Raw genomic sequence first — 144,179 nt, forward strand, 5'->3', positions numbered from 1 at the left:
CTTGAAGTGGGTAGTAATTGCTTTGTAGGTTGTCATCTGCTCCTTGGCCGACCTGAGCTCAAGGCAGCGCACCTCCCGGTTCACTACGAATCCTGGCTCAAATTTGTGCGCTGCCTCGTTCCCAGGATGGTCCGAATGGGCAGGGACCCAGATCAATGTGATAAGGCGGGTATGGGAGATTTTTTGTAAGATTCTGATGGCTGCGGAGTGGGCCCTTCCTTTTGCAAAATTTCGAATTGCGGTTTTAGAGTCGCTAAGGATGTATTTGGCAGTGGTGGAGGTAATGGCTAAAGCTATAGCAGCCTCTTCGGCCTCCTCCGGAAATTTTGTTTTATTGATTGTCGCCGATGCAAGGGGAGAACCTCGATGATCGACAACTCCCAGGGAAAAGGCATCTCTGTCCGCATGTTCTGCCACGTCTACGTGCGCCGTGTCTTTCTGTACTGATGATCTTTCATGTAATTTTTGTGCCCTAGCCCTTCTTCTGTCCTTATCGTATTCTGGATGCATGTTCTTAGGCAGAGGACGGACTATTAATTTCTCGCGCACGTGTCTTGGAATCGGCAAAGTGTGGGCCCGGGTCCCTTCATATTGTATTCCTGCTTTTTTTTTAGGATGAAACGTCCCGTTTCAGTGCTTGATAGTCGTTCGTATTGTGCGGTGAGGTGTGCTTCCATCATTTCCGCTAAGGTGTTATGAATTCCTAACTTTAGTAGTGTTTCATTTGGGGTATGACGAGGGAGGTTAAGCGCAATTTTATAGGACTGCCTAATTAGTGAATCCAGGTCGTCTCTTTCTCTAACTGTGAGGGTGACGTATGGTGTAGAGTAGATAACTCTGCTAAGAACGAAGGCTTCTACTAGTTTCCTGGTCTCAGCTTCTTTAACTCCTCCACGCCTATTCGCGATTCGTCTGAAAAGGTGGGAAATTTGGTTGACGGTGTTTTTCAGTTTCTTAATTAGTGTGTCGTTTTTTTGGTTTGACTGTATGAACATTCCCAAGATTCCTAGTGTTTCCACTTCTTGGATGGCTGCACCTTCCGCGTAGATTTTGATCGCAGGCGCTTTATTCTTTCTTTGACGCTTTGGGTGTAGAATGAGTAATTCAGATTTCTGGGGGGATCACGCGAGCCCCGCGGCTTGCGCCTCCTCTCGTCTACCGCTTGTTGTAGCGTATCTTGTATCATGCCAATACTCCCCTTGGTGGTCCAAAGGGTGATATCGTCCCCGTACAAAGTGTTCTAGGTATGGGATTCTTGCGAGTTCGTGTGCCATTTTGATTAGGGTTATATTGAATAAAAAGCGGGAGAGGTCCGATCCTTGCGGAGTTCCTCTATCTCCTAAAGTGAAGGTGTCGGATTTGATAGTGCCAATTTGAATTTTAGCGGTCCTATCGGAGAGAAAGACTTTGATGTAGTTAAACGTTCTTGCGCCTACATTCAGCAGTGAAAGAGATTCTAGGATTGCTTTGTGTTTAACGTTATCAAAAGGCTTTGGTTAAATCTAGGGCTAGGATTGCCCTGGTACTCCTTTCTTGCTCATGAGATAGGACTTCGTTTGCTAGTCTTAGCATCGTACCCTGTGTTGATAAATGTGGTCTAAAGCCGACCATAGTGTTTGGATATAAATTCTCTTTATGCATGTGGGACTGGAGTCTGTCTAGTATGACGTGCTCTATCAGTTTTCCTATGCAAGAAGTAAGCGAAATAGGTCTGAGGTTTTCGAGCGCTAGCTTTTTGCCAGGTTTTGGGATGATTTAACGATGGCATGTTTCCAAGACGTTGGGAGTTTTCCCTCCCTCCAACACTCGTTCGCAAAGTCCGCGAGGGCTGTGATAGAAGCGTCGTCTAGATTTCTGAGTGTCTTACGTACCTTAAAGAGGGCTGCTCTTATTTCCGCCATTGTTACGTCAGCATCCAGGATGGAGTTAGGTTCTCCTTTATAATCGGGCAGGGACTTCGTCTCACGGGCTGTGCAGAAGTATTTCTGCTGTAGCGCGTCTATAATATCTTGATCCGTGCCTGGGTCTATGTTTAAAATTTTGGTGATTTCCTTTTGAGTGGTAGCTTTGTTGGATTCCGGATCAAGGAGATGCCGCAGAAGATTCCACGTCTCCTTCGTGCCTAGATTGCCATTCACATTTTCACAGATATGGTTCCACTGCTGTCTCGCTAGTTCTGCGGTGTGGTGTTGAATTTCTTTCGTGAGTGTGACGATCCTGTTTCTAAGCCATCTTTTTTCTAGGCTCTGCCTTGCCTCCCACATGTGCGTAAGTTGGCTGTGAACCGTATTTACGCCTAAGTCATGCACTAGTTCCTTAGTGGCCTTTCCCACATCCGATAGGAGGGTCTGTGTCCAGTGCTCTAAGTCTATGATTGGTTCGTTATTTTGGTCGCGGATAGTCCCAAGTTTGTCCCAGTCGGTGATTTTGTTTTTTCTGGGTTGGGGTTTGAGATTGGCAATGGTGATTTTAGACATTATGATATAATGGTCACTTCCCAGATTTTGTCTAGTGTTGCTCCAGCTTAAGTCTGGGAGATTTTTGCCTATCGTTAGGTCCGGGCACTTGTCCCTGGTCACGCTGTTGCCTATCCTAGTAGGTTGCATGGGGTCGGTGTATTGGGTGAGCCCTCTTTGCTGGATAAAATCCATTAGGGCCGTTCCTTTCCTGGATATGGTTACGTGTCCCCATTGCACGTGTTGAGCGTTGAAGTCGCCCACAATTAGGGTTGGGTTTTGGCCTGCGATTTGGAGGGTTTTGAATATAGCGGCTTTCGCTGGTCCAGTCGGTGCCCTGGGGTGGCTATATGCGTTTAGTACGAACAGAGAAGAGGAGTTTCTTCTGCTAGGCAGAATTTCAATTAATATACAATCGAGCTCTACGTTTTCAATCTCGTGGGTAACCACGGTAAGATTTCTATGTACCAACGTAGTGGTTAAAGGCTGTTCTTTGATGTGACATGGCAGAACCGCCCGGTACCCTAGCAGTTTTAGTCGAGACATTCTGGGTTCTTGAATCGCTCTAACGTCAGGTTTTTCGGATTGCGATTGAACGTGTAACTGCAGATTTGTTTTTTTTTTGTTGCGCATAGACCTGCAGTTCCACTGCCAAATTGTTACTGTTTTAGGATTGGCTATTTTGCTGGGATAGATCGATTGGCACCCCTTGAGCTGAAGGGGGAAGCCGGTGTAAACTTTCCTGTAAAACGGTGTCAATTACTCCGAACTTGTGATTTACATCCTGTATGTGTTGTTCGAGTCTTTGTGTTAAATTATCAACTGTTTGGGTTAGACTATCGAGTTTCTGGCTGTGCTCCTCCACTTTTTGTTCGAGTTTTGGCACTCTATCCTCCGCTGAGGTATTTCTTACGTCAGCTGCTACTGCTCGTTTTTTGCGAGGTGTTTCTTCCTTGCTAACTACGCTTACCGGGGTTTCGACTGAGGCGGTCACAGTAGTTTCCATTTCTGTGACTTCCGGCAATGGGAGTGGTTTCGGAGGTGGGTCCTTAGATATGGCGGGTGCTTTTAGTTTACTATTTTCCTTCTCCAAGTGTTTGATTCGATCCGTGAGAATTTGAATGTGGTGGAGTGCCTGATCTAGTTTAGACTGTAATGTCTGCAGCTCCGTCCCCTTCCCATGAGAGGGATGGCAGGGATTTCCTGCCCAGCTCACCTGTTTCGGCCCGGGGCTCTGAGTCCGGCTGCTAGTGCTGGCGCCTCCTCCATTGCTGCTGCTTCCGTTTCGTCCGCCGCTGCTACGGCTGCTACCGTCCGCTGTCCAAGGACGGGAAGGAGCTCGAGCGGTCCTTCCTTTCGGTAGATGTTGGGTCGTCACGTGTCCGTGATTTGGGTCTTGATTGGTGCTCCGACATTTTCGTTTGGTGTCGTTGAAATCGCTTCTTGCAGCTGTTATCGCCTGTGCGGTGCCCTCCTCCGCAGATAATGCAGACCGGGTCGCAGACTTCTTCTTTCAGCTGTTGGTTGCCGCAGTACGGGCACCGTTGTTGCGGTGGCTCCGGACATACGTCTCTTCTGTGGCCGACTCTTCTGCAGTTTGTGCACGCCTCTACTTTTGGAATAAAGGGGTAAACTGGGTACAGGACTCCGAAGTAGACGATGCTACCTGGGAGTTCGTCCGCGTCGAAGTGAAGCAGGAGGGACTTTGATGTTCTTCCCATGGTGCGTGCTTGAACGATGCCAGGGTTTCTTTTTCGGAATTCGGTCATCATTTCTTGGTGCGTTTCGCCATCGTAAGCCCTATAGATAATGACCTGCAGTGCCCTGTCCGGAGGAGTGATGTACGCGACGTCATAACAATGTCTTTGCCTTCTATTTTGATTTGCTTGACTGCGACTTAGCGTAGTGCATTTGCCTGCACCGGAGTCGATATGGTGATCACATTTTTTGCAGAGTTGGCTCTAGATTGGTCGTTTCCGGCCGCGGACGCGGTGACGCCGCTCGCTGTTGCGATCGCTTGTCTGATAGATTTCTCGGTGTAGCGCGTGATGTCTACGCCACCCGTTGGTCTGTAGATGATTTTGTAGTCCTTCTCCGGGAGCCGGGGTAGCGGTTTCTTGGGATGTAGCGGAGGGAGAGGTTTCGCCTTCGGTTTCTCGGACTGCTCATTTTTCTTCTGAGGTGTTAATGACTCAGCTTTGGGGTTCTTGGTACGGTAAGAAACAATTGTCTTCCAATCTGGTGTTTCGAATACGGCTGGGGAAGCGTTCGTCCCAACTACGGCGTATTCCATGACTGCCGCCGTGGCGTTCGCGCCGCACTAGGCCTGGCGTTCGGGTAAGCAAGGGCGCCGGAGCGACGCTGGATTTAGACAGTCGGAGCTCGGTCTCCCGAGCTTCGATTTGCGTAAATAAGGTCTTGAAATGTGCCTTGTACACTCACGGTTCTTGTCCGTGTGTCGCAGTCGACGTATCCGGGTGTTGTCCCTTGCAGCAGGTGCTCGAAGCCCGAATTATTTTGTGATCCCATACATGAACAGATTTGAAAAACGCGCGGGATTCTGCCTCGGCCACTCGTACGCTAATAACCAAAGCAAACAACGTCAAAAAAGAAAAAAGAAGAAAAGAAAAGACTACTGCGCACGCGCACTGTCAGTGTTTGTGCAGTATGGATAGTATGGATAGCGGGTCGGCGAATGTGCGCGAATGCGCGAAGCATGCGCGAAGTCTGTGTTTGGCAGTGAATGGTAGATGTTTAGAACTGCATGTGAACCGCCGTGCTGTGAACCGACCGAATTCAGAACGGATCGTCTGGCCTCTATCACCGGGTAATCAACGCTCGAACTGCCAAAACGTGTGAGCGGCGCTTCTGCCATAGAGAAAGAGATTGGTAAAGAGCGGACACTTCCATAGGGCCCAGCGGCCCATTTGACTGTAGTGCACCAAGCGGCCGGCGGCAACTACATCCGGTCTTGCTGAAGGGCGCGCGATTTGAATGCTAGCCATGCGCTGCGCCCTTCCCTGCCCTTTTGGCGCATTATTTTGGTTTTAAATGGTCTGCTAGTGTTTCTATTTATTTTCAGCAGGCATAACAGGAAAAATAGATTCCCAGTTCTTTAAACTGCCCATCAACGCAGCTGCGTCACAGCCTTTGCAAAACAGTAGTGCAGAAAAGACGCCAAGTGCTTCGTGAAATGAATTTATTTTGCTGCATATAAAACACGAGATGCAACAGATGTAGACGGATGCATTGACAATACTTGACACACATTAGGCGATGTGCACAATACAGAAAAATAAAAATACACAAGGTGAGAAACAGCACTTAGGTAGAGACAAAAAATAGCATAACTGATTTCCGAATTATTGCAAATGATATATAACAAAACAGGCATTATACATAAACTACACAGTCCCAGTAGTGGCTACCTTAGCAAGGGTAACTTGTATTGTCCAGGGCAGAGAGTACTGACGATTGAGGAAAGGCCACATCATTCACTCGTCGCATCTGCCGTGCTTCGGCTGCAGTCCGTGGGTCCATGCAGTGCTGTTGGAAAAGGAATGAACATGATGCAGAAGGTTGCAATGAAATGTAAGGCCACTGCACCGCGCACACATCTGTGCGCGTGGGTGGGTACTGAAAACTTGGTGAGCAGCAGTTATGATCCAGAACAGAAAAGCTGTCATTCGTAAAATTGATACAAAAGCTACGCTTGCAACGTAGAGGTCAGAAAATGCAGGCTAACCGAACCTATCTGAAAATGCATGTCTACAGAGCGTGAAATAACAGCCACTAAACTAACAATATTCTTCAAGAGCACTGAACAGCTGAAGCAATGAAGCTTGCCGCATAATAAAACATTTTTCACTTTAACGTTGTCCTGTTAAATGTAACGCGACACCACGCAAAACTAGCCGTTCGCAAAACCGCGGCCGGCAAGCACACCATGTTGGCTTGCCTTTCATACGCGACTTTGTGAAGCGCAGACCACCGCGCTGAGCTAAACTGCCCGAAATGCCTCGCAGTTTTACAAGAATGCAACATTTCTCACCTTGTGGTTGCCCTGTTAAACGCGACACCACGCAAAACTAGCCGTTCGCAAAACCTCGCGCCATGTCACATGTCATCGCGGCCGGCGAGCCATATTGGCGACCCAAGCATCCTTGGCCGACCATTTACGTGTGGCCGACGTTCGGAAAATGGTCGGGAGCCTACTTAGTCGGCTAGTAAACCACGGCAAGCGGTCGGCCCGGAGGTAGCCGCTAGCCATTTCGGCAAGTAGTTCGCAGCGGGCTTTGGCCCGACTTTTTGGCCGGACTAAATGCCGGGCACGGCGCCAGGTTAATGGCAAGAGTGCGGCAATGCGTCGGCCCGACTGTTGAGGCGGTACATTGAAAAAAGGTTATGAAGAGCATGACTGCTACTTTTTTTTTTAAATTTGCCTGTTACTCGGCTTTGGTTTTTCGCGATGTTATGTAATTTGCGCTTAGTATGGAACAAAATGATACATGCTATTTATTGTAAATGTTTTGTTACATTAATTAATGCTATTGTTTGTTTAACTTGTCGCTCACATTTTTAGTGAACCTTATAGCTGTTAGTAAAATTATTTACCGAGTTCTGATAAACAGCACGCCACAAGGTGACCGCGATTTCATGTGTAGATCATGTCATTATACATTATACTGTTTGCTTATTACGAAGCGCAGCTGTAGGTGATGTAACATCAGTTATATTTTTGGCGCACAAGCTCCCGTACACCCCATTTAGCCCGTATCACTCACTGAAATTCGCTATATGGCAGCTGGGCACTTGAGTAGACGCAACTTCGCATTGTAAGGGAGGAGAAGGCTATTGTGTAAAATAAAAGAAGCGGACAGAAGAGAAAAAGCACACGGGGGGCAGAAATTATGCGTAGGGCACTGGCAAGCCTTGGCCGCGGCGAACGCTCCAGCAGGCAAGCAGAGACAAATTCTAAAAACACTACTTCGCAGCAGGAGAAGAGAAATGCGTACACGGAGGGAGACTCGGACGAAACAAAACCGACCTCACGCTCGGACGTTTCGAAGGAAGGGCGGAAAAGAGGGGGAAAATGGGAAGGGCGGGGCAACTGTGTCACCCCCGCAGCTCGAAAGTTGGTGGCGAGCGTTCCTGACTGGGCGAGAGAAGAAATGTATACACGCCGACTTTGAAGAGAGCATGCAGTTTTGTGGTATTTGTATACTATTTTTGAAAGAGCTCTTTTCGAACAAAGTTGTCTTACGATCAAATACATGAAGAAAAAAAAAACGAAGGAAAATGATTATTGTCCAGGTTATTAAATCGCATACTGTTTTTCTCAAAACAGTCTGGTAAAGCTAAGAGCCGCGAGAAAACAGGCCAGCGTCCTTGTCATTTGGTTTTGTTTCTTTGCGTGTGGCCCATTCATCCTCTTTTACGACCTGCCGGGGTGGGACGGGCGGCTCTTTTCATTTTTTTTTTTTCGGAAGTCGGAGGGGCGCATTTTCGCAGCGAGCGGTCCGATTCTACACCGGAAACTAACCCCCTCTCCTCCCCCGCTTCTTGTCAACAGTTCTTGGAAGACTCGGCAGCTTGTGCTCGTGGGTGCGTGCGTGCTTTCAAGTTCGTTGCAGAAGTGTAGAGCGCGACCAAGAGACGATCTCGAGCGCGCGAGGACGCTGTACGTGCGAACGAAATGTTGGAAATGCAAGCGCGTTTTCCAAAGTTGCGCGTTATTAGTTAAAATTACAAGACAGTCAACTTTGTTACCTTCAATAACTAGGCGCTGGACAACCAGACCTCTTTTTCATTCGCATTTATATATTGTCAGGACAAGTGACTGTAATAGTTTTCAACCGCTGTATCCTTTCAGTAACTCCGCCAAGCCATCCTGAAGTAACGCGCTCCACCGGCGCGTTTGGACAAAAAAAAATCGAAGATGCTCCGCTTTTTCTGTTTTTCTGTTTGTTTGTTTTTTCCTTTTTTCTTTTTGCTCAATAATGGGAGTGTGGTTTCATAGGAACGATACAGTTGATTTTTATTTATTTTATTAGTATTTCGCTTTTGTTTTACAGATAGTTTTGAATTATGGCTTCTATATTTTCTTGCTTGTTACTGTCCACTCCTGGTCCGCGAGAGACATATTTTCTCAACGCATCCTGCATATCAATATGAGTTTGAGACCCCTATGTTATACAGAGTGATTGAAAATTAATAATATTTATTGAGAGCTACACGAGGTACGCGCAATAAAAGAAGCTAATTGAAAAGAATTCTTTCCTGAAGCAGCTGCCGCAATTTCGGGTTTTTATTGTGGCTTCAGACTAATAATATGGAGAACTTTTAGTTTTAAGGCGTGAACATGTATCGGAAGGGATTAAAGCGAATTATCTGTCGTACGTACTAAGCCGAGAGATCGCTTGTAGAATAGCCCTGCATGTGGAAGGAATGCTGCATAGGTCCAGAAACTTAAGACTTCTGCTTGAAAAGTACCGGGATAAGAGAGTAGAAACGATCATGACGTCATAGGCGTGAACTTCAACCATTTACTTAGCAGGGAACCAAAGAAATCTTATTGATAAACATGGAAATAGCAAAGCACACTGGGACAATAAATAATGTTTCAGTAAAACAGCAAACAGTACCGAACATATAAGGTAGCGGCAAGAAATATATAATGCAGTGAGTTTCTGGTCACACGTTGTATATCAATAATGCGCAGCTGCAACAGGACTCCCTCGGGAGCTCTGACCACCTAACAAATTTCCAGACAGTCGATTGCTCGATCCTTTGTGCTCACACATATACGCGTGAGCCGCAGGCTTGCGTCTTTCAAGACAAGAACCGAGTTCAAATCACTTCGATGTACAAGTGACCTTCCTGAGTTTGATGTGCCGCGTCAACAACCTCCGGATAAAGCTTTGCTCTCCAAGAGCTAACAGATGGCTATATCTAGGTGAGACGCACTAGCATGGGGAACAGTAGACAACGGGGTCACCGAAAGAATACGATCGACCGCGTTCCTATTCTGCCAAATGATCAATCCCACGGACTTCACTACACGTTGTTCGAACGCTTCGCGCGGCCTTCCACTGTGCGACGAAAAAGCTCACGGCGCTAGGCAGCGGAATGTCCAAGCTGCGACACAGTCCTTAAGGACACGTGTGTGAGACTCGACCGGACCAAAGTTGATACAGTGCAGATCAATATGCCAGCTGTAAAGCCTGTTTAATTTGGTGGGGATCGAATACGCCACACTCAGTGCGCCACCGAAAGTCTCTTAGAGCATGCGGGAGATTGGGTGCAACAGGCGTCTCCCACTTCGCATACCTTTGGCACATATGTGTAGGGGCGCAGAATAGCAGAGCGCTTCGCAGAGATTAGATACTGCTATGGCTATCCATGCTCCGTCTACGAACATCTCCTCTAACTATGCGAACACGTGCGCCTGCTTCCCCTGACCATGCACTACAAACATCTGCCTTCTACTTCCAAGCCAGTATAAAAGTTAAGGCCGCCCAACGTAACCTATGTGATCCACTAACTCGGATACCCAATAGCGCACAACAAAGGGCATAATGAAGACAAGGCGGAACCCAAATAGGCGCCACCACCTAGCTATAGTGAAAATATAATCAAAGTAGATTGACTTTGCAAGAGGAATACACAAGAAAACACGTGCTAAGCCATGCAGGGTCGTATCATTGGGAGGCTGGATCAATAAACAATCAAGGAACACAGATGTGGGAAAGTTGGCACCTGTGTGCACTAGGCTTTATCAGAAGTATCGCGCATACGTTAATTAGCTATAACTTTAGGATGAACAAGATGTCCGAGATTATTGAGTTAATATCTATCCCTAGTGTGACTATTGTGACTCATGCACGTACGCACGCACGCACTTACGCACGTCTGCAGTCGCACAGAGTAAATTGTTCCACGACCTTACACAGTGGTACGATGGAATAGTTAATAATAATTGAAAGAAGGAAATAAAAATTAGGGGGACGCTCAAGCTTCCCCTTAACGTTTGACGGGATACAACGCCTTCTCATTCTTCTCTCTATCTCTCTATTTCGGTGGACAACCGCAGTTAATTGCAAATTGGTTATAGGAAAGTAAAGGCGCAGCATCTGTCACAGATCCCGGTGGGAACCTGGACCGCATCTGCATATTTACTACCACATTCCGAATATTTCAGACAAAACTCGACGATACTCAAGCGAAAACCGGGTTAGCGAGGTGGCTTTTGGACCAAATGAGCTGTAACGCTTCGCATATATATGCTGCACTCTCGATAGACGAAACTCGGGTATATTGCCGACATGAGGATAAATGGAACAGCTTGGGACACATATTTGCCCGCCTCAGTTAAAACACGGGGATTAGGAAAGCTTTATTCCTTATATATCAATATGCCGAGGCCGACTGTGTTTATCCATAACACAAATGTGGTCCTGATAGTTTTCAAATAAAAATGAAAGGCACGCAAAGAGCCGATCGCCCGGACGATTCGCCTGTCGAACGTAACTTCCTGCGAACACAAGCATTGTGCAAAAAGTAACATTTGGTTCTTTTGAGAAAATTCAAAGGGATTGCGTTTTGAGAATCCCGCGCAACATGACGAGGATCGATCGGTTCCTGCACCAGTGGCGGTCTACATTGTTAAATTCTTCAACGTCAGCCTCACACGCAGAAATATGGTATGAAATGCCAGAATATATATAAAGTTCCTCGAATCCCCTTTTCCCCAGCCGCGTATTCACTGCTGCTATAATATATCATTAAATAACATTGTCCATATCAAAGTAAAGTCTCCTGCAATACCGCAGGTTTCCCCTCTACATTCCATGAGGCAGTCGGCTTAGCAGGAGAAAAGTGGAAAATTCGTATCATTGAAACAGCTATTTTTATGCAACATTGAGTTATACCGCGTGCATGATATATATTGACACTATATCATTTGAGCCTGCTGATAGAAATATACATTGCGCAACAGGAGGTGAAATTAACTGTTATTTATACATATTTTGAAATAACGCTTTAACCGCGCGCTAATTGAGCCGCGGCGGGTATGGTACACTCTGTGGTTGATCGCGAGTTGTCATGAACTTATGCTTGAATTTGTGAACTGGTAGGCGCTGATTGTCTGTTTGAAGCATACTTAGTATTAAGTGCCTAAGATTTGCGCGGTAACTGCTATGAACCTACGAATGTAATTGTCCATTTTTTTTTTATGGTTAAATGGTAACCTCTGAATTTAAACAACCTCATCATAAAGTTAACCTATAACATAACTCTAAGCAAACCCACGGTAAACCGAAGAGATCACGTGCCTTTAAGGTTTATATGTTAACCGTAAATTACTTTTGCCAGTGCCCTCGAAACCTATCAATCCTAAACGCCCTTAAATTCGTTTCGCAGCCTCCGTGAGTTTACATTTCGTACGGGGTCAAGAAAAGAGGCGGTGAGCTTTTATGAGCTTTCATCCGGATCCGGTGCACTTCGCCCTGCGACCTTCTACTGATTTTCATGCATCCCTAGAACAAATGGACAAAATATATTTTTGTCAGAAACTTGCAGCAGTTACTATGTGATTCAATCGTTATTTACCAGCTTGAGCTCGAAGTCACGGGCTTTAGTCGAGCTGCAGAAGCCGCATTATGATGGAAACCAAACGCGAAAACGGAAATGTGGTTTGCGATTAATATGACAGCCCGAGGGACTCTAAATAACCCACGTACTGCTTTGGGAAGTATAAATCCGCATGGACTATGTAATCTCTGCAAAAGCACTCATAATATACAGTGTTCTGCAACTTAACCGTCTTGGAAAAGTTTCCAAGACGGTTCCGATAAAGTTACTGAACACTATATACGTAGCCAGGTCTTGCTATTTTGGCTAAATGAAGCTGCAGGTGTTCTACTGCCCCACACTTGGTTTATGTGGAAGATATGCGGTTAAAAGAACATTACATACATTCACTCCAAGCCATATTTTTTTCATGCAAAGAACTACAGCCGCTGGTATCAAGACGGGGGTTCTACAGAAGCCATAGAAAAAAAGAAAAGAAAAGAAAAGAAACTACCTCGACGCTTCTTGAACGACGAGGGAGGGGGGGGGGGGGAGGGGGAGTACGTGAAAAAGAAAGAAAACTGCTTCTCGCTGCGCGGGACCCGCTGCCCCCCATCGGCCCATCTCTTTTCCTTGCGGCAAAGCGGAAAGAACCACGGGGAGGCGAAAGGCATCGAGGCACCCTACCGCGGGGGGCGACAGGAATGCCGAAGCAGAGAGAGATAGCGCGAAAAAAAAAAAAAAAAGAATTGCATGCACCGCACACAGGGAGATTCTCGCTGCTTTTTGCAGCTTCTCTCCCCCCCTCCTCCCTTCTTGAGGTCACATGTCCAAATGGCGGGAAAACACATCCCGCGCGAGCTAAGATGCGCGGCCGCGGCGTCACTCAGTCGACGGCCAGCCTCCATGTGGGCGCGATGCGTACTGCCTAATCTTATCGTCCGCTTTTATTTCGCGCAAATTCAATCTGTCTCAACCTCCTGGTGCAGTCAGCGTTTGAAAAGAACAGCCCATATATGCAGCTGATGATTGCAGCCGCTTGTACAGATTCTTCGTGCCGAAGTTCACCAAAACATGCGTAAGTACATGATCTTTCGGTCTTGATCAGAGGAGCTTTTTGCTAGATTCGATATTATACTGAACATAATAATGTATTGTTTTGGAGCATATGTTCGTCTTGTTATATACCCCTTGCATCTTTCTTCATATATATATATAATTGGTGTGGGCGCTGATCGCGCAGGAAGACTTGCTGAGCCGTTTGGAAACAAGGCTGCGGCTGGCTGCGGTGGCAGAATTGGCTCATTTTGCAGTCTGGGTCCTTCGGTATCTCCTGCCCCAAAATGCTCGCCTTTTAACATGGAGGGACACTCACTATACCGATCAGGTAAGTCCAATTAGCACATATTTTGTTCGATACGACAATATACTGCAACTGTTTCTGGAGCGCGTATATATATGCGCATCTTGTTACTACGTGCATTTTTTTTTTTTTTGATATAATCGATGTGTGCGCATTTCGCTCTGATTGCGCAGGAAGACGTGCTGAGCCGACTTGGAAACGATGCTGTGGCGGTGGAATTAGCTCTTTTCGCTGCAGTCCGAGGTCCGATCTCCTCTGCCCCAAAACGCCCGTCTTTCACTTCATATCGAAGTGCATGCACTGACATGTATACCCATCAGGTAAGTCAAATTAGCGCTGATTTTCTTCTATACGATAATGAACTGCAACTAATTATGTATTGTTTTGAGACTTATGCGCATCTTGTTACTGTAAATGCATATTTTGTAATTGGTATGCGCGCCTTGCGCTGATCGTGCAGGGAGGCGATATCAGCTGATCTGGAAACTGGCTGCGACAGTGGAAGCTCGTTTCGCCGAAGCCCGAAGTCCTTGCTCTCCTCTACACTAAAACGCTGGCCTTTCACTTCTTTATGGCGGTGCACTTGCCGGACAGGTATTAGCGCTGATTTTGTTTGAAAAATTCGATTATCCGACTCACATCGATGGGACGCATGCAACCCAGTTAAATGTCAAATGCTATCACTGATATAAATATTGCAGCACCCCTCGCCATAGGAGCGATCAGAAGCTGTACAAGCATCATCGCTGCTGCCAAGCAAGCTCGTGCCAGGACTGAGTACAATGTTTATGCCGTGTTTATTATTATTATTATTTTTTTTTTTTTGCTGCTGTAATGATGTCTATACGTGAAAATTGATGATTGAGTGATGCGGTATGCTGGCAGGGTAAGTGAGCCAGTGCGTTCATTTTGTGGATTTTGGAATTATATATGTGATGCACACAGATCTGAGCCGTTTCACATTGATTTTGCTCTGTGCGCTTGCTTTCTGGGCAAGCAGTTGTATTTTCATCGTGCGGATTATTTCCTGGTACTTACACTTACATGCTCATGAGGTGTTCAGCTAACCTGTTTCAAGCTTTAAAAATTTACAACGGGTTCTATAAGCTTCTAAGAGTTGGGCTGTCTAAATAGCCGAATTTTTAAAATAATGCTCGGTTGTTAAATAACGAAAATAAATCAGATGACTTATCGTTAAATATCCGGTCGCTTTTGCTGTAAAAGTTCCATCTAGTTTGAGAAAATTAAGCTGTATTCTACGGAATAAACTTATTGTAGGTTTCATGTAAATATCGCGGAAACTGTTTGTTCAGCCGCGTTGGAATCCCTCATACGCGCTCTATGACAAGCGCGGACACTTGGTTTTGCTAGAATTATTAAATTGCAGCATTAGCATTCAAGAACGCGCTTCGGGAGGATAAGGTTTGACTGCGCTACGGTTTCAAATTGCAACATCATGACTCCAGCAAAACGAAGTGATCGCGCCTTTCTCGCGGATTCACGGATCCTGATTACCTATTGCGGCTTTGCGCTAATGCGTTTTCAGTAGGGTCGCATGAAGTCAAGCGCATAAAATATATTGATGTGATAGTGCAGTTGGTGGCAGTGAGCAGACATTATTTTTTCTACCTTTCACCCTATATTTGCCTGCAATGTAAAAGTCTAGGCGAAAAGGAAATATTTCATTAAAACACTTGTCTTCGTACAGCTGACCAAGATGGAACCTGCCGCAGATCCGACCAGTCGCAGACATCAAGTGATCGACAGGCTGCCAAAAGAAGGAGACCAAGCCTCAAGCCCATCTTCCATATGTGGCACACGCGCAGTCATATATCCACGCTTATTAAAAAGCAAATCGCGAGCTTTTTCTGAACGCTGTTGACAAATAAATTTTTCACCAAATACTGCAGCTTTTGTTTCTTCATGACATCAGAAAAGCTACTGCTTTTCTTGATGCATTTGTATGTGCTACCCCGTTATATATGCATGGCCCACGATATATTAAATGCATGGCATGATACCTGCACGAGGGGCGATGCCGGCCACTAACCGGCGTCGGGAAGCAACCGGCCGACGTATGGTCTTTCGTCAGCAAAATGCTAGGGCAGACGAGCGGCCGACCATTCAGTAACGCTGGCAGACGGCAGGCCCACGTGCGGCAGGTGGTCGGTCACGTCGGGCCAAAAGGTTGGGCCGTAGTCGATTGCCTAAAATCGGCCAACGTTAGGTCAGTGTCAATCCCCGACGCCGGCCCTCATTCGGGTGCCGAAGGTCGGCCGGCCACTTTTTGGTCGGCGAGAAAGGTCGGCCCTATCTTTTGCCACACACTTTTTTTTGCTTGGGCGAGCGCCTTGTCATGCCTGCTGGCTGCCCATAATGTGCGACTTTGCGAAGCGCAGACCGCCGTACTGAGCTAAACTGCCTGAAATACTGCGTAGTTTGACAAGAAAGTCAAGAATGAAACGTTTCTCACTTTACCGTTGCTCTGCTAAACGCGACACTTAGCACAACTAGCCGTTCGGCAAACTGCGTCACCACGGCCACACCGGCCGGCGAATACGCCATTTTGGCGCAACGGCGTGCCTTGATGCCTTCACATGCCACTTTGTCAAGCGTTACGAGCTAAACTGTTCGAAATGAAGCTGTTTCCCGAGAACACAACATATTACACCTCGCTATGGTTGGGAACCGCCAGAGTTACGGCGTAACGAACTGCGCCTGAACAGCTGGCGCGGCTGTTCACGAGCTGCGAAACTATTGGCACCGGCCGGCATGGTCAGCGTAAACTGCTTGAAATGCAGCGTAGTTAAGCGAAAAACGTTGCTCACCTTGCCGTCTTTTCAAACCGCTGTCGTTCCGCGAAGCAGCCCACGAGAGGTCTGTGCCGCACAAGCGCGGCGAGGCACGAGCACACAACCGCTCCCTTCGACAACTTCTTGTCGTCTGCTCCGGCGGGTTACCGCTGCAGCGAGTGCCGTCGCGCGCGCGTACGCGCATGCGCACGTTGGTGCCGCCATCCATCAATCGGCGGCAGCGCAAAAAGTCGCGCGTCATTTCCTGGGGCCAGTTTTCGCCGAGTGACCGCTCTTTACCAATCTCTTTCTCTATACTTCTGCGGCGATGGGAGACAGCCAGTGCGCTTTTGTCGTTCCGAAGAAAGGTCGGCGCTGTCGACTGCGGCCGGTGTCTGGGTCGCACTACTGCGGCCAGCACATCGTGCTGTCGACGTCTGATGACGTGAGTCTCCTTGTTCACCAAGTCCTCCAGGCATCCCCTCCGAAAGTGGTTGAGTGTGCTTTTCTCGTTTCAACTCCACTTGCAGGGCCACGACCGGATCGTCTGTCCCCTAGACTCAACCCAGTGAGTGCACCCCCGAATTTCGCGTGTGGTTTGCTTTCTAGGTGCATGATCTAAGGGCACAACACGTTGGCGCTACTTGATTATGTATATTTATTCGAATGAATCGCGCACGCATATGCAGCGATGATGAAGCCTGGCTCTCATGGAGCGGTTTTTTCTCCGCGAATTCGCTGAGCGCGTGAGCGGCCATTCCGCCGCCAAACTCACTGGTACAAGAAGCTACCGCTATAAACTCGCCATGGTCGTGCAGACTACTGTATCTACTTTCTTTGATAAATGTTCTACATCTCAAGGCAGTGTCAAACCCCGCCTTAATTCTTAGTCTGCTGCTTGTTTTGGTTTCGGGGATTGTATGGTGCTCATTCATTCTGCGCAAATTGCGGGTGGAACCACAGTTTTGAACTGGTGCAACTAGCCTTCTGTTGATGCCGGCCAGAGGGCAACAGTCTGATACCTTCTGAAATCTTTTTCATCATACCCAACGGCTCTACGGTGTTGTGGACCAGAAATATTCTTGTATAGCTAGCAGATGCAGTAACAGTACTATATACAAACTGGTTGTTGCAATGCCTGTGAGGCTGTGGCACCAGTGTGGGAAGACATAGGAGGACAAAAGGAGTGTATGAACATAGAGAGTTCGTGGAACAATATGGGTGCTGCCGCAGTCACCCTCCATGTGCCCCTCAATATTGCTGACTTCGTAGCACGAACATTTTTGAGCCAACAGCTTGTATTCTGTACTATGTGCATTGCAGGTGTGGTGTCTTCCTTTTTCAGCCAGGGGTTGTGGATGTCTTCTGCTTCTACAGACATGAAAATGTGCGTTCACCAACTCAGTCGGGCTTAGCAGTGAGAGTATGTGAGAGCAGTGACATGTTTGGCGCAACTTTCAGCAGCTTTTATTTACCTTTTTATTTATAACGATCGCTGTGAAGGGGATTGGAAGGTCATGCGCAAATTGCAATAAAGCAAGAACAAGTTCTTGAAAGAGCACGTATTGAGGGCACCAGTGCAATTGTTGTCTGAAGCAAAAAACATTTCCTACTTGTGAATGTCTATATAGGGCCTTGTTTTTTTTTGTTCAGGCAGGGCAAATACACATCACTTTCTTTTATTGTAACAAGTTTCATTGTGATCCCATGCATGAACGGTTTTGAAAAACACGCGATTCCACCTCTGCAAAGGCTATCTAACGGCCGAATCAAATAATGCAAAAAAATAAAAACCCTGCTGTGCACGCACAGAACAAGTGCTTGTGCCATATGGATAGTATGGATAGTGGGTATGTGGCACGCTTGCCCAAGGTGGTTCAGAAAGCCACCTCAGTTGAACCCTGGACCCTGGTTGTAAGATGATTTGTGTCTTGTCTGCTGCATCCTCACTCGTGATGCAGTTCAGTCACCAGTGTTTCACTCACTGCCTCTGAACCTTTCAGCACCTGCTCAGCTGCCCTGCTCAGCCAGCATCTCAAGAAATGCAATGCCAAAAAGAAGGAGAATCATGTGAGCATTTCCAGGGTGATTTGCTGCATGTCTGCGGTTGAGTCACAAATAGTAGGGTTCACTGTGCTTTGCTCACATGCATTTAGCTAGTCACAAATAGTAGGGTTCACTGTGCTTTGCTCACATGCATTTAGCTTGTGAAAAGTTTCAACTCAAGCAGCTGCCAGAAGGATGACATATGCTAAATGTCAACTGGCTTCTTTTGGAAAAGGTCACACTTTATATAAACCAAAGTAGCACATACAAATGATTCAAAACAAGGGTTAATTATTGAGCCAACAATGTTTAACGCATGGGCAAGGCAAAGGGAGGCATAGCACGGCAAATCAGCTTTCCTTGGCTTTTGCTCCACTGGGCCAACAGCTTCTAGTAAGTTCATCTCAGTCTCAAGACACGATAAAGATTAGATGCTAAAACATTCGCTACACAGTTTCTCACTTAATGTGACAAGCCTCTAAACTAATTTTATGTGATTTGTACTCTTGATAGAAATCTGTTTCTTGGCACACCCACTCGCCCGAAACGTTTTAATGAAATAATATTTCTGCTTATTCCCTTTTTCTGTGGTCTTAACTGTGGTCTTTTGTTTAATGTACTTAACTGCTTCATTAAACAAAATCAAATGAGGCAGATTTTTGACAGTCTTCGCAAAAATTTCTTCACAAACAAGCTGAGCCATTTGTGCCAAGGTTGTGCTCTGCAAGTGCCAGTAGCATAGTGGCCACACTCGAGAGCAACATTCTGTGGCTATGCAGCCAGAGCTACAGATCCGGCATATACCAGCTGACTGCTTAACAGAATATAGTCCCTCCATAATTTTCTCAGGTAGTGCTCTGCAGTACTATAATATTATTGAATTATCCACATTAATATTACACAATGATTATACTACAGCACTAACTAGTGCAGCATAAGAGCATATAAACATTAGTTCAGTAGCTTCTCCAAATCTCCACACCACTTTCTGCACGCTTTTTCAGTGCACTTGTTTCAAAATGTAAATTGTGCGCTATTGATTATTCGCTAATTTATGTCTGCATAGGTCATCAGGGATATAGAGCAACACATTTCTGTGCTGTTGGCGGTTAGAAAACTAATAATTAAGGCGAAGGGGTGTGCGTAGTACAAAGGTGCATTTTATTCATGGTAAACGAGCGCTAATAGACGAACACAGCAGAGAAAACAACACGACACAGGCCGCTTGTGTACCATAAATGCTTACCAACTTGCCCAACTTTTCATATTGGTGCATCTAACACGCGGGAAATTTGGTAGGTTCTATGACATCCTTTTTGCTTTCTGGGAAGAAATTCCACTTGGGAAAGTGCAGACAACATAGGAGATCCTGTTGTCCCCATGCTTGACCTCCTTTGTGCGAGGCACGACTTGTGGCAACTTTGAGGAGAAAAAGTCATTTTTGTGTGTTGGTGTCCATTAATTTGGTATTTCATAGAAGTCTATACAACATTTTTCAGGACTTTTTCGTCAGGAACATCAATTCTGGTACCCTGTCACTTCCTGGTGAGCACCCATGTGTGACAAAAAAGGTACGAGTCTTTTGTGTTCTGGTACCTCGAGCTTCACAAAATAGGTTTGGACAACGAAGTCAAAATGGAGACAGATGTTCCACTTAATTGATCACAAGAGAAGTGGGTGAAATTGAGATGAAAATTCTTCTGACATGACGACTGTGTGAATTAGTCACATGCTTTCCTTTTGTGCGGTTCAAGGTGTCTTACTTGTCTTTTAGATGACTCATGCAAAGTGAAAATTGCTGTCCCAGTCTGTCCCCTAATCCACATTATTATTGCCAAAGAGGCCACACATGTTCCAAAACATCCTCCTTCATTTTGTCTTGAGACTAGTACGTACATCTAATCTCTGATATTTGTTTCAATTTCATCTGCCCTTCAACTCTGTCTTGAGGCTGTATGTCTGTTCTTTTCTCTTGTTCTATACATTCTGCGTCTGTGCTTGTGTGAAGTCTTGCTCTAGATCCCCAGGTGGTCGAAATTATTCTGGAGCCCGCCACTACCATCCCACCCCTTTCTCTCTTTCCGTTTTCACTCCTTCCCTTAAGGTGGGGTTCAGGTGTCGACAGAGCAAGTGTGACAGATAATGCGCCTTTCCTTTCCTGTGGACCAATTGTTATTAATATATCATTAGTTCCCTGCATTCGCTTCCTTTTTTTTTTTTATGTCTATTTTTAGTAGATAGAGTGGGCCTAACAGTCTTGCTTGGCCTCGTTTCTTTTTTTTTTTTTTGTAGAATGTGTTTCACTGCAGTTGTGTATAGGTGGCCTGGCAAATAATGGCCACGCTACCAGTGGTAGAATTGATAAGTACCTCGTGGAGTGGAGGTAGTCATGCCGTCTGCTTGCCGTGTGTTATTCCTATGCAGTCATCACATCATAAATTTGTCTTCCACGGTGATTGCATCATTGCACAAACAGCATCCGCGAACAGTGCACTATGACGCAAACTTCAGAGCATCTCAAGAATCAGTTTTCTTTGGAGTTCAAGTGCTTAAAGGAGTATAGACACCAATTTTCGATGCGCTGGAAAGAATGCGGTTGCTTTCCTGGTTATACACAGATGCTCCCCAAGTAATCCCAACGTCTCATTTTGCCGCGAACATATTTTAATTTGATTTTAAATACACGCCAGGCAAAGACTCCGTGCTTCGAAACCTATCGACAGTGACATCTCTGTGACGAAAACGTGTACATAAGTAAACAACATGATGCCATCAAACAACTGTGACGTGGAGTCGGCAGAGCAAAGAGCAGTGACGACACGGGATAGCTCACCGCGTCTGTCCTGTCTGTATTGACTGGGCACCCCAGGGAAAGCTCTGGGCTTCTGCTCGCGTGACTCAATGGCTTTCCACACTGTCTTTATTGCTGCATGTTACAACTACTTCACCAGGCATCGATTTCGCGATTGGCGTGTTTTTCAAGCTCAGTACTTGGGTATGCTTTGTGCACGCGCACGGACACATAGATCGGACTCCGAAAAGGAGGAAGCACAATTGATTTACTTGTTTCAATAGCGCTGCACTTGTGCAATTTGAACCTGGTGTACATTAAGGCTGCCTGCTGTACTCGGTTCCCAAGAGCATTCCAGCACAAGTGCACAGCTTTCGGCAACGGCGCCGCCCGCTGGCGCACTGGGAGACGTGAACTGTGGCGCTGCTCCCCGCCTGCCCTAGACGTCGCTGGGCCTAGCTGGTTTCACATCGAAGTGGCAGCGGAAGGCGCTTCGGAATGGGCTAACGCTGTAATAAATGTTGTACTTTTGCACCGCTTTACTGAGAAGCCTATGGCATAAAAAATGCATTCTTGATTCGCAAGACTCCATCAGAAGTGGAGCAAGCAGACGCATGGCGCGTTGCACTGGCGGATATGAAAAACAAAAAAACTTGCTTGTATCGCTGTAATCACTCTACCAGCGCCTCAGTATTGGTCAAACAATCCTCCCAATTCATTATTCATGGTCCTTTGTACGAAGTTGCTATGCACGTGAATAAACAGTGATCCACGACGACAGATTACCGATAACGGAGGCTGTTGGATCTGATCTCGGCGGGCCGTTTTGCATATCCAGATCGCCTTGACTCCGCCAGATGGCGCCACATGCTTGGACGGCGCCACTCAGACCTGCCGCGTCGGGACCAATCAGCACGTGAGAACGCGTGAGCATGGGCAGCTTTAGCGCGGTAGCAAGTCACTGTGGCTGACGTCATCTGATCATTCCATGGATTTTTTTTTCATCTGAAGCAGTATCAGCATATCGTCACGAATTTTCTGACATTCGCTACCACTTGCATTCGGTATCTCAACGAAATATGTATGCTACTTCATAACCCCTTAATAGTTCAGTTGTCTACTGCAGTGCTGCATATTTTTGTAGTGCTTAATTTTTCAAGTCATTCCATTGGTTTTGAGTGCAAATTTAAGATGGAGATGATAGTATTGGGGTTTAATGAATGAAACAAGCTGCTCCAAGCCTGTAGTGCATGTATTTAGCGGCATGCATGGTGCTTGTTTTTGGGTTGTACCCTAGCACTGCTTTGCCCATTCTTCTGTTTACTATGAGAGCGACCCCATTCCTTCTCTTGGATTCGTGCCCACAATTACAGTCATAATGGTCGCCGGAGTTAAATGCTCCCATTTCGGTCCACTTGAGCTCGCTGATACCCAAGATATCAATGTTCAATCTGTCCATTTCTCACTTGACGACATCCAGTTTACCTTGCATCATAGATCTTGCGTTCCATGTTGCTATGTGATATATCTCCTTGCAACATCGGATTTTCTGGTCGCTTCCCGACACATCCACAACTGACCGTCCTTTTGGCTTTAGCCCAGCCGCTTCATTCGTCCTGGAGCTACTAGGAATCTCCCTTTGTTCATCCCCAGTAACATGTGGGACGCCTTCCAACCTGGGGGGCTCATCTTCTGGTGCCATATCATTAATGCTATTGTGACTGACCATAGGGTTTTCTTGGCAGGAAATACTGGAGTGGGTTGTCATTACCTTCTCCAGTGAATCACATTTTGTCAGAACTTTCTGCCGTGACCTGTCTATCTTGGGTGGCCCTACACAGCAGAGCTCACGACTTCGAGTTTCACAAGCCCCTCCACCACGACCAGGCAGTGATCCCTGCCTATTTAACCTATATGCAGAGTGCATCATGAGGAAGGCCGGTCTGGACGAGTCTTCAGCTGGAGTGAAGATTGCTGGAAAACGTATCAACAACCTTAGATATGCGGATGATACCACTTTAATGGCAGAAAGTGAAGTGGAACTCAAGAGACTTCTGATGCGCGTACAAGAAGAGAGTGAGAAGTTTGGGCTTAAACTGAACATTAAAAAGACAAAGATCATGGCGTCTTGCCCTATCAAGTCCTGGAGCATCAAGAGACAAGAAGTGGATGCTGTGACAGATTTTCTCTTCTTGGGCTCCAAGATTACCTCGGAAGGAGACTACAGCCGTGAAACTAGGAGACGCCTGCTTATGGGAAAGAGAGCCATGGTTAGCCTTGACCGTCTAGTAAAGAGCAGAGACATTAGTCTGACAACCAAGATCCGTATAACTCGTGCTATGGTCTCGTGCTATGGCAGGCCGTGGGGACCTTTGGCGACGCCGGCCCATTCGACGGCCTTGAACTGAATGCCAGGGTCATCGCTGGACCTTAGCTTCTCCTAAGCTTGTTTAGAGGGATTAGGCAAAACTTGTGAGGGAGGCTTTTGTGCTTTGCACGCCCAGATCATATGCTCGAAGTTGTCTTTCTCCCCGCAAAAGCGGCAGAAAGGATTCATATCCTTATTTATGAATTTTGATATGTAGTTTGGGTTAGGGAGGGTCCCCGTCTGTTGCTGTCTCCATATGACTTGCTGTTGTCTGGTCAGTGTTTTATGGGGTGGTGGGAGTGTTCTTCTTATTGCTTTGTAATGTGCGGTGAGTTCATGGTATGATAAGACTGACTCACCGAAGGGTTCCGGTTCCTGATTTTGCGCCACCGCTCGGTCGGCTAATTCTCGAGCGTATTGGTGGGCAGCCTCACTACCCAGATTCCCCGCATGAGCTGGGGTCCATATTAGTTCGATCTCTCTCAAGAGATGAGATTGTCTCATTTTACTGAGTATTTGTGAGGCGGGATTGGAGACTCTACGTCTAGCAAAGTTACTGATCGCCAGTTTGAAGTCGCTTACTATGGTTGTTGTATATTAGTAAAGGTGATGGCCGCGGCCATGGTGGCCTCCTCCGCCGCTAGGGGTCTGGATGTGGAAACCGTCTCCGCCATAACGAGTCTCGCTGGGTTAATGTGGGGGTGTGTGACTCCACATATAGAATATTTATGTATTAGGGTCTTCCGTGTCTTCTGCAGCGTTGACATTGATGACATCTTGTAGCCGGCTTAGGGTCTTGTGCAGGCCTTAGCTCATGCTTCTCTTTGACCTTGATGTGCGTGGGGGTTCATGTTCCGAGGAAGAGGTTTGATGGTGATCCTTTTTTAGATATTGCATGGAATAGTTTGAGGGAAGTCTTGTAGGGTTTCGCCCTCAATACTTAGTTTCTCCTGTATTGTCCTGCTGACGGGCATGCTAGACAGGCGCCTTATTTGGGCAGTTCGTTGTGCTTCTTTGAGTTCCTCGTAGGTATTATGGACCCCGAGTTTCAGAAGCTCTTCATTGGGAGTCGAGCGAAGCAGGCCCATTGCTGTTTTGTAAGCCATTTTAATGATTGCGTCGACTCTCTCAACTTCGTTTTTTCGGAGTTTTAAAAGTACAGGAGGGAGTAAATAATCTTGCTTATGATGAAGGCGTCTATGAGTTTGAAGAGGTCGTGTTCTTTCACGCCTCGTTTTCTATTAGTAATTCTTTGTATTAGTCTGGCTGTTTGGTGAACCGCCCATTTGAGTTTGATTGTTGGGGCGTTTCCAGAGTTTGTTTGCAGCCTGAGCCCCAGGATCTTCATCTCTTGGACCTCTGTTACTTCCATGCCCTGTATAATGATTGTCGTCAAGGGTGCATTTAATTTGCCTTTATGAAACACTCTAAGCTCACATTTTTCAGATTAGCATTCGAGGCCCGCTCTCCTGGCCTCTTCATCGATGACGTCTGCAGCTGCTTGAAGAGCGGCCTCGATTTCACCATGAGAGCCCTTTGTTTCCCATACCGTAATATCGTCCGTGTAGAGGCTGTGCTGTACTCCTGGTATTTTGACGAGTCTATCCGGGATCTTGAATAATGTCAGATTAAAGAGGAATGGTGAGAGAACAGCCCCCTGAGGGGTGCCTCTGTTTCCCAGCTTTATCAAGTCGGATTTCAAATTGCCCACATGCAGTTCCACTGAGCGTTCACTGAGAAAGGTCTTGATGTAGTTTTAAACCTTTCACCCAGATTTAATTTCGTTTAGGTGTTCTAGTATAGTATAATGGGAGACATTGTCAAATGCTTTCTTTAGGTTGATAGCCAGGATGGCCTGCATATTTACCTTGTTAGATCTGTTAATGATGTCATGTGGCAGTTGAAGCATGACATCCTGTATAGAAAGTCCCCTTCTGAAGCCCACCATGGTGTGGGGTAGAAGCGAGTATTCTTCGGCATAGTCTTGCAGTCTATTAAGTACAACATGCTCCATTAGCATGAGGTAAGTGAGATTGGTCTTAGGTTATCGAGGTTTATCATCTTGTTAGGTTTTGGAATCAAAATCATTTTGGCGTGCTTCCAGGATTAGGGTATGCTACCACTCTCCCAGCATTTATTCAAGTAATCCGGGAGCGCTGTGACCGACTTTAGTTCTTGGTTTCGCAGCATCTTATTATCGATTTTATCTCGTCTAGGCGCAGATTTTGTCTTGAGTTGAGACAGTGTGGCCCAGATCTCTGCATCCGTGAAAGGCTCGTCAAGAGTTGGGTTGTCGTGTCCCGTGTAGGTTGAGTACAAATCTCCATCTTTGCGGGAGTTTACATATTCATCTTGTAGCGATGATATCAATTGTTCCCTGCTTCCGGGATATGCATGGATGATGTGGTCTACAGCGTTTCTGTGGATTGTCTTGGAGGGGGCTAGGTCAAGGAGGTGGTGCAGAAGGTTCCCGTATTCTTGTTTCCAAGCTTCCGGTTAAGTTCGTCACATACCTGATAACAGTTCTGGCGTGTAAGGTTAATGGCATGATCTTCAATTTCTTTCTCAGGCCATACAATGCCTAGCTTGAGCTTCCGATTCTCTGCTGCTTTTTCCATTTTTTCATGAGGGCATGTCTGGCTTCCCACTTGTGCGCTAGCCTGGAGTCTAGGATGGTCTGCTTCCCGTCCGTTTTATGCTACTGGTGTGCTTAAGGGCATCTACGCATATATCCTGGACCCACTTCTCCAAGTTTGAGATGCTGTATGGCGCGTTACTCTCCCTGTCTTTCCTGAATTTATCCCAGTCGGTGTGCTTACAGGAGTTCCATGCCCTCCTATTACGGTAGTTGGTTCTATTGTAATGGCGAGAATATAGTGGTTGCTGTTAAGGCCTTCCCCGGTGTTGAGCCATGTGGGATTGATAATGTTTCGAGCTAGTGACAGATCAGGATTAGTTTTCCTCAATATACTGTTGCCAGTTCTCGTTGGTTTGGTAGTATAATTCAGTAGCGTGAGGCCCAGCTCCTGAATCTTCCCTAGTACTGCTGTGCCTTTACCATTGGTTTTCAGGTAACCCCATTCAGGGTGATGGGCGTTGAAGCCCCCAACTACGACAAGCTGATTCCTTCTGGCCTTCCTCACAATTTTTCTAGGAGTTTACGTGCTTCCTAGGTGTGATCCTTGGGAGAGTTGTAGGCATTGAGAACGTAGGTGCTCCTCTGTCCCTTTTTGGCGGGAATGATTTCAACAAGAGTATAATCAAGCTTTACGTCCTCAATTTCGTGCTCCACATAGGTGATGTCCTTTTTGACCAGGACAGTCTTTGCTGGGTATCTAAGGCTAGTTCGCAGTTGCATAATGGTAACATATCCTGAAAGAGTAGCCGCTCTGGAGGGTTCTTATACTGCGATAATGTCTGGTTTGACAGTGGTGTAGATCTGTAGGGTGGCCTTCTTGCGTGCCTTACAGTTCCACTGCCAGACTGTAATTATTTTTCGTTTGGCGGAATCTATGTTTTACTTTGGCTTGTCCCCTCCGCGCCAGATGGAGATACGGTAATTTGCTCCTGCCCCATCACACCATGCAGTACTGGTCCTATCTGCTTAATCTGCTGATCTGCGCTCTCATGCGCAATGTTAAGTTCTTGCAGAATCTGGGTGGCCTCCTGCTGCCAATGTTCGAAGCCAGCAATGGAGTTCCCAAGTTCTGACACTCTGCCATTTAAGCGCTCTTCTATCTGATTCATTCTTTTAGAGAGCAGGACTTTTGGAGCACTTCCCTAGGAGTATTCTTCATTCTTTTTCTTAGCGGTAGAGGTCTCCATCTCCTCAGTGGGTGCCGGTCTCTCAGCTGGGGAGACGTGATCTGTCCCCATGGGTGGGTTTTTTGAAGTTTGCGTTACTAGCTCTTTTTGAGATTTTTCACTTCTGAGGGATTGGATGAGTTTTGTTTGTGATTCTACCAATTTTTCTAGTTTATCTATGCGGAAAGAAGCCTCTCAATAACTCTTGCCTGATCCCTCACCTTATCATCGTTGTCTTCTTTCTTCCAGGAGATGGTCTTGTCATCCGCGATGTTGCAGACGCAGACATTCTTGGAGTCCTTTTTTGGCTGGGGTCCCTTGACCTTCGTCCGGAATCGGTGCTTCTTTGGTTGGACTTGCTCCTGAGCCTTTGCAGAGGTGGGCAGGAAGATGAGGAGTCTCTCTGGTAGCTAGCTGCGTTCTGGGTCTTCGCTCTTCCTCTTGGCTGTTGGGAATTGTCAGTGTCGGTCTTCCTGGCGCTTGTCTCTGGTGTTCTGCCTTTGACAAAGTGGAACTTGCAGTTGCTGCTGTCTGTATTGGGGGGCCCTTTGCATACAATGCATTGAGCCTTGCAGGTCGGTTTTTTGTCTTCCGGGGGTGGCAGGTGGTTATCTGGCATGTCACTTTTTTGGTTCGGGGACATACGTCCTATGTATGTCTTATTCTTCTACAGTTGAAGCATGCTTCCACCCTGCTGAGAAGCAGAGCCACATTATGTAGGGCTCCCGGATACTGGAGCACTCTGGGGAGCGTTGTACCAGCCATGATGACAACAGTGTGGTTGGATTTCCCATACCTTCTTGTGGATATAACATCAACATCCGGGTTCATGTTCTTTAAGTTGAGTCTCAGCCGCTCATCCAATTCCACGCTATATTCATTGTGTACTATGCCCTTGATAGAGAGATCCGGAGCTGGTACGTAGGTTTTGACACGGTACGCTGGCCGTTGAGGGTGAAGGCCACTACTTTTCTACAGGCTTCTCCGCGACCACTGCATTGGGGTGGTGACAGTAATGATTTGGTTGATTGGGTGTCGCTGGGCAATATCTTCTTCAAACTCTTGGGCATCCTTGATGCCAGCTGCACTGTCTATCGCCTGAAGTAGAGTGGTCCCTCCCCTTTCAAGAAAGGGGCCACTCTACTTCAGGTGTGCTGCCAAGAAACATACTGGACGGCGACGGCGCGAAAAGCAAGGATGCGCTAACAGCTGGCTTTTTTTTTATTGAAGTTCTCAGCAGTGGGAGGCGGGTTCATTTGCGAGCGGGCTCATTACGCGAGTGGGCTCATTATGTGAGTAAATACGATATTTATTTGCACTGCATTTCACGGTTGTCACATGAATCGTACGCGCCTTTGCGTCGAACGCTATCCTACATCATGCGACAATAGAGAGCTTTAGTTTACCGTGATCTGCCACTCCGCGTTCCACTGTGCATGCCCAGATCCCTTTGACGCCAATAGGTGGCACCACATACTTGCTATCGGCACATAGAGCTGCCGCTTTGGGACCAATCAGCTTGTGCGCCCCGCCCATGCGCAGTAAAAGGCCACAGTGCCGGATTGCGAATCACGGTAAACTAAACCTCTCTAATAGTGCCACGAACAGACCTTCATGTGCCGCTGCTGTATCGCTCGCTTTCTCGCGCTTACATACATGATCGGGGAATTTCACCCCGTGATAAGAAGAGCACCTCACATTGGCGCCGCTAATCGGTCGTCCGGCTGTTTTAAAACCAGTAGGTCGCTTTCAGCTCGGACGCAGGATGGCAGCGCACGAGCAGCCGGTCACCATGTGCCGCACTCGTGCCTCTCCGCGCTCGTGCCTGTCGCGTCTAGCACTGCACGCAGTCACGCGGCATGTGTGTCCCCGAAGTATTTTCAGATTATGAGTTTTTGCGATCGTCGTCGTCCAGTACTTGTATCGTCTGCCGAAAGTCCCTTGCTCGAGACAGCTTTCTGTAAAATCTTTTTCACAATATCCCGCATTTCCCAAAAGCGCAACCGATGCACTCCTTGGGAGTTCTGGTCAGGCGTCCGCGATTTGGTTATAGGGCACAGCAGCATGGCTGGAGAGACCCGTGAGACATCCGTGAAGTGTGCTCAGCCTGTTTCGGGCTGCGTGCGCGTCGCGGGCACCGTGGTCGCGATGATCGCGGCGTCAACGTGGTGAAACCGAAACCATCGAAACAGACGGCCTACCCCATCACTAGATAACGCCTCCACTTGCTGGAAGCCTGATGCTGATAGCGCTGAATAATAACGAGGCCTGAACAGCGAATTTAGGCAGAAATTTTTTTGGATCTGCATATAATACAAGGGGGAAATCTGACATGATAAAATTATGCAGGTTTTACTGTATTATATGTGTGTTTTTACTGTATGTCTTGACTACAAACTGCTGCCTGCAGGCACTTCCACTCACATATAGACGTCATCTGTTTCATCTTAGTTTAGGAGTACTCTGCAGGCAATTTTCAGTTCGTACTGTCGGTTCCAGGCGAGGTTGCAGCACTGATCTCGGCGTACACATTCATTTTGGGCTAATTGTTCGACCTGCATTTACGAGCAGTTTGTAGTTTGAGCAGCATGTACTCTCCCTTCAGAGTCCGGCCTGAATAATTAAGATGGGATTTGTCATCTCTATTCTCATTAGCTCCCTGTTTGCAATTTATGTTTTGGTGACTGAACACGCGTCCTGCACTCTACCAGGGCAGCATCAGCTAGGAGAAGGGAAACTCGGTCACCATGAAGAAGGGATTTTCGTCGGAAGCATCTATCCCTGTACCAGTTCACCTCATCTCTGAGAGTGGCTGTGCTCCCGAGGCTGTTTAAGCTGACGAGAGTGGGCTTCTTTCATTGCAGTTGAATTGCAGGGATTTCTCCTTTAAACTTAGGGTCTGCAGCCCCTCTTTCGTAAACATCTGCACATATTTTAAAGTTCCCAGTTCGTCGGACAGGTCGGACAGGGAAGCACATCAAGACTGCATCAGCAGTCTTGATGTGCTTTGGGGGTTTTTGAATATATCGCCACTTTGAGATCCCAGTGATGTCGTATGCTCAGAGTGATGTGCTCGTGCAGAAATGAATATATTTTCAAAGAACTTGTCCTATTCTAAACAATAATTTTAGGACTACCAAACCAAAACTGCCAATAAACGAAGCTAAACAGTCTTTAAACCCACTGCAAATCCTGCCTTCCACCGTGCAACATTTGTGCCCGTTAAACAGCGTAAAAACCCACTGAATTTAGCAGCAAAACTGTTAATTTGGCAACAGTGGAACCGACAAGTAATTGTGTCAGATCAGTAGTTTCGGATCAGCTGTGTGTCAGATCAGCAGGCGGTTTCACAGCCTGAAAGTACTGGGTCGATTATAATCCCCACCCAAATTAACTTAGTTTTCTTTATCACTCAAGTATTTTCCTTTGGTTACATGCATTTTCCTACAAATTTGGCACCAGTTGAAATATTTTGACCTCATCCTGAATTGTTCCGTCAGGATTGTTTGTTGTTGACAAATGGCGATGACGAATTTTCTGCAATGCTGTTTCTCACTCCTACACGCAGGGTCATCTTTTATGCTGCGGGTTACTGTAGAGGAAATCGGCATGAGTGAGGAAACAAAATGAAACATTGAAGTCACGGACATCAGCTGTCTTTGCAGTGATGGTAGAGCAGTGGCAGCTCATCTCCTGGACTTGCTTATGAATACAGCCACTAGGTGGCTTTCAGTGGCACCCCTATACGCAGGCCTATACGCCCCATGCAAAGCGCTGGCCACGGCACGGTTGGCGGAGTTGAAAATAAATCCGAGGGCGGAGCCGGCCGCGTCATCTGCTAGCCGTGTGTTTCTATGCAATCCTTGTGTCATGGATTAGTTTTCCCGCTGCGCTTGCATCGTTGCATAAACTGAATATGCTGCCAACTCACTGTGACACAAACTATGGGGCATCTCCAGCGATAGTTTTGCCTTGGGTAAATCTTCGAAAGTGATAAAAAATGCTCCGGAGGTTGTATTTACTTGTCCCAGCTCGGCGAGCAATACGACCTAGAGTGTACTTTACGAGTTCACTTCGCGTTAACAAATCGCTTGTCATTCCCGTCTCATATTCGGTATTGAAGCATTTCAAATATCGGCGAATCATCGTGAATTTTCTGAAGAGTGTTATTATTCGCGTTTAGGTACAGAAAAAATATTATAGTTGGTTACTGAATAAACCTTTAATAGTTCACTTACTTAGTGCTGTGCTGCGTATTTTTATGGCACTTAATTTTAGAAGCCATTAATAGGTCATGAGTGCAAAGTAAAGACGGACATGACGAGCATCAGGTACGAAGCTTAATTAAGTAAACATGGTGCTCCGAGCGCATCATACATGCATCTATGGCCTATAAGCGGTACTTGTTAAGAGCAGCATCTCTATATATTTTGTTCTCTTACTTACCTAAGCACATAAGCTTTATGATGAGAAGATTGTAAGCGCTCGTTTTGTGGCGTTTCATCCATTTCCGTCTGTATACGCTATAAAATGTGTCATCACCGCGGTCCGATCCATTATTACGGCTAAGCCCATTTTGCACATTTTATTTCTCCTCTTGAGCAACTAAAAAGAAAAAAAAAAGAAAAAAAGAAAAGAGATAGAGCCCGTGCCAGCAAAAGCTATACCGGGCTTGAAGCCAATTAAAAATAAATAAAAGGGAGCAAAAGCTCACAATTAAAAAAAAAAAATTTTTTTTTTAAACAGTGAAATAATAATAATAAAATGAAAACGAGGTCCGAGTTGCAAGAGGGTCTATGCTGGCATAAAAAAAAAATACAAACTTCCAGAAGGTAGCATCCAGACCTGCAAACAAGACAAAAACAGGAAGCAGAACTGGAAAAGCTAAGAACAGCAGCAAAACAACGGATATACAAACTGCTGGCTGAACTCGCAAGGCTAATCCTACCTGTAGTCTGCGATAACCTCAACCTCTCAGCCTCAGTGGATATACAAAAAATGACAAGAAAGTGCTGTGAGAGACAGACTGGAGTAAAATAGTAAGCAGGACAGTCCACAACAAATAGAAATGAAATAGAAATAAAATGAGGTGGAAAATAGAGCTTGGCAGTCTCCTACGGCATTGTAATTAGTAGGTTCATAAAAATCCAGAAAGAGAAAAAAAGCTTTAATAAGGAGCAGAAGAATGTAACAGAAAAAAACAAGAGAAAGTGCTCATAAACCAAACACAGGTGAGAGAGAAAGGGAAAAAAGGTATAGCCTAGGCAAAACAAAAGAAAAAGAAAAATGCTTGAGAACCTAGACTGATGCAAAAGCAGTCTGTCACTATACAGTGATATCAATCCCAAAAAGGCGCACTAAGAGAAATGCTAGAAGAAGATGCCTATAACAAAACTACTGCACCACTATACCGGACAGGCCTGACAACAGCAGTGTACAGCATAAGAGGCAAAAAGTATCACATCAGAGAGGATAAAAAAAACAAAAAAACTAAGAAACATTACTCTTTTCATAGAGTTATACATGGTGCCCATGCGGACCTGGCTCCCGTGAGGGATGCTTTAATCATCGGGACGCTTATTTAAGCATTGTCTATTAATATCATTACGTGATTGTGTTGTCGGACCCCGTTCACATTGTGAATTCAGTAAGTCTGCCTTTATTCAGCTTGAACCATGCGAGCCTTCGCGACCTATGAGCGTGTGTCTGTCTCGCAACACAAAAGTCTTGGGATTGACTTACGCCCCCCACTTAAAGTTGACTCAGCTTTCATTTCTGCTCAATTACCTTCCTTCAGTTAGGGAACTTCCTTGAGAAATTTTGCGTTAATCTGAACATTTCAAGCTGCTCCTGAATTTTTCATCCAGATTTTTTGTTCACGGCGAATGACGACGACGACAAATTTTTGGCGATATGGGAACATTAGCGACATAGCATTAAAGTCTTGGGAATTCGGCCAATGAAGCGATATGTCTATAAGAAAGCGGTGCTGGCACGGTGTAATGGCGGGTGGTACAAAATGTCTCATATATTGGATCGAGGCATGTCACTATGAGCACATATTAAAAGAGCTTGCAAGGCAAAGGCAGGGTAAATGAAAAAGAAATAAACAACAATTATTCAGTTAAAGTAATTGGTCAGTCGATGTGGCATACCCACAGAAAAGCAGGGCTCGAAAATGCAGCTGGCCATTTAATCCTTGTTTCTAGAATGGGCGCGTGTACGCATTAGCTTCTCCCAGATGGCTGCAGCATCATCAATGTTTTTGTCTTTACACAAAGGCCAACCTTAACTTTATGCTTCAGGCTGCCATAAAAAAATCGGCAGCTGCTGAAAAAAGAAATAGCCCCTGCGAACATCGCCAATCCTCGCAGTGGCACATGAGCAGTGACTCGTATCCCGGAAATACTTTTGAAAATGACCGCTAGGCGGCTTTTGGTGGCACCCCTATAGGCGATGCACGGGGCGTATAGCTGTTCTTATATTCTTATACAAATGAAATGTATAAGAAAGGCATTTTTTTCTTCCCTCTTTTGCTTAGGTCACATTGAAGGATGTTGGAGATGAAAAACTGCTGACGATCATCCAAAAAATCGACAAAATTTTTGATGGTATGTAATCATGCTTGACTGCTATTCTTGGTTGATTTGTTTAGGATAGGCTTCAGACAGAGGTATACCAGAGTGGTATGTGTGCTAGATGATTTAGAAAAGCTGTGTTTTTTTTGGGATGCATTCACCAAAGAAAGACAGTTGTGTACAATTTTTTTGGTGCATAGTGCTGTCAATTCGAACGCCTATATAGGGCAGTGAAGGGGTGTGAATGGAAGTGTACTGGTATGTGTGTTATATGACCACCTTTGCAAGAGAACCTTATAAGTACATCTCCCAAAACACAATTTTAACCTCAGATTGATTTTAATTGCACATTGCCCAGTTTCAGTTATTCTTTCTGTATTGACCTGAAGTCACTTCTGACTTCCAAAACACAATTTTAACCTCAGATTGATTTTAATTGCACACTGCCCAGTTTCAGTTATTCTTTCTGTATTGACCTGAAGTCACTTCTGACTTATTTACCAAGTGTTTGAGTGAAAACTTTCAGAAATTCCTGAAATAGTGGATTCAGAATAGAAAACGATATTTTCAGGAACAAACTGTCCATTGTGGTGGCGGACACACTATGCTATAAAAGTCTTCTAAATATCCAGGTAAATAACTAAGACCTGCTAATTAACATTTTAGTTATTGCAGTTGGGTGGTTAGTCCTATTGGGGAGTTCGAAGCTGTGAACAAGAGAATATTGTATCAGTTTTTGAAAGGAAAAAAAGTTTTGTTTAATGCTGTGCAGAGTCAGGAAATTTGATGTTTCGAAGAGACTGGCAGAAAGCTGGGTACAGAGGTAATGTCCAGTACTGACGTCAGCAGTGCCAACGGCACTTAGTTCAAACTGCAAGTAGTATTACGCCCTGTCATGTACATTCTTTCTCCTCACAACGTGGTGCATGTGAAAGGCCAGTCACTTCCATCTACGTGGTCATCATTTCTAAGGGCAGCAGAGTGAAATAAAGTGCATGACATGTGATAGTAGAGCAGGCAGTCCGAATTTGGCATTGTTTTATCACCGGACGTTGCTTGTGTACTGAGCTTCCTGCGTGTTTCTCGCGCTTGGTTTCGGTTATTTAAAGAAAAAAAGTGTCTGATTGCCTCATGCTGCGGGGCTTTAGAAAATTATCTTGTTCATGGCTTGAACTTCCCATTGAGACTAACCACTCAACTGCAAGAAACACAAAGTTAATTAGTAGGTTTTATTTAACTGGATAGTCAGAGAAGTTTTCGAGCCTGTTGTGTCCGCTGGGGCAGAAAACTCGTTCTAAAGGCCTTTTTATTTCTGTTGTCTACCCCCTATCTTCAGGAATTTTTTAAAGTGTTCACTGAAACACCCAATATATGAGGATTACTGATGGGCGGTAAATAATGTTTTTGTGAACAGATAAGAACCAGACGTAGGATTTGTCGTCAATAATACTAATTTAACTGGTGACAGAAAAATTTTGGTGTATTATTAATGAGAGGGTGCTGAGTATCATCCAGCTTAGCAGGCTTACGTGCTTACATCGATCTGCCAGATGATTGAAAGCTTCTTTGAAGGGTGAAATAGGGAATGACTAAAGTAAAAGTACTGTATTATGCAGCGCAATGAGTAAAGTAGCCATGCTAAGGCTGAAGGCCAAGCTGTGGCTTCAATTCTGGCCACATTCAGACGATTGAAATTGTTAATTCCACAAGTGATAATAGAGGGCACACATGCCTATCTTTTTTTTTTTTTAAGTTGGTGTAATAAGGACTAACTCACCTCACACTGTGGGACCTGTTCAGCCATTTGTGAGATATCCTGGGTTGGACGGTTCACACCTCAAGGGGGAGTTTTTCTTCAGTTGCGAATGTTTAAAGGAAAATTTCCTTTCTACTGCTGTGGCTCAGTTGGATGGATGTAGTGCTGGCGCTTTCCCTTTGACAACAGTGAGAATGTTGTAGTTGGATTTCCAAGAATGTTTATCATGTGTGCTTTGGGGAGAGTGCTGTCATGGAATGGGGGCAGTGTTTCTGTCATTGAAAGCCCATTACAGTGTCTGGCGCTGCTCAGAGTCCATCCAGGTGGCCAAGCGAAGTGATAAAGTGCTGGGCTGGCCATCAAGGAGTCGGAAATGAATGCTTGCTAATTTCAACTAAGCCAGCAATTATTTAAATACTCTGTGAACGATCCTAATTTTGTTACATTTGCAAACGTCATCACTAGCCTGAAACAATATCTCACTCTTGGCACATGCTTCATGCTGTTTTTCTTGGAACTTGCTTTTCTAAACGTAGGCACGCTAATGTATTGCCATGTGCGTACATCCTTCACCCAACTCCTACGTAAGGTTATTTTTTCCATGTGCTGTCTCTCAGCTTCTCTGTGATGCCATTCAGCTCACCCAGTCAACAGCTTTGCATCATCACTCTACATAGCTGTGTTTAGACTGAAGCAAAAGGACTGCTCCTGCAAATTGTTCTTGGGGCTCCTTCATTTTCAAAAAAATGATTGTAATTATTGGCTGTGTGTTCTCTTTACATTATTGCTATTTATTTTTGTCACTTCATTAGCTTTTTATCTTGTGTGCGTAACCTTTGTCTGAAAATGTTGGCCCTTTGTGATAACATTTTTTTGGGGCCGACAGTATAGTAGATGGATAGATGGAGGAACATCATCATACATAGTAGCTCATTTGAGTGTCTGTATTGGGGCTGCAGTATGATTTTGTAATACATAGGGTGATCGAAGCTATGCAGTTGTGTCACCTAATGTGCCAGTCCTTAAGTTTGCGCGTTGTAGCCAATCCAAGTATGGGGAATCAGCTAGCCCAGCAGTTCTACCCGAGTAGATGTTTCAGAGCAGAGAATGCTTGGTGTCTGGAAAACATAGAGTCTGTCATTTGCAGCTGCAGTTCATTGCAGTGTTTCCTTTAAAAGTGCTCAGTTTCCAGGCAGCACTCTCTTTAGTGGCCCTCAATTAAAGGGGAGGGTGGCACTACAGATCACACCACTGGAGAGATTGAACATTGGCTATGAAAAAAAATCAAATGCAGGTGCAATTGAGTACTTTAGTAGATTGCATTTAAAGCTATTCTTATATAAATCAATATATGTATTTTTTTTTTGCTTAACTGATCTCCGAATTCACACCACTTTTTCCTTCCAGCCAGTAGTCATGGAACATTTTTGATGGCATCATGAATTTGAGGAGAGGGGGGTTTTTATATCCAACTTTCCGGGAAGGTCTCTTGTACCTGGACTTTTGCACGGGAGCTGACCGGCCGATCTGTTGCAGAGCAGGTGCCTGTGCCGGAGGAGCAGGTGCAGCAGCTGCATGGGGCATTTGCTGCTGAGCTGCAGGCACTGTCTGGCTGTGCGGTGGCCGAGAAGCACCTGCGGCAGAAGGCGGCTCTGCTGGGCTTGGCACAGCACCACGGCTTGCTGGCGAGGGACTCTTGCTTCGTCGAGTTTGGCGCAGGCCGAGGTGGGTGGTTCACTGCAGCTTTTCTCAGCCAAGCTGGAGCCATCTTTAGAAACTCAAAAGGGAATTTTGTTGTGGTTTCTAGAGGTGTGCGAATAGTACTTTTCCAATGCGAATCGAATACGAATAATGTTGGTAAAAACCGAATCGAATACGAATTGAATAGTGAAAGCAGCGAATCGAATATGAATCGAATACTCTGCAAGTTATGTTCATATAATTTGTACGTTGATTACGAAACATGAAAAAGTGTCTGAAATTCAATTTTATATATTGTCACGCTACTGACGACGATGAAGGATTGGGATGGTGTCAGAAAAAGAGGAAGAAGCGTTGGTTTCTGGGGACTAGTAGGCTTCACCTTGTCCCGCTGCCACAGCACTGTAAATAAACACCTCCTTTCTTATTTCACCGTAACAACTTGGTGGAAGGTGCTCCGTTTGATCCCTACCTACGGCGCAGCAAGACCAACTGGAGTTTCAACGTAGTCGCCGCCTTGCTAGACTGCCACCACTCCTGACCATCATGGACCACACCGACTCTAGCCATGCAAGCCAGGCTGGCGACAGGCCTGTCCCCTTCAGCCCTATTCCGTCCCAGCCTTGCCGGGAACCACGACCGTTTGCAGGAGAAGAAGGTGAGGACGTTGAGAAGTGGCTACTTCATTATCAATGACTTAGTCGGTACAACCGGTGGGACCCTGCCACCATGCTAACAAATGTAGTTTTCTTTTTAACTCACACAGTGATGACCTGGTTTGAGAATAACGAGGACAACTTGACGACTTGGGAACAGTTTGCCACTGAGATAAAACAGCGTTTTGGCGACTCTGTTCCGAGCAAAAAGCGGGCTGAGCAGACCCTTGCTCAAATAGCTCAATTGCCTGATGAAACTTTTGCCACTTATATAGAAAAAATCCTCAGATTATGCAGATGTATCAATTCCAACATGCCCGAGGAAGACAGAGTCGGCCACATTTTGAAGGCCATCGTGGCTAACGTGTACAACTTTTTAATCGCCAAGGACACCCTTAACACTGTCTCTGATGTAATTAGACACATCCACACCTTTCAAGCTCTCAAAACACGCCGAATTGCGGCGAAATTTGGCCAGCTGGCCAAAGTGCCTACCGTGGCCAGTCTTGATGACCATGCCCAACTAGATCTTCCATCGACTATCCGGCAAATTATGCGGGAAGAACGTCTACGGCTCAACACACTTCCCCTGCATGAATCTGCTGAAGTCTGTCCAGAAGGTCTCTAGACAGCCGGCTTCACCACCACAAGTGATTGCAGTGCAGCCTTTCTCCCAAGCTCCTGAAATTGCAGCTTCTATAGACTACCCACCTATGCATTTTGCCAGCCCGAATGCGTCAATGCTTGACGCCCCAAGGTATGATGTCGCACCTAGATCTGCAATTCAATCGACCAGGATTCCTGAGCAGTATGAGCACTTAGCCAGACCTACGATGCGCCCTGCTGTACCTGGTTCTTATCCACAACAGCATTTTCTACCTTCCCTACCGATATGCTGCCACTGTGGCGTTGAAGGTGGTCACATCGCCAGGTACTGCCGCAGTAGGATCCCGCCTAGCTATAACCGCCCGGCGCCTCCAACAGTACCCAACAATCAGCAATACAGCCTAGTTTTTCAGCAATCAAATACTGCGCGTGGGTATTACCACAACATCCATAACGAAAATCTCCGCGACCATTCCCCTGCATCTGATAGAAGTGCTACTCCCCCACCCGCCTTCCGTGCACGTCGTTCTCCATCATCGTGGCGGCGCTCCATGTCGCCTCGGCAGGAAAATTAACCAGCGCGACCAATGTGGGTGAGGCCGCTGGAAATATACTGTGTGCGAACATCCCTCCAACTATGATGCTCAAAAACTAAATTCTTGTGTTCATTGATGGTGTGTGCACATTAGCTTTGGTGGATATGGGTGCGACTGTGTCTGTGATGAGTAATCAGTTTAGGCGCTTGTTGGGACGCAAAGTAATGTTGAATATGACCGTGCTTCAATGTTTTGTGGTATGAGTGGAGAGGCTTTGCGGCCTCTGGGTGTGTGTAGTGCGCAAGTGTCTGCGGGTGGTGCAATTTTTCAAGCTGAATTCGTCATCTTATATCCCACTCTACGCATGACATCCTTTTAGGAATGAACTTTTTAAAGTTTTGTGGCGCTACCGTAGACTGCCGAAGTCAAGAGGTTCATTTTGACGGCTCGCATCTGCCGACCCTTTTTGAAAGTGGCCGTAATGAAGAAGAAGAAGAATGTCTTCGGTAATGAAGTACATTACCGAAGACACAGTAGTTCTACCTTTGTCTGCCGTGTTTGTACCCATGTCCGCCCCACTTCTTGACCAGGCCTCATTTCAGGCCGTGGTGCACCCAGTTCACTCAGCATGCCTGAAGAAAAGCGTTATTATTCCTCATTTTATGATCTTCGTGTAGACAATCAGTCCATCGTCTGAGCCCGTGGCTTTACCAACTGAATTGAAGCTTGCCTCCTGTGGACCCGATGTGCCCCGCATCGTTTGCTTTGGTCACAGATGCTACAAGTGCCACCGTACCTCCGGCTGCTGATGAAACTTCGATCTTCCCCATGATCAGCGCTGATCTCAGCTCACCTCAATGCCATTCTCTTGTGGATATTCTTCTACCCTTTTTGCCTATGTTTGACTTTTCTTAAACAGATGGACCAACCTCTCGCCCTGCACCTCGGACCCATCATACGATCGACACTGGTTCGGCTCGCCCCATCCGTCAAAAGCGATATCGCGTGTCCCCATCTGAGCGCGAAGTCATGCATGAGCAAGTGGAGGACACGCTACGGAAGAAGGTGATACAAGAGTCATCTAGCCCTTGGGCTGCCCCTGTTATTCTCGTACGCAAGAAAGACAGTTCGTGGCGATTCTGCGTCGATTACCGGCGTCTAAATTCTGTTACGAAAAAGGACGTCTATCTTCTTCCTTGCATAGACAACGCCCTCGACTGCCTCTCTGGTGTGTCCTATTTTTCTTGTCTTGATCTCAGATCTGGCTACTGGCAAATTCCAATGGACCCTGCAGATAAGAAAAAAAAACAGCCTTTGTAGCGCCAGATGGCCTTTATGAGTTTAATGCTATGTCATTCGGGCTGTGAAATGCGCCTGCCACATTTGAACGATTTATGGACACAGTTTTGCGCGGCTTAAAATGGGACATTTGTCTTTGCTATCTGGACGATGTCGTCAAACTTGGGAAGTCCTTCCAAGAACACAATGACCGTCTAATACGGGTCTTGAATTGTCTGCACAATGCCGCCTTAATTCTAAACTCGGAAAAGTGCCACTTTGGAGAGTGCCAAGCGCTGGTGCTAGGACACCTTGTCAATGGTGATGGTGTAATGCCGAATCCCCAGAAAACTGCTGCTGTTGAGTCTTTTAAACCCCCGCAGGCAGTGGAGGAGTTGCGCAGTTTTCTAGGGTTGTGTTCGTATTTCAGACGCTTTATACATCGCTTTGCTTACGTTGCTTACCCATTGACGTGCCTTCTTAACAAAAACTTCACTTTTGACTGGACACCAGACTGCGACACGTCATTCTGTCAACTGAAGTTTCTTTTAATATCGAAACCCATCCTACATCACTTCAGTCCTGCTGCAGTGACAGAATTTTACACGGACGCTAGTGGAATCGGTCTCAGGGCAGTCCTTGTCCAACGACAAGATGAACGAGAGCATGTTATCGCGTACGCAAGTCGTAACCTGAGCAAGCCAGAGCGAAACTATACAGTCACCGAACAGGAATGCCTGGCTGTAGTTTTTGCTGTGCAGCGTTTCCGCTAATATTTGTACGGACGGTCGTTTACTATCGTAACTGACCATCATTCACACCGTTGGCTGCGGAACCTTCAAGACCCATGTGGTCGCCTCGCACGCTGGGCCCTCCGGTTGCAGGATGACTTTGCCGTGGTGTACAAAAGCGGGAGGCGTCATGCAGATGCAGATTGTCTTTCTAGGATGCCAATGGCCACGACCAGATCTGACAGCGACAATTTCGACAATTATATATCGACCCTCGAGCCAGCGTTCCCCGACACAAATGTTTTCAAAACGGACCAGCAAAGGGATAGTAGTCTGCAGCCTCTCTTTGCTGCTGCCCAAACTAGCGCAGCTACAAGCTGTTTTTGTGTGCGTGATGGCCTCTTATCGAAAAAGAGTTATTCGCCTGTCCGCCAGCGATACATACTCGTAGTTCCCAAGACACTTTGCACTGACATATTGCGTGTCATGCATGATGATCCAACTTCTGGGCATTTGGGATCGGTTCGAACACTCCTTCGTGCTCAAGAAAGCTTTTACTGGCCCAGAATGCACTCAACGATTGAACAATACGTTGCCAGTTGCCAGCACTGTCAACGCCACAAACGTCCCACTTCAACTCCATCTGGCTTGCCGCATCCTGTGAAGACCCCGACAGCTCCATTTGATCAAGTAGGCATTGACCTCGTAGGCCCGTTTCCGAAGTCCTTGGATGGAAATCGCTGGATTGCAATCTGCGTGGACTACCTCACACGTTACTGTGAAACCGCCGCTATTCCGTCTGCTACGGCGTATCAAGTGTCGCTTTTCCTGCTGCACTCAGTCATCTTACGACACGGGCCGCCACGAATTGTCATCACTGATCGGGGCCGACAATTCATCGCTGATGTTGAAGAGCTCATGCATTTATGCGCCGTAACTTCGAGACATTCGACGCCATACCATCCCCAGACAAATGGCTTGACTGAGCGCGTAAACAGAACGCTTATAAACATGGTGATAGAAAAATGCTCGGAATATAACCAGCCCTTATACATAGCATTCATTGATTACGAAAAAGCATTTGACTCAGTTGAAACCTCGCCGGTGATGCAGGCATTGCGAAATCGGGGTAGACGAGCCGTACGTGAAAGTGCTGGAAGATATATATAGTGGCTGCACAGCAACCATAGTTCTGCATAAAAAAAGTAACAAAATTCCCATAAAGAAAGGTGTTAGGCAAGGAGACACAATCTCCCCAGTACTATTCACAGCTTGTTTAGAGGAAGTATTCAGAGACTTGGAATGGGAGCAGTTAGGGATAAGGGTAGATGGAGAATACTTCAGCAATCTGCGATTTGCTGATGACATTGCCTTGCTAAGTAACCCGGGGGATGAACTGCAAAGAATGATTGATGACCTAGACAGGAAAAGAGGCTTGAAAATCAATATGCAGAAGACTGAGGTAATGTTTAACAGCCTCGGGAGGGAACAGCAGTTTACATTAGGTAGCGAAATACTGGAAGTAGAAGACTAGATTAATCTGCAGTTATTACTTAAGCAGTTAATGACTAGGAATGAAACTGGTTGCAATAGTTATGAGAAACGACCATTCACAAAGATAAAATTTTGATATCGCAAAAGGTGGAACATTAGAAGTAGTGCAGATGCAGTGAATTGCAAAGTGCATCTCAAAATGATTAAATGAATACAGTAAAACCTCATTACAAGGGCCACTCAAGGGAACCCAAAAAGGTGTGTCTTGTAACCAAAGTCTCTTATAAGCAAAAATTCCTATCAACTCGTATGTGTGGCAGTTTAGGTACTCTTACCTAAATTCTGTTCCGTATCAGTGTCCTGTTTTGTTGCAATATGTCAGGAATCAACAAGGAGTGCCTCCTTTTGACTGGGAAGTCAAAATATCCCCATTGTTTCAGCCACTGTCATCACATTCCTGTGTGACTGAAGCAACAGGGACATTTTGACTTCTCAGTAAAGAGGAAGCACTCCTTCTTGGTTCCTGACATATTGCAACAAAACACACTGATATGGAACAAAATTTAATTAAGGAAATCTAAACTGCCGCACATATGAGTTGGTACGAGTCAGCTGCGTTATATGAGTGTACCTGGGTTAATTGTGTCTCTTATAACTAGTGGTGAAATTACTTTAGGGGCCTGCAAAAGTTGTTTTTAGTAAAAGAGTGTCTCTTTTAACCGTGTCTCTTGCATGCAATGTTGTTAACATGGCAAACATAGGAAAACCAACCAAACCATTTTCAAGTGTATTTAATAACCGACTGTCTCTTGTAACGCGATTTTACTGTATATGAAAGACTGGGCATGTTCCAACGGCAGCACTGTATGTATTAAGGGTGTTTTTAACTATTGGAACAAAGCAAAGGCAGTCTTGGGCTTCATAATGTAACTAGGGATATTCACCAACACATGGTTCAGGACTGTAAAATTGCGCAACAGGTCTGTTTGAAAATGTACGGAAAAGTGATTCCCGCCGGCAAGTTACTGTGTTAGAGCAAAATGAGAAGAGTCTCTTGCTTGCCACCTGAGTAGCCGGAATGGCAAGGTACTGTCTGGCCATGGTTGCAAAAGCTCCATACTTGATTTTTCCTTCTGTTTGCTACCACTGAAATGGACTGCTATCATGAGGCAATGCTGGGGACTGGAGATAGTCGGATATTTCTTGCATCAAAAAACAAGGGTTTTATTTGTGTTTTGATACCAAGGTATTAAAGGGCAACTCTGGAGGTTTTTTTACATTCGAATATTCTAATAAAAATTTTACTGTAGATTCTCCTCTCCGTCCTGACTCATTTTACAAAATTTGGGCGCCGTACGATAATCCGTTCGCGCGCAACACGACTTTAAGATATGCTGTTTTCATGGCTGAAGTTGAGACTATTTCTGCTGGCAACACTGAGTTTCTGACGTCACAAACAGTATACCGGCGTTACTGTCCACTTCCCGCATGATTATGAAATTGTGAGGCTTATATTGAACCACGAAAAGGACATAACAAGAAGAATACGATTGGGATGGAGCGCATTTGGCAAGCACTCGCTGATTATGACTAGCAGCTTACCGGTATTGCTCAAGAGGAAAGTATACAACAGTTGCATCTTGCCTGTACTCACCTATGGGGCTGAAACGTGGAGGCTAGCCAAGAGATTTCTACTTAAGTTGAGGACAACCCAGAGGGCTACGGAACGAAAAATGGTAGGGGTAACAATAAGAGATAGAAAGCGTGCAGAGTGGGTCAGAGAAATAACTCAAGTTACCGACATTCTATTAGAAATTAAGAAGAAGAAATGGACATGGACAGGACATGTAGTGCGAAGAGAGGATAACCGATGGTCGCTGAGGGTAACAAACTAGATTCCAAGGGAAGGAAAGCGTAGCAGGGGGCGGCAGAAAGTTAGGTGGGCGGATGAGATTAAGAAGTTCGCAGGGGTCAAGTGGATGCAGCTAGCACAGAACCGGGTTAAGTGGAGAAATATGGGAGAGGCCTTCGCCCTGCAGTGGGTATAATCAGGCTGATGATGATGATGATATTGAACTACCTCAGACATTTTATGCAATGCTTCATGATTTCCATACGTTATTTTCACCATCCAGCACACGTACGAATGTTTTTCTAATACTGAGGGTGACGTCACCATTTCGTCAAGTGGGACGTCGTTTCTGGCCGTGAAAGCAGTTTCGGTTTCAATTTGCTGTTTTTCCTTTTTAAAAATACTTCTAATTGAAATTTCGAAAAACGTTTTTTTGTGTTGGAGTCAGGACGTGCCGAGGAATGTAATTCAACCAAAAACAGAAAATGTCGGAAAAACCACCGGAGTTGACCTTTAAACACTCCCCAAACGGATGACTGTTCTATCCAATCCGTCCGCTCTTGTGCAGAAGTTTCTTGTGAGCCAAACTAACAGCCTTGACTCTTCCTGTTCCTGAAGTATTGAAAACAAGAGGGACTGCATGTGCCCCTTTTCTTGCTGGTCGTTGCAGACATCCTTGAAATGAGAGTATAACGAACTTCAGTATAACGAAATCCTCGATATAATGATGTAAATGCTTCTGTAATTTCATTACAACGAAATCTTCAGACAAATAAATTTTACCCGTAAGGACGAAGATTTCGCAGAGGAGACGACGGCCAAAGGGAAAGCGTTGGCAGCGCACGAGACTTGGGTAACTCACGCAGACGGGCTCCCGGGGCGCTCGGCATTCGCTCCCTACAAGCATGAGATAAGCGATAAGCCGCTAGAGTAACCCGCCTCCTGCTTTTTCTTTTTTCCCTATGTCTGTTTGCTTCGTCACAAATGGAAAAGAGCGGCGGCTCCGTATCCCCCCCCCTCCCCTCCAATTCCTGCTCTACTCACCCCTTTGCTACTATCCAAAGAAACTCTTCCTCATGTCTGCGGAGGCTAATGCGTCAGCGTGCATGCCCGTCTCTGTCATCCCTTTCTCTCATGGCTCTCGCACGGCCGCCACTTCCACAGGCATTGTTTGTGCGCTGCTTGCTGCCCGTTTTGCCCCACGTGCGTTGCTGCAGCAGCTGTTTGCACGTTGCTTCCTGCTCTATTCATCGATTCTCCTCTCTACGACTCTTCGTCACTTTGTCACTGCCTGGGTCCTTCGCAGGAGGACCCGGGCAGGGACACTGACGCCGAAGACGGCAAAGCCCCAAGTAATCATGAAGTGCTTGACGCAATAGACGTGCTGCGGCGCTACGCAAGTTTAGCAGGACAGTAAGAAGCGATGCAATCCCTGTGGGCCTATGAACGCAGCGTGAGGCCATTTCTGATAGCTAAGCAGATGCAAAAGGTCACGGATTACTTTCAGAGGAAATAAAAACAAAGTCCTTACAACTGGCAAGTGCTTAGGTATCGTTTCCGCATGCTAGACAAAGAATTTCCATACAGCGAAATTTCATTATAACGAAGTAAACTGCCAATTTTTACGACTTCGTTATATCGAGGTTTAACTGTACCTTGAAATCTTGCTTTCGCAGACCTCAGGAGGTTTCTTGAAAACTCTAGCTCCTCAGCTCCACTGGCCTCTTTAGAAAGCAGCACCTGAATGCAGTGAACAAGGGGAATAACAAGAGACATTGTTGGATGGGACATGGAACAAGCAGCGGTAGTGACTTCTTCAATCAGTTGCAGCACTGACACGAAAGCTGCTACTTGACACCATTCAAGAGTGCTCAGGTTGTCAACAGAATCTATTTCTGCCAAGCCTACTGTCGCAGCTGATTTCAGCTTTTGCAAGCGCGCTAGCATAGCGTATTAACCATTCCATCTTATTGGCACATATTGTATCACCTCCAGTGGCTCCTAAATGCGCATTCTCCTTCATATTTCTTGCAGTCTTGTTCTCGCACTGCTGCTTCGTTTGTAGAGCTCAACGATAGCCCGTGCTTTTCCACATACGCTTGCGAATCCGTTGCTTTCTTTCTTTGCGTCCTGAAAACAAAGTTGCAGAGTGCGCAAAACAAGCAGCATGCACCCATGGCGTTGGCCCAATCGTGGACACAAAGTTTCGAGCATTGTAAGTCACTACATAGCAAGGAAAGTCATCAGGTATGTCTCACTCTTTCAAAATGTCCATGAGTAAACAATGTAGGTTCTCTGCAGTATGTTTTGCACACAGGTGACGGCATGCAAGAACAAAACTGTGAGGCACGAAGTCATCGCTCAGCACGTGGCACGTCACAGCCACGTAACTGTCCCCAGCTCACGACGTTCAGCCGTCAGTTGTGATGGCGACAGAGCCTACATCCATGCTGATGACGCTGTTCAGCTTCTCGGGGGCGAAGCTTTCGACAGCATTGTACATTTCAGGCACGACGGTCCTCGAGAACATCGGGCAACAGGGGACCTTGTATTTGGGTACCGTGTACCGCATCAGGTCTTGAAACCTTGGCTCTTCGAGAATAGAGTAGCTATGCAAGCCGTTTACATTGAAAGAAATGATTTAATTGCCTTGGCGGGGGGGCTCTGAGGACTCAGCTGTGGCCTGAAAAATGAACTAGCACTTTCCTTTTTTGTCTTTGATGTAGAATGCTGCTGAGCAGCAGACGCTCCGCTCTCGTATTCTTTGCGGGCTCCTGAATGCTGTCTCAGGTGGTTGATCAAAGGCGTCATTGTGTTGGCTAGCGTTTTGAAAGCCATTCCGCATAAGACGCACTGAGACGAGCCTACGTTTACATGTTCGTAAAAGGCCCAAACACCACTGCGTTTCTTTGGGCATGTTGTAGTCGCTGTTTCACCTCCATTCATGATGAGGCAGCAAGAGGCGTCGGAGCAGTGGCGTCGGAGCAGCGGTGTTGATCGGCGCACAGAAAGCATCAAGCGGAAACAGAACCATATAGTTCCGTTTTATTTGTGGCATGCGGGCAGGAGCAGTAGAGCAATAGCGGCGGCGCTGCGGTATGGTGCTATAACTCGTGGAGTAATAGATGTGACAGGAAAAGGTGAAACACTGATCTTCTCTAGGGAGCGCAACTACTGATCTCTACACACATTGTCAGTTGCTGTTTGTTTTTATCTACTACAATAACATTTCAACTTGTTTATTTAGTGAACTAGATTGCATGATGCAACATATCAGAGATTACGAATGGCTGAGCGACGCTTCCGTCTGACTTACGTCTGCATATCCGAGGCGCTTCTTCTACTGTTGGCTCTTCGAACCAACTATCGCCGAGCGCGCGACCTCTTCATTGTCCTCTTCATTGTCCTCTTCGTTTCATGAACTTTCACTACTTTCATTCTTTCTCACTTAGCTCGCGTGTTCCCCTCTAGCTGGCTCTAGGAGACTGGAGATATATAGTGGAGAGATGTGTGAGTATGAGCTGACAACATTCATGCAACTCTCATGTCATGCACAGCTCGCATAATAAACTTATTCTCAACTATTGATGATGAAAGTGAATCAAATTTTCAGGGAATAAACATGTAGCGCCACTTCTTGGCAGATTAGAGACATGCGAGCTATGACATGATTATAAGAAGTGGCCTTCGCGACTGGAGATATATCCAATCTTTAAGGTCGGCATTATGAATGTCTCCATACGAATGGACCGTGTCGCGGCCACGCTGAAGCCTGTAGGTTCCCTAAAATAGTGATTTGTGCTTCTCGTTTAGGTTGATTGCGGCAGCAAGCTGTGCGTGTTCGAAGCTGATGCTGCCTTCAAGAGAATGGCCAGAGGTAACCGAGGCGTTCTTTTGTGCCAGTTATTCGAAAACTATTCGAAATTATTCGAACATTTGTGAAGGTATTCAAACAGTTCGAATATCAGAATATTTGATTCAGTGTTCGAAAATTTCAAATATTTGCACACGCCTAGCTTCTACCTTAATTCTCTGGCGTTGGAAGCCTAGCTGCATGTTGGAGCAAAGGCGATAGAATGCAGGCCTCCTGGGCTTTGTGAGCACACAGGCCATAGCCACAACAGCAGAACACTGATTGCAAGCAGGTGCACGACGTAAGATTTGAACGGTACACTGATGTTTTGCTCCAAAACGCCTTCGAAGCAAATAACGCATCTGTGGAATACAGTTGAACCTGCATGTAACGAACCTCTATGTAACAAATTCCTGAATTTAACGAAGTTTTTAAATTCTCCAATGCCACACCCATTGAAGCCTATGTATTTTTTACCTCTATGTAACGAAGGCGTTGCGGCGGTCAACCTTGATGTAACGAATTCGCGAAGCTGATCAGTCATTATTTTTTGAGCTTTTACTGAAAATTTGGCCGAAGAAATGCATTAGTTTTGTGAATATTAGAATTCTAAGAAGCCAGTAGCTACGTGAACGCCTGTAATCGCAGAAATCAAGCAAAATTGGGGATGACGATGATAGTATTACTTTCTAGCGCTGCTTCGTGGCTAACGCAGCAGCCTCCTCAGGCGTTGGTAGTGTAGTGCAACACCAGGTGGCATTAGTGGCTGCAGTTGATTTCTTTGTAGGTACTGTACGTGCGTGTAGCACATGCAAGTTTTGTGCACGTTGTGCATTTGCCATCTTGTCTGTTGTTCTGCGTCTCGTGCACGTCTCGTGTGTCTGCGGATTTGCAGTGTTGGTTCGCCCGACGTGTTTCGGAAGTGCTAGGCCAGCCTTTCTGCCTGTATTCGTGGGGCTCCGCTTGTATCTGTGGCGTCAGTTCGTCGTAATGAGTTCAACGACCAGAAAACAAGAAGTGTTGTCATTTCAAGACAAACTTACATTTTAAATGCGGTCTCCGCGGGTGAGAAAAAGAAGGACGTTGCCGCTCGTTTCAACATCCCAGCGAGCACCCTGTCAACAATTTTGAGTGCGGAAGAGAAGATTAGAAGTGCTGTGGAGTTGGGAACAAAGGCTAAGAAAAGATTGAAACTGTCAACATATGATGATGTGGACCAGGCAGTGTTCACGTGGTTTTTGGACACGCGAGCTAGGAATGTGCCCATAAGCGGAGCGATGGTACAAGAGAAGGGGAAGGATTTTGCGTGCATCTTGGGCCATGATGACTTTAAAGCAAGCAATGGGTGGCTACAAGATTTCAAGAGCCGATAAAGCAAGCAATGGGTGGCTACAAGATTTCAAGAGCCGACACAATGTCATCGGGAAAGTCATCTACGGCGAATCTGCCTCTGCAGACAGCGATGCTGCTGCTTCATGAGTGGCTGACACGCTTCCTGGAATACTGAGTCGCTTCGAAGCGGCTGAAATCTATAATGCCGACGAGACGACTCTCTTTTATCAGATGCTTCCGGGCCGCACGCTAGCACTTAAAGGAGATGACTGCCGCGGCGGAAAGCAGAGCACACTCCGCGTAACAGTTGTACTGTGCACCAACCTCGACGGTACTGACAAGCGAGTCCCGCTAGTTGTGGCAAAAAATGCCCGTCCCAGATGCTTTATGGGGACGAAGCGTATGCCTGTGAAATACATGGCGAACACTAAAGCGTGGATAACTCGGGCAAAATTTTCTGAATGGCTGAAAGACTTCAACCGGAATGTCAAGCGGCAAGGCCGTCAAGTTTACCTTCTTCTGGACAATTGCGCTGCACACCATGTTGAAGGCCTGCAGCTGTCTCACATCGAACTGCACTACTTCCAGGCTAATTGCACATCACTAATACAGCCGCTGAACAAAGGAATAATCAGCAGTTTTAAATGCTGTTACCGGCGCTGACTGATACAGAAGCTTCTTCTGAACATCCGTCTGAAACGAGAGCTGAAGATTGATATTTATCAGTCAATTGAAATGCTTGCTGCCTCCTGGCAAGAAGTCAGGGCAGAAGTTATTAAGAAGTGCTTCACGAAGGCAGGGATTACAAAAACCGCATAGGCTGGGGCCGACGACGAGGAAGAAGAGACTTCAGCTTCATCCGATGTGGCCGAAGCGTGGGATGAACTACGCAGCAAAGGTGGTGTCCCCGACGACGTCGACCTGAGCGACTTTTTGTTTGCCGACAACGCCGCCGTAGCTACGGAAGAAATGAATGATGAGGCACTTACCAAAAGCGTGCAAAATCTTGATGTCTGTGATGATGGTTCCTGTGAGCCAGATCCGTGTCACGTGCCCACCGCGAAGGAGGTGATGAACGCAATCGACGTATTGCGCCGATTTGTCGGCTCGCGCGACGACGAAGGAGCATTACATGATTTAGCTTCTATGGAGCGCCGTGTTGTGCCTTCGCTCGCGCAGAAACAAGCAGAGATTACGCAGTTTTTTACTGTAAAATAAAGGCCTGAAGGGAGAGTTCACCTTCACTGATATCTGAAGCTTTTCGGTTTCGTTTCTGCATCATTCGTTCGAGCCTTCATACAAAACCGGCATGTAACGAAAAATTGAGAACTTTTGTCAACTTCGTTATATTCAAGTTCAACTGTACTTCTCAGACAAGTGGGGCATTCAGAATGCCTCGCAGAGAAGTAGATTTCATTTGCTAGCACTGTTGTGAAATTATACACACAGATGCAGTGAAATTATTATACAGATGTGACAAATATATATTATTTAGTGGGCACAATTAGAAGCTATCAAACGCCACACCTGTAAACAAACCTCTAAAAAAAGTAAATGAGGTCTACTCAAGGGTTCTGTGAGAGTCCTCTGACCCTCACCTATGTACTGAATTCTGTGTACCTCCAACATGTGCCCAATGAATACTTGTCTGTATTTAAAAAAAGTTGAATTGAGTATTTTCTTCGGTTGTCATCTTCATGAGCAACTCCTTAAGAATTGGCTTGCCTAGGCCTAGTAGCTTTTTCAGTGCGGGTTAATATAGAGACTATGTTTGAAACTACGCTTGTTCGCTTGCGTAACTCCTGACCGTGAGTGATTTTTTTCCAATGTGTATGCAAGCAATAGTCTCCTGAGGAGTATTAATCAGTGAGTGATAGGGCAATAGAAAAGCATGCAAGAGAGTGAGGTTTGGAGCCAGTATGAAATCAACGCATAACTAATCTGACATTTTCGACTTGTGAGCACTCCATGACACACTGTCCTGAAATGACATACTGTAAAACCTCGTTACAAGAGACACTCAAGGGACTCAAAAAAGATGTCTCTTGTAACCAAAAATTCTAAAAGCACTGTGTTGATCAGTTTACTGCACATCAGCATATAAATGCATTTACACGCAATAACAGGATATTGTTCAGGAAAGATTAAAGAAGTTATTCATACAAGTATGTACTTTTGTGAGTGCAGAGTGTATTCCTTCCTAATTCTGAAGCTAAAGCTCTTCGCATTACATGCCTTCCTGTTGCTCTAATACCTTTGAAGCACTCTTACATGCTTGTCAACCTCAGATGCTGACACTCTTCCCCTGAAATGTCTTCATAGTCATCCTCTATGGCACATATGCCATTTAATTGCACGAGAATTGCAGTCTGTAAGTTCTTCGGGAGCACATAAGATCCACATCTGCAGATACGAATTCCTCAAAAGATTCTTCAAGGAAGCTTTCTACAGTATCCATATATGGGCCCTTTTACATCATGCCACCACATTTAAAGCCTGCTTCTCTGAAACATTTTTTCACAGCTTCACTTCTCAGGCCATTCCAGACACCTTAAATCATCTGAATAGCAAACTTCGCAACAATTACTATTGTACTATTGTCTTGCTGCCTGTCGAGCTACAGACGTTCTACCAACCTTGTTTTGTACAGCAACTTGACTGAGTGCATAATGCCTTTGTCTATTGATTGAAGGTAGGGTGTGGAGTTTGGTAGCAAAAACTAACTTTGGTGGCTTTGAGCACGAGAACTTTGGTGCTGCAAGAAGCATTGTCCGCAAAGAGAAAGATATCGGGATTCTGAGCTTTCATCTTGTGATCAAATTTTAACAGCGAGGAGTTAAAAATGCTGGATGTCATTCATGCATTTTGATTTGTTTCGTAGGTGACCGTAATGCAATGCCTGCGGTGTCGTTTTGACTTCCCAATAAACAGGAGGCACTCCTTCTCGGTATCTGACATATTTTAACAAAAAAGGACTTTGATATGGAACAGAATTTAGCTAGGGGAGCCTGAAGTGCATCATGTATGAGTTTGCATGTTTCAGCTTCATTGCATGAGCGCACCTGGGTTGTGTCTCTTCTAAATAAAGAATAATTTACTCCAGGGCCCTGCAAAAGTTGTCCTCAGTAACCAAGTGTCTCTTGTAACCATGTCTCTTGTACGAACCAGCCAAACCATTTTCAAATGTCTCTTATAACTGAGTCTCTCTTGTAACAGTGTCTTTTGTAACGAGTACCTAAAAATTTCTTCACATTTACCCATTCTGTACTAATGCTGGGAATAATATAGTAATTGCAGTGTCAGAGGTCATAGGGGGACAAATATTGTCCGCTGGTTCTTTAGTATTCAGCTGCAAATTATTCTTTTTTGAGCCCTCTGGTGAGGGGTTTCAAGCAATGGTTAATATTTTCGAGTTGAATCATTGAACCATTCACAAAAAAAAGAACATTCGGACGTAAAGATGTGGTTTTTGTGTAGTTTTCTGTATTATTGTATGTATAGATATGTTACTTTCTGTGTAACGCATGCATATTAATGGTGCTTTGGTTCATCTTTCATTTTTACATGCGAACAAAAAGAGGCTTAATTTCATTGCTAGCAACTGCAGTGGTTGCTGTTGGTGCTGCCTGTGGATGACTCCCCCACCCCATCAACTGTCGTTACGGCTTCTTGTCAGGGAATCCATCAACATTGTGAAATGTTGGAAATACAGATGAATTGAAATGACATGCCATCTGCACACAAATATTTCTGGAGATCTCTGTATGCGGCAAAGAATATTTACATAAATTGAAAGTACCCACCACTGACCAAAATGTGTCATGAGGTTATGGTGGAAATGAGAAGATCTTGCCTCAGGTACTTTAGATTGAGCACTCTGATATCCAAGCAAAAAGGATTTATAATTTGACTTTAGAATCGCGTCACTGATCTTCACTGAAAGGTTAGATGCCACATCAGGCACCCAAAGGTGAATCTACCGGAAGTAAGCAGTGTTATTCTGAACTTTAGCCTTTGACATTAGCCACTAGCACAGTTTTGCAGTTGCAATTGCTATTCCCCACTTCGCGGTTTGCAATTTGTCTTCCTCATCTTTTTCCACGAGAACACGTACCTACTGCATGATCAGTTGCATGAGAATGCAAGCAACGCCTTGGGGAAAGTGGTTTCAGAAGGCCCTATGAATTGATGGGGCGGCATGTTTCAGTTCAGCCGAGAAGAGGACGCAGGTATACTTGACGGCTGAGCCACCGGTGTAGCTAAACATAAGAACCGGCACACGGTATTCTGCTGTTTGTCCAACGGAGGCTATCAGACATGGTTTCATGTTGTTCCAAACAGAGTGCTTTGTCTGAATGGGCCCTTTTCCTTTATGTGGGGTGCAGGGGACTTAAAACAGCGCTTTTCCTCCATTCCACTTTTAATTTCTCTCGCTCTGCTTGCAATGGCCAGCACGAGAATTTTATGCACTTCTGTAGGTGCAGCTGTACAATATGAACCTTATGTTAAAAGCATGCCCGACGTGGAGCAGGTAAATAATATCATTAAGCAGTGAACATTGTCACCATCCATCAACACAACGAGGCATATCGGCTGCCTGCGACTAACACTACTTGTGCTAGTTGCTGTGCATAAGTTGCTTTGTGGCTTACTTGGCATGCATGTCTTTTGTCAGAGGGGGTATTGGCTGCTGATTCAGAGGTATTTCCACCAAGATGGAATGCAAACACATGTGCTGTGAGGTGGTGGAAATTGCCCTTCCTTATTTGTAGCTTGTGCGATGTTATAGCTCGCATGATTCCTGTGATTGTCCAGGCCGCCTCTCCTACTGGCTCGCCAAGATCCTGGTTCAGGAAGACTGTCGCTTTCTGCTCATCGACAGGGCAGCATCGCGCCACAAGGTAAGGCATCTTAACTATCCGCTCACTCTGTTATCGCAGCCAGCATTGCCTTGAGCGACACCTACTGAACTACAGACCTGTGCAGATACAATTGCCGATTGATTTTTTGAAGATTCATAACTACAGCAGACCTGTGCAGATACAATTGCCGATTGATTTTTTGAAGATTCATAACTACAGCGCAAAAGACAGGACACAGATGAAGAAGGGACACCACACAGCGCTGACTCGCAACTCTCGAGTCAGTGCTGTGTGGTGTCCCTTCTTCATCTCTGTCCTGTCTTTTGTACTGTAGTTATGAATCATTGAAAACACCAACTCACCCAAGAACTGCTTTGTTGATTTTTCTGAACTTGGCGGGACCCAGTAAATGATCTAAATAATTTAACAGTTCAAATATTTCATGAACCTGAAAAAAAAATATTTTTCTGCAAAAAATTTATTTTAAAATAACAAACTTCACCGCTCTTTATGAATCACTTATACCGTATTTACTCGCATAATGCTTGCACCCCCATCATTGGGCGTCAAAAATTGGATATTCTTTTCCTCACATAATCATCGCACCGCCAATATTACCACCGCAACAGTCGTCTGCTAGTAGTAACAAGCGTCATCTTTGGAGCGCTACTGAACCTAGCTGACCTCGTTGCGTGCATGCGCTACCAGGCGGTGATAGCGTGCTCGGGTAGATCGTCAGCATCATCATCGGTTATGCTCGTCTTTTTTTTTTTTTTACCTCCATGATGCTCGTAGTCGTCACCATTTCTCCGTGTCTCGGCATTGTCATTGTTCCTTCATTCCGTCCGTGTTACTTGCTTTGTTCCACCGTCCACCGTGTTCTTGGTGCCGCATTGCGGTGGGGCGGTACGCAAGTTATACAGCTGCTTTTAAGCTGAAAGCTTTCGAGTATGGGCTATAGTGTGGCAACCGCGCTGCCAGCAGGCACTTCGGCGTCAATGAGTTCTGCGTAGTACGCTACTGGAGACAGCGATTGCAGTGTCAACACGGACTCGGATCAAGTCTTTGATCAAGAGTAGAACTGTATGGTCTGCTGTGAGCATTATACCACGAAACGCGGAGAGTGATGATGAGGCTGCGTGTGGTAAATAAAGTGCTTTAGCAATTAGTGCTTTTGCCGACCCTGTACTTTTATAACAAGGGTAACTTCTGCTTGAAAGTAATGTTTTGGTTATATTTACAATAGATAACCTAAGAATCCCGATTCGCACCTATTTAAATTTTCTTTTAGTGCTCCAAAACATTTGCTCCAAAATTTTCCCCGCATAATTATCACACCCCCCAACTTAGCATCAATTTCCCGTGAAAAAAAGTGCGAGCATTATGCAAGTAAATACGTATGTTGATAATAGGGAGATAGGGAGCTACTGCATAGCACGATCTGCTTCTATGACCTGCTTCTGTGTGCACATGCTAGTGTGATGCAGTACGGCGGGCGCGACCGCCAGCAGGGGTGCAACAGCTGAAACTGGATCTGTAGCAATTTTTTCAAGCAGCAGAACCTTAGTTTTGGAACAGTAAATTCTTATTTATGGCCGCTCATAGGAAAAACAAACTGCACTTTGTAGCATGAATTCAAACTTTGGAGCCATTAACACTTTCCTGTCCACGCCTATTCCCACCGATAGCCCACTATCGATGGTTTCACGATTTGAATTTTCTCGCTTTCGGTGCACTCCTTGACAAGTGGTGTCATCCAATGGGAAATAGAGGAACCCTTCTTTCAGTATTGCTTTTGATTAAATTTTTCCACCGTGCCATGCCTGTCCAGATGGTCTCCGGAGTCAGGTGATCGACACTCCTTGTTTACATCATGGCATCAACATCCTGCTGTGTGGAAACGGGCGTTTCCGCGAAAGTTGACGCATCGGAAAGCTCGTTTTTGGATGCGAACAGCAGCAGTGGTGACTCGGAAGACGAAGTCAGCTCTTCAGACTTTAGCACTGACAGCGAAACTATGTCAAACCTACCTGGAACGTGCCTCAATAAGTTTCTCGTTAGCTCCCCCAAAATTTTCGTTTTTGCTGCGCGCTGGTTGGAAGAGATCACTGTTCTGAAGATCACTACTGTTATCTGCAGGGTGACAACGTTGTTTGGGTAGTACGTATTACTTGCCGCCGGCACCGCAGGTAGTCGTGTTTTCCGCTAAAGGACAGGCAGGGGTCGACCTCGGCGTAGTCGACCTCAATTACTGGTTTCTCTCCTAACTCAGCGAATACTGTACACAGAAAGATAGAATTTGTTGCAATGTTGCATTGGTCCCTGTTGTAAAAAACGTATATGTATTTTGAAATTTTTTGTTTTATTTGTATCAAAAAACTTTGATACTTTTGTGCGTCCTTTTTTTTTTTTTTTTTAACTACAATTTTTTGCTGAACCAACATTTTGGTTCATGGCCCCTTTTTCCCAAGCATTTCACCCCAGAAGAGCCGAGCACCAGGCCGGGGGAAAATCTTGTACCCACTGGAAACCGGTGGGTACCCGGCGGCACTGGGGATCGAACCCCGTACCTCCCGAATGCGAGGCGGATGCTCTTCAATATACAGAAATCGGCTTGACACACCGCTTGAAATCGTGAAAATTGATACTGTATTTGTCGCGTAATTAACCCACTTGCATAATGAACCCAACCCCACTTTGGCCCCCGAGAATTTAAAACTAAAAAAAAAAAGCTCGGTGGCACGTCCCTCCGTTTCGACCGTCGCATCCACAGCTCATTTATTGGCAGCGCGCCAAGATGCTATGCAGCGATGTCACAGCGTGTTTATCTATTGACTACTTTTGATAGACCCTGCCGGGGCAGGGAGCGAACTCAGCAGAGTGCCCCTGATGGCTTGATTGCACAAGCCTATTTTGATTTATCACACCGTGCTTGGGGCGGGCAAAGTCCACTGCCACAAAATCATTTGAAAGCGTGATAGCTGGAAATGCCTTTTGAAGCGAACAATGCTAAAAGTTAGTGTTATGATTGCAGCTGACCATTAATTCATAGATGTAAGAATAGACAACTCTCGCAAAAAGAAAAAAAATCTGCTGCTTCTTTACGTCCGCAATCTGCACCGCACATGCAACACGAGTAAGGACGACTCTTTTAAAAGAAAAAACAAATTGCTGTTTCTTAACGTCTGCAGCTGCCATAGCATACGCTATGCCACACGTTCAGCACGACGGCAAGGTGAACGACTCCCACAAAAAAAAAAAAAGGCCCACTGTTTCTTAGCGTATGCAGCTGCAGTAGCTTACGCATGTTCAGCATGATGACACGAGACGCTCATCGCCATCAGCCACCGCGTGTGGAGCGTTCACAACACACGCCGAAGAAAGCGTCTGCCACAGGCTAAGCTGGCTTGTTCGCACATGCGTAGTGCGTGCTGCTGCGAACGAAGACCGAGAAAGAGAGGAAGGGGAGAGATAAAGCTCGTCAGAAGAATGGGCACATCCTTGCACTTCGCTCTATCGGGTTTACCTTCTCCCGAACACCGCGGCTGCATTGGTTCCCTCTCGTTCCTTCACGCACATGGCTTGCAAACGTCACGTGCTGGCGCACAGCAGCGATCACCGCAGATGCATGCGCCTTTGGGTAAAGGGGGTGGCGCTGCGCTAGACCAGCCGTCGCCGAACTGTGCACCCTCATTACTTTCGCGTGTGGTTTGAAACCGTCACGCGGCAAACGGCCGAGGATGATGCGATCGTCTTTGGGGAAGGCGCACTGTCCAATGCGTGGTGCAGAGTTCGATATATCGAACTTCTGGTGAAATTGAGTTTGATATGGGACGCAGCTTTTCTATACTTTTACATGGTATTTTTAAGGGGATATTTCATGAGTTCAATGTAGCCAAAATTGGAATTATCTGGGTCGATATATCTGGGTTCGACTGTATTTCGATGTTCCAGCATCCGTAGATGTTAATTTTGGCAGTCTTGGGTTCCACTGCGGCATTTTGGAATTCGAAATCTAAGGCTGCTGCGCGTTTCCTGACCTGCTGATGCCTGAAATACATTTTGTATGTACCATCTCAAGTTATGTTTGCACAAACACAGAAGCCTTAACTGATGCACCTCTTACACTATCTGACGACGCTAAAGGGAGTATACCGACGAGACAGCATAAAAACTACCTTGCCTGCAAAATACCTCCAAGAGCCACATAAAAAACTACACCCATTAAAAGCATGCAGCACTTAAAAGTTGAAGTATTGCTCCAAAATCACAAGAGCCCTCTTCGTAGTGCAGTAGCAGTGGCGCCTCGTTAAAAAAGGCCCCATCGCATTATGCGGAGGCTTCACTGCACGAACCCGTCTGGTGAAGCATCCTCAGACCACAACGCTTACTCGAAGAGCGGAGGCAGCGCGTGGACTCGAGAGAGAAAAACGTGACTAGGTGTTAGAACGGCATCTCAAAATTAAGCTGAATGGCCAGTGAAGCTCGCTGCAGTGTCTACAATGTCGTTTTTGGCTAGTCGGGGCATTTTGGCGCAGCGTGGCTCAAATTTAACAACTTTCAAGCTTGTGTCCTAACTTAGAGCACAAATATGCAGCTGTATCAAAATGGCGCAGTTGTGTGTGTGTGTGATATTGGTTTTGACGTTGCACGTGCGTGGGCTGGCTGCCGAGAGGTATGCAGCTCACTCAGGGCTATCTCCGCATGCACAGTGGTGCCTCGCAGAAGCGGGTCATGCTAAGTTATAACCACTATAACTCTTCAGTTAGACTTTCTAAGCCAGTCATGGTTTCATCATGTCATCACTTCACAACTGTGACGCAGCTGCAACCGGCAGGTTATGCTCATGCTGCGAACGAAGGGATGCCCAGTGCAAAGCAATAATATTCAGTTTCCACGAGTAAGAATGGATGCAAATACAGTCGAACCCGGATATATCGAACTCGAAGGGGATCGTGAAATAGTTTGATATACAGAAATTGGCTTGTGACGGCACTTACGATGCGAAAAAACGATACCGTATTTGTCGCGTAATCAACCCACTCGCATAATAAACCCACCCTTCACTCTTGCACCCGAGAATTTGGAAAAAGAAAAAAAAAAGCGTTAAGGCCACCTCGCTCACGTGCAAGCGATTGAGCGATCTCAGCCAGGAGCGGCAGCGACAGAGCGAAAAATTTCCAACTTGTTGGAACTTCGTCCCCCTCGCCGCTCGAGCCACCGCGGCAGCTCGGAACAAGGTTTCTGTGTGGCCGCTGCAGAAATCGTGAGCGTTTTCGCTGCATGTCGATGGCGCGCCACTCCGTTTCGGTTGTCTCATCCACAGCTCATTTCTTGGCAGCGTGCCAAGATGCTGCGCAGCGATAACGTCACGGCGCGGGGTGGCGCGTTTATCTTTTGATAGCTCTGGCGGTGGCGGGGAGCGAACTTGGCATAGTGCCCATGATGGCTTGATTGCACAAGCCTGGTTCCATTTATCGCGCCGCGCTTGGGGCGGGCGTCACGATCGCAGCTGACCACGTGCTTTCGTTGATTCATACGTGCAAGGATAAACGACACCCCCCCCCCCAAAAAAAAAAAAAACCTGCTGCTCTTTAACGTTCGCAGCCGGCCATATCTTACGCTACGCCCCGTGTACAGCACAGCGATAAGAATAAATGACTCTCGCAAAAAAAAAAGAGAGAGAGAGAGGGGGAGATCTGCCGCTTCTTAACGTCCGCAGGCGCCGTAGCCATGTCAGCCGCCGCGCGCAGAGTGTTCGCAACACACGCAGAAAAAAGCGTTGGATGTCTGTCTGAAAACAGGCTGAGTTGGCTTGACGCATGCTTAAGCTCGTGCCGAAGGAAAGAGATAGCTCAGCAAAAGAACGGGCACATCCACGCACATGTCTTGCAAACGTCGTGTACTGGCGCGCGGGAAAGGATAACTGCAGATGCGCGCGTGCCTTTGGGGAATGGGCGCGGCGCTGCCCAGACCAGCCGTCGCCGAACTGTCCCCTCATTCCTTCCGCGCATGGCTTGAAAACGTCACGCGGCAAACGGCCAAGGGTGATGATCGTTTTTGGGGAAGGCACACTTTCCAGTGCATGGTGTGGAGTTCGATATATCGAACGACTGGTGAAATTGAGTTCGATATATGAAGCGGCTTTCCTATACTTTTATATGGGATTTTCAAGGGGATATTCTGTGAGTTCGATATAACCAAAATTCGATATATCCCGGTTCGATATAATCGGGTTCGACTTTACTGTAAGATAGAACTCACAGCAGCAAAGCCATTGGAACGAACAAAAGCCTCAACTGACCCCTGCCTGCCCTTTCCCACGGGCGCACCATGGTGGATGGTGGTCATGTTTCATGCTCTCTATGATTGCACGCTCTATGTAGGTCACTGCGATGACAACGAAAAGTGTACCGTTATTGCAACTGTTCAAATGGCAACAATGCGCAAAGAGCCACGCTAGTGTGTCCTACTTAATCCAAGATGGCGCCTTTCATGGCCATGCAAAACCGGTCGATTGCGACAACTATGCCTGCTCGTGTTTATATTGTGCTGAAAAATAGGCCTTTGCTCAAAACACTGTAACAAACCTCAATGTAACGAAATTCTCAATGTAAAAAATTTTTTTAATTTCCCAATCTCTTCCTCATTGAAAACCATGTAATTTTTTTTCGCGATTTAATAAAGTAATTTTATGCCACACTCTCGATGCTTGTACCAGTAGCCACCTTGACACTCAGATGAGAACTAAAACTTAAGCCCTGACACACTGCGTTTTACATCTGCCATTTTACGCCCCAATTTTGCCAGCAGTCTGGAATTTGCAAGCAAAACGAAATCCATCCTGTGCATACAAAACTCGCGGTGCAAAAGTTTTAGGACGCGTCATGCCATGGCGTAACTGGCCAGTCAGGACGAAAAAGCGCTAGCCGGAAATACTGTGTTTACTAGTGTAATAGACCCTCCTTTTTTTTTTTTTTTCAAGAAAAATCCGCGTGAGTTTGAAGAGAGAGTTCAGTACGCAGGAAAGGTTGAGGTTTCTTTTTCTTTTTTTTTTACGAGCCGTCCATCCCAGCCATCAATCATCAAAGAAAACACGTGGTCACCCGCAATCATGACGCCGGCACTTGGCATCGTTCCCTTCAAAAGGTGCTGGCTGCTATCGCACGTTCCAACGATTTTGTGGTAGCAGACGGTGCCCACCCCATTGCTGCGTGATAAAGCAGAGAAATAAAACATACTGAAAACCAGGTCTGCACTACAGGATGAGCTGAGCAGGCCACCGCAGGCACTCCTCTCAGGGCCGCTGGCTATCTGCCAAGTTTGCCCCATCCCCTGCATCCTATCACTAAAGCTAACGCCAAGAGACACACCGTGCTGTTCTCGCTGCGCAGCACCTTGGCGTGTGCTGTCAAGTAATACACTGGACAGTGGCGGCGCGAAACGGAGGGACATGTTAACGACTATATTTTTTTTCTTTTCAAGTTCTAAGTGGCAAAAGTGGGAGGGAGAGAGATATATATATATTTTAATGGCAACAGGAAGAGGGAGGGGGGTTCTTATGCAAGTAAATATGATATGTGCACATGAAGCCTGAACAAAGATTGCCATGTAGCCACGCTTGCATGGCTGATGCAAACATACGACTAAGTCTAGTTCACTATAATACGACAGCGTCCCCGTTAAAGGCCCCTGATAAGCTGATCTAGAGACTCTTATACACTCTCGTCATCGTTTGCAAACATTGGATGATCATGATGATACCAGTGGCAACATCTGGCAGTGGCTTTCACTACTATGCGCTGTGCTCGCTCTGCGCACGTGAAGAAAAACTGTGCATTTGCATTCGTTTGTTGTCACCCATTATGGACTCCTGATATACAAATTAACTTCTGATGTCCTTGTTAGCGCTATTATTGCTAGAATTTCTTGCTTATTTCCTGAATTCGTAATTTACATGTCCCCAGCAGTGTTCCACAAACCTGTTACTTCATTTGGGCAGCTAAAACATAGCAACCTCGACGTAACGAAATTCGGGATTTAATAAAATTTTCGGCTGCACGTAGGACTTCGTTATATCGAGGTTCGACTGCATTTAAATCTAAAAAATTGAACTGTTGAACTCCACAAAGTTCGAAAATAATATTGATTGTGAAAAGGTACACGCTCCTGTGGAGGGCGTGAGAATTCCTGAATGAAGTAAGATATACCGCAAGTCTGAATTCTCGGAGTCCAGAAAAACTGCGCGACTACTGTAGCAGGTCGTTATAAAGCTGCGTGCATAAACTTGAGTTTGTTTTAACGCAAAAGCATTAAGGGCCTCGTTGCCCAGAAATGCAGAATTCACATCAGTGTTATGAGCGAAAAAGCACGGGTGCTGGCAGGTGGTAGCTGGCAGCTGGCACTGGCTGTTTGATGGTTTGTGCGACTTAGTGAGTCTGTATGATATTAGAAAGTTGTGAGGAGCTGCTCTCAGGTAGCATGTTTTAGATGTGGGAAGGTGGAACGAGAATCAACCTTCCGATGCTCTTGGGTGTCGAGTTGGGCATGCTACCCCTAGGCCACGCTTGCACGTTCATCCGGCTTGCTTAGAGCTGGGCTCTATATGCCGGGTAGGTGCGCGCACTATCACGTTCATACCCTTTTAGAGGTGGAGGTTCAGTTCAGTTCAGCCGTTCAGTCATGTCCGACTTTTCGTGATCCTATGGACCATATCACGCCACGCTTTCCGGTCTCTCACTATCTTTCTAGCATCACATAACTTCATCTGCAGCGCCTCGAGGATGCCATCTAACCATCGCGTTCGCTGCCTACCCCTTCTCCGGTGACCCTCAACCTTTTCCAAAATCAAATCTTTCTCCAACGACTCCTCTCTTCTCATCAGATGGCCAAAGTAGCTGAGCTTTAACTTTAGAATTTTACCCTCCTATCAGCAGTCAGGGTTTATGGTCGACAATATCGACTAATTTGATCTTCTGGCCGTCCAAGGAACTCTCAAGAGTCTCCACCAGCACTGCAATTCAAACGCGTCAATTCTTCGGCGGTCAGCCTTCTTCACAGTCCAACTCTCGCATCCATATATCACAACTGGAAAGACCATAGCACGAGTTATACGGATCTTGGTTGGCAGTGTAATGTCTCTGCTCTTTACTAGGCGGTCAAGGCTAGCCATGGCTCTCTTTCCCAGAAGCAGGCGTCTCCTAATTTCATGGCTGCAGTCTCCTTCCTGGGTAATCTTGGAGCTCAAGAAGAGAAAATCTGTCACAGCTCCCACTTCTTTTCCCTTGATACTCCAGGACTTGATAGGGTAAGACGCCATGATCTTTGTCTTTTTAATGTTCAGTTTAAGCCCAAACTTCTCACTCTCTTTTTGTGCACGCATCAGAAGTCTCTTGAGTTCCACTTCACTTTCTGCCATTAAAGTGGTATCATCCGCATATCTAAGGTTGATACGTTTCCCAGCAATCTTCACTCCAGCTGAAGACTCGTCCAGACCGGCCTTCCTCATGATGCACTCAGCATATAGGTTAAATAGGCAGGGCGACAGTATGCAGCCTTGTCTCACTCCATTCTCAATCGGAAACCAATCAGTAAGACCATGCCCAGTTCTGACTGTGGCTTCTTGCCCTTCATACAGGTTCCTGAGGAGACAGATGAGGTGAATTGGAACTCCCATCTCTAGGAGAGCTTGCCACAATCTGCTGTGATCTACGCAGTCAAACGCTTTCACATAATCAATAAAGCAGAAGTAGATGGGTTTCTGGAACTCTCTTGCTTTTTCCATGATCCAGCGAAGGTTGGCAGTCTGGTCTCTAGTACCTCTGCCCTTGCGAAACCCAGCTTGCACGTCCGGAAGCTCCCGATTAACATACTGCTGCAGCCTACCTTGGAAGATTTTCAACATCACCTTGCTAGCATGCGAAATAAGCGCGATCTTGCGGTAGTTGGAACAATCTTTGGCACTGCCTTTCTTTGGAATGGGGATGTAAACACCTCCTCCAACCCTGTGGCCACTGCAGGGTTGTCCAAATTCGCTGACATAATGTATACAGAACGTTAACAGCGTCATGGTTGAGGTTTTGAAACAACTCAGCTGGAATGCCAACAATTCTGCTAGCTTTGTTCTTAGCAAGGCTGGCTAAGGCCCATTCAACTTCACTCTTCAGGATGCCCGGCTCGAGATCAGTAATCACAACTGTCTTATGTTGGGAGGTGGAGGAGCTTCAGGTAAATATTAACCATTTGCAATTTAGGTGCGTTTGTTCAGACTTTTCCTCGCTAAAATCAGTAACTAAAGCAGCCATAAGGACAATTTGTTTCTCCTAGCACAGAAGGAGAAAGCATCACTGACTCTGACTCCTTGCTTTTTATCTGAACCTGTGTAGATAAATGACAATGCCCTCTGAATGCAAAAAGACGTAATAAATTTAATGGCATAGGTTGAATCATCTTGGAGAAATACGTTTCTGAATAATTCTCCTGGCATAAATAAAAAATTTTTTACTGAGTGGGTAGATATGTGGATAATTCTTAAATTTTTTGTAGAGTTTATTAATTAAGGCTTATACTGTGTCAATGACCATGCTTATCTTGCATTGACGCCTTTTGAGCCTTTAAGAATATAAGTCAGTAAACATCACTTCTCACATAATGGTGTTCTAGCCCCATGCCAGTTGTGTGACCACGTGGTTGCAAAGACTGTTGACGCTTTTGCAGTTTGAGAACAAGCTGAAGAAAGAGCAGGAGAATGTCCCCGAAATCCAGCGGCTCCAGGTGGACATTCAACACCTGTGCCTAGGTGAGTGCATGGAGTGGTCTCAACATTTTGCACAGGGCTGGCTGGGCCTCTTTGCTGGCGGTCATGTATGTCTTGGTAGCAAACGTAGATCCGGACCATGAGAGGGAAATAACAGGAAGAATATGACTGGGATGGAGCGCATTTGGCATGTGCTCGCAGATTATGACTAGCCGTCTACCGGTATTGCTCAATAGGAAAGTATACAACAGCTGCATCTTACCTGTACCTCCCTACAGGGCTGAAATGTGGAGGCTAACCAAGAGAGTTCACCTTAAATTGAGAACAATGCAGAGAGCTATGGAAGAGAATATGGTAGGTGTGATGTTGACTGTTTCGTTACCACATCTATTCAAATCTATCACCAGAGATTGGTGCTTTAAATTGCCGATTTCAACATGTTATGCACATAGCACCACCCAGTGGTTAGTCTAGGCATTGCACTTGTAGAACCAGTTTAAATTTTCTCGCTTTGGTAACATTCTGATTTTTGATGAACCTTTTATAGAACTAACATGCATGTGCTGTTTCAAAATAGGGCGTAGCAGCCGCGCCTGAAAAAAAATGTCCCGCTCGTGTTAATGAAGCATTAACATCAAATTTTTGGGATCAAAAGACTTCCAGCAAGTCAAATATCGAGTCATATTGTCGGCTTTGTTATCTGACGGCGTAGAGTGGTGATAATTACCCGAAAAGGGTGCCAGCTATTCACTAAGCTTTGATTCTAAGTCCGGGTGGTTTTATTCTATGAAAACGTTTTCCTGAAGGTCTGCTGCATATACAACATGTATGCCTGGCCTTTACAGCCAGGGTGCAAGAACGGGCTAATTAGTAGTTCATTTTGGAAAGAAAACAGTCTACTCTTGAGACATGAACAAAGAAAGAAGCAACAACACAAACGACAAAAAAAAAAATCAGAGCTGTGTTGTCGTCTTTTTTTCTCTGTCGATATCTCAAGAGTGCGCTGTTTTTTTTTCCCAAGAGTTTACAGCCAGTTAGCAGCGGTTTGGGTTTGGCGCCTCACGAAAACCAGGAATTGCTTCACTGCATGGCACAACTAATGAGGCTGTTTCCACCTGTAGCTTTCTTTATGTAGTTGAGGAATGGTGCTGCACAGATAGTTCATTTTTTTACAAGGTTTCCTGGGTCATTGATCTTCAATATGTATATTCTAAATTTTCTTTGTTAATAATGCATCTGTAGGTATCGTGCCTTTTCTATCTTATTTTTATCAACTCGCCACAAAAATGGCAAATTTCCTATTTTTTTGTGAGTTCCCTAATAAAGTTTTTGCTTTGTGACTTCTGTTTTTGGAAGGAGCATTCCATTACGTGCAATTTTGTGTGCTGCAATGTGTGCACAGTATTATTTGTACTGGCAAAAAATTATATTCCGAGACTTATGAAAAACGGCCATTTTCTCGCGTTAAATGAAATATTTAAGTGATTGGAAGCATACAGAGTGGGTCAGAGAAATAATTCAAGTTACTGAGATTCTGGTGGAAATCAAGAAGAAGAAATGGGCGTAGGCAAGACGTACGTAGAAAGGACAACTGATGGTCGTTTAGGGTAACAAACTGGATTTCAAGTGAAGTAAAGTGTAGCAGGGGGGGCGGCAGAAAATAGGTGTACGGATGAGCTTAAGAAGTTCGCAGCGGTCAGCTAGCTAACGACCAGGTTAATTGGAGGAAGATGGGGGAGGCCTTCGCCATGCAGTGGGTACAGTCCGACTGGTGATGATATGTCCTGGCAGCCAAGTGTATGGGTGGCACACAGCCTTTGGATAATGATGTGCGCCTTTCCAATATATGGTCCCCTTATTGTTCGCGGTACTGCTTTGGGCACTTGGTGCTGGCACAGTGGAAACCGCAGCGGAATCGCTTTGTAGCAGTCCAGAGGGGAGGAGTTTTAACATCTCCCTCCCCTGATGGGAAGTTCTACAAGTACTGTTAATTCCATTCTCTCAGTGGCACAGCACAACAGCACTTGCTTACGCCTCCTGGCCTGCCTTGCATTCATTTTATGGTTATTTCGATTTAGAATTCTATAATGCACTATAAAAGGCAACACGCTTCCAAGGAGTGTTGGTAAATTATTTGTGTGCATCTTTTAAAAACACAGAGATCGAAAAATGCTATCGAGTGGATTTGACCTTTAAATTCTTTCTTATTCATAAAATGATGCAGTAACCAGTTTTACCACTGAAATGACTGGAGGGAGTGCTCTTAATTTGCACTGTCGTTAATTTCCACAAAATTTCCTCTCTTTACCACTAGGTGACACTGCTGTTGAGTCGGTACTGCTGAGAGAGCAGAGTCTTGCCCAAATGGCCTTCATTCAGCCTCTTGCAAAGAGCTCGTTGATAGCCATAGTCATCATTTGTGTCCCAGTAGTCTTTGTTGGGTATAGAGGGCGCTATTTTATCTATCATGAGCACAACCTACTGTCATCTGTATATAAACATCGTCATCAGAATTAACGGGGGTCATTTGGCGGCACGCGCTGCCCCGGCATCTTATCGTCATTTCTCTCCTGGGCACCGACGCTGCGGCGCCACCACATACTGTATACTAGTTAGTGCTCTGGTTTGGTTTTCATTTTTGCCTGCCTGCAGCAATCTTGAGTTTTAGCATGCATATTTTTTTTTTTATCTAAGGGAGGATCCTGTCGACTGCACCAGTAAGTGGTGACGCCGCAGCTTCGGTGCCCAGGAGAGAAATGACAATAAGATTCCAGGGCGGCACGTGCCACCAAATGACCCCCGTTTATTTTGATGATGATGTTTATATACAGATGACAGCAGGTTGTGCTTGTGATAGATAAAATAGCGCCCTCTATACACAACAGTCTTCATCCAACCTCTTCCCACAGCTTCTCCTAAGCGTAGTCCACTTCCTCACTTGCTGTTTGACCACCTGCATTGCTGCACTTGCACCCGTGGTCTGGATGGAGCACCCATCACTTCATTTGTGCTACGTCTTGACAGCAAGTGTCCCTCCCGTGTTCTTTGTAGGCGTTTATTTGGGCAAGGCTTGGGGTGTACCTGCATCTCCAGGTGGTGCCTGTCTGTGTGCTCATCCCTATGTCATAGTGGGCTGTACGAAATTCAGATATAGGCACCCTTATTCACTCGGTGAGAGTGAGGGATGGTGAGGTGAGGGAAAGAAAGATCTGTGCTTTGAGAGCAATGGTTTGCCGTAAAGCTTGTGCCTGCACTGGCCTTCCATGCAGATTTTTGTGAGGAGCTTCCCGATTTCAGAATATGCCTGGGGGACAACTAAACGAAAACAATTAAATAAGAATTTAATCTAACGTGGAGGCTAACGAAAAGGGTTCTATTTAAGTTGAGGACAATGCAGAGGACTACGGAGCGAAAAATGGTGGGGATGAAGTTAAGAGATATGAAGCGTGCAGAGTGGGTCAGAAAAATAACTCAAGTTACTGACATTCTAGTGGACATCAAGGAGAAGAAATGGGCATGGGCAGGGCACACAGTGCGAAGAGAGGAGAACTGATGGTCACTTAGGGTAACAAACTGGATTCCAAGGGAAGGAAAGCGTAGCAGGGGGTGTCAGAAAGTTAGGTGGATGGATGAGGTTAAGAAGTTCGCAAGGGCTGAGTAGATGCAGCTAGCACAGGACCGGGTTAATTGGAGTAATATGGGAGAGGCCTTTGCCCTGCAGTGATTGTTGTCAGACTTATCATTTCCGAATGGAACAGTGTGCCTGCAGATACTGTTGATGTACGAGGACCGTGCATGTGTTAGAATGTTTGGTTGCATTAAATTTATTGCTCTGGGGTGTCTCTCACTGCTGGCTCATTGATTTTTCTTTATTTCTAAGTTTGGTGTATAAAGCTACATCTATCTGTAGCCTCTGCTTGGTGTTATGCATGTACATGACTGATTGCTTATAATGGTGTAGTATTGCATACCTTTTGTACAAGATTAGATAGCTTTCAAAAAGTGTTTTCTTACTTATTTTTACAACAATTGATCCTGTGAAATTTCGCTGAGTGCAATTTTTACTTATGTGCTTATGATAAATAATTGACTTATGTAATGCCCAAAAAGGTCTTTAGCATGTCAAACGGATAAAGTAAACAATTGGAAATATTTTCCATGCTACTAGCAGGAATAAAGGAAAGAAATTTATACATTACATGTTGAAAATGCAGTGGCATTTAGGTCTGCTGAGCCTGGTTCTCTTTCACCTGTGCAGCCATCGATTCTCCATCTTAGGCGGCATACTCACGTGGGGATTTTCCAGTGTGCTAGAAGAGTGTTGATTGGGTCTGCATTGCAACCTGAGACGACATGTTTGTGCTCAGCCATGTGCAGCTTCCTTGTCTCACACCAGTCAGCGGACGCCAGAAAGCTCGCTTGGCTCCTGGTGAGGCTGCTAATGCTGTCTCATTCATAAAAATTGCTCAGTGGCCTCTGGCTCCAGCAGAGATTGTGTTTGTTCTGTGCATTGCAGATTTGCTAGTTTGGATCAACTGCCCTAAATGTATCGAATTTCAGTGATTACTATTCAGTTGGCTCGTTAAAGGATTTGGGCAAGGCAGTGCTGTGAGAGAACTGAGCTCCATTTGGAAGCAGTTGATTTTGCGACACCTTGATACCAACTGGAACCAATTGTGTGGGAAACCATTTGGCTGCAATTGATTTTAAGCCTCCGTTGGTTCCATTGAGAACCAAAGGCCATCTGCTTCCAAATGTATTTTCCTTCTCCCCCCCCCCCTCTTTCTTTTCTTGCTGGAAAAGCTGTGTTGGCACATGAGAATGACAGTGTGGAACAAGACAAAGCCTCATTGTGTGTGCTGCATGCATGGGACAGGCCCGTGAGGCCTAGTCGGCAGTAAGAAGAAATGGATTCCGTAGGCCATCAGGTCTCATTGTTTATCAGCAAGGCTATTTCCATTTAGAATGTATTGCCAGTTTGCGCGGGGCTTCCCAGTGAGTTGCACCTCAACAAGGTTTTTCTGTACCACTATCGTCTCGCGTGACGAAAGTAGCAGCAGATTGTAACAGTGCACAGCAAACTGCATTTGCCGAGTGGCCACAACACATGAGACTTGCGTGCTGTGCACTACCATGCCCATTAATGCTGCTCCACAAGTGTCACTCTCGGACTGGCACGGCTCATATGGAGCTGAGACATGCTACGTCGTAGCCAGTATTCATTGTTTAAAGTTGTGGTGTATGATGAGTGCCCTCCCCACAGGGAAGGTGGACCTTGTCCGGGAGCATCGTGGGAAGCTGGTGGGACTCTGCAAGCATCTCTGCGGGGAAGCCACAGGTGGGTGCCACAGCTTATAGCTATTCATGGGCTGCTGCTGCTACTGCAGTTTGGAGACTGCGAATATGTGGAGGGTTCCTTTCAAGGACCTTTTGAAGTGACTGCTTCACTACGCCAGCTTTTCGAGACGTCATCACCGAGGTTTTCACCTTCGAGACCTTGACGAATACTGCATCTTTCCTTTCTAACCTCCCTGCCTTTCCTCCTTCTCATCTTCCTCTTCCTCCTTTCTTATAAACCAGTTTACATTGGAAGCGAAAGCTTCACTACGCTAGGTATAGCAGGTGTTCGTGTGACAATAAATTTGCCCTTCAAGTGACCTTCACCTAATTAAGTGTGTGTGTCTACAATTTCGGGATGTTCGGCCAAATTTATACTGCGCCTTCCTTTCCCCAAAACTGAAGTTTAAGGAGAGGCAGCCCTGGGTTGTGTGATGTCCACGCATGTTAAAGGCCCAGAGGTGGCCAAATTACTCTTAACCTTCAAATCCGGGACACTCCTCCTATCCGCTTCCACTCCCATCTTCCTTCTCTCAAGTCTGGCGAATACAAGATAAAATGTGAAAACATTATCTTGACCTAGTTAGGTGTAGATGTCCACAATTCCCTGGGGTCCACTTAAAAGTATAAGGCTCCTTCCTTCCCCCAAAGCCTAATTTAAATAAAAATTATGAAAAAACCACAGATTGAAAAGCAGGTGTTAGGCTGTCGATGCAGCACTCACAACTTTTGCTCCATCACTAGGTTCAAGCCATGCTTAAACCCTCACAATTTTTCTCATAGTCCAGTAGCTTACAACTGTATGCCATGTGAGGTAATAGAGTCACAGATTAGCGATTAAGCGGGCAGCAAAGGGTGTGTGATGATCCACAGGGGGGCTGCAGACCGGTGCCATTAGTGCTATCATGTCAGACCCTTATAGGCAGAGCTCATGTCTCCCAATTTATTTTGCAAAATAATGCCTTCTTTACGATTCCTAACTGTTACACTCAGCAAAAGAACCCTCCTTTCACAGTTCGACCGAATGCTCATATGTGTAGTGAGTGTCCTGCATGCTGCTGCGGAGCATTTTAAAGTGGCCGTGCTGACATAACTTGCTCACTGGTGGGGTTCTGATATCAGTGTATTGACTGAGGGCAGGGCATTGCTGGCAAAATGTAACAAGATGCACACAAGAGTAGCAGCATCCACACACTCTCCCGACGACAAAGCAACAGCTGTGGATTGCCACTCCAAGCACAGTGTTCATAACCACATACAGCTCTCGCATATCAGTTTCACAGAACCTCGGGCTCACACATTGAAGGCACAAAAAGCAAACTTTTTTTTTAGATGCCCCAGTGTGTACGCCTCACATTACGGGATGGGATTTTGCAGGCTTGCTTCGAGGCGACGTTTCTGTTACACACTTTTTGCTTGTACATTGCACATGGAAAAATGTAGTTTCTAGGTTCTGAATGGCATTAATTAAGCACTATCAAAGTGAAGGCAGCAGCGCACGCAGTGTTGTGACACTTTCACAAAGTGCACTTACATAGGAAGAGGGACACTTTCGGTGCTCGCTGTCACACGGCAAAATCAAGTGTCATTTTGAAATGATGGCAGTGCCGATGCTGATGCTGCAGCCCTATGTAGAAATTAATTAGTTTTGAAACTACCTTATAATTCAATTTTATGGCAAGCACAATTACCCCAAGCTAATATTCAGTTTATTTGTGCATTTGAGTACATGGTTTTCACTAAAAAAGCATCGTGATGTCGCACGCGCTTTTCGCTAACATGCATGGTTACTGCTGTTTACACGCAAAACCGACCTCGTTTATGATATATAGCTACGCTACTAACTGCGGTTATCGTGAACGTAGCTTTGCGACTGATTTGCATCGTTAACCGAGAAAATGCCGGTAGCACCTACGTATGGAACGGAGTCACCGGTGTTCGAGTGCGAAAAGTGCACGAGTTGTATGATTCAGAGCAGCGTGCATTTTTCACACAAAATCATGTCCGACGGCGCTTCTATGCAGCCTAAAATGTCCAGCGCCGCAGCACCCACGCACGGCAGCATCGTCACATCTTCACAGTGTTTGCTTGGCGTGTAGTTGTACACAGCGTCGGAAAATGTCCAGTTTCTTCAGCATCACGAAAGTAGGCGAGAAGTTCGCAGCGTTTACAGCACCAGATGCTACTAGCTTTCCTCTTTAATGCCGCCCGTGAGCGCCCGTGAACAGCAGTGTGCGGGGCAAGTAGCGCTAAGCCGTGCGCTCCTCTATGGTCGTCGCTAGGCCTATAGTTTGTTTCGCATCGAAGTATCAGTGGGCGGCGCTTTCGTATGGCCAGCTTAATAGGATATATGGCTCACTTGTAGCACTGCTTTGAGAAAAATGAGAATAATGAGAGAAATGTGCAATTCAAATCAACTACGCCTTAGGAGCATAGCTAACGTATACGTGTACTACTAACGGTAAGCTGCACCACGCCGTCGGCGACGATGGCTATGAAGTTGTGAGCAGAAATTTGCTTGTGTTGCAGCAATTACTCCTGCTAGCGACTCGGTATGGGTCAACGATCCCCAAGAAGGATTAATTTCTGACATTGCTTTACTTCAGGATTTATTATTTACTGGAAAAACAAATTTTTGCACACCTTTCTGACGCCGGTGACAGCGGGGCCGGATGCGCCATGCGCCGTAAAGGTGGTGGATTGGAGCTGGCCGCTTGCGAGAGCAAAAGCGGTGCTGTCTTCGGCCAGCGCTTGAGCGAAATGTTGCTGTGTCAAGTGACGACTTTCTAGACATTGTCCAACTTCGTTGATGCAGCTTGAGATACCACATACCATCGAAGTGCAGCAGCAGACGAACGCCTTAGCGCAAGCACTGAGAGCGAGGGTTGGTTTCGGCCGTAAGATACAATGCGACCATGTACTGTGCGATGTCAGTGCATGTAAAACTCTAGGTGTTTGACATAAAACTGGAGCCCCCCACCATGGTGTCATCCATTGCCCATGTTGCTTTGGGACGTTGCATATACGACATCGTACCCTTTTCAACTTTTCCAGCAGTTAGTCTCAACCGAATTCACCTTAATGAGAGTTTGTGGTATCTGTTTGTGGGGCATTACCTGGACCAGATTTGAAGCTACTGTATTTGCGAGGGTGCTGTTCTCAGCTTCTCTCAGTGGGGTGACGTGCGCAAGTGCTTACAGCAGATGTGGCACCATCATGTTGTTTTCACGCATAGTGTCTTTTCTTTCTGCAGACTTTGCGCTGCGATGCCTGGTGGGGACAGGACAGGCTTCCTCAGACACAAGCTGCAGAATACAACCGTGAGCCACTCACGCATTTTATTTACAGTCAAATCTCATTACTACGAACACCATGTTAACAAATTTTTCAAATTAACGAAGTTTTTAAAAATCCCCAGCAGATTTTCTATATTTTCAGTGTAAAAATATATCAGAACTACAAACTTCAATATAGTAGCATATATTTCAGAATATGTATACAATTGAACCCGGATATATCGAGGGGATTGCAAAATAGTTTATATCGATAATTCGATATACAGAAATCGGCTTGAGACTCCACTTGGGATCGTAAAAAAATGATACGGTATTTGTCGCGTAATCGATCCAGTCGCATAAGGAACTCACCCTCCACTTTTGCCCCCGAGAATATGAAAAAAAAAAACAACAACATTTGGAGGCACGTCCCTCTGTTTCGACTGTCGCTTCCACAGCTCATTTATCGGCAGCGCGGCAAAATGCTACGCAGCGGTAACGTCACTGTTTATCTTTTGATAGATCCAGCAGTGACAGGGAGCGAACTTGGAAGAGTGCCCGTGATGGCTTGATTGCACAAGTCTGGTTCGATTTATCACGCCGCGCTTGGGGCGGGCGTAGTCCACTGTCACAAAATCATTGGAAGCGTGATAGCCGCAAATGCCGTTTGAAGAAAACAATGCTGAACGTCGGTGTCATGATCGCAACTGACCGCATGCTTTCGTTGATCCGTAGATGTAAAAATGGACGACTCTTGCAAAAACAAAAAAAAAAAGCCTGCCGCTTCTTAACGTCCGCAGCCGCCATGGCTTACGCTGTGCCGCACGTTCAGCACAAGTAAAGATGACTCTAGCAAGACAAAAAAAAAAAAAAAGATTGCACCTTCTTAACGCCTGCAGCGGTCGTAGCATATGATACGCCGCACGTTCATCACGACGGCAAGAATAAACGACTCCCGCAATAAAAACTATAATAATAAAAAAAACTGCCACTTTTGTGTCCGCAGTCGCGCAAGTGCAGCACGATGCGCCATGGACGCGCATCGCACGTCAGCCGCCGTGCGGAGCGTTCACAACACTCACTGGAGAAAGCGTCTGCCACGGGCTGAGCTGGCTTGTCCGCACATGCGTAGTGCGTGCTGCTGCGAACGAAGACGGAAGGGAAAAGATTAAGCTCGACTGAAGAGTGGGCACATCCTTGCGCTTCGCTCTATCGCGTTTTTCCCCTCTTATTCCGCCGACTGATTCCGGCCGACGTCTATGGGGGAGATAGATTGTTAAAAGGGGGAGGCGTCTCACCCGATCATCCATACTCTCTGACGGGTGCAAATAAAGTGCTTTCTCGGCCTCTCTCTTCCCTTTCCTGAACATCACTGCTGCATTGGCTCTTTCTCGTTCCTTCACGCACATGGCTTGCAAACCTCACGTGCTGGTGCGCCGCAGCGGTCACCGCAGATGCGGGTGCCTTTGGTAGAAGGGTGCGGCGCTGCCCCAGACCAGCCGTCGCCAAACTGTGCCCTCTTATTCCTTCCACGCGTGGCTTGAAAACGTCACGCGGCAAACGACCGATGATGCGATCGTCTTTGGGGAAGACGCACCGTCCAATGCGTAATGCGGAGTTCGATATATCGAACGACCGGAGAAATTGAGTTCGAGATACGACGCAGCTTTCCTATACTTTTACATGGGATTTTCAAGGGGATATTCCGTGAGTTTGATATAACCAAAATTCTAAATATCCGGGTTCGATATATCCGGGTTCGACTGTATATATTCTGAAATATATATTCCAAATTAACCTACATAATTTTTTTCTTCTATAATATAGGAACATCAGTATTACGAATTTCAGCTAGAATTAGCAGCGGCGCAACACTCGCGTGAAACAGAAACCGCCATTTCTGTATGGTTCGTGGGCTGCCATCACAATATCTGGTGTCAGCTCCTAGCGCCACCACAAAGCAGTGATCTAATATGCAGTAGCCAGCAGGCCTAGCTGTCTACCTTTTTTCCCTGTGTTGTGTGTCATTCGCTTCTGCCATATGCATGTGTGTAAAGCTATTTTTTGTCACGGATTATTTGCGGCTCGTGAAAAATCTGATGATTATTGGCAGCGATGGCCCCAAGAAGATATGAAAACTGTTTTCGCTGCAAGAAATCGGCACAGGGAAAAAGCAAGTTGTCCTCTGCAGACACAACAGATGTTTTGTTTTGGCTAGTTAATAGCAATTTCATGAAAACATAGTGCTAATATAGACAAGGACGACACAGTCCCATCTACATCTGTGTCGTCCTTGTCTATATTTGCGCTGTGTTTGCAAGACTCTGCAGACAGCTTAGCATTATCCCATCGACCGTCGTGATAATTTTGAAGGTCCGAGACAAGATTTTCAAGCCTCATTGAACACTGAAGATGAGGGCATATCAAACTCTGACTTTTAATTGTGCACAAAGTCCGCACTTTCATTGCTCAGGGCAGTAACATACTCGATGAGGTGTTGCATAAAGTGGAAGGTGTAGTGTGCTGTTGCGTGTGTTGCACGCGGCAGAAGAAAATAACTGATTTTTTTAAATAAATCAGCTTTGAATTTAGTCCAACATTTTTATTTGAGAATTTGTTTGTCTGCACAGATGCCTGCTGCCAAGGTGTGTCATTTTAATACCTAGGTTTGACCACTTGCTTGTATCTGCAGTTTTTTCATTACAACAATATTTAAAATAGCGAACAATTTTTTGTGGTCCCGTGTGATTTGTTACATCGAGATTTGACTATCTATTTATATGGAATATGTGAATATTGAAATTTTTAATTCGAATATGGGGAGAAAAAAATGCCTTCAAATATCGAAAATTTGATCTGTGAAATAAAAACATAAAAAAATAGCAAACATTGTTGGTATTTTATTTTAAAATTGACATGGCATTTTTTCTAGAATTTCACAGAAGTGTGTGCCCTACTGAAAGACCAGTAAATTTTATGCAGGGCTCTCTATACCACTCTTTCTTTTTCTTTTTGTAGTGGGATGACCGGAATGAAGCTGGGTGGGGCTGTCATTTTGCTGCGGGATCCAGTACTGAGTTGATGCTCATTAATTCAGCAATCAAGGGACAAGAAAAGAATGTTCAAATTAACCAATGTCGTTTGGGCTTGATAAAACTGTGAAAAACTGTTTGCCTCACAGTAATTTCATCTGATGAACATCTGCACGATGATGGTCTGCATTTGAGATTAAACTTAAGTGAGAATGACATTCTTTTCCCGGTTTAGTGAAGTGTTTTGCTTTGCACACGCTGTCATCTGTCAGGAAAGCTCTTTTCACAAAACGGCCCCGTTGCGTGTTTTAGGATGCTTCACTGCACAGTTTGCGAGGCCAAGCATTGCGGTGAAGCTAAAGCAGCAATTTGTGAATATTCGAAGATTCTGAATGTTAATTTGTTTTTTGAATACGAATCGAATAACAACAATGTTTGGTTCATATTCACAATTTCAAATAATTGCACACCTTTACTATTTATGAATACTGTAATAACCCCCACTTGAAATCTAGTGCAGGAGAAGAGCTGTCATAAAAAGAATACCCAAGTATTGGCAGCACAGCATTCAATAGAATGAGCAGCAGCAATGGCAGCAAAGGCAAGTTGCTTCCTCATGAAATGACTCTGAACAATCTAACGCTTCAACACTTTGGGCTGCTACAGCATAGTTTGGAACGTTCCACAAACGAGCACAAAGAGGAAAAAAAGAGTATTGGTAGGCATGTGCAAATAATTTGAATGGTACTGCTGGCACTAAAAAGTGGCTCAGTAACACAGTACGGATTTTTAAAACCACTCATTTTTCTAGCACAAAAAGCCATTGCATACTGCCCTGAGGCTTTACTTGAAACTCAACTTGGAAGATATAAAAGGGTGCGACAAGTGAATGAGGAACAATGCCTACTTGCTTGGTATAATAACTTACAAGTTATTGCACATAAGAATACCGCCTGCTGTAGAATAAGCAATGCCTGAATAAATAGAGTAAAATGAGAGCATACCAGAATGGTACCATTAGATACAGCCTGTAGCAGAAATCACTAGAGTAACAGCTGGACTGCCAATATTGCAATAATGAATAAAGAAGGCATGCTGCACTTCCTGGCAACTTGTAAGTGTTCTCGTGCCAGAGCATGTGCTGTTCCACTTGCCATGTGAGCTGGTTCTTCTCTCTCTCGCCGTGCGCAATGTTTTCTGCAGCTCCTGGAAAGAGCTTTGTGGGGGCTGGAAAGCATTTTCATGCAAGTGTTTCTATGAATGGGCAGAGGTGGCCTGTGTGCATGTTGTGAACATCTTTCATTAACACTTTATTCATTGCATGGCACGTGAAACTTGGATTGCCCATTGTCCACTCGCAATGTCCAAGTATCCATAGTGATCGAGACTGACTCCACTCTTCATGCGAAGGCCTCTGTGAGCTTTCTTGTCACTCCTTCTTTCTTTTCTGCACATTGAAACCTGTAGACAAGAAAGTCAGTCTTAGGTGTGGGCATCGCATGCAATGAATTCGCTCATTATCTTCGTCACCAGTTACGCTTTCAGTGGTATTATATTCGTTATTGGTGCAAGGAACAATGACGCTTCATGCTGTACCAATGCCATGTTGCTACTGATGTCTTCCCTCTTATTGGGTACCAGTAACATGCTTGTGGAATTATGTAAAATGCACAGAACCCTGGGCGCCGACATATTGATGTGCAGCATAAGTCATGGGATGTGATGGTGCAGCAGTAGAGCCTATGAAACTCTAGTTGTCGTTGTGAGGAGTGTCGCGTGTGTTGCATTTTTATAAACAGCCAGGTGCAGCAGGTTAAGCAGCAGTTGCAAGAGGGCACTGTTTCACTGCTGCAAGTTGGGCAAAAACATTGGGCACTCGGTTGAAAAGCTCTGCTTGCCTTCTGGTGGTAGGCAACAGCTGAGCTTTCGTGGTTGCCGGCCCACATTTCACTCCGCAGTTGCGGGATTATGCTGTAAGCAAGAAGGCAAGCACCTCGGAGCATGTGTGTACATATTGTGCAACAGTGTAGCCTCTTCATGTCAGGGGCACAGTAGTGGCCCTCTGCATCCACACCATGGCTTCAGGAGTGCGACCGAGCTAACAAAGTATGGGGTGGCCAATAGGACGCAGAGCATGCCAAATTAGGCATGTGAGTTGTGCAATGAGGCATCCTGAAAAGGCGACGGGGCTGTTTTGTGAAGAGGGAACTTCCCTTTTGTGAAGAGGGCCTTTCCAATGGTGTGCACAAAGTGACGCACTTGATGAAACTGGGAAAAGCATTGTTCTTACATTCTCACTTCGATTTCGTCTCAGATGCGGACATTCATTCTAGAAGGGTTCATCAGATAAATTTACTGTGATGCAAACGGTTTTTGGCAGTTTTTCAGCCCCCTTTGATAATCCGAGCTTTCAGTTACACGAATTGCAGCGAAGCGCGCAGTACGAGGAAACTGCGGTGTATTCAGTAATTTTCGTATATTCGACAATATTGAATATCAGTTTTCTGAATAGTTTTCTGAATGCGAATAGAATAACAAACATATTCGATTTGTATTCAAAATTTCACATGTTCGTGCATTCCTATGTAAAAGTCAACATGCCAACCACGTGATGCTCAGGCCTTGTTGTTGGGCAAATACAGGCTCTTCGTTGATTTAACAACGGTTGACAATGTCTATCAGCAAGCCTATTCGTTTTCACGACAGTTGACATCTTAGGTCAGCTTGAAAGGGCACGGCTCCTATTTAAATTCAATGCAAAATGCAGGTTCCGCCAGGTCGATCTACGTCGCAGGGCTGGCTTTATTCCATTCTATGTGACCCTTGGCCAAGGCACTCCCATACTTGACTTTTCTTTTAAAGTGAAAGTCTTTCTGGCTCATACTCATGGCATCTGGCGTCCTGTCCCACTATAGCTGTCAATAAAATGACGTCATCAACCGAAACGCACATCACAGTTCTCCTTGTCTATGGTGAAGAAGATAGTTGAAAATAGTCTCGACTGGGAATTGAACCTCCATCTCTTGGATCCTCAGCCAAAAGCTTTAACCAACTGTGCCGTGGCACAGTTGGGGTCGTGAAATGCACATTATAATTTTCCTTCTCTACCTTGAGGATGATAGTAGCGATGACAGTGAAGCTGCAATAAGACATTAGTAATGATAACGACTGTGACAGTTGAGACAGCTCAGAACAGAATGGGCGTTTATTGAGGGAAGGTGTGCTCTTTTATAGCGGCTAGTCGACACAGGCACATGTCGGCGTCTGCAGCAGCGTTCGGTGCGGAATGTGGCTGGCAGGCACTGCGCATGCATATCTTCTACATCTTCTCCTGTTTGTAAGTACAGTGAAAGCTCGTTAATTCGAGCCTCGGTAATTAGAATTTTCGGATAATTCGAACTACACTACTTGGTCCGGCCAAGCTCTATAGAGAGCTGTGTATAAAAAAGCCCGTTAATTCGAACGCGAGTTGGTTCCGCTACAGATAATTCGAACTATGCGCCGCTGCGTCTGGGCGGCTTGGAGCACATCATGCAGGATGTGTTGCGTGCCAAGCCGCCCAGATGCGGGGAAAAAAAAATCTAAAAAAACACCTCCGCGATCGGTAGGCATAATTAGAGGCTGTGCACATCCAAAACGGGAACAGAAGATGGAACCAGGTAAAACCACGGAGGAGTGGGTAAAACATAAATGGCGCCATGACCGGCGTAGCGTCCGGCGGGCTTTGGAGGAAGGGGACGGCGGCTGCGGCAAGGTCAGTGCATGGCCGCACGGCTGCGGCTGCCTGCTTTCTCACCTGCGCAACCTCCGTAGCTCGCAACTAAATACTCGTTAATTCCAACCCTATTAATTTGGAAATAGGGATAAATACTGTCGGCGCGGTCCCAGCCAACGCCCATAAAAAGCTATGATCTCGGACAGACACTAAGGGTTAAACTTTTTTTTTTTTTTGCGATAGCCATCCATCCTTCCACCCTTCAGTCATCAACGGAAGCACGCGAGTCAGCCGCGGTCATGATGCCGGCTTATAGCACCATTTGTTCCGATGATTGGAGTGGCAGTAGACTGCGCCGCCCGCCCCAGTCACTCATAGCAAGATAAAGCGAACATACTGAAAAGGAGGCTTACACAACCGGACAAGCGCTGGTGCTTTGCCAAGTTCGCTTCCCTCCCCCCTGCTAAAGTCAAAAGATAAACGCGCCATTATTGCTGCACAGCATCTTGGCGCACTGCCAAGAAATGTGTTGGGGACCGTGACGGCGCTGGCGCGAAACGGAGGGAGGCGCTAACGACTGACGCCTTTACTTTTTTTTTTCAGATTCGTAGGCACAAATCGGGGCTGAGTGGGTTCATTATGCGAGCGAATTCGTTACGCGACTAAATACGGTACATTTACCGTAATACAATGGTTGTGGTCAGTTTTTTCGAGGCCATTGAATAATTCGAACATCGAAAAATTCGAACTTTTTTCCCGATCCCGTGAAGTTCGAATTAATGAGCTTTACTGTACAGTAAAATCTCGGTTACGAATCCGGTTGATACGAATTTCAGCATGATACGAATTCACGAAATTCTCCGGCCAGAGTGCATTGTGTACAATGTGCAAAATTTTGGATGGTCCGGATAATCTCCCGCGCCACAACGGATGATACGAACGCAACCTTGAGCACTACGCACCGCCCGCACATTGTTGACTCTGCGATCGTCAGCCGTGCTAAATGTATGCTTCAGTAGCAGTTTGCGGTGACGCGTGGTCCGCACCTCGCCAACGTTGTGATTTTCTGTCGGGCTCACGCCACGAATAGCTTTCAGCCTCGCATGGCCGACAAACCGCAGACGTCGCAATCACCATGGCTGGCAGTGGCATACGCGGCGGGTGCGCATGGACCAGACATCGCTAACTCTGCGACCGCGATCCGCAAGCAGCTTGCGGCGCCGTGCGGCCCGCATGTTGCCATCCCCAGTCATGCTGTACGCGCTGCGAGAAGTACGCAGAGGCGGGCGGATCGCACGTCTCCGGCATCATGATCGTTTTCCACACCGCGAAAGGTTAGCAGCGGCGCGCGGTCGTGAGTACTAGTCGGCGGCAGCAGGCGTGCACGGGCCGCACATCGTAGACTTTGCGACCGTTAGTCGCGCTGTACGCATTGCGAGCAGTCTGCGGCGCCGCGCGGCTGGCACGTCGCCATCTCTTGTCGTGCTGTACGCGCCACAAGAAGTCCGCGGAGGCACGCGTCTCACGTGTTGCAGACATCGCGATTGCCTGTTGCTCTGTGTACGCCGCGAGTGGTGAGCTGTGACTGCGTGACCGTAATAAACCTTCTCAGACGTAAACAGATCTGTGCGACTGCCTTTCCCATGATTTCACATACTTATTTTCATTCGTTTTTAGGGTACGAATTTTTTCACGACCCCGTGAGATTCGTATCATCGAGGTTCTACTGTACTTTGAAATGCCAGCTATTTACTTGGTTGAAATTCTGGTCGTAGTGGAGCCTATTTGGCTGGCTTCTGTTTCTGAAGGATCGCCTTACTTTTGGCGTTGACTGGCCGTCTGTAGTTGGCTCCTCTGCCTCTATAAGTCATGGACGGGGCACCTGCTCATCTGCTCATCGATGGGCTCGTGCTCACTGTCGGACTCGTCACTTTTGGCTATGCTGCGCTCAAATGGTTCCAGCGTTGCATTTAGATGCCTTCTGTTGCGGCGGAGCAGTTTGTTATATTTGGTAAGCACCAGGTATGAACGAGATGTAACCGAACCCACTACTCGTGCTTTGCGAATCCACTGCTTGTCACGAATGCTAACCACGTCTCCTTTTTTGAGGCCTGGTAGAGATTTAGCACCCACATGCAGGGGCTTGCGCTTGTAAACAGTTGTCTGCGGCTGTCGGCTTAAGTCAGGAATTAGTGTGCGCAGTCTTCTGCCTTGCAGGAGCTCACCTGGTAAACGGCCGTCCTCCACTAGAGTCAAACGGTAGGAAAGAAGTCGCAGCCAGAAGTCCTGCTGTGCTTCCTGCGTTTTTTTCAAGATTCTTTTTAGAATTTGGACGTCTTTTTCCGCAAGTTCGTTATATTGTGGAAATCCAGGGCTTGTAGTAACACGGTCAAACTCGTACCTGGATGCAAAAGCAGCAAATTCATGAGAGGAGAATTGGGGACCATTGTCGCTGCTGCTGCAAAGTTCCACTGGAATACCATAACGAGCAAAGATCACACTCAGCTTGTCAATAACAATACAAGCTGTGGTGTCACTAAGTTTTTCAACTTCTGGGAATTTGGAGAGGGCATCGTACACCCAAGTAAGAACTACCGCCGTGCTGGAAGATATCGACACCGACTCTGTACTAAGGGTGATGGGGTGTTGGTCGCATCAGGAACGGCTCGCGTTGTTGGTGGTACGTGTATTTCTTGCAGACAGCGTAACTGTTTAACATCCGCTCAATATCGGAGTTCAGTCCAGGCCAGAACATTAGCTGGCGAGCTCTTGCTTTAATTTTTTTCAATCCCAAGTGACCCTCATGTAGATATTGAAGCATTTCCACCCTCCTTGACTTTGGGATGACTACCTTGAACCCCTTTAACACAATTCCTTCAATGAGAGACAACTCTGCAGCGAATGGCTTCATGCTGCCAACCAGGTCACCACTATCTGTTATGTAACGTATAGAAGACTGCAAATCAGGATCCCTCGCAGTGGCCTCAACAAGTCGATTCATTGTTTTCCTGCTCACCAGATTCGTGTCCACTCCAACTGCATGCACCTCTATGTCATCTGGGAAGTCGACGACGTATGCTGATTCCTTTGGCAACTATCTTGATAGCATGTCGGCAAGCAGTAACTCTTTTCCTGGTACAAGTTTAAGGGAATAATCGAACTTCGACAAGCGTAAAAAGAAACGTTGAAGCCTTGGCGGCGTATCGCCGATTCCTTTCGCCGCAATCGCTAGGAGTGGGTGGTGGTCTGTTTTAATAACTATGTTTCTTCCATAAATGAAGTGGTGAAATTTTTCCCACCCAAATGCAATTCCCATGGCTTCTTTTTCTATTTGCAAGTACCTTTGTTCAGTTTCAGTCATGACACACGACGCGTATGCGACCGGACGTCAGCTATTCCCGTTACGCTGCCAAAGCCCAACTCCTAGACCATTTTTTGATGTGTCTGAGCTGATTTTCATTCCTTTAGCTGGATCGAAAATTGCCAGCACAGGCGTGCTGCTTAAAACACTACAAAGAGTGGCCCACTCAGCAGCATGATTCTCTGTCCACTGAAATCTTGCAACAACTTGCTCTTCTACGCAAGATGCAGAATATACTTTCCAAAGTAATTGGCCACCTCCAGCATTCGCTGAACCGCCATCTTATCTGTTGGGTGCGTCATTTCGGCAAATGATGCTTTATCCCGTCTTGGCTGATGATGTCACCCAAAAATTCAACACCTGTGCACGCGAACTTACATTTGTTTGCTTTGAACGTCAGGCCAGCTTACTTTGCTAGTTCCAGGGCTTCACGAAGGCACTTATCGTGTTCCTCCCGTGTTGCACCCCATACCAGAATGTCATTGACATATGCGAATGCCTGAAGCGCAGTCAAATATCTCTGTCAATGTTTTTTGAAACACCTCTAGTGCTGAGGCAATTCCAAATGGCAGTCTCAGGAAGCGATACTGTCTCAAAGGTGTAGGAATTGTGCAAATTTTTGATTTGGCCTCATCCAATGGAATCTGATGAAACCCTGAATTTGCATCGAGGCGGAAGAAGTATTTAGCACCAGCGAGCTCCGCCTCAATATCATCACGCTTCGGCATCTGATTGTGTTCACACTTCAGGTACTGGTTAATATTTCTAGGATCCATGTAGACCCTCAATTTGTCGTCTTTCTTACTGACAATGACCAGCGGATTCACCCAGTTTGTTGGCTCGTTGACCCTTTGAATGATATGTGCCTTTTCGATGCGTTGCAGCTCCTCTTGCAGTGTTTCTTGCCACGCCAAATGAACGCGTCGCGCCGGCTGTATCACTGGAATTGCATCTTTGGCGCAGGATCATCCAGTACGGACGCGCTATACACAGCCGGTACCTTGATAGAGCTGCAGGAATTCTCGCAATTTTGTCCGAACGCATGTCAATGGCTTTAACTGAACGCACTACCAGTCCTAGCGTCTCAGTTGCCTGTGGTTCAAGCATTGCCTGGTTGCTCTTCTTTACAATGAAGAAGGTGAAACTCTCGGTCTTGTCGTTCATGACCACTGGTAGGGTCTCCACTCCAAAATGTTTAATCACATCCCCATTGTGCAACCGAAGAATGGAGCTGCTTGGCTGCAGAGATGTCTCTGCTTTGCATTTGTGAAAGACCGAATAAGGCAGCAGGTTTGCCTGAGACCCAGTGCCCACTTTGAAAACAACATTCTGGTTGGCCACATTGGCTGCCACCATGCAGTCAGCTGTCCTTTCGACAGTGCAGACACTGACATTGAGGATTTCGAAGCTGTCCTCCTGAGCTACCACACTGACTGCAGACTCTTTCTGGCAGCAGGTCGCGAAATGATTGGCCCCTTTGCACGCAAAACATGTCTTCCCAAACGCTGGACACTTGTTCTACTCGTGCATTCAATTACATCTTCTGCAACGGAATCGGAATCGTGGACGCTGTTTCACCGAAGCCACTTGCCTTTCTATTTGGCCCCACGCCTCATTCTGCAGGGTGGAAACTTAAAGCAGCTTTACAGATCTGTTCTGCCTTAAACAGTATAAGGTCTTTCACTTTGAGCATTTTCTCCCGGAGCTTTGGGTTATTTGTGTCGAACACAATGTAGTCCCAGATTATCAAGTCATTCAATGATGCGAAATTACAACTCTGGGTTTGCTTTCGCAGGTCTCACACAAAATGTTCAAAGAGCTGGCCTTCTGCCTGGACAAGTCTCTCATAAACTTCATTCTGCTGCTCTTGACAGTAAACTTCAAACTTCTTTACCACTGTTGCATAGTCATCTTTGCTCGTTTCCTCTGGAAAAGTGAAGTTATTAAATTCCTCAAGGGCCTCGTTCCCAGCAACACTCAGCAACAGAGCCGTCTTAGCCGCTTCTGTCCTTGGTTCCTTGGTCGAAGCTGTAGCATTTGGGAACAGCTAGAACTTCTGTCTAAACAGCGTCCACTTCTTTGCTATGTTTCCAGACAGAATAAGTTGGTCGGGCAGCTTGATTCGCTCCATCCTTCTTTAAAGCACTGCTTAAAACTATTGAACTATTGAACATTACCTTACCTAGACTAAAGTAATGTTCAATAGCCTAGGGAAGGAACAGCAGTTTACTTTAGGTATCGAACTACTAGAAGTAGTAGGCGAATATATCTATTTAGGACAGGTAAACTGCAGATCCGGACCATGAAAGGGAAATAACAAGGAGAATAAGATCTGGATGGAGCGCATTTGGCAAGCACTGCCATATTGTGACTACCAGCTTACCGGTATCGCTCAAGTGGAAAGTATACAACAGTTGCATCTTACCTGTACTCACCTATGGGGCTGAAACGTGGAGGCTAACCAAGAGGGTTCTACTTAAGTTGAGGACAACCCAGAGGGCTATGGAACAAAAATTGGTAGGGGTAGTATTAAGAGATAGGAAGCATGCAGAGTGGGTCAGAGAAATAACTCAAGTTACTGACATTCTAGCGGAAATTAAGAAGAAGAAATGTGTATGTGCAGGACATGTAGTGTGAAGAGAGGATAACCGATGGTCGATTAGGGCAACAAACTGGATTCCAAGGGAAGGAAAGCGTAGCAGGGGGCGGCAGAAAATTAGGTGAGTGGATGAGGTTAAGAAGTTCGCAGGGGTCAAGTGGATGCAGCTCGCACAGGACCGGGGTAATTGGAGGAATATGGGAGAGGCCTTCGCCCTGCAGTGGGTTAGTCAGGCTGAGGATAATGATGATGATGATGATGAAATGCCAACAGCCGGCCCACTTCTGACACCATCTTACAATTAAGGCAGCTCAGAACAGGATGAGGGTTTATTGAGAGAAGCTGTGCTCTTTTATAGCGGCTAGTCGACACAGGCACGTCTCGTCTGCGGCAGCGTTTGGTGCCGTTTAGTTGACAATGATAATGAGAGCAAACATTGTGCATCGTGTGCACCAGCAATGTTTAGGCTTTCGCATTTCTGCAGTGTAGATTCCACATTGCTCTTGGAATTTTTTTATTTCGATTTTTCCCGGTGTTTTTTGAGGTGAAACATAACATAAAACAAAATTGTTTCATGCTGCATGACTGCTTGCTGTGTATTTCGATGGCTCAAGGGGTACCGCGACTACGAATGATACCCAATCTGTATCACCAACTTCACAGGCGCGCTTATTACCGTGTAAAATATAGAAACCCATTATGGCTTATGGCCAAAATTATAATAAGTTTAGTAGCAGCAGCCAAAAATGCAAGATTGTGTCTTTTATTCTTCAAGAATCTTTTGCACGCAACCGAAGCGCTGAAATTGAATGTCTAATTTAAGCTATTGTAAAAAACCATTCAAAGTCAGGTGCATCAAAAAGAAGTAACAGCTACAAGTTCTTGTTGATGGAGGGAGCGATAAAACTGTTAATTTAGTAAGAAGCACTCACTTTTAGACAGCATTTTTCCTGTTCCAAAGTTGGTGGACAAGCAAAGCTCCAAAAAGAAAAACAATGCCGTGCATCATAACGTAGTTTGTGGCTACAAATCTAGTAATTTACTCCACAGTCCCTTCAAAAGGAAGTTGTAAAGAGTTTTCAGCACATGGATGAGATGCAACAGTCTGAATGTACGATGTTTGTAGGAAAAGCATGCTTAGTAGTTTTGTGCTAATATTAAAATGGTGACGTAATTACAGATTAAAATGATGCCTAAATTCAGGTTTCTTTCTCAATGTGCCAGAAGGATGCGGTGAAATTCGTAGTGATGTCATTGTTGCTGAATCTATAGATTTGCCCTGGCTTCACCCATATGCTCTCGTGCCCTGTCCACTGCCGCCAGACAATACCTCATGATTGCAGTGTACCTGACTTCGTTGTGACATCAATCCGGCACAGCGCACTGCAGGGAAGCCTAAGTGCCTGTGTTTTGTAGGCATTGTCTTTTGGCACAGTATTCACATGCTGCGTTTTCGCCTATATCTCCAACTGCAGCGGCATCTTTGTTTACAGTAAATATGCTTGTGTATGGACCAACACCTCATATATGAACAAAGGGGGCGCCTGTGTACGCCGCAGCAGACTGGGGTGGGGAAGTAGCCTTAGCTTTCATAGGAATGCATGGAAGCGAATATTTTCAAAGCAGTTTTCTGATTTCGCCTACGATGTTGTCCTTCAGTGCAGGGTAGCCGTAAACACCCTAGAACGGATTGGGAAAGTAGAAATCTAATTTCAAAGGGGAGTGTTTTTAAAATAGGGCAAAATGCATGAGTGCACGAATCGAGAGCGCTATTCATAGAAATGCACGTAAGCAAAACTTTCGGTAGGGGAAATAAGCACACTATAATATAAACACTAGGAAGGAAAAAAACGACAGGACAAGTGGTAATTCTCATCTCATTTTCCTTTTTACACCGATCTATTTCATCTGCAGCCACACACGTCAAACAGAGACAACATCAAACCCACTCGCTATTCGCAAAACATGTTTAAGATATTCAATTTCTGTGCTGACACTTTTCCCCCTTCTTCCTAATTTGAAAATCTTCTAGCGTTTCTTGTTGCTGTCTTGCCACAACCACTGCCCACTATCTTAATTTCATTCTGTCTTTTGTGTGTGTCTTTTAGATTTGTGCACTTGTAATCCCTATTAAAAGCTATGTACCATCTCGCCCAGGTACAGGGTTTGTTAAGTAAACAAAACTTACTGAAATATTCTTCCCATTTCGCAGAGTATCAATGGAGGCTGCTGATTGTTAAAAGTTGGCGAGTGCTTTGAAGAATGTGTGATAAATTATGCAGTGTCGTTCCGGACTCTATATATTTTTTAAAAGCTCTAAAAATACCATGTGTTGTGAAAGAGCACTGAGCAAGGGCAGAGGGGAAAAAGCCTCAGTATGCAGGTTGAGCCAACGTTTCAAAAATGAACTTGTCGATCATCACTGGCAGTGGTTTAAATACGCTTTTGCCTCCGAAGAAGAAAAACGAGGGAGGTTGGGTGAGAAGAAAGTAGGTCAAGGAGTGAAAAAAAAAAAAAAAAATTAGTATGTATTTCTCAGCCTGGAACCGGTGATCCTGTGGCCTGAAAAAGAAATAAAAGCAGCAGTATCAGGAAAAACTACAATGCAGGGTGGCTGATTCGTCACCACCTAAAGCAGGTTCAGTGCAGACACGCCTTTCTTAAAAAGGGGACAGGCATTCCAAAGGGTCTGCAGGGGAACAATTCTCAAAAGCTTTCTGCAAAGGGGGAGAGAAGGACAAAGAAACAGTTTAATAACAGCACAGTGAACCACACCTGGCACGCAAAAAAAAAAGTGGAAGGGCCATCTCAAGTAGGAAGTGATATGTGTTAGTGATATGGAAGCGATATACCTCAATAGGGGTCCTTAAGGGTTAATAGATGATGAAGCCGTCCGTACATACTGATGACAGGCTCATTATCTGCTAGGTGTTTCTCTGAACCGTGCAGACTTCTCATGTAACGTGATATGCTGCCGCAAGCACTCAGTTTGCTTAATAATACTGGTCATTAAGTTATGCAGCCTAGAAAAAACTACATTCAAAAAGCGCCTTTCAAATGTCATAACAATGAAGCGAAAAGGAGAAGCTCACTGTAACAGATAATGGTGCAGACAATACTCAAGCACAGTGACACTGCCATCCATGAAGCAACTTTTGTGAGCAGATGAGGAATTTTAGTTTAACTTCTGGTTCTTGCAGTTCGTTGATTGTGCTGGTTGAAGACCGCCTTCAGCTCAAAAGTTTGTATTCAAAAGTTCAGCTCAAAAGTTTGTCAGCACCAGAGCAAGTTTGCCAGCACCAGAGCTTAAGAGAGAATGTAGCTTGCGTGACAGAATGTCAGACAGCATGAGAAGCAGTCGTAATGGAGAGAAGAACCCAGCTGATAAGGAGCTTTTCAAGTGTACATTGGTCTTTACATTTATTTGGCATACTAAAATTGGATGGACGCCAAAAGGGTGTAGCATACTTCGTCACACTTTTTCTTTAAAACACTCACTAACTTTTAACAACCAGCTGCAGTTATTGGAGCTCTTCAAAACCAGAAAATTATTTTGGCAATTTCTCTTTGCGTGGGTTTCTATTAGCCGTGCTCCTTACTTGTGCTCCCCTATGTTTCACAATGTTAAAAATAGTGCGCCTCTGTAACAAGATTTTATACTTTCACAATCTGCTCTACAATGTTCATGGTTGCTCTGCACCGAATGACGACATCATAGGTGCACTGTAAAATCTTTTGGTTTCTTGTATTCCTATGCACAATAGGCCTTTTTTTCATCCCCAATCGGCCTAGCCTGGTGACAGCAGCGCCATCACGCCTTGCTTATGTCGCAGATCGGTGTTGGTTTATAAGGAGTGTAGGCTGTCAACGCCCTATTCCGTGACTGGTCACAGATTCGTGGATGCATGGTGGGTCAGATGGCTTCGCGTGACTGTCACCAAGTCTGCATGTCTTAGGCCTTACTTCAGGCATAGACAAAAAGGAGACATGCCATGGAAATTGCTTTGGCAAGTTGAGTACACTGTGCAGCAGAGCATAAACAAAAAGTCCTTTTAATGTGTCAGCATTAGAAGCTGCATCATGAAGAAAAGGCCGCGTTTTTGTACATACCACCAGTCACCTGCAACATTTGGCAGATGGAGAGAGGGAGGGCCTGAAGGCCTTGAGAAACCTCCCATTTTCAAAATGTGCTTGAAGGAGTATAGACACTAAATTTTGATGGCATTTTTCTTCTTGTTAATGATGCGTAAGAAATTCCTGTACTCGCGTACAGCCGCTGAATAATTTGTAATTGAATTTTATTTTTTTACCAGTTTTAGTTTCGGTTGCAGCAGCCAAAAGATGGCTTTGACGTCACAGTCAAGTCTATGCCACGTGCGGCATGCAAAAAAAATTGGCTGTGGTTTAGCTTGTGGTTAAACCTGGAGTTACATGAAAACAGTCTGCATGGCTACGCTTAGGTTTGGCTTCAAAGTAAAGACATGGCTTTTGCACATAGTTTACTCCATGGTTTCAGCTTTATTTATGACATAGCGGAATCACTTCACATATGAGCACCCCTTGCCTCTTGTCTGACCATTCTCATTTGAGTGTAAAAGACTTATAGTGGTGGTATGACATCGTCTCTACATCGAACTCTGGGGCACACCGCGGTCACAATGTTCGAACGAGCCTTCTGTCCTAGCAACTCGCTATTGTCGTTCACCTCTACCAACTACCGAGTTATGCGTCTTCTTTTTCTTCTTCCGACAGGCATGGCGAATTGGCAAGACTGTGGCCAATGTAACTCTTGCTACAATATAAGGGAAGCAATCGAAAGCGAGGGGAATACTTACTGCTTCATGCCTAATGATAATTCAGCAGTTCTTTTTTTATCTGCCCATGATAACATCTGTGCATGCAGTCTGAACAGCTTGCAGGCAACATCATGGTGTGAGTGGCCCTCTCTTGTGCGCAGCTTCCGGGGCGTGTTGATGGCCACATGCTGTCACCACCGGTGCCGGTGGGACTCGTTTGTGGGCCAGCCTTTCCTGGAGGCGCTGGGCCTGGACCGGACGGACTTCGAGCTGCTCACCTGCTTGGCAGGTTGGGCCACCTGTGCGGCAAGAGGTGAGGCAGCTCTTAGAAGAGCACACCTGTGTACCTCTTCCGTGTTACCTTGGCTCCGCTGTGATCTGCACACAGAAAGGCCAGAGGTAGTGCTGGTCCCGTGCGGATGAGATTCAGCTGATAGTCCCAGCAGCTCTGTTTGGTACAGTGTTGTCATGCATTGTAGTTTTGTTGATGGAAGGCTAAAAGAAAAGAGAACAATCTTCACCGATTCTTGTGTGGTTTGAGGTGACAGATATGCCACTCGTCTTAACACACAGGTTGCCCAGCATGCTGGCTTATGTTTTTAAAGGAAAATGTATATCGATAAAGCAGGTACAGGCCGCTTTCATGTAAAATGAATTTTCGTTAATTCGGCCTTTAAAGGACCAGATGAAATGTTTCAATTAAACAAAAGTTTGAATTATCGAATAGGCCTGGAAAAACTGCTGAAAACCGTTTGCATGATAATAAATATTGCTTTATCTAAAGAACACCTTTATGATGGTTGTCAGCATTTGAGATCGAACCCAAGTGAGAATGATGGTTTTTCTCGTTTCTACATGGTCCCAAAGACTGTGGACCATGTATTATTGGTGTGCCCAGCGTATGCGAGCGAAAGAAGTGTGCTAGCCGCTTTCTTGAAGCATTTGGACAAGAGGCCTCTGTCGGAGGAACTGCTGCTGGGCGCTTGGCAGGACAAGGGGAAGGGTGTCCAGGCAGTGCGTGCTCTTTGCCGTTTTTTGAGTGCCAGCGGACTTAATTCGCGCTTTTAAAGCAAGCTGCTGTGTCTGTATATATATTTCATATGCCTTCTCCCACGTCGTCACCCATCATGACCTTCTTTCTTCTCTCCTTCCCCTTCCCCAGTGCAGAGTAGCAGGCCAGGTTTGAATTATTCGAGCCAACCTCTCTGCCTTTTCCTTTCAGTAAATCCATCTATCTATCTATCTATCTTCTCGTTCCTCAAATTCTTTGCCTTGAACATGTTGTTGGCAGTGTGAATGGAGCACTCCAAGATTGTAGACGCCCTTTACACACTGCGACACAGTGGCAGTGGTGCCTGTTTATTAAACAGCCCTGTCGCACTTTGAGGATGCTTTAACCCACTGTCCATGCTGTAAGGCACCACAGTGGAGCTTGCAGTTTTAGCCTACTGGAAGCAATGCATACGAGGGATGTATGCCTAGGTGATTAAAATAGTCCGACTCCATCCGAAAGTGAAAATAAAACAACATGCATTTTTTTGCATAACATCGGAAACTGCGCGACTGAGTGGTGATGCGTGCTCCTGTTCACGTTCGTGGCTTGTTACGGCAAGGTAAACCAAGACTATGGGATTAAGCAAAGTTGTGCCTGCCATAGCACATACGAAGTATGTAGGGACCGCTGTTCCATGCAATAAAGGTTCGAGGGTTTCTATTTTGGCAATCACTGGCTGCCTCGATCACAACTTGTTCGAAATGACCTTAACGAGCCCATCCATGTCCATATTAATGAGTGTTCGACACTATGGGCATCAGCTGGGACCAGGCTTCTAGTTCGAATTATCCGAATCAGCAGAGGTGGGGATACTAATAGTATTTTACTCTAGTACTGTGCTGTGTACGCGGCATCTAATGCCTACGTGAAATGGCTGGTTTAGCACGAGGTGCCAACTCAAGCTTCTCAATTCAAATGGGAAACAGGGTTATTGAGCCTTACAAGGGCCCTTTTCGGGCATGCTACGCAGAGGCCATGCAGGCATATTCGTTCGGTTTGGTTACGCATGGCTTCATAATAATAAGAGGCAACGCAAATGGACATGGATGAACACAAGAAAACAGGACTGGCACCGAACTACCAGCGGTTTATATTTGAAAGCAGAGAGCAGTTTTTATATGAATTGCATGACCCACGTGACATCAAGATATCGAGAGTAACAAAAATTATCAAACAAAACGTCATCCTTCTATTGCCCAAAAAGCACGTTAAACCCTCATCTGCCAAATTTTGAAAGTGCTGCACAGCCAGTGTTTGGTAATTTTCATACCAGTCATACCATTGGTGGATCAACTGATTTTATTTTCAGAAGTCATGTATACGTTATTGTAAACTTCTAAAGAAAGAAAAAAGCATTTGTCAGTCATGGCTGTGTGTGTCGTCTTCTACCTTGGTCCTCATCCTTTGCTCTGTTGCTTCCAGTATCATAAGGTGTCCAGTTGCTTCTGATCATGGCAAGCCACATTTTTCTCAAGTCAGTGTTGACTAGTACTTCTTGAAAAGACAGCCCTGCGGTTTTCTTTTTTTTTTCCTCCGACTTGCACACAACCACACAGCAACGCGTTTTTTCACACTTCAGTTATTCATTAATAGTGAGGCAAACACTCGTAATGCGAAAAACAAGCACCGAAGAAAACAATGTCTGCTCCGAACGTCACATCAATCAAATGAGCTCAAAAAATGTGCATAAAGGAAGAGCTTCCACCTTGTTTAGCCTGTTTATGTGGCTTCGCCCTTGAGGCAGAAAGGCACTTGTGTCCGATTGCGCTTTGAGGGCGAGTTTTCACGTGCTGAAAAATACAGGAAGCACTGGTAGGGGCTGAGCGAGTTCCCAAAAGCCGCCTGTGTCTTTGATTCTGCTTTTTTGCAGAAGCTCAGGTGAACAGCTCCGGTGGGGATCACTGTGCTCCTGAAGAACCAAGTGCCGCCATCAACAGGTGAGTGCATCACAGCTAACCTCTCTCATGAGATACAAAATGGGTCCATGTTACGGCACTGGTCAAACTCTGTGAACATACCATGAATGAAACAGCTACCAAAGGGAAGCCCACCTATAGTGTTTTAAAAACGGCAAGAAAATAATAAGAAAGCAACGAAAAATTGATTTTATTGCCAGAAGTTTGTGATTATTTTTGACATTTTAAGTGAAGTTTTTTCAACAATAAAAAATGAAAATGGGAAGTATGTAGCCATTGAGTACGGCCTTTGCTTTCTTATTTCATAGGTCAATTTTTATTGCAGCCAACTAGCCCACCACTGATTTAGAAAAGTTTTCGTGGTATGAAACAGGTCCAACGTAGAAATTGACCAACACCGATCTATGTTAAGTAGGGCACAGCCTTCATGCTGTCACTGGTGGGCTGATTGGGGTGTAAAATGGGACCAGCACCAGATAGCGGCCATCGAAATAGATGTCAACAAAATGCTTTTGAAACAGTTTCCTGATTTCAAGTTATTCCTATGATTTTTGTCCTCTAGTGGAGAATATAAGGTACATTGTGGAATGGCTGTGAAAGTATGAAATGTCATTTCAGAGGCAGTGTTAATGTTTTCAAACATTGTGATATACATATGTGCACATGGAGGTAGACCCTGCCGAGGGCGCAATCAGCGTGGAAGAGAGAGATTGTAACAAATTATTTTTTGCATTTCACAGAATGTCTATGGAATTGCCTGTGCTTTGAAGTGCTTTGTCATTTTAAATGCCATTAAAATGCGGCATAAATATCCAAGCTGCGCATACCTGCACAAAACACCCTATATGCTAGATGTTTCCCCTGAATCGCTCGTTCTTCTTGTGTAGCCTGACATGTTGCTCTGTGTGCAAGCAAATTTATTTGCAAACACTGCTGCTGAAATGATGGAGAGGTTTGTAGTGAAGATATGCTTCAAATAGTGCGACATATGAACTGCGCGCAGTAGCAGACGACACATAAATGGTGTGCCCACAGATGCTACAAGTGCATGCATTCAGGCACCCTACCATAAGCCTAGCTGGGGTGCCAGGATGCACTGTCCTGTGCCATCCAGAGTGGGATGTTCTTTAAAGGGAAGCTGGAACAGTTTTCTAATTGCATGAAATGCAGTAATTTGAAAGAAGAGTTTTTGTTAATCATGCCTGTCAATTTTCCGAACACTACTCCGTACAATTCCGAACACTACTCGCACGACTGGCTTCACTGTGGGTAACGTGTCGTAGTCAACTGTTGTTACACATCTCGCCACCGTTCTCGATTATGTGTCAGCCGTTGCCAATTAGGTACAGCAAACGAAGTGCATGACACTGAACGAAGCTGTATTTGCAATTGTTATTTATAATGCAGCGTTTGGAATGCCCTCTGGCTCACACGGCACCAGAGTGCTCTAACAATGTCCAAAGGCAGCATTGTGTCTACAGCCGCTCCGGCCATGCTTCCCGCAACGCCCCCCGTGAATCTCTTGTGCAAATGTCAGAAAAGCATGGAAAAATGTGTTATTTGCTTATGTAATAAGGCCGGGTAATAAAGAACCTGGCATATAAACCCTCATTCAGGCTTACCGTACTGAGTTGCAGCCACCATGCGGGGTCGCTCTCCGGCCCTCTTGTATATGTTATCTCCTTATCTAAGGTAGCACTGCATTTGATCTATTAAATGGTAGCTTATACACTTCGTCCGGCTGAAACGCTGTCGACGTTGTAGTGGTAGAAGTTGGCGGCATCACGTGTCAGAAATAATTCGGGGCTGCGTAAAAAAATGGTGTCCTGGTAATTGCTGCTCTAGTGATGATTAATTGATGATTAATTGATTAGTGATGATTAATTGATGTTTGGGATAGAGGACAGCGAGTTAGTGAAATTGTGACAATTCCTCAAAGCAGTGTGCCATATGTTTCCCATTACCATAAGCACCTTCTCTACGGCACCCGAACCGGTCTGTGTGGTGAAGAAGCAGGAAGGAAAAGAGCAAAATAAACGCTCTGCCCGCATACAGCGAAGAGGCCAATAGGTATCGCTAGCGATGTATGCGGTCCACTTTCTGAGCGCGTCTACCCGCGCCCTTCTCTAAGCACGTTGGTGACCCACGTTAGGCATTCTGGGAGCTCGGCGCCTTACAACCCCATAACAGAAATGATTAATTCATTGGTTAAATGATGAATTAAAGAAATCTTTAAAAAACGACAAAAGTGGGTTTAAAGGTGTCAAAATCCTTAAAAAGCCAGTGCTTGATGATTAATTGGAAAAATTTAGTCTGAATTGATGAATTGGAAAAAGAGGCTTCAATGATGTCAAATTGTTTAGAATGAAACGTCAGTGCCTTCTGATGCTAAAAATTAAGCAATTTATGAATTGAAATAATTGAAAAATAGAAAAGGGGGATTCTGCGATTTCAAAATGCTCAGAATGAAAACTGAATGCTTGATAATGCTGATAAAGAAAGTTTAAAATGTATAATTTATCAATTAATTGAACATAATTGAAAAATGAAACATTGGAAAACATAGTGTACATAGGTGTCGGAATGGAAAGCCTATGTTAATGATGCTAAGTACTGGTGTATAAAGAAATTTAAAGCATAATAAAGTGAAAAAACATGGTCCCTGCGTGCAAAATGCTACTGCATCATACCCTTAAAGGGCAACTCCGGGGGTTTTTCATCATTTTTAGTTTTTTATTGCATTACGTTCCTCGATGTGCCTTGACCCCCACACAGTCTTTTGTGTTGAATTCCAAGTAAAACTACTTTTATAAAGGGAAAACAAGAACTCAAACCTCGAACTGGCTGCATAGCCAGAACCACGTTCCAGTTGACGAAACAGTGATGCCACAGTATTGGAAAAACACTCACACTTGCATTGGATAGTGGCAATAAAGTGTGGAAATCGTGACTCACTTCATAATATGTCTGAGATAGCCTAATACAGGTCTCAAAATTCATGATCACGTGGGGAGTGGACATTAATGGATATAATGTTTGTGACATCACAAACACTGTTGACCGCAGAAATCACCTCAACTGAAGACATGAAAACTGCACAATTTGAAATGTGTTATGCACGAATTAATTATCGCATGTCACCCAAGTTTGCTAGAATGCATCAGGGCGTGGTGGAAAACCTGCTGTAAAAGTCTTACCAGAATATTCAGATGTCAAAGAACCTCCGGAGTTGCACTTTAATGGTAGAGTTCTCTGGAATTGCATTGAATGCAAAAAACACGTTGTGACGAATGCGAACTGGGATGCTGCAAGTTTAAAGAAGCAACATCCAAGCTCATCAATGACGTCATCGTCCTGCCGGCTATAAGTGAAAAAAATTAGTTGCAGTTTAGCTCTGGTTAACCCTAGTTGAATTGCAAATGCAACAGCAGAAGCTTCTTTTGCCTGCTACATTATTCCTCTATCACGCCCTATCAGTGCAAGGTGCTACATTACTGGAGACACTTAAGCTTAACCTTTAAAGGTATGACGCGAGAGCGTAAGCTACCAGCCCACATATAAAGTCACACTTCAACCAAGTCGTATGGATGTGCCTGCGTGTTGTAGGGGTAATGAGAATGCAAACGGTTCTGGCAGGTTGATTCTGATATCACACTCCCATATGAAAGGGGCGACCAGAGTTGGCAGCTTTTGCCCGTGGCATAGGGGTAACGGAGACCGTAGCTGTGCCTCTTCACGGCCACCGCTGCGCCTGGACTGTACTGTAAACAAGGCCTATTATGTGTTCCTATTAAAACATACTTAGTGCCGTTTCGCTGCCAGTTCATGCACTTTTCGCACCCAAGTGCAGATTGCCGACTCGGGCAGATTTGGCAACTTCGCTTTCGCTGTCGACACTGTCCATGGCATTGTTTATTGTGCCGTTCCCCAGTGCTACTATTAGCTCGAAAATGTATGGTGAGAGTCCAAGCTTTTTGACAGTTTGAATAATCAATATTTATTAAGACGAGGTGTCAAGTCACCTGAACCATCGCGTATGCAGCAACATTGTCGGCGCTAGCTGGAGATTTTGTGACTGACGTCATGACAGCCCTGGGCAATCATGGGCGATAGCGGCATTTGCTCAGGGTCCTGAGGTACTGGTGTTCGTTCTCTTGTAAATAGCTGCCATTTGCATTTACTTACCAGAGAACTCAATTTTTAAAAAAATTGCTTCATCTTCTTTTTAATGACTAATTTCTTGCTCTGCTAATTTATGAACCGGTTTTCATTGCGAAATTCTGCAGAACCTGCGTGAATGAACTTTGCAGCAGTTTTTGGCCTATAATGCTTGGGTGCTGTGTGCAATTTTCCTTGAATCTGTAGAAATTGTAGAATGTTTCACATACTTTTCCATCAGATTTTAATGGATCATAAAAGTCAAGTGCAGTAAATTGCACCTGTTGAAAGGATTGTGTGCTGTGCACGCAGAGTGAACGTTGTGAACTTCGCTCTTCGTGTGCAACTTGTTTAGTGACTGCTAGTGGAGACATTGGCCTTTGCATGATATCGTCAGTGCAGTCATAACTACATACTGAGCAATATGTTGAAGTCTAGTCTTGGAATATGTGAGCAGCATAAGGAAGCCATCCTATTTACTGTTTTTTATGAGCATTTTCAAACAGGTTCGATTCGCTGCATGAGGGAGATACAGTCAGGAGTTAGTAATAGCAACATAGACCATAGTGCCATTGGCCAGAATGATGGTGCAGTGAAACAACACCAGTAGAAAATCTTTAATGAGCAACACATTCACAGCATGTAAGCAGTTCACTCAGCAACATTATATTATACAGGCCTGTTATACTTCCTCGTCGCAGGTATGTTCGCATGGGCCTCTCCGTGGGACGGCGCGAAGAGGTGGGTCGCCGCTGTAAACTTCTGCTGGACGAGGCCAGGGTGCGCTACCTGGGCTCTGCAACCATGCTCGGCGCCAGGCTGGTGCACTTCATTTCGCGGGACGTGACGCCTGAGAATGTTGCCATCCTCGCCACTTAGGCTGCTGCTTTCGTTATTCACTACAGGCGCTGTCTTTGAGTGCCTGTTTCAAGCCAAATAAACTTTTGTGGAGCTTTACCACTTTTGATTTCATTAAGCCACACAAGCATACAAATTATAAAATTGTACTCAGGATTGCCCTAGAAATCTAATATCCTTTTTGGCCCATAGAACAGTGGCTTTTGTTCAGACTTTAGAATGACTCTTGAAGTGTACATATTGATACGTGGCAAGGTTAGTGCACGATGGTTAGTCCAGGTTGACGCAGCACACAAAGCACAGAATCACAACAGCGTAAACCTTCTTCTAGCACTAAACGTTGCTACCACTTTGTCGTCTTCTGTGTCACTGTTTCTGATCGTTGTCTTCTTTAACGTCCAGCGATGCAGGGCATATATGTCACATTACCCCCCCCACGAAAAGCACAGTCCCGGTGCGCACTAGGACGAACTACTGCAGGGGTAGTACGGCTTCATTCTGGCGACATGAACAATCTCGTTGCTTGGCATAGAAGACTGTCACGGCAGATGTACAGGGGCGACCTCGTATGTCACAGGGATGCCTGGCCGTAAAACATGGTAGGGTCCTGCGTAGCGTGGCAAGAGCTTCTCACACAGCCCAACTTTACGAGCGGGAGTCCAGAGCAAGACGAGAGAGCCCGGAGAGTAGTGGACATCCCGGTGGCGAGAATCATGGCGCCGTTTTTGAGAATTTTGGGAGGAGGCCAGTCGTCGGCGAGCAATAACACGGGCTGCATCAGCTCGGGAGATGGCGTCACGAACGTAGCAACTGGCGTTAGCGGTGGGAGGCAATGCGCTGTCAAAAGGAAGGGGAGGGTCGCGGCCGTATAGAAGATAAAACGGTGAGTAGCCCATTGTGTCGTGATGAGAGGAATTGTACGTGAACGTTACAAACGGCAAATTAATATCCCAGTCACGGTGATCATCCGAGACATACATAGACAGCATGTCCGTGAGCGTGCGGGTGAGGCGTTCGGTGAAGCCGTTCGTTTGTGGATGGTAAGCGGTGGTAAAATAGGGCTTAATGGAGCAGTACCGAAGAATTTTGTCGACTACTCGAGCAAGGAAGCAACGGCCACGGTCAGTGAGCAGCTGGCGTGGAGCACCATGGAGCAGGATGATGTCGTGGAGAAGAAACGCAGCCACATCAGTTGCACAGCTGGTGGGTATCGCTCGGGTGACAGCGTAGTGCATAGTATAATCCGTGGCCACTGCAATCCATTTATTCCCCGACACAGAAAGTGGGAAAGGCCCGAGGAGGTCAAGGCCAACTCGGGAAAACGGGTCTACTGGGATGTCGATCGGCTGCAGGGATCCAGCAGGCATAGCCGAGGGCTTCTTCCGTCGCTGACACCAGTCACAAGAAGCAACTTAATGACAAACAGAGCAATAGAGGCTTGGCCAAAAAAAGCGGCGGCGGACATTATCGTACGTACGAAATACGCCAAGATGACCCGCTGTGGGTGCGTCGTGCAGCTGTTGAAGAACGGTGGTACGCAGGTGTTCGGGGACTACGAGCAGAAGCTCGGCGCCATCTGGTCGCATATTCCGTCGGTATAAGGTGCCGTTGTTGAGCACAAACAGAGCAAGGGTAGCATCAAGGTGATTGGTGCTGAGGCGATTGATTATGCTGCAAAGCTTGGGATCTAAGCGCTGTTCATGGCGAATGTTTGAAAGGTCAGAGATGGCCAGCACATATGTGTCATCGTCGCACTCGCTCACAGGTGGGGGATCTACCGGGTTACGGGACAAGCAATCGGTGGCAGCGTGCAGCCGGCCAGACTTGTGGACGACAGAAAAAGTGTATTCCTGAAGGCGGAGGGCCCAACGACCCAGGCGACCAGTAGGGTCCTTCAGCGTAGAAAGCCAGCATAAGGCATGGTGGTCGGTGATGACGGAGAACAGGCGGCCAAACAAGTAAGGGCGAAACTTTGCAATGGCCCACACGAGGGCTAAGCACTCACGTTCTGTGATCAAGTAATTCCCTTCAGCCGCAGAAAGGAGGCGACTGGCATATGCAATGACGCGAGTGCGACCCATCTGCGTCTGGGCGAGTATGGCACCAAAACCGTGACCACTGGTGTCGGTGCGTACCTCCGTTGGTGCCCCGAAGGATTGAAGTGTGCCAGGACGGGCGGGTTGGTGAGGGCTGCAATGAGCGCAGAAAAGGCTTGGGATTGTTCTTGGTCTCAGCAAAATGGAGCGTCGTTTTTCAAAAGATTTGTGAGTGGACGAGCCGTCTCCGCAAAGTTAGGTACAAACCGCCCAAAATAGGAGCAAAGCCCAAGAAAGCTACGCACATCACTGGTACAACGGGGTGTAGGAAATGCACTTACAGCACGTATTTTGTCTGGATCGGGTTGAACGGGCGTCGACCACGTGACCGAGCACCTTGAGTTCACGTCGGCCAAAGCTACATTTCTTCGAGTTCAGCTGAAGGCCAGCTCTTCGGAAGACGCCAAGAATGGCATCAAGGTGATGGAGATGGCTCTCGAATGTAGAAGAAAAATACAATGACGTCATCGAGATAGCACAAGCACGTCGTCCATTTCAAGCCGCGCAGGAGAGAGTCCATCATGCGCTCGAATGTTGCGGGCGCATTACACAAGCCGAAAGGCATCACCTTGAATTGATACAGGCCATCGGGAGTGACGAAGGCAGTCTTCTCCCGGTCCCGTTCGTCGACTGCGATCTGCCATTAACCGGAACAAAGATCAATGGAAGAGAAATAGCTGGCACCGTGCAAGCAGTCGAGGGCATCATCTATCCTGGGGAGCAGGTAAACGTCTTTCTTTGTAATTTTGTTGAGGTGTCGGTAATCAACGCAGAATCTTCAGGTATTGTCCTTCTTTTTAGCAAGCACGACAGGCGATGCCCAGGGACTGCTCGAAGGCTCTATAATGTTTTTTGCTAACATCTTGTCCACTTCATCTTGTATGACGCGTCGTTCAGAAATGGCGACTCGATAAGGTCTTCTGTGAATTGGACGGGCGTCTCCGGTGTCGATACGATGTGTAACGAGGGACGTTTGTCCTAAGGGGCGGTCACCAAAATTGAAAATATCGCTGTACGAATTCAGAAGACTCGTAAATGCTGTAGCACGGTCAGGGCGCAAATTAGGTGCAACCATTCCTGATATGCGAGCCTCCGGAGATGGGGATGGTGCAGGTCGTGTCGACACTTTAGCAGTAGGGTCAGGCAAAAGAGCGGCCACTGTGACGTCAGACAGTGGGGTCAGTTCGGCGAGAGTAATGCCCTCAGGAAGAACGTGCACAAAAAGGCCGAAGTTCAAGACTGGGATATAAGCGTTATTTTCTATGTGCACGATGTTATGAGGGAGAGCGGTTCTATGCTGCAGTGTCACGTCGGTTATGGGGCAAACAACGTAGTCACCATCAGGAACGGAGGGGAAAGGCGACATGAGCACATACACTGCAGCTTCTGGTGGCAGACGAGTAAATGTAGAGGAGCGGAGACGGAGCGTTGAAGTATCAGAGGCCTGTTTGTCAGGACAGAGTGGCAGGTCCAGATGAAGCAGTCCAGAAGAACAGTCAATGAGCGCGGAATGTGCAGTTAAAAAGTCGAGTCCTAATATAACGTCGTGAGGGCAACTGGTGAGGACTGTAAATAGGACAGGGATATGGCAGTTGGCAATGGTAATTCTTGCAGTACACATACCAATCACAGTAGCTGTATTGCCATCAGCAACACGAACGGTAGATGAGGAAGCGGGTGTGAGAACTTTGTTGAGGCGTTGACGGAGCAAGGAACTGAGGACGGAAATGTGGGCGCCAGTGTCAATAAGGGCAGAAACTGAGACTGTCCACAAAAATGTCAATGAGGTTACGTCTGGGTGTGAGGGTCAGTTCCGAGTTGACAGTCCGAGTCGGTAATGCAGCGTCACTCCCGGGCGCTGCACTCGCTAGTTTCCCGAGTGGGCGCCGGCGTATGATGGGGAGGAGTTGCGACGAGGCAGCGGTGAACGAGACCGTGGAGATGGAGATCGGCTGGAGTGACGGACACTTGAGACGGCTTTAGGTATGAGGTTCATCTGGGGCGGAGCTGTTCAGGTTAAGCAGGGAAGCGTCGAGGTTCGTAGTACGGAAGGTAGTACCTATGGTCAGTGTTGTAATAGGAACAGGGTGTGGGGAAGGTGCGACTGCGGCAATAACGGGAAGTGTGGCCGGCTCGACAGCAAATAAAACAAATTGGCCTGTCATCTGAGGCGCGCCACTCTGCAGGATTGCAATTTACGTAGCGACGTGGGGGAGCTGGCTAGTGGTTGCAGCAGCCACTACAGGAACAAGATATGCGATGGTGACGAGGGCGGTACGGGGTTGGAGGAATGACCGACGCTGGCAAGTTCCTGTCGGACAACAGCCTGTATCATGACCACGGTGTCAGGCACTGGGGATGGGAACGGTGCAGGAGCTAATGCCTCGAGTTCTCGCCTGAAGATCCAAGTCATTGTTGCGGACTGAGAATGCTGTTGCAGAGGAGCCAGATCACAGGATGATGTGGCTGCCGTGTTCGGAAGGCGCTCAAAGCGATGTACCAGGCATCATTGTTTAGCCTGCTTGAATCTTCGGCAAACTTGAAGCACCGACTCGACGGTAGAGCAATCCATGCAGAAGAGGATGTTGAACGCGTCATCTGCAATGCCCTTGAGGATGTGCCCTACCTTTTCACTTTCCTGCATGGAGCTGTTCGCCTTGTAGGCAAGGTAGAACTCCGTGGTGGATTGGGCGCGAGACGAAACTTTGGTTTTGGCTGCGAGAGCCCGTCCAATGGGCTTCCCGAACAAGTCGTGAAGCTTTTGCTTGCAAATTTCCCAGGTCACCAGCTCATGCTCGTGATTTTGAAACCATGTGCGAGCGGTTCCCGCCAAATAGAATATCAGATTGGCCAGCATATGATGGTCGCGTCCCAATAATTGTTCCGGCTGCATCGCTCGTATTCATCCAGCCAGTCGTCCACATCTGTCTTGTCTTCGCCATTGAAGATGGGAGGGTGGCGGATTTTTGTGAGGACGAGTGGTTGCGCCGATGTTGTTGCGGTGGTAGGGGCTGCCTCAGAGGTCATAGTGGCCGTTGTTGACGTTGTGATCCCAGGTAGGTGGCGGACACTGCGCAAATCCAGCTTTCGGCTTCTTAAATGGATTTATGTGTGCACACGGGGATCTTTCGTCACCTCCACCAAGATGATGCGTGGCAGGGTTAGTGCACGAAGGTTAGTCCAGGTTGACGCAGCACAGAATCACAACAGTGTTAACCTGTTTCTAGCACTAAAGGTTGCTACCACTTTGTCGTCTTCTGTGTCACTGTTTCTGATCGTTGTCTTCTTTAACGTCCAGCGATGCAGGGCATATAATGTCACAACATATTTACTTATTTTTTGTTCACAAAAGGTCTGCAAGGGGCATTACTTAAAGGTCCCCTGAATGGGGTCACCAAGAAGGGTAAACACGCCATAGCACTGATAGTTATTGAACCACCCATCATTCTCCCGCAAAAATTTTCGATCTAGCTTCTGCAACACCAGAGATATCGGCGATTAAAAATGACCCTTCCAATTTTCCCTCTCAACTCGTACTCCGAAGAGAGCCATGAAAAAAAATTGGAGGACGCTTAAGCTTCGCCTCCAAGAGTGGAACGCGATAGCGTTATTGCACCTTGTTCGCACCGCCCACTCATTCGCTCGGTATGCTCTTGAGTCACACAAAGACATAGTTTTCATACTCAACACTTCTAAGTGCACTGTAGAACTTTTTTCTAATTATTTGTTCAAACAAGTGCTTCTCACAATCTACATTATCACACTGTGTTGTGCACACTACAACGTTTCTTGCTCCCGTGTTCCTTTAACGTTCACACGCACTGAGTATGTCGGTCAGTCACATATCGCAGGGGACGCTTTCCCAGCAGAAGCGCTACGGCGCAGCGATCACGTCAGAGGCGGCCGGCATCAGACGCTGCACCTAGCAATCGCGCTGTGAGCGGAAAGAGGAGCCGCGTTGCCTAAACACCACTGTTCGAGTGACGCACGCTGGATATTGGAAGGGGAGAGAGCGAGAAAACTTATTAAACGCAAGGGTATTGGGGCATCCTCGCACCGGTACCCGCGCGGCCCGAAGGGGAGAAGCGGGTGAGCGAAGATAGTGATCTAAAGAAAGGAAAGACGCTTGGTTCTACAACCCGTGAGGGTGCACGGCGAAACGTCAGGGGCGAGTGGCGCGCCACGTGTCGGGGCAGCACCGCACATTGCGAGGAGGGGTTCTTCTGTGTTTGCCGCAAGATGGCTCTGCATGTGCGCAGAAGGAATGTAGCGGAAACGTACTTCGCTACTCGTGTAACTGCGACTTCTGTAAGTAACATGCTGATAATTACCGATATACACCGCAGTATAACGTTCTACGGCACGTTTCTAAGGCAACACCGCATTCACTAGAAGCGATTTTGTATCGCTTTTAAGCTTCTAACTCGTGGTTGAGTGGTAGCGTCTCCGTCTCACACTCCGGAGACCCTGGTTCGATTCCCACTCAGCCCATCTTGGAAGTTGCTTTTTGTTTATTAAGTGCATGCCGGGATTTATCGCTCACGGCCAACGCCGCCGACGCCGACGGCACCGGCTTTTCTGCGACACGAGCTCCTTAACGCTACCGCGTTAAAATAAAGAATACAAGCAAGTTCAAAGCTCCGCCCAGACATACGTCACTTCGACGAAATTCCGGTTGCCGCGCGCTCGCTCGCTGGCATACTCGCGTCAACCCGTCCTCGCTCGCACAGGCCTGAGGAGTTCGCCAGTTCGCGCAGCGACGGTTAGTGTAACCGCGAACCCGTGGTTACCCTATGTTACACGGCGGACCAAACCATGGTTACACCACTAACCGCGGTTATCGCAAACCGAGCTTGGCGACCTCGGTTTGCGTCGTTAACCTAGGTTAAATGACGGCGTCACGGCGTCTGTTGACGGAAGCTACTCGTCGGCGCCCGAGTGCGCGAAACGTACGAGCGGGTCTGCTTCACAAAGTTATTCATTTGCCCACTGTATCACGTTTAAAGATCGATGTATAGAATATGGTGCCGCCCGACGTCTTCGGTTACGGCCGACCGCAGCGACTGCGTACTGAAGCATGCAATATCGTTTGAATGGCTTGTTAATTGCTGAGCAGAACGTCAAAAAATGCGCGGCCCCAAGCAAAAAAAAGTGTGTGGCAAAAGGCAGGGCCGACCTTTCTCGCCGACCAAAAAGTGGCCGGCCGACCTTCGGCACCCGAATGAGGGCCGGCGTCGGGGATTGACACTGACCTAACGTCGGCCGATTTTCGGCAATCGACTACGGCCCTACCTTTTGGCCCGACGTGACCGACCACCTGCCGCACGTGGGCCTGCCGTCTGCCAGCGTTACTGAATGGTCGGCCGCTCGTCTGCCCTAGCATTTTGCTGACGAAAGACCGTACGTCGGCCGGTTGCTTCCCGACGCCGGTTAGTGGCCGGCATCGCCCCTCGTGCAGGTATCATGCCATGCATTTAATATATCGTGGCCCATGCATATATAACGGGGTAGCACATACAAATGCATCAAGAAAAGCAGTAGCTTTTCTGATGCCATGAAGAAACAAAAGCTGCAGTATTTGGTGAAAAATTTATTTGTCAACAGCGTTCAGAAAAAGCTCGCGATTTTGCTTTTTAATAAGCGTGGATATATGACTGCGCGTGTGCCACATATGGAAGATGGGCTTGAGGCTTGGTCTCCTTAAGGACTTTTGGCAGCCTGTCGATCACTTGATGTCTGCGACTGGTCGGATCTGCGGCAGGTTCCATCTTGGTCAGGTGTACGAAGACAAGTGTTTTAATTAAATATTTTCTTTTCGCCTAGACTTTTACATTGCAGGCAAATAGAGGGTGGAAAGGTAGAAAAAATAATGTCTGCTCACTGCCACCAACTGCACTATCACATCAATATATTTTATGCGCTTGACTTCATGCGACCCTACTGAAAACGCATTAGCGCGAAGCCGCAATAGGTAATCAGGATCCGTGAATCCGCGAGAAAGGCGCGATCACTTCGTTTTGCTGGAGTCCGTAGCGCACTCAGACCTTATCCTCCCGAAGCGCGTTCTTGCATGCTAATGCTGCAATTTATTAATTCTAGCAAAACCAAGTGTCCGCGCTTGTCATAGAGCGCGTATGAGGGATTCCGACGCGGCAGAACAAACAGTTTTCGCGATATTTACATGAAACCTACAATAAGTTTATTCCGTAGAATACAGCTTAATTTTCTCAAACTAGATGGAACTTTTACAGCAAAAGCGACCGGATATTTAACGATAAGTCATCTGATTTATTTTCGTTATTTAACAACCGAGCATTATTTTAAAAATTGTCTCATCAGCCAAGACGGCTATTTAGGCAGCCCAACTCTTAGAAGCTTATAGAACCCGTTGTAAATTTTTAAAGCTTGAAACAAGTTAGCTGAACACCTCATGAGCATGTAAGCACCAGGAAACAATCCACACGATGAAAATACAACTGCTTGCCCAGAAAGCAAGCGCACAGAGCAAAATCCATGTGAAACGGCTCAGATCTGTGTGCATCACATATATAATTCCAAAATCCACAAAATGAACGCATTGGCTCACTTACCTTGCCAGCATACCGCATCACTCAATCATCAATTTTCACGTATAGACATCATTACAGCAGCAAAAAAAAAATAATAATAATAATAATAATAAACACGGCATAAATCTTGTACTCAGTCCTGGCACGAGCTTGCTTGGCAGCAGCGATGATGCTTGTACAGGTGTTGGTTGCATGCGTCCCATCGATGTGAGTCGGATAATCGAATTTTCTGAACAAAATCAGCACTAATACCTGTCCGGCAAGTGCACCGCCATAAAGAAGTGAAAGGCCAGCGTTTTAGTGTAGAGGAGACCAAGGACTTCGGGCTTCGGCGAAACGAGCTTCCACTGTCGAAGCCAGTTTCCAGATCAGCTGATATCGCCTCCCTGCACGATCAGCGCAAGGCGCGCACACCAATTACAAAATATACATTTACAGTAACAAGATGCGCATAAGTCTCAAAACAATACATAATTAGTTGCAGTACATTATCGTATAGAAGAAAATCAGCGCTAATTTGACTTACCTGATCGGTATACATGTCAGTGCATGCACTTCGATATGAAGAAGCGAAAGACGGGCGTTTTGGGGCAGAGGAGATCGGACCTCGCACTGCAGCGACAAGAGCTAATTCCACCGCCGCAGCATCGTTTCCAAGTCGGCTCAGCACGTCCTCCTGCGCAATCGGAGCGAAATGCGCAAACATCGATTATATAAAAAAAAAAAAAATGTACGTAGTAACAAGATGCGCATATATATACGCGCTCCAGAAACAGTTGCAGTATATTGTCGTATCGAACAAAATATGTGCTAATTGGACTTACCTGATCGGTATAGTGAGTGTCCCTCCATATTATAAGGCGAGCATTTTGGAGCAGGAGATGCCCAAGGACCCAGACTGCAGCACAATGAGCCAATCCTGCCACCGCAGCCAGCCGCAGCCTTGTTTCCAAACGGCTCAGCAAGTCTTCCTGCGCGATCAGCGCCCACACCAATTATATATATATATGAAGAAAGATGCAAGGAGTATATAACAAGACGAACATATGCTCCAAAACAATACATTATTATGTTCAGAATAATATCGAATCTAGCAAAAAGCTCCTCTGATCAAGACCGAAAGATCATGTACTTACGCATGTTTTGGTGAACTTCGGCACGAAGAATCTGTACAGAGCGGCTGCAATCATCAGCTGCATATATGGGCTGTTCTTTTCAAACGCTGACTGCTGCAGGAGGTTGAGACAGATTGAATTTGCGCGAAATAAAAGCGGACGATAAAATTAGGCAGTAGGCATCGCGCCCACACGGAGGCTGGCCGTCGACTGAGTGGCGCCGCGCATCTTAGCTCGCGCGGGATGTGTTTTCCCGCCATTTGGCCACGTGACCTCAAGAAGGGAGGAGGGGGGGGGGGAGAAGTTGCAAAAGCAGCGAGAATCTCCCTGTGTGCGGTGCATGCAATTCTTTTTTTTTTTTCGCCGCTATTTCTCTCAGCTTCGGCATTCCTGTCGCCCCCCGCGGTGGGGTGCCTCGATGCCTTTCGCCTCCCCGTGGTTCTTTCCGCTTTGCCGCAGGGAGAAGAGAAGGACCGATGGGGGGCAGCGGGTCCCGCGCAGTGAGCAGTTTTCTTTCTTCTTCACGCCCCCTCCCCCCCCCCCCTCCCTCGTCGTTCAAGAAGCGTCGAGGTAGTTTCTTTTCTTTTCTTTTCTTTTTTCTACGGCTTCTGTAGAGCCCTCGTCTTGATACCAGCGGCTGTAGTTCTTTGCATGAAAAAAATATGGCTTGGAGTGAATGTATGTAATGTTCTTTTAACCGCATATCTTCCACATAAACCAAGTGTGGGGCAGTAGAACACCTGCAGCTTCATTTAGCCAAAATAGCAAGACCTAGCTACGTATATAGTGTTCTGCAACTTTATCGGAACCGTCTTGGAAAATTTTCCAAGACAGTTAAGTTGCAGAACACTGTATATTATGAGTGCTTTTGCAGAGATTACATACTCCATGCGGGTTTATACTTCCCAAAGCAGTACGTGGGTTATTTAGAGCCCCTCGGGCTGTCATATTAATCGCAAACCACATTTCCGTTTTCGCGTTTGGTTTCCATCATAATGCGGCTTCTGCAGCTCGACTAAAGCCCGTGACTTCGAGCTCAAGCTGGTAAATACCGATTGAACCACATAGTAACTGCTGCAAGTTTCTGACAAAAATATATTTTGTCCATTTGTTCTAGGGATGCATGAAAATCAGTAGAAGGTCGCAGGGCAAAGTGCACCGGATCCGGATGAAAGCTCATAAAAGCTCACCGCCTCTTTTTCTTGACCCCGTAAGAAATGTAAACTCACGGAGGCTGCGAAACGAATTTAAGGGCGTTTAGGATTGATAGGTTTCGAGGGCACTGGCAAAAGTAATTGACGGTTAACATATAAACCTTAAAGGCACGTGATCTCTTCGGTTTACCGTGGGTTTGCTTAGGGTTACGTTATAGGTTAACTTTATGATGAGGTTGTTTAAATTCAGAGGTTACTATTTAACCATAAAAAAAAAAAAAGGACAATTACATTCGTAGGTTCATAGCAGTTACCGCGCAAATCTTAGGCACTTAATACTAAGTATGCTTCAAACAGACAATCAGCGCCTACCAGTTCACAAATTCAAGCATAAGTTCATGACAACTCGCGATCAACTACAAAATGTACCATACCCGCCGCGGCCCAATTAGCGTGCGGTTAAAGCTTTATTTCAATATATGTATAAATAACAGTTAATTTCACCTTCTGTTGCGCGATGTATAATTCTATCAGCAGGCTCAAATGATATAGTGTCAATATATATCATGCACGCGATATAACTCAATGTTGCATAAAAATAGCTGTTTCAATGATACGAATTTTCCACTTTTCTCCTGCTAAGCCGACTGCCTCATGAAACGTAGAGGGGAAACCTGCTGTATTGCAGGAGACTTTACTTTGATATGCACGATGTTATTTAATGATATATTATAGCAGCAGTGAATACGCGGCTGGGGAAAAGGGGATTCGAGGAACTTTATATATATTCTGGCATTTCATACCATATTTCTGCGTGTGAGGCTGACGTTGAAGAATTTAACACAATGTAGACCGCCACTGGTGCAGGAGCCGATCGATCCTCGTCATGTTGTGCGGGATTCTCAAAACGCAATTCCTTTGAATTTTCTCAAAAGAACCAAAGGTTACTTCTTGCACAATGCTTGTGTTCGCAGGAAGTATACGTTCGACAGGCGAATCGTCCGGGCGATCGGCTCTTTGCGTGCCTGTCATTTTTATTTGAAAACTATCAGGACCACATTTGTGTTCTGGATAAAGACAGTCGGTCTCGGCATATTTATATATCAGGAATAAAGCTTTCCTAATCCCCGTGTTTTAACTGAGGCGGGCAAATATTTGTCCCAAGTTGTTCCATTTACCCTCATGTCGGCAATATACCCGAGTTTCGTCTATCGAGAGTGCAGCATATATGTATATATGCGAAGCGTTACAGCTCATTTGGTCCAAAAGCCACCTCGCTAACCCGGTTTTCGCTTGAGTATCGTCGAGTTTTGTCTGAAATATTCAGAATGTGGTAGTAAGTATGGAGATGCGGTCCAGGTTCCCACCGGGATCTGTGACAGATGCTGCGCCTTTACTTTCCTATAGCCATTTACAATTAACTGCGGTTGTCCACCGAAATAGAGAGATAGAGAGAAGAATGAGAAGGCGTTGTATCCCGTCGAATGTTAAGGGGAAGCTTGAGCGTCCCCCTAATTTTTATTTCCTTCTTTCAATTATTATTAACTATTCCATCGTACCACTGTGTGAGGTCGTGGAACAATTTACTCTGTGCGACTGCAGACGTGCGTAAGTGCGTGCGTGCGTACGTGCATGCGTCACACACGGCTTCGTGCCGATGTCGGGATAGACTATTAACTCAATAATCTCGGACATTTTGTTCATCCTAAAGTTATAGCTAATTAACGTATGCGCGAAACTTCCGATAAAGCCTAGTGGACACAGGTGCCAACTTTCCCACATCTGTGTTCCTTGATTGTTTATTGAAACAGCCTCCCAATGATACGACTCTGCATGGCTTAGCACGTGTTTTCTTGTGTATTCCTCTTGCAAAGTCAATCTACTTTTATTATATTTTCACTATAGCTAGGTGGTGGCGCCTATTTGGGTTCCGCCTTGTCTTCATTATGCCCTTTGTTGTGCGCTATTGGGTATCCGAGTTAGTGGATCACATAGGTTACGTTGGGCGGCCTTAACTTTTATACTGGCTTGGAAGTAGAAGGCAGATGATTGTAGTGCATGGTCAGGGGAAACAGGCGCACGTGTTCGCATAGTTAGAGGAGTTGTTTGTAGACGGAGCATGGATAGCCATAGCAGTATCTAATCTCTGCGAAGCGCTCTGCTATTCTGCGCCCCTAGACGTATGTGCCAAAGGTATGCGAAGTGGGAGACGCCTGTTGCACCCAATCTCCAGCATGCTGTAAGAGACTTTCGGTGGCGCACTGAGTGTGGCGTATTCGATCCCCACCAAATTAAGACAGGCTTTACAGCTGGCATATTGATCCGCACTGTATCAACTTTGGTCAGGTCGAGTCTCACACACGTGTCCTTAAGGACTGCGTCGCAGCTTGGACATTCCGTTGCCTAGCGCCGTGAGCTTTTTCGTCGCACAGTGGAAGGCCGCGCGAAGCGTTCGAACAACGTGTAGTGAAGTCCGTGGGATTGATCATTTGGCAGAATAGGAACGCGGTCGATCGTATTCTTTCGGTGACCCCGTTGTCTACTGTTCCCCATGCTAGTGCGTCTCACCTAGATATAGCCAGCTGTTAGTTCTTTGAGAGCAAAGCTTTATCCGGAGGTTGTTGACGCGGCACATCCACCTCAGGAAGGTCACTTGTGCATCGAAGTGATTCGAACTCGGTTCTTGTCTTGAAAGACGCAAGCCTGCGGCTCACGCGTATATGTGTGAGCACAAAGGATCGAGCAATCGACTGTCTGGAAATTTGTTAGGTGGTCAGAGCTCCCCAGGGATTCCTGTTGCAGCTGCGCATTATTGATATACAACGTGTGACCAGAAACTCACTGCATTATATATTTCTTGCCGCTACCTTATATGTTCGGTACTGTTTGCTGTTTTACTGAAACATTATTTATTGTTCCAGTGTGCTTTGCTATTTCCATGTTTATCAATAAGATTTCTTTGGTTCCCTGCTATGTAAATGGTTGACGTTCACGCCTATGACGTCATGATCGTTTCTACTCTCTTATCCCGGTACTTTTCAAGCAGAAGTCTTAAGTTTCTGGACCTATGCAGCATTCCTTCCATATGCAGGGCTATTCTAAAAGCGATCTCTCGGCTTAGTACGTACGATAGATAATTCGCTTTAATCACTTCCGATACATGTTCACGCCTTAAAACTAAAAGTTCTCCATATTATTAGTCTGCAAGCCACAACAAAAACCCTAAATTGCGGCAGCTGCTTCAGGAAAGAATTCTTTTCAATTATCTTCTTTTATTGCGCGTACCTCGTGTAGCTCTCAATAAATATTCTTAATTTTCAATCACTCTGTATAACATAGGGGTCTCAAACTCATATTGATACGCAGGATGCGTTGAGAAAATATGTCTCTCGCGGACCAGGAGTGGACAGTAACAAGCAAGAAAATATAGAAGCCATAATTCAAAACAATCTGTAAAACAAAAGCGAAATACTAATAAAATAAATAAAAATCAACTGTTTCGTTTCTATGAAACCACACTCCCATTATTTGAGCAAAAAGAAAAAAAGGAAAAAAAAAACAGAAAAAGCGGAGCATCTTCGATTTTTTGTGTCCAAACGCGCCGGAGGAGCGCGTTACTTCAGGGTGGCTTGGCGGAGTTACTGAAAGGATACAGCGGTTGAAAACTACTACGGTCACTTGTCCTGACAATATATAAATGCGAATGAAAAAGAGGTCTGGTTGTCCAGTGCCTAGTTATTGAAGATAACAAAGTTGACTGTCTTGTAATTTCAACTAATAACGCGCAACTTTGGAAAACGCGCTTACATTTCCAACATTTCGTTCGCACGTACAGCGTCCTCGCGCGCTCGAGATCGTCTCTTGGTCGCGCTCTACACTTCTGCAATGAACTTGAAAGCACGCACGCACCCACGAGCACAAGCTGCCGAGTCTTCCAAGAACTGTTGACAAGAAGCGGGGGAGGAGAGGGGGGTAGTTTCCGGTGTAGAATCGGACCGCTCGCTGCGAAAATGCGCCCCTCCGACTTCCGAAAAAAAAAAAAAATGAAAAGAGCCGCCCGTCCCACCCCGGCAGGTCGTAAAAGAGGATGAATGGGCCACACGCAAAGAAACAAAACCAAATCACAAGGACGCTGGCTCGTTTTCTCGCGGCTCTTAGCTTTACCAGACTGTTTTGAGAAAAAAAGTATGCGATTAATAACCTGGACAATAATCATTTTCCTTCGTTTTTTTTTCTTCATGTATTTTATCGTAAGACAACTTTGTTCGAAAAGAGCTCCTTCAAAAATAGTATACAAATACCACAAAACTACATGCTCTCTTCAAAGTCGGCGTGTACATATCTCTTCTCTCGCCCAGTCAGGAACGCTCGCCACCAACTTTCGAGCTGCGGGGGTGACACCCGCCCTTCCCACCATTTCCCCCCTTTTTTCCGCCCTTCCTTCGAAACGTCCGAGCGTGAGGTCGGTTTGTTTCGTCCGGGTCTCCCTCCGTGTACGCATTTCTCTTCTCCTGCTGCGAAGTAGTGTTTTTAGAATTTGTCTCTTTGTTTGCCTGCCTGAGCGTTCGCCGCGGCCAAGGCTTGCCAGTGCCCTACGCATAATTTCTGCCCCCGTATGCTTTTTCTCTTCTGTCCGCTTCTTTTATTTTACACAGTAGCCTTCTCCTCCCTTACAATTCGAAGTTGCGTCTACTCAAGTGCCCTGCCATATAGCGGACGAATTTCAGTGAGTGATACGGGCTAAATGGAGTGTACGGGAGCTTGTGCGCCAAAATATAACTGATGTTACATCACCTACAGCTGCGCTTCGTAATAAGCAAACAGTATAATGACATGATCTACACATGAAATCGCGGTCACCTTGTGGCTTGCTGTTTATCAGAACTCGGTAAATAATTTTACTAACAGCTATAAGGTTCATTAAAAATGTGAGCGACAAGTTAAACAAACAATAGCATTAATTAATGTAACAAAACATTTACACTAAATAGCATGTATCATTTTGTTCCATACTAAGCGCAAATTACATCGCGAAAAACCAAAGCCAAGTAACAGGCAAATTTTAAAAAAAGTAGCAGTCGTGCTCTTCATAACTTTTTTTCAATGTACCGCCTCAACAGTCGGGCCGACGCATTGCCGCACTCTTGCCATTAACCTGGTGCCGTGCCCGGCATTTAGTCCGCCCAAAAGGTCGGGCCAAAGCCCGCTGCGAACTACTTGCCGAAATGGCTGGCGGCTACCTCCGGGCCGACCGCTTGCCGTGGTTTACAGCCGACTAAGTAGGCTGCCGACCATTTTCCGAACGTCGGCCACACGTAAATGGTCGGCCAAGGATGCTTGGGGCCTTAGCTATGAAAGTACACGAGTTTGCTACGCTTGCAGCACGGGATGCCGCGAGCAGGCTGAGGTACGTTCCCTCGGGGGTGGGGCGCGCGAGCGCGGCGAACGACGGCGCCGTGCGTGCCCGTCCCTAGTGGTTACTAGGCCTAAATTGTTTCGCTTCGAAGCCGCGGCGGTCGACGCTTTGAAACATTATCAACGCTGTCGTAAATCGTCTGCTTATGAAACTGCCTTATAGTGAATCCTATCCTGCCATAGTAAAATAATTATAGGATTAACTCTGCCGACGCATTAATAGCAGAGCTAGTACGAGCAGATCGGATCAGCTGAAATGCACCAGCAGCAGCTGGCTTGAGCAGAAACTAGCTTGTATCACGGCTATCGCTCTTACCAGCAATTTGATGCTGGTCAGCGATCCTCACGAGGGCTTCATACTTGATATTCGGCTCAGTATTCCAGACGCCAACAAATTTTAGCACTCTTTATTTCGGACATCGGTGCTGATCCGCCGTGTCGTTCGCGAACGGTATGCAGGAGGAGGGGCCACAGCGGCGGTGTTTACGGTTTACGGATGGATGGATGGATGGATGGAAGGAATATAGGAGCGTCCCCTTTGAAACTGGGTGGTAGCAGTAGCTATCATTCTCATTTTTCTGCCTATATCTTAATTATTGATTTAGAATGGTTAACTGAACCATCATTCTATTTATTAAATTTTTGTTCCTACATTATGTCACTTCAGCTGCTTTTAAACCACCAATCTTCCAGTCGTTTTTTGCTAGTTTTCACCGCCGGTTTATTCACCCGGCCACTGTTATCTCTAAACCCCAGAGCTTCAGGAACAGTGACTGCGCCTGCATCAACTTCCGGATGGATACCATTACATTCGAGTATAATATGGCCAATTGTTTCACTGGAGTTTCCACATACAGCACATGCGTCATCTCCATTGTTAAATTTATTTTTGTAGCTGCGTGTTCTAAGGCACCCTGATCTAGCTTCAAAAAGTAGGGCACTGCCTCTTGAGTTTTATCAAAGAAATCTTCCTTCCTGATCTGCATTTTCCACTTTCGGTATAATTCCACACTCTGTTTCTTTTCCATTGAATTTATCCAATTTTTACCTTCTGTGTTTTTCACCTGTTGCTTAATGCTCTTTATTTCTCCGTCCTTGTCACTTACTAGTTAGTTTCTTAGTTCTTTTCCTCCATTGTGGGTCAACGCTTTTTAAGTACAGGTATTTAAATATTTTAGCTGCCCATCTAGCTGTTACTGTCCAATTTCCTCAGGTGTTCCTCATATAATATTTTACTCTGAGCTTCCCGTACTTCGAAAGATGCCCAGCTCATATCTCCCTGTACCGCATCATTTGTGGTTTTGCCGTGGGCACCTAGTGCTAATCATCCAACGGCTCTCTGATTTACTTCTAATGTCGACCGTACCTCTGATTTTAGGCACAAAACCGCATTTCCGAAAGTAAGTTCGGGCACCATAATTCCTTTCCAAATACCCCTCAAAACCTCATACCTGTCGTATCCCCACAATGCCCTATGCTTCAGTATCCCAGCATTCCTTCGCCCTTTGGCCTTAAGTGATTGCTCATGCTTTCCAATGTATGCCAATACTTCGTTTACCCATACCCCCAGATATTTATATTCTGCTACTCTGGGTATTTCATGGCCTTGTATTTTAAGACCCTGATCAGTTGAGCCGTTGAAAATCATCAGACCCGACTTAACTGCGCTAAAACTGAAGCCTAGAGCGTCCCCTTCGTCTCCGCAATACTTAACTAGAGTTTGCAATTCTTCCAGACTCTCAGCTAGCAGCACAATATCGTCTGCATACATCAAACCGGGGAGGCGCTGCTCTACCGCCTTTCCAACTTATCTATATGACAGTTTAAAACCTAGGTTACTGTCTTGTATCTTCCGTTCCAGGTTTATTATATAAAGCATGAACAGCAGCGGTGATAGAGGACAGCCTTGTCTTAATCCTTTGCATACTTTGACATCTTCCGTACTTCTTATCCCTTCCCATGTAATGTCTACTTTGTTATCCCGGTATATTTCCTGTAGGAAATATACCGGGACACCGGGATAACCGATACCTCCTTCTTTTTATATGTTCCACAGGAGTTCCCTGTTTACGTCGTCCTACGCCCCGTTTATGTCCAGGAACACCAAATACAAAGGTCTATCTTCCACTCTAGATATTTCGATGCATTGGGTAAGCACGAAGAGGCTATCATCTAAGCGCCTACCACTTCTAAAGCCGTTCTGAAGTTCTCCGAATATCTTGTTACTTTCAACCCATGCTTGCACCTTTAATTTCACCGCCTGCATGGCTAACCTGTCATAACAGGTAATCGGCCTGTAGGATTTTATGTGCATCCTTTCTGCTTTCCCTTTGTAAATCAAATTAATTTTACTCTGCCGCCAGCTGCCCGGAATTTGCTTATTCGTTATGACTGTTTCTAGAGCTTTTAACAACGTTTTCTTACTTTTTGGACCAAGTTCATTAATCAGCTTGATCGGAATTCCATCTATTCCTGTAGATGTGTTTTTAGGGATATTTTTTTTCGGCCTTTTTCCGGTTTAGATTGGTCAGTTCTAAGCTGCTTTGTATTCTGCTACCTTGTGTTGCTTCCTGATTTGCGGAGATTACCCTATCGTCACTCTTAAACGACTCGGCTATAACTGATGTAATGTAGATCACTGCGTTATCTCCCTTTAAACAATTTCCCGCGTCATCTTGAATCCGATCCTGCTTTCTTTGATTCTTCTTCCCTAGCCAGCTTATATGGTTCCAGAATTTCCTTGCTCCGCCTCTAGAGGCATCGTGTATATCAGCCATCCAGCGATCGGTGGGCTGTCTTATTTTACTTTGGACGAGGGCCTGCACTTGAAGTTTCTTTTGTCGATATGATTCCAATTTTTGGTCGATTTCCTCCTGAGATACCTGTGCCTTCTTTGCCATTCGGTGTTCCCTTGAAGCAGCCCGTCGTTGTTCAATAGCTTCCCTGATTTCCTTATTCCACCAGCTCCGTGGCTTCCTCTTTCCATTCCAGCGGTTTGCTACTTTAACCTCCTGAATTTTCCTCCTTATGAGTAGTTCTACCTGTTCATAATTCCAGTCTTCCATGGGGCTTTTTTCTATTGCTTCCTCTACGTCTGCTGCTACCTGCGCTATTTGACCGTCGTTTAATTTTGCGTTTACGTTTTGTCTAAGTTCCATTTCTCTTTTCATCAAGGGCCCCATCTGCTGACTAATACGTTTATGATCACTTCCCAGACTACACTCCCCTTCTTCGTCTATTTCCATTTTTGTGACCTTGCTATAAATTTCCTGTGACATTAGACAATAGTCAACTTGGTATTAATAGAGGCTTTACAAAAGTTAGCGCCATCTAGTGAAAGAAACAGAAACTGTGCGCGGCGGCCATGTTTTGTTCAGTCCGCCCGCGCCTCCCATCGAGTACGCTATCAACGTGCGCCTTCGTAGAACCCGTGCATGCACCGAAAGGTGAATTGGAGTACTCACAAGCGATTGTTTCCTCTTTTAACATCACAGCAGTCGCTGTTAGCTCCAAGCTCTATTCAGAATGATGCCAGTATGTTGTTGCGTGCCCTTCTGCAGCCAGCGTACCGTCGTAGACGCGTACGGAATCAAGGTATACGCGTGTATGCGACCGTTCGTTTGCAGTCCTAATCGGCTTTACAGGGGTCACTTGCATCATGTAAAGCATTACTGCACGTCCTTCTGACTGGGAGCTAGCTCACAGAATGTGCTATCACCTAAAACAGCAAGGTTGTTTTGCGCGCTATGGAGCCTTGTGAACTTGAAGGATAATCTTATGCTGCGATGGAGGACACGGGAGAAGGAGCAATACATGTATAACGAACGCTATTGTACCAATACGTTCTTTGAAACATTTTGTACGTAGGTTGCAATTACCATTGTGTATTGGATTTAAGACACGGGCATGATTACCGAATCTACTTTTCACAGTCGTACGAAATGGTAGTGCTTGGTGCAGAGAGCAATACGGTTTAGTGCGCCCGAGGCGCGTGTTTCACGCCGCAAAAGCAAGCGGCTGCCAAACCCGCGGGTCTAGAAAAGCAGGAAAAGATGACATCCCACTAGTGTGTTGGAACATGCTCACGTGCAGCCCGTTTCGACCGGTCCACGTCCAGAGCGCGCAGCTCAGGTTTTATACCTGCCAGCGCGGCCGATAAAATAACAAAGCGTGCGCTTCACTTTTGTGTGTTTTTTCGAGTCACCCGATGGTTCGCTAATTCACAGCGACCTGAAATTCACTGGAATTTTTAAATATGTCGATTTCTTGTTTATTCCCTTTGTCAGAAAGTAAACATTTGAAGCCGTAATCTCATATGAAAGCGCTGACATTGGAAGCTTGGAGGAACTCAGAGGAGGAGGAACTCAGCTGAAACGAAAAGAAATTCGAAAAGTCAACTCACATCACTGCGAAGTGTTTGTGCTTTGTGCAACTGGCTGTGTTCATACAATCAGATTTATATTATATCATATCGTTATAGAAAAATTAGGGGGTCACTTAAGCTCCTCCGTTAAAGGTATAACGCGATAGTGTCTCTCTCCCATACACACACACGCACGATGTTTTCTTTCTTCACGTGTTATATTTTAGCTCATTTATTTATTTATTTTATTTACCAGGTACTGCAGGCCGTAACTGGGCCCTAGCAGGAGGGGCGAAAAGAATACAATGCAGTGAAATATGAATTCATCAAAAGTAACATACTACACACAAGTGTAGTATGTTATATGTTATGTATGTTTTATTTCTATGTTATGTATGTTATGTTATATTTCTATCATTCCTTTATTTTTATTTTATTTGACGTTATATATTTTTATACACCAATACGCATGCGTCAGCAACAATCGGCTTTTGAACATATTCTTCAATTATTTCAATTAGTCAATTACACATTCTAAATTTTCTTCCTTAGCATCACCAAGCACTGGTTTTTCATTCTGACACCTTTAAACCCCTACTTTCCATTTTTTCTTTTTTTTTTCGTTTCTTTATTTCATCAATTGATAAATTAATTACAAAGATTTTATTAACTCGTCATCGCCTATCGCACACCAATCAATATTCAATCACTGGAAGCACAAATTACCATGGCACTTTTTTTTTACGCAGCCCCCGATTATTTCCGAGACTAATGCCAACTTCTGCATCGATGGCATGGGAAGGAAAGTGCTAAGCGCCAGTCTAACTGACGTCAAATTACGCATGATCCTTTTATCATAAAATAAAATGCATTCTCGCTCATTTCACCAACCAAGTATCTTCCAGTGGGATGAGTGACGGTGATTGCGCAAACCAAACAAACTCGCGATAATCTCTCATGGGCGTTTAAGTAAACAGCAAAGGCGCACAGACAAAAAAAAAACACATTACAGAACTCTGGATACTGTACCTGGATAGGGATGACGCTGCGGATTGCCGAGGGACCCATGCACGACTCGTAGAGCAATTTGTAACTGCGCTCGGCAGCGCGGCCGGTAGGCCCCGCCACGTCTCGGCTGTCAAAATACGCTTCTAGTCGTCGCTAACAGAAACCGCCAGGGACCGAAGAGAGTTCCAAGCACAGCACACTAGGTTAAAACGTGAAAAGCGCGAACAGAACGGCGAGCGCTGACGGACGGACACGAAGCGAACGGATGGAGCGAACAAAATATGGCGGCCAGCGCGGGTAGCGCGGGATCAGCGTGCCGCTCATGGTTGCCAGACGTACTTTTGTAAACCCTCTATTGGCCAGACAAAAATGGATTTATGTTTTCCTCACAGAAAACAGTTGTTCCCTTCTCGCTCAAGAGAGGCTTGCAGATCGATCCTACCCTTCACTTAAATGACACTATACTTCCAATAAAGCAGGAACAAAAGTTTTAGACTTAACATTTGACAAAAAGCTCACGTTCTTACCGTACATAAAGAACCGATATATTAAGGCCACCCGAGCTCTGAATATTCTTAAATTTCTGTCACGCAAGCGTTGGTGATCTGATAGCATGCATTCTCCAAATTGAACGTTCCCTGATGTGCTTCTGTCTGGATTATGGATGTATAGCCTATGGCTCAGCAATACTATCATATTTAAAACACTTAGATTCAGTACATAATCTCGGTTTGCACCTCTCATGCGCAGTGTACAGAACTTCCCCTATAGTCAGCCTCTATGCGGAGGCAGATGAGCCTTCACAGGAAGACAGAAGAAAAGCGCTTGCGCTGTCTGAATAAGGTCAAGAAAAAAACACCCTTGCTACCCAATCATCACAGCTATCCCTCCAGAATTATTTTTATCAATAAACCTCAAGCAACGAGGCCAAGATATTAATGTTGGAAGACATACGCCAGGACCTTAGTATATTTTGAATACACTGCCTGATGTTGCTCAAAGCACCCTTCCCCCATGTTATAACCTTCCAAAAGTCTGTAACTTCACTCTAACAGAGTTCAACAAAATACAAACCATTAAAGAGCTTACAAGAATATTGCACTCTGAAAGCAAAATACAGTAATTTTACAAAGTTTTAGACAGACGGTTCAAAAACTAACAGCTATGTTGGTTGTGCAATTGTTGAGGGGCGATCCGAAAAAGTAAGCAGAATTCATCAATGCGCATCAATATTTACAGCCGAATTCAACGCTGTCCTGCTAGCTGTAGAAATATATATGGACAAAAGCATTGAAAATAGCGTCATTTACACAGATTTGCGGGGCGTACTCAGAGCTCTACGTTCCAGAAATGCAGTCACGCCATTACTTGCTTGTATAGTACACAATGTTACAAAGATAACGGCACAAAGGCGTAACATAACATTTTGTTGTGTTCCATCGACGGCAATAAGAGAGCGGACATTTTCTCTGCACAAGCTCGCAACAGAAGTATTGAGAAAGTGAATATTTCACCTAAGTACTTCCTGAAATTAGTGCAGTGTAAAGAGTGCAGCGGTGGCGTAGCGGCAAAATATCCGCCTCGCATGCAAGAGGACCGGGGCTCAAATCCCGGTACCGCGCAATTTTCCACCGGATTAAAAAAAAAAATCCGCGTGTCGATGGAATTGCATAAACAGGTTTGGGGTGCGACCTGATGCCGGTGAACACCTCCGGCAACGCACTCCCTAACCAGAACAGGAGTTGGCCACCCTGGTGCAGTAATGTAATTGGCCGCAACCTCCTATGATAAGCTCCATAATACCCCGGCCCTCAGTCACCAGCGGCTGCGGAACAACTGACCACGGCGGCGGTCAGACCTGTGACGCAGCAGGGGATGCTAAGAATGCCTGGCTCCGCTGGACAGGCCGTCATGGAAACTGACCCTGGCAACGTTTAACGCTAGAACCCTAGCTAGTGAAGCTAGGTTAGCAGTGCTGTTAGAGGAACTAGAGGGTATGAAATGTGATATCATAGGGCTAAGTGAGGTTAGGAGGCCGAATGAGGCATATACTGTATTGAAGGATGGATGGATGGAAACAACTTTATTTAATAAAATAAAAAAAAAATCCTTCCAGGGTGGTATCCTACTAGTCCAGGAGTCCACGGGCTTTGGCTTCACATAGAGCCCGATCGACCAGCCATTTCTGACCGCCGTGTTGAGCTGTCCGCAAAGCAGCCTCCCAGGAAGAAAAGGTGGGATGGGGATGGGGGGCACTGCATGGGGGGAAGGACATTCCCGCAGGTAGTGGAAAAGTGAGGATTTTGGCTCGCCACAGGTGTTGCAGTGAGGGGGCAAGCCAGGGTGAAAGCATGAGAGACGGTAGGGGGAAATGAAACAATTCGTCTGCAATTGTCGCCATGTAGCACTGGATAAGGGTGACAAGGTGCTGTGGGGTGGTGGCAGTGTCATGCGCTTGTGTTTGTAGAATGTGGTGATTTGGTGGTATGTAGAAAGGACCGATGAGGCCTCCTGCGCGGAGTTGGGTGCCTGATCATCCGGGGCTCGGGTAGAGAGTTCTCGAGCCAGCGCATGAACGCGCTCATTACCGGGGATCGAGGCATGCCCTGGGATCCACGTTAGATTAACCGTTCGGGTCGAGAGAGGTGGCGGTGGTAAGAATATGATGCGCGGCCGGTGTCGCCACGCCGTTTAGGTAGTGGCGGTATGCCGCCTGAGAATCTGTACAAATTTCGGTAATGGCTTCGTCAGTGGCTGAATGGGCAAGCGCGAGTGCGATGGCGGCTCCTTCCGCTTCTGCAGGCGAATTAGTTCAAATAGTGGCGGCGGCCCCCACTCTGCCATCTTCGTAGGCAGCGACTGCAGTGAAAAATCCTACTTTAGAATTCCCTGCCGCGTCGACATAGAGGATATCAAAGCGGTTGCGGTATCTTTTGGTGTAATAGCTGGCTCTAACTTTCCGTCTTCCCTGATAAAGGCAAGCGCCCATGTTGCGTGGTAGGGGCTTCTGGTATATGTGATCCTGCGTGCCCGGAGAGATCATGAAAGGTGTAGCACTTGCTGGGGTGGCGATGGGTGGATTGAGACGGAGTTGTCGCAGTAGGCATCGTCCTGTTTCCGTGCGACTCAGGCGGATGGGCATGTACTGTGTTATCGAGGCTTACCAGAGAGGCGACAACTAGGAGTAAGTTTCGTTGTCGCTAAGTATAGAGCGGGTAATATAGATGAATTCTATAGTATTAATGAGAGGGTGGCAGGCATCGTAATTAGGCTTAATAAGCGATATAAACTGAAGGTTGTACAGGCCTATGCACCTACATGTAGTTATGATGACCAGGCAGTTGAAAGTTTCTACGAAGATGTAGAATTGGCAATGCGAAAAGTAAAGACGCAGTATACTGTACTAATGGGCGACTTCAATGCCAAGGTAGGGAAAAAGCAGACAAGAGACCAGACAGTAGGTGACTATGGCATTGGTTCTAGGAATAGCAGGGGGGGTTACTAGTTGAGTTTGCAGAGCGCAATAACTTAAGAATCATGAATACTTTCTTCAGCAAACGGAAGAACCGGAAATGGACATGGAAAAGTCCTAACGGGGAGACTAAACATGAAATTGACATCATAATGTGTTCAACCGCCGCCATTATGCAAGATGTAGAGGTAATCGGAAAAGTGCGGTGCAGTGACCACAGGATTGTGAGGTCCCGAATTAGCCTAAATCTCAAGAAGGAACGCAACAGATTTGTAAGAAAGAAACCCATCAACGAATTAGCGGTGAGGGGGAGGGCAGAAGAGTTCAAGATCTCGTTGCAGAACAGATATTCAGCTCTAACCGAGGATGGCGACATTACCCTAGAAGCAATGAACAATAATTTCAGAGATGGTATTACTGAATGCGCGGTAGAAGTAGGCGGTAGGATAGTTAGAGAGGATACCGGTAAGCTGTCTAAGGAGACGAAAAATTTGATTAGGAAACGTCAGAATATGAAAGCTTCCAATCCAACAGACCGGATTGAATTGGCCGATATATCAGAGCTAATCAATAAGCGCAAGGTGGCCGATATAAGGAAGTATAACATCGAGAAAATTGAGCATGGGGGAAGCCTTAAAGCGGTAAAGAAGAAATTGGACATAGGCAAAAACCAGATGTATGCGATAACGGACAAGGCGGGCAACGTCATCACGAATATGGATAAGATAGCCAAAGTAGCCGAGCAGTTCTATACAGATCTCTACAGTAGCCAAAGAAGTCAGGACCGTAACGAGATTGGCGGTAGAGAAAAACAGGCAGACGTTCCACCAGTGACGAAGGACGAGGTCACGAAAGCATTAGAAACTATGAAAAGGGGGGAAATCAGCTGGAGGGGATCAGATAACTGCAGATTTGCTGAAGGACGGGGTGGGGGGGGGGGGGGGGGAGGGGGAGGATATCGTGTTAGAAAAACTGGCCACCCTGTATACGCAGTGCCTGGTGTCATCGACGGTACCGGAACCATGGAAAAATGCAAGCATTATTCTCATTCATACGAAAGGGGACTGTAAGGACCTTAAAAATTACAGACCAATCAGCTTACTCTCTATTACGTATTAGGTATTCGCTAAGGTAATCGCTAATAGAATCAGGACAACCTTAGACTGCAATCAAGCAAAGGATCAAGCAGGTTTTCAGAAACGGTACTTTACTATCGATCATATCCATACCATCAATCAGGCGATAGAAAAATGCTCGGAATATAACCAGCCCTTATACATAGCATTTATTGATTATGAAAAAGCATTTGACTCAGTTGAAACCTCGGCGGTGATGCAGGCATTGCGAAATCAGGGGGTAGACGAGCCGTACGTGAAAATACTGGAAGATATATATAGTGGCTGTACAGCAACCATAGTTCTGCATAAAGAAAGTAACAAAATTCTCATAAAAAAGGTGTTAGGTAAGGAGGCACGATCTCCTCAGTACTATTCACAGCTTGCTTAGAGGAAGTATTCAGAGACTTGGAATGGGAGCAGTTAGGGATAAGGGTAGATGGAGAATACCTCAGTAATCTGCGATTTGCTGATGCTAAGCAACTCGGGGGATGAACTGCAAATAATGATTGGTGACCTAGACAGGAAAAGTAGAAAGGTAGGCTTGAAAATCAATATGCATGATAATGCTCAACAGGTAATGTTCTACAGCTTCGGGAAGGAACAGCAGTTTACATTAGGTAGCGAAGTACTGGAAGTAGTAGGCGAATATGTCTACTTAGGACAGGTAGTAACCGCAGATCCGGACCATGAAAAGGAAATAACAAGAAGAATAAAATTGGGATGGAGCGCATTTGGCAAGCACTCACAGATTATGACTAGCAGCTTACCGGTATCGCTAAAGAGGAAAGTATATAACAGTTGTATCTTACCTGTACTCACCTATGGGGCTGAAACGTGGAGGCTAACCAAGAGAGTTCTACTTAAGTTGAGGACAACCCAGAGGGCTATGGAACGAAAAATGGTAGGGGTAACATTAAGAGATAGGAAGCGTGCAGAGTGGATCAGAGAAATAACTCAAGTTACCGACATTCTAGTGGAAATTAAGAAGAAGAAATGGGCATGGGCAGGACATGTAGTGCGAAGAGAGGATAACCGATGGTCGCTTAGGGTAACAAGCGGATGAGGTTAAGAAGTTCGCAGTGGTCAAGTGGATTCAGCTAGCACAGAACCGGGTTAAGTGGAGAAACATGGGAGAGGCCTTCGCCCTGCAGTGGGTATAGTCAGGCTGATGATGATGATGATGATGATGATGAAAGAGAAAGATAAATGGCAGTCGATGTGGAATAACAGAAAATAATAGATTACGTCTCGTAAAACCCGTAATAGGAGAATGGAATTCAAGCACACAGCAGCACAGTTTCATAGAAGTAATAGTCTGCCGTATCCGTATTGAACACACACATCTTACACACAGCTTTTCAGTAATGAAACACGATAAGCCTACTTGTGAACAGTTTGGAGAGGTGTTCCTGATTGCACGCCCAAAACTTGACACAGTGTGGAAAAAGCATTTTACTGTTTTCTACAATCATGCCATTCCATTCTTCCTAAGCTTACTTTTCGGAGAAAGCGCAATACTATAGTTAACAAGCGTTATTAATTTCCTAAAAGAAGGAGACTTTCTAAACAAAGAAACCCCGCCGTTGAACGCACCGCTGGCTACAGCCCATTCTTCTTAGTTTATGGCCGTCAACCAACAACTCTATTCGACATCACCTTCTTCTCTGCTCCTGCCTCCCCATCGGCATCGTCAGGCGAGTAGTGTGGCTCATTACGTATGGCTCATTACCGCCAAATTGCTCGCCGCAACACTGAAGCCGCCCAGCAAGAACGGAAGCACCGCCATGACCAGCACCACTGCACTGCCTCCTTCTCAACCGGTGATGAAGTGCTACTCTGGACGCTGATCCGCCTGGATTGTGCGAGAAGTTCCTCCATCGCTATATCGGTCCTTACACCGTGTTCCAGCAAACACCTCTCGCTAACTACTGCGTTGTCCCATCGCATACCGTCTCCGATCGGCGTTGGCGCTCAGAAGTTGTTCATGTTTCGCGCATGAAGCCGTACACCCGCCGACCCGCTTCCATCTAAACAGCGACCAGGGTGGCCGCTTCCTTGCCGGGGGGATTTGTTATTGTTGTTGTTGTTGTCCTCTAATTTCATGGCACATACCCACACAGGGGGATCGGCCAAGAATTGGGGTGCAGAGATATTAGATTTTGAAATGTATAACTACATCGCAAAAAATAAATAGAAATAGATCGCGGTGCCAGAACTTTCACCTCTTTCACCTGTGCATACGCAGCGTCATCATTCAACGGTGTTCACAAGATTACGCGCAGCGTTCCAGACTGTGGCTGGAATAAAGACGTTCGTTCGAGCGGTGGCTCACAATATTAATGACACCCGTTTTCCCTTTTCCGATAAAAAACGCCTTGCTTTTAGCGCATGATGGCCTTAGTTCCTTATGCGCCATAAAACAGAACACCACACCACACAACATGATGATGTTCCGCACGTCCTGCTCGGGGGCTTAAACTGTGTTGGGCTGATGGCGCTACACCGGGGGGAGGGGGGGGGGGGGGGGGGCTTGATAGGGGGCATTTATCATGCCAAAGAGCTGGAGAAGCTCGTCCGCTCCTTGCGCGTTCAGGACAGATGGGTCGCATTACATGGAGAGTTTTATGGCAACGCGTTCTAGGGGTCGGAGTGCGAAGCGACTAGACCGGGTGTACGTCCTCTCTACCTTGGTAGGTGCTACCCTCTCCTGGTTGGAAAACTCAACGTGCGCTATAGGCCGGAGTGGCATCCTATCACTACAGCGAATACTCCTCGCTCTTACTGGCGCCTTCGGAGCCACGCGTACACCTGCACTTAGTGTTCTTGCAAATGTTCTTCCCTTGCCTATTCCATTTATGGGCCGAGTTCAAGCTTTTTTCATTCTGACATCCTATTGTATATGGTAACATTGCATACAATTACCATTCTGAAACACAGCCTTTGCTCAATCCCTGGTTTGATCATCCCTCGTTGAAGCTTAAATTTCATTTTATTCAACTCACCTATCAGGAAGGCAATGTTCTGTTCTTCTCAACGCGCGCTGCAAATCTATACTGATGGCTGGTTCAGACATCACTCCGCGGGCGCCGCTTTTGTAGTGCTTAACTCAGCCCAAAATATTTTATTTGTCCATCGCCTTTATTTGTAGCCGCCTTCCAGTGCGTAGGAAGCGGAACTTGTAACCTTCCATTTTGCTGTTGATTATGCACTTATTAACCCTCCCACTATGCCTATTCATTTTTATACAGATTCTCTGTCTCTGCTTTCTGCCATTCCTTCAGTAAATTCGTTTAATTATTGGCATTAAGAAGAACTTGTCGTGATTATCGCCTCTTCATCCATTAATGCTATTCCATATCCAGGGCCACACTGGAATTTGTGGTAATAAGTTAGCCGACCAAGCAGCTGTTAGCGCAGGCCAGTACGGCCACTTACAACCTTTCACACTTTCACGATGTTGTGTCCGTTCACGCTTGCATCGTTCTTCTCTTGTTTTGTGGAGCGCATTTTGGCGCGAAAATAATGGCGGCACAAAATTAATTGTTTAGATACTTGATACTCCTAAATACCAAGAATTTATCCACCTCGCAATCCGATTACAACTCTCATTACTGGGCATAGCGGATTTCTTTTTTATTTTAAAAAGTACGTCTATCCTCCTCTTTACTTTTTTCTGTAGTAAAATGCGTCAAGACGTCCGTCACTACTTCCAAGACTTTTCACTTACTGCTCCTTTTGTTTCTCGCCTAAAGTCTTTTTGCTCATCAGATATTACGTTTCATTGCTCAACTCTTCTTAGGAATCCTGCTGCTTATGCAATTTTAGTTCAAATGGTCCGACACATAAGCAGCACTATACCTGACTATTGTCGCTTTCATCGCTGATTTGAACTAGTTTCTCTTAATATTTCGCACGCTTTAAATTATATGCAGCCGTTTTTTTCTCTACATATCTCCTCTGAAAAGCTACTTCATCATCATAATCATCATCATCATCATCATCATCCTCAGCCTGAATATACCCTTACTTATGTTGTTAGTTTTTTTCTTGCTATATTTCTATCCTAATCCATTCTATAATTACTTTTTTCCGAAATGTGCGCTCTAATTATGTAAGTAATCATTTAGAGTTGATTTCTTCTCTTTACTTTCCGATATTGTCCCGTGACTTCATTGTATTTCTTTGCAAGTATCCTTTCTTGCTCTTTTATTTTTTATTTTTTGGCTGCCTTATTAACTGGGCGCATTTCTGAACTGTTTCCTTGGCGCGGACGCTGCTGCCGCCAAAAGTTCATCCTTGGTTTTACAAGCACCAGCGGATGTCTTTTAGATGTTGTCATCATCATCATCGTCAGCCTGACTATACCCACTGCAGGGCGAACTCCTCTCCCATATTTCTCCAATTAATCCTATATTTGAGTTTAACTGTGATGGGGATGAGGGACTCCTCGGAGTGTCCTGCAGACCCTCTACCCCGCTCTGCACAGAGGAGGGATCATGCTTCTTAGTTGAGCTTGTCTGATTTGGGCACACCCACCTGCCTGCATGGAGGCGCTTACGACTAGTGCGGAGGTCACTCCTACACTTCTACACTTCTACGTGTTCATTTGTATTTCGTTGGGGCGTGACCTTCGATGCCGCTAACTCTACATGATCGTTTTTACAAGCAGCAGCGGATGACCTGTTAATCCTGTGCTTGAGCCTGCTGATCGGGCGGGGGGGGGGGGGCTTGTCGAGAGATCCTGCAGACCCCTACCACGCTCTCCACAGGGGAGGGCTCCGTGCAGAGTGACAGAGTGCTTTGCCATCCCTTTCAGTTTGCCTGCAGGCAGTCACTCTTGTCTGACAGCAGTCACTCTTGTCTACAAAGCCAGGTCAGCATGGGCACCTGGCTGCTTCTATGCATGCTTCTATGAAGTGAGTCGAGTTCTTTTTTTACTCCTCTACCTTTTCTGCTCCTGTTGTCAGACGAGTCCGGTATGGTGGTGCATCAGTTATTGTCGCAAGCTGCCTCACATATAGAGCGGAAGTTACCAGATCTCCTGCCTCACATACAGAGCGGAACATACGGGATCTTCCCGCTCCTCCGATCATGCTTCGGCATGACTCTCCGGGGCAGCGACTGGCAAGCGTGCGTCCTTGACGATGGGCCGCAGCGCAACCAGTCGAGAGTATAAAAAGGCAGACCGCAGCAGGCCGACGGCAGTGCGCTCTAGGGAGATGTTGTCTCTAGAGCAACTCTCACGGCTGGGAGGTGTTATTCTATTTTTCACCCAGTCCGCGATCAATTCATCGCTTCTCCTCATCTTGTACAGCCGCCGCTACCGATCAACTCTACGACTACAACGCCTCATCGAACAAGAAATCCGTGAGAATTCCCTTTTGCCACAGACTGTCGATAAATTGAATAATGTTTTCGCCTTTGTTTTGATCTGGCTTAGTATTTTTTGGCTGTTTTCTGTGTAACTCTTGTCCCTACATACTATATCTGGAATACTTGCTTTGTTATCGTTATAGTTTTCTTTTATCGCAGTGTTTTGTTCACTGTTTGTTTTCCTCTTGTCATTTACAGAGTCGTTTTTTATCACTATCATGTCGTGGCGTTTTTTGATCTATTATTATGCAGTGTAATTTGGACTACTAGCTACAAATATACGATTGTTTGAAGAAATAAACCTGAACTCATTCCTCGATCACACACCGACACACGTACTTCACGGGTTGACAGGCATAACAGTTAACGGTGTTCTCAAACCTCATAGAGGCACGACGGGTAACCGTAAAGGGGATCCCGCGCCTCTGTTGACCGTATACAAGCGGGGGTTTGTGACAGTAATATTGTATGTATTTTCTTCCAGCGTTTCTCTTACCGAGCCTTTTAGGGTTAATATAACATGATGTGCTGAAGGAAGTGTCTTGCATATGACTAGATTATCTAGTTTTCTTTTTTTTTTTGTCTAGGCTTTACCTGTTTTTCTTTTCCTCAGTTGTGTTTGCTTTGTCAGCACGCATTTTCTTTATTTTTTGTTCCACTCTTTCTTCTTCTCACTTTAGTTTTCTTTTCCTCTTGTTGGATTTGTGGACCAGTAATTGCAGTGCCGTAGGAGACTGCCAATCTCTGCCCGACTTTATCTCTGTTTCATTTCTTTTTGTTGTCGACTGTCCTGTTTACTATTTTACTCCAGTCGCTCTTTTCTCTTATGTTTTCGTGTTCTGTACGCCTGTCTATCTTACCGTAACTGTACGTTCTTTCTAATGATTGTATGTCCGTTGTTTTGCTGCTGTTCTTTGCTTTTCAGGTTCTGTTTCCTTTTTATGATTTATTTGCAGGTCTCGATGCTATTTTGTGGAGGTTTTCTTTTTCTTTTTTTTTCTGTTCGTCGTCTTTAGGCCAGCGTGGGCCACTTTGCTATTCGGAACTCGTTTTGTTTTCTCTTTTTTGTTAATTGTATTACGATCACTTTTATTTCACTGTTCAAGAAAAAGTTTTTTTTAATCTTGAGCTTTTGCTCCCTTTTATTTATTTTTAATTTGCTTTAAGCCCGGTAAAACTTTTGCTGGTCCGGGCTCCCTCTCCTTTTTTTTTTTTTTTCATTAGTTTGAAAGGACAAATAAAATGTTAAATGAGTCTGAGTTTGAGCCGGCTAGACAATGTCTATGCCCCCATTTCAATAACAGTTCAATCCTCTCTAACTATCCTATCTCCTACTTCTACCCCGCACTCAGTAATGATACCTCTGAAATTATTGTCCCTTGCTTCTACGCTAATGTCATCATCCTCGGTTAGAGCTGATTATCTAACCTTTAACGAGATCCTGAACTCTTGTCCCCCCCCCCCCCCCCCCCTCCTTCTCCTCCCTTTGATCGCTAATTCGTTGATGGAGTTTTTCTTACTAAACAGTTTCGAACAACTTCGCAGCCTGCAATGGTGGGTCATGTTCGTCTTGATTCTCCCTTTTATCCTCGAGCTCGGCAGCAGCCAGCAGCAATTCGAAAGAAATGGCCACACAATGGGCTTCTGTCGCACGAGGCTTATGGTTGTCTGATGGCGGTACGAATCACTGGCCCATTGGCGCAAGTATTTGGGCCCCTTTCCCAAGTATTTCACACCAGAAGCGCCGACCACCAGGCAGAGGGAAATCTTGTGTCTATTGAAAACCGATGGGTGGCACCAGTGGCCCAACTAGCTGGTACCACCCCAATGCGAGGCGGATGCTCTACCACAAGGTCACCGCTCCCTTTTTTTCTTTATTGCCAGTTCTCGACAAATTCAAATAAACACACAGGAAAGAATTCACATGCCACCTACGTACAACTTGGCTTTGTTACATTAAAATTCCGCAAGATTTCTCAAGGGTTCCAGCCGTGGAACCTATTCTGGTGTACATGACTGCATTTTCAGTTCCTCCAAAAACCTTTGTACACACTGCCGAAAATACATACTCTCACTAAGTGCAAAAGCCGTGTTGGTGAAAACTCGTGCTTTTCGCCTTATATGTTGCGTCGCGATAATTCTGCGCTACACAGCGGGCCGCCTCGTGTCCCATATATGCTTCTTTGTATGGGATGGCCTGACAGCATTGGTTTCACGTCACTTTCTAGTACTTCCGACAAACCGAGGAAGACTGGCATTCATTCTTACTGTGCCGCGGGTGCTGGCAACAAGGTTAATGAGTTCTTTTCCTGTAAAATGCGTTGCGGGGCTAGTTGGGCTAGTTCTCTTCTCACAATGGAGTTGTACCCAGGGAGGTCACTATAATTCTACTGGTTAAGCACGACACGACGTGCTTTCAGCCCGGGCAGGTATGCATAGGCCCTCAAGCAGAGAGGCGGTCCCCTTTCTATCACGCTTTGGCAGGAATAAAGGAGCTAGATACGTTGATACCGATTTGCATGATGTTAGCCTTAATATTCACTCAAAATATGTTGTGGGACGACCACATAACCCATGTAGCCTTAAAAGCATCTAGAGTCATCGGATTTATGTCGCGTTTCAGAAGTTGTTTCTCGTAAAAGGTAAAACAGTTAGTTGCTTTTATTTTATTTTATTTGAAATACTTTACAGGGTCATTAGGCATTGTGTAAGGGGGACGAAAAAATCTACACAGTGCTATAAATATATTGTCACGCGCCTTCGTAGAACGTCGACGGAAGATGAAAAAGAGCGGTCGGGTAGATCGGTGAAGAAGAAGAAAGAGCAAGGGCAGAGGAACGTTTGTACGCTTCGCCGCAGTCCTCTTTTTTACCGATCCCTGTAAATAAACCCCCCTTGCGTACCAAGTACGTAACATCGCGTACAAAGTACGTAACATCTTGGTGAGAGGTGCTTGGGTAGCGACCACGGAGCGTTTCATCTACCGAAGAAGCCGTAGACTTGCTGGCCTACCACCAATGCCATCAGACATGGCTGAAGACGGCAGTATACCGAGCAGCCAGGACCATCCACGGCGAACAACTGGCCCCATTATCGAGAGACGCGTACTTTTTCCGGAAAACCTGAGGAGGACGTTGATGAGTGGTTGAAGCACTACGAAAGAGTGAGTAAATACAATCACTGGACCGCCGCTACTAAGCTGGCTAATGTGGTGTTCTTCCTTGCCGCCACTGCCTTCGACTGGTTCGATAATCACGAGGATTCATTAAGTACATGGGCTATCTTTACCAGCGAAACCAAGAAAAATTTTGGAGATGAACCTGCAAAGAAAAAGCGCGTTGAACAAACTTTGTTTCACCGGGCGCAAGTACCCGGAGAAACTTGTACTGCATATATCGAAGCCATCTTAAAGCTATGCAGACTCGTCAACCCCACTATGCTTGAAGAAGACAAAGTCGGTCACCTCCTGAAAGGAATAGCGGAAGACGTTTATAATTTTCTTATTAGCAAAGAGAGCCTGAGCACCACCGCTGATGTTATAAAGCATTGTAGAACATTTGAGGCTCTCAAGCTGTGACGAATTACACCTAAATTCGGAAGACTGGCCAATGTCACCTCTGTAGCCAGTGTTGAAGCCTGTCCTTCAGTTTCCATGGCTGATATGATACGAGAGATTGTACGCGAGGAATTGTCAAGATCTAGGGACGCCATCTGTAGTGAAGAATATGTGCGGCAGAGTTGTGCACCGCAGGCAAATGTTGCCGCCCTGTCCACTCCGTGGGTTCAACCTAGCGGCGCTTCGCATATGGACAATCAGCGCAGCTATACTCAACGTTATGACCACCAGCCGATGGAAAAGAGGCCCGCCTACTCTGAAAATGTGGTTCGTCAGCAGCGAGAGCCTCGCTACAACCAACGTCGCGACTTTGTTAGTGAGGACTCTTATGCTGGTCGCTGGCGCCCTCAACCTGTGTGCTACAGGTGTGGCATTGCGGGGCATATCGCTAGATACTGCCGCCGTCGTTTTCCAACTGTACAAGATTACCGACCCCACGAGGAACATTCACGGACGACTGCACACCGAACAACAACGATCCCCGACTATGCCTACTGGGGACTCACACCATTCGACACATTTGCGGAATTCATCTCCTGCATCTGATCGTAGTGTGACGCCGCCACCCCAGCGCCCGCGCAGGTCACCTTCCCCTCGACGTCGTTCTACCCCTCCGCCTCCGGGAAACTAGGGGGCGCGGCCGATGGAGGTGAGGCCGCCGGCGAGTCGATGACGTCCAAACCTCTGCCCGTGTTTATGTTAAAGAAGAAATTTGAAATGTTTGTTGATGGTGTGAAAACAATGGCTCTTGTGGACACTGGTGCTACAGTATCTGTTATGAGTTTGAGTTTTAAGAACCGTTTAGGTAGAAAAGTAATGTTCAGTGGTGACCGTGCAGTGTTATTCCGTGGTGTCGGTGGTGAACCTTTAGTTCCTCTTGGTGTGTGTGCTTCGGATGTTGTTATTGGCGGCCTCAAGTTTAGAGTAGAATTTGCAGTACTGCCTCGGTCTACGCATGATGTGATTCTTGGGATTGATTTTCTGCAAGAGTGTGGTGCAACTTTAGACTGTGGTACGGGAGAGATTGCTTTGAATCCTTCACTACTTTCGGTTCTTGTGGATGACTCGACACCTGAATTTGGAGCATTTGCTGTGGAAGAAGACACAATTGTGCCAGCGTTATCTGCAGCATTCGTGCGGGTTTTCTCTATTCGGAACCAGTGCGAATTTTTTGAGGCTATAGTAGAACCTACGAGATTCACCTGCTCTAAGAAGAGTATCCTTGTGCCTCGTTGCGTCATTCCCGTGACTAAAGGCCGCACTGAGCTATGGACAGTGAACCACTCCGAAGAACCAACTGTGTTGCCTCGGGGCCTAAAACTCGCCCGTTTCGAGGAAGGCATATCCGGTTCCGTCGCGGCGTTAAACAGCTCTGTCACTGAGCAGCAGGTGCGACCAGGCATGGAGACCCAAGTTACGGCTATGATTAGTAAGTCTCTTTCTACAACTGAGCGTCGTATTTTAGTGGAACTACTACTGAAACACGTGACATTGTTCGATTTTGCCAAGGATGACTCAATGCCACTGCCTACCAGTCGCATTCATCACACGATCAACACAGGGTCCGCCCCTCCAATACGTCAGAAGCCCTATCGAGTCTCAGCAACTGAACGTAAGATAATAGATGAGCAAGTTCAAGACATGCTAAAGCGCGGCATTATTCGAGAGTCCTGTAGTCCTTGGGCAGCTCCAGTTATCCTTGTTAAAAAGAAAGACGGCACATGGAAGTTTTGTGTTGACTACCGCCGTTTAAATTCAGTCACGAAGAAAGATGTCTACCCGCTTCCACGTATAGATGACGCAATTGACTGTCTGCACTCAGCTTCATACTTTTCCTCTATTGACTTGAGATCCGGTTACTGGCAAATCCCCATGCACATTGCAGATAAAGAAAAAACGGCATTCGTAACACCAGACGGATTTTACGAATTTAACGTTATGCCTTTTGGATTATGTAATGCACCTGCCACATTCGAGCGGTTCATGGATACAATTCTACGTGGACTAAAGTGGCAAATTTGTTTATGTTATTTGGACGACGTAGTAATTTTTGGCAAAACATTTAGTGAGCACAACAGCCGTCTGGATATCGTACTTAATTGCATGGAACGAACTGGTCTTGTACTGAATGCAAAGAAATGTCATTTTGGCGATCGTGAAACAATTGTCCTCGGTCACTTAGTTGACAAAGAAAGCGTTCGACCAGATCCCAAGAAAATTGAAGCCGTCAAAAGTTTTACCGTGCCCAAATCAGTAAAAGAGCTGCAGAGTTTTTTGGGGCTATGCTCGTACTTTCGACGCTTTATACCAAGGTTTGCAGACATCGCTTACTCACTTACGAGTCTACTGCATAAAGATACACCATTCAATTGGACCAGCGAATGTGACTCAGCTTTCCGTCATCTGAAGTTTCTTTTGACCTCGGGCCCAATCCTCCGCCACTTCTGCCCATCAGCTCCAATTGAAGTACACACTGACGCAAGTGGTATCGGTATCGGCGCTGTACTTATACAACGCCATGGACGCGATCAGCACGTGATAGCGTATGCCAGCCGCTCGTTGAGTAAATGTGAAAGAAATTACACGGTTACGGAGCAAGAATGTCTAGCCGTTGTTTTCGCTGTACAGCGCTTTCGTTCCTATCTGTACGGGAATGCTTTCACAATTGTGACCGACCACCATTCCCTTTGCTGGCTCGTGAGTCTTCGTGACCCCTGTGGGCGGCTCGCTCGATGGGCTTTACGCTTACAAGAGTTTAATTTTACTGTGGTGCATAAAAGCGGCCATAAACACTCAGATGCTGACTGTCTTTCGCGTTTGCCGCTTCAAACGACTGATAATGACTCAGACAGTTTCGATGAATATTTGGCTCCATTGCACAAACCTTCCCCGATCTCCGAGTTTTCCGAACCGAGCAACGCAAAGACAAAGCATTAACTTCACTGTTTGATTCCGCCAACGATCCTATGAAGAACACATTTAGCATTCGCGAAGGAGTGCTTTACAAGAAAAATTTCGCCTCTGGGGGAGTACGTATGCTTCTTGTCGTTCCGGAAAGCCTACGTATCACAGTTCTAGAAATGACGCATGATGACGCCACGTCTGGTCACCTGGGAGTGGCCCGAACACTCCACCGCACAGAGCAGCGATTTTACTGGCCGAAGATGCGTTCAACGATCAAGCGATATCTAGCCAGCTGTGTGCAATGTCACGCTTTAAGCTGTCGACTTCAAGCCCACATGGAAAACTGCAGCCAGTAACACCTCCAACAGACCCGTTTGAGCAAGTTGGCATTGACCTCCTTGGACCTTTTCCACGGTCTTCTAAAGGAAACCGATGGATTCTTGTGTGCGTTTATTATTTAACCCGCTACTGTGAGACAGCCGCGATACCATCCGCTACTGCGTCTGAAGTATCAAATTTCTTACTTCGACTCGTCATTCTTCGGCACGGCCCTCCTGCAGTCATCATTAGTGACCGTGGACGCCAATTCACAGCGGACATTGTCGAAGAACTTCTTCGCCTCAGCGCCTGCAGTTTTCGCCACTCCACGCCATAGCACAACATGAGACAACAGGCTACAGTCCCTTCTACGTTCTCTATGCTCGCACGCCTCGCTGTGCCCTCGACACCATACTGCCATTTTTCATTCATGACGAACCTTCTCTTGCTACCACACTCTGCAGAGCTGAAGAAGCCCGCCAGCTGGCCAGAGTTCGAATTTTATCTTCACAAGAACGTTCTAAGAACCGCTACGACGCCCGACACCAACAAGTTTCCTATGCTCCTGGTGACTATGTGTGGTTGTGGACACCTCTCCGTAAGCGTGGTCTTTGTCAAAAACTGCTTTCACACTACACCGGACCGTTTGTTGTGTTAGAACGCATCAATGACCTGAATTACGTCATAGCACGCATAACGGCGAATGGTCGACGGTCACGGCAGTCGCAGGGGGTGCATGTAGCCCGCCTCAAGCGATTTCATTCCAGAGGATCTCTGTAACTCGCTCGACGGGCTTCGTCTGCGAGGAGGGAAATGTCACGCGCCTTCGTAGAACGTCGACGGAAGATGAAAAAGAGCGGTCGGGTAGATAGGTGAAGAAGAAGAAAGAGCAAGGGCAGAGGAACGTTTGTACGCTTCGCCGCAGTCCTCTTTTTTACCGATCCCTGTAAATAAACCCCCCTTGCGTACAAAGTACGTAACATCGCGTACAAAGTACGTAACAATATAAAACGTAAGGAAACATTCAAAAATACAAAGCATGGTAATTAATATATTAACAAACAAAATAGTACAGAAGAGCACACGAAACGACATGGAAATAATTACATCACTAAGAAAAAGATATATGAGACACAGATTAAAGCACAACGGTACACACACAGATTATGCACAATAAAAGGCAAGCGGCACACAGTGTCCGCTATAGGGCTTAAAACATGGTAAGGGGGAAAACATAAACGGAAAGAATACACGGGCAAACACAAGTAAATAAAACCCGTCAAAGGCATTTAACAGCTGCAACAAATTTAATAAAAAAGGTATATATAAGACAAATAAGGCTAAGTGAAGCTTCAATGATGTAATGTGATGAGTTGGCGATGGAACGCTTCTAGATTAGGAAGAGAAGCGATAATGTCTGGCAGGTTATTCCTAATCTGATGGCTCGTGGAAGTGCTGATGAGTTGAAGGCTAATGTGTCCCCATATATTCTTGTAAAACTGAGGTGACTGTGCAATCTTTTGAACGTGCGGGATGGAACATCAAGGTTAAGCGAACTCGATCTATTGGGGTATACATACTTGTGAAATAGTGTTAGGAGAGTGATGTCGCGGCGTGTACCTAAGGATTCTAACGAAAGGTTACTTTAAATCACAGTGACACTTGAACGACAGGTATAGTTTCGAGATATGAATTGTGCTGCCCTATTTTGGATGGATTCTATTGCGGTGATCATGTTGTTATGATAGGCAGACCATATAGATGAAGCAAATTCAAGTTGTGGACGAACAAAAGTAAGGTGCGCTAGCTTACGAATATTAACAGGAGAGTTCCTGAGATTACGTCGTAGGTACCCTAATGACTTTGAGGCGGCAGCGCATATGGATGTATTATGGAAGGACCATGAAAGATCAGAGGAAAGGTTAACACCGAGATATTTGTAATGGGATACGTCAGTCTGTAAATCATCTTGAATGCGGCATGGAAAGCTGAAATTGTTTCGTTTCCGGCTAAATGACATTATTTTGCACTTCGGTACGTTAAGGGTCATTAACCATGAGTTGCACCATTCGTTAATAAGAAGCAGATCTGACTGGAGCGCGAAGTGGTCATTAGAAGATTTTATAGGGCGATAGATGATGCAATCATCTGCGAAAATGCGCATACAAGAGGTTATCTTATTAGGTAAATCATTTATATAAATAAGAAATAATAGGGGCCCGAGCACGCTACCTTGCGGCACACCGGAGATATAAGGGGAAAGATTAGAGCCCAGATTGTTAACTAACACGAACTGTTGCCGATGCGAGAGGAAGTTACGAAACCATGTTAAAGTTAACGAGTCTAGACGGAGTGATAATAATTTTGAAATCAAGCGGCAGTGAGCTACCCGGTCGAAAGCTCTGGCGAAGTCAAGGAATATACAATCAGTTTGAAGGTTTTCGTTCATATTGAAATGCAAGTCAGTTGTTAGTTCGAATAACTGTGTTTCGCAGGAATGACCCTTCCTAAATCCATGTTGATTTGCATAGAAAACGTTCTGCTCAAGATGACTCAAAACATGAGATAAAATTATGTGTTCAAGCATTTTACAACAGATACATGTGATAGATATTGGACGATAATTTTCAGCTGAAGTTTTGTTTCCTGCTTTAAAAATTGGTATTATTTTAGCTATCTTCCAATCCGCGGGCAACAATCGACTAGTTATAGATTGCTGAAAATATGAAATAAAATTGTACTAGATATTGAAATAGTATTTTTAAGATTTTAGAATTAATGCCATCCACACCAGCTAAAGTATAGATACCTTAGGGTTATTTATGAGAGTGATGATACCTTCCTCAGTTATTTCAATGGGTGTCATGTAGCGGCAATTAGGGTCGGGTACCTCCGGTAGGTTATAGCTATCTTCGGAAGAGAATAGAGATATGGGTTGAATATTGCTGGGCATTTAATATCTGAAACTGGAATGTTGTTACATTGCAGAGATATGAATCCGCCATCCCGATCTGGGCATGTATGTTTCCAAACCTTTTTGGGATTAGTTTTTTATAAGCGGAAGAAGGTCGTGTGAAAAGTACTTATCTTTCGCGGAGGATAAGACGGAGCAATATGCTTTTAATATGTCACTGTATTTATTCCAAGCAGAACTGGTGAGCGCACGCTTAGAAGTCTGATATAACCGCTTTTTCTAATTTCACAATTGCTTAAGCCTCCTCGTAAACCAAGGATTTGATTTATCATAAATTATTTTGATAACAGGAACAAACTAGCCAACCAGAGATGAAACCTTATCTCTAAAAAGTACCCAGTTTTCCTCAACACAGCTGCGGTTGATGTACGGTAGAAATTTATTATGGAAAAATATTTCAAGTTCTGTGCTGATAGCTGTGAAATTCGCTTTATTATAATCGTGAATCTTTTTAGTCACATAACCCATAAATGAAACTGAAATGTCAATACTAAATTGAAGTAAATGGTGATCTCTTAAACCTCCCAAATGTGCTATTTCTTTTATCGTATCTGGCGCCGTTGTGAGTATCAGGTCTAATACGTTATTGTCGCGGGTGGGTTGGTATACGAGTTGTGACAGGTTGAAATCAAGCGTCAAGTTACAAAATTCAGTTGAAATATAACAAGATGATGATAGTTGAGCCCAGTTGATTAAAGGGTAATTAAAATCTCCGATGAGATAGATGCTATCAGCAGGACACAGCTCAGTTGCTTTAGTTATACTCAATCGTAGCTCATGGATGAAAGAATGACTAGATTCTAGTGGACGGTAACAAGCGCCTATCAAAATTCTAAAGGAAGATATGAAGCAGGCGGCCCACACAATTTCCAGATTTGAATCGGTATTAATAACGTGTGATGTTATCCTTCTCTCTATTCCCAGAAGGACGCCACCACCTCTTTTATCAGTACGATCACGCCTGTATATGTTGTATGAACATGCAACAAGAATTTCATGGTTTGATATGTTCGGGTTCAGCCATGTTTCTGTAAGAATGATGATGTGAGATTTACTATCGTCTAGGAGCAGGTCGCGTTTAGGCAAGAGACTGCGGATGTTGGCATATGACAACGATTGTGCATGACTATTCAGTGCACTCGACTGGTGGGGATCAATAGTACGTGCACTGTTATCTAGCTATCTGTTCAACGGAAAAACACTGTCTGTAGTGCTGTCATATGTGTACGTCTCAGCTCCCATGTGCAGTTTATCAAAAGATAGTTTGAATGGGTTTTTTTTGTCCCTTAGCAAATTCGTACAGCTTCTTTCTTGCCCGTCGTGTTGTCAGCGAAAAGTCTTCGTCGATGGAATAGGAAGTTTCTTTCTTTACGTGCGCATGAAAAATTGTGCACTTTGTCTTTGAAAAAGATCATCTTTGCTATTATGGGTCTCCGCTTATATTCGCATATTTTCCTAGTCTATGTACTCGTTCGAACTGTGTACCTGTTGTTGCTACCCCGAGCGTTTCTGAACAAAACTGGATAACTTTTTCTTCAGAAGCTGCCCAATCTCCTTCAGGATTATCTTCTATTCCAAAGAAAAGTTTCTTCAGAAGCTGCCCAATCTTCTTCAGGATCATCTTCCATTCCAAAGAAAAGTTTCTTCAGAAGCTGCCCAATCTTCCTCAGGATCATCTTCCATTACAAAGAAAAGAAGATTGCATCGTCGCAACCGATTCTCTGCATCATCGCATCTGGATGTGATAAACGATAACTTCTCCGAGACAGAACTAATAGCGTGTTCAGGTGTTCCGGCTTCATCTGAACGTTGGTTAGCGATGGATGTTTCCAGCGTCGCTACCCGTTCATTCAAAAGATTTACTTCACTTTGAGAGGCAGCCTCCTTTTCTTTCAGTATTTGTGCTTCGCCTTCTACAGTCTCGCGCGCCTCAAGTATAGTCACTCTCTTAGTCAAGAGCTTAATTGCGTTTTCGTTGGCATCTTACCTTTCTTTCGAACATTTCAGTCCCTCAAGCAAAGCAGCCCGGCCTTCTTGCAGCTTTTGAGTTGTTTCTTTTAAGGATGCGTATTCCTCATCCAATTTTTCTAATCTTTTTTCGACATGGGACCGAGATTAGATTCAATGTCCCCCGAAAGTATCAGAAGTACTTCAGTCAATGAGCGCCACAGACAATTCGACAGACGAAATAACCACTTAGACACATCAAGAAGTTCTGGTGGGCAAGACACCGCGAATAGGCAGTAATTGCTGCTTCTAATACACGATGCAGGCTTCAAGTAACTAACCTGGAAAACGATCGGTTATGAGCACATCGTCGCTTGCGCGGTGTCATGCTCGAATGCTGCGGCCTCTGATGAGCGTTCATATGCCGTGCTGATTTCCTCTGCCGAAGTCGACGTTGGTTGCCAGATTGGAGAGCTAGTTGGGGCCAGATGCAGCGGAAAGTGATTCAAGGCAGGCCAAGGTGGGAATGGGATGTCCGAGGTGACCTGACAGGATCCAAGAAGCCCGGCGCACACCACCCATGAGACAGCGGCCTGGGAAACGATTGTTTTGCATTGTTTCGCTCACATTTAAACTACTGCCTATTAGTGTGGAGCATCGCCATTCATACCAGTCTGAGAAAACTATGGACGCCAAATGATTGCATTCCAACTCCCAATACTTCTTATAAACTAAGTGATGCGAATATAGAAATAGAATGCACTAGCTACACTGACCTCCTCGACGTCTTTCTTCGCGAAGAGAGAGAGAGAGAAAACTTTTAATGAGCATAATAATCAGTAAGAATTCGCAGGAGCTGGGTGGTCGGTGCCCCTAGTCCAGGGCTCCGCTGGCAGCAGCTGACTTGCGGACTAGCTGGATAATCCAGGCTTGCTGGTCCAGGTTGTCGCTGGTCAGGGCCGCCTCCCACTGCTCAGGTGTCGGGCATGGCACTAGTAACGTTGGGTCAGGTTCCTCCTGGCATTCCCAAGAGATGTGATAGAGTGTGGGGCTTGCACCGCACCAAGGACAGTAACTCGTGTATTTTGTTGGGCTTATCTTATTTAAAATATGAAGATTAGGGAATGTGTTTCCTTTCTTTCCTTTTTTAGTGTCTGTTCATTACGCATGTGTAAACGTTCATTTGTATAATTAGTGTTTTACAAACGTGGTTTTAGTTACAATAATTGTTGTTGTTTTGATGTGTTTTCTGTTTTTAAACGAACTGCTTTTTCATGCTTACATTGAAGTGAACTTTGATGTATTTATTTTGCACTCACTTTGCTGTTGTTGTATAAGTGCCGTCGCATGCTGCGCTGCTCACTTGCTTAGCTGTAAAAGGGGTGGGAACCTAGTCAAGTGTTAATCGCTTTTATTCCCACCTCCTCCATCAACTTACGGTGATGGAAATAA

The 144,179-nt window shown here is 45.8% G+C and overlaps 2 protein-coding genes and 1 long non-coding RNA gene across 4 annotated transcripts; 2 read left to right on the forward strand and 1 right to left on the reverse strand.

Annotated features, from left to right (window-relative positions):
- Positions 1-5,138: 5,138 nt before the first annotated feature.
- Positions 5,139-99,384, forward strand: LOC146180981 (tRNA:m(4)X modification enzyme TRM13 homolog). Its single transcript, XM_084576210.1, has 14 exons — positions 5,139-5,321; positions 16,502-16,629; positions 16,715-16,752; positions 18,188-18,254; positions 19,730-19,801; positions 33,735-33,804; positions 37,064-37,252; positions 54,382-54,467; positions 65,145-65,226; positions 70,448-70,522; positions 73,775-73,841; positions 91,461-91,612; positions 94,224-94,290; positions 99,129-99,384. The coding sequence occupies exons 2-14, from the start codon at positions 16,513-16,515 to the stop codon at positions 99,304-99,306; spliced, it is 1,260 nt and encodes a 419-aa protein (XP_084432336.1). The 5' UTR covers positions 5,139-5,321; positions 16,502-16,512; the 3' UTR covers positions 99,307-99,384.
- On the forward strand, positions 12,920-15,294 carry LOC146180982 (uncharacterized). 2 transcript variants are annotated; one of them, XR_014700130.1, is made up of 5 exons: positions 12,920-13,107; positions 13,273-13,416; positions 13,566-13,712; positions 13,853-13,986; positions 15,101-15,294. It is a non-coding gene; the product is annotated as an uncharacterized LOC146180982 (long non-coding RNA). The 2 variants fall into 2 exon arrangements; XR_014700129.1 differs by having other exon boundaries at positions 12,922-13,107; positions 13,853-15,294.
- An 8,824-nt stretch (positions 99,385-108,208) lies between the features above and the next one.
- On the reverse strand, positions 108,209-109,323 carry LOC146180983 (uncharacterized). Its single transcript, XM_084577838.1, has 4 exons — positions 109,087-109,323; positions 108,775-108,921; positions 108,477-108,626; positions 108,209-108,336 (listed from the first exon to the last, which is right to left on the reverse strand). The coding sequence occupies exons 1-4, from the start codon at positions 109,147-109,149 to the stop codon at positions 108,319-108,321; spliced, it is 378 nt and encodes a 125-aa protein (XP_084433964.1). The 5' UTR covers positions 109,150-109,323; the 3' UTR covers positions 108,209-108,318.
- Between the last annotated feature and the right edge of the window lie 34,856 nt (positions 109,324-144,179).

The sequence above is a fragment of the Amblyomma maculatum genome, chromosome 8 (genome assembly GCF_055883805.1).
Source record: "Amblyomma maculatum isolate TAMU_Amacu chromosome 8, ASM5588380v1, whole genome shotgun sequence".
Taxonomy (NCBI): Eukaryota; Metazoa; Arthropoda; class Arachnida; order Ixodida; family Ixodidae; genus Amblyomma; species Amblyomma maculatum.

Bases quoted from the DNA above. Each gene is read 5' to 3' on its own strand.
- LOC146180983 (XM_084577838.1), bottom strand. From the start codon at position 109,149: ATGCAGCTGATGATTGCAGCCGCTCTGTACAGATTCTTCGTGCCGAAG. The intron at 108,922-109,086 runs GTAAGTACATGA...CTGATCGCGCAG, and splicing joins CGAAGTTCACCAAAACATGC to GAAGACTTGCTGAGCCGTTT. The intron at 108,627-108,774 runs GTAAGTCCAATT...CCGATTGCGCAG, and splicing joins ACACTCACTATACCGATCAG to GAGGACGTGCTGAGCCGACT.
- LOC146180981 (XM_084576210.1), top strand. From the start codon at position 16,513: ATGGGAGACAGCCAGTGCGCTTTTGTCGTTCCGAAGAAAGGTCGGCGC. The intron at 65,227-70,447 runs GTGAGTGCATGG...CCCTCCCCACAG, and splicing joins CATTCAACACCTGTGCCTAG to GGAAGGTGGACCTTGTCCGG. The intron at 94,291-99,128 runs GTGAGTGCATCA...TCCTCGTCGCAG, and splicing joins CCAAGTGCCGCCATCAACAG to GTATGTTCGCATGGGCCTCT.